Raw genomic sequence first — 144,179 nt, forward strand, 5'->3', positions numbered from 1 at the left:
CAGCATGGTGACACCAAACAGGTGTCAAACATCATCTCTGCCACCAGAAGGTCACCGTCAGAGCCTGATCACTGCAGATTAATCCTGCTCCAAACCGATTCTGAGCTTTTGCTTTTACTTTCCACCCTGCACTCACAGCACCCTGCCATGTGTGGCTACAGCAGAGCCACAGTGCACAAGGTCTCTGCATTTGTCTTCCAGTTCCCTAGTGCATCGTAGTCCCCTGGAGCCTCCATAAACATCATCATCAGGTCTGGGAAATGATTAAAAATAATGGGGAAAAAAAACAAGCAAAGAAGCACAAACATGCCCACGAGAGCAAACAACTTAAAAGTGAGGCACAGAAATAGCAAACAACCTTTCAAAATTTAGCCTGATTTTCATTTCACCGTAAATGGAAATTAATTGCACTGGTGCTGCTCCAAGGTTCACAGTGTTTCTGCCATAAAGGTTTGATGGTGTTTTAATGGATCAGGAAGAGAAATACCTCTCTGGACCCGCCAACTCTAACTGCTGCAAGGGACCGGGCAGCCCTTAGCTCTGACCTGGCAGCAGAACTCGGGCACTCCTATTAAACTATTTTTTTCTCATTCTAATTCAAGTTAATGCTTATTACCAAATATTAGCATCTTACCTGTAATGTACCAATTTACAGAGCTCTGATGGCCAGAGAGACAAACAGCAGCAACACTCAGTGCTTCCAAGTTGTCAAACTCCAAAGAGATAAATATTTATATGGCAAGCTACAAGACTCCACGTTTCAGGCTGTAAGCGCCACTGAACAACCACATAAGGGAAGAAGGCACCAAACCATCAAGTTAAATCATTCACATCCCATTCCCTCCACACTTCCTGCAGCCCCTGCCCACGGGCAGGGTAGGGCAAGGCAGATTGCCTGCTACTGGCCGGGCTCCTGGAGGCAGCTGGGCAGCCAGCCTTAGGTGCCAGCTCTGCCCCAGCTGCTTTCCCAAAGCCAGAGAAGTTTAACACAGGCAGAATAACATTTCTGAGCTGCCCAGAGCCCCATTCTCAGAGCCACCCACCAGCAGCAGGCCCAGGGAAATCAAGAGATCTGGCAACATTTAGCATGGTGGGAAAAATCAGGCTGTGAATTTAGAGGTACACACCCATTCAAGCTGCACCCCAAGAGACATAAATCTCATGGTGACCGCTGGGAACAGGCTGGACTCAGCAGCACCAGCACTAGCTTTACCCAACGTACTTTAACCTGAATTTATTTCCCAGATCATTCCTCTTGCTCCCTTTTGATGACACCTGGCACGTCCTCGCTGTCACAGCCGCCCAAGCAGTGCTGCCACCCTCACTTGCCTCTGCTGCCCTCTGGGCCACAAGCCAATACCAAAGCTCACCCAGAAGATGCTATGGGAAGTCGACAAGAGTATTTCTGAAAGCAGGTTATATTGCTGTGCTCTGCAAGGAGCTGTGAAAAAAGCCACGTGCTCCCTCAGCTACGGGGTGGAAGTTACCAGTTACAGTAAAAAGCATTACACCATTATTTTTTTCCTGATTTCCCCCTCCCCCTTAAATCCACCTTTTTGGCAATAACTTTTTACAAAAAAATTAATTTTTCTAGGTCATAAAAATTCAGATTTTATTTCTGCTCAGCCTTGCCTGATTTCTGAGTTTATTTCATCACTCTCAGACTTCTCATTCAGTATTTCCCCCTCTTTTCCTTTTTTAGTTTCAATCTTTTCTACAGAACTTTCTCCACTTTGGGATCATTTGACTGTGACACAGAAAAGCAAACTGGGAATTTTCTGGTTTTGGAGAAAATTTGAAAAGTTACAGAATGGAGAAGACAATTAAAAAAAGAATAAAATAAAATAAATTTTAAAATTACATTCAGGTAGGAAGGGGAGGAAAACAAAGAGAAAGGGGGAAAATCAAAACAGCTAAATATTTTAAATTATTTTTCATCAGTATTAAATCTTTCAAATTGCTCAATATCAAACCTGAAAGGAGCAGCACGGATACATATAAACAGTAAAAGGATAAAGTACACAGAGATTAAATAAGAAGGAAAATTACCTGTTTACAAACAGACAGTGACTGAGGAAAACAAAGTCCTTACATGCTCGAACGCTCTTGGCAGTGTCTACAGCCACTGAGACCATGTGCCTCTCAGAAGCAGAGGCTGAGGTGTTGAGGCCCAGGCATGTTTCTAACCATGTTTCCTGGCTTGCAGGCCATTAGGCTGAAGAAAAACCCCTGCATTTCACAAAGCAGTGGAAGCTGGTTTGACCCCAGTACCCGGGAGCACTCCTGCACTGTGGCACTCCATCACCTGGTCATGTCAGACCTTTCACTGCACAAAGCCCTCCCTGGCCATGCTAGCACATGCTCTTACCCACAGTTTCCCATGCTCCAGGAGCCACCAGGGCTTTTGGAGGTAAAAGAGGTCCAGGATATGGGGTATGGTAGTGGGATGCTCAGTATCTGAGTGGTCCCAGACACCTTTGGGTTGCTGGCATGGCCATGGAGGTGCCAGCAGCTCTACAGATAGGTGGTAGCCTCTTGGCTCTCCCTCTCTCTAGCCTGTGCAACAGCAACGTTGATGCACTGAAGCCACTCCTCAGCATTCTTCTCATCTTTGGCCTTGAAAACATAGGTTTTGCTGTCAGTGAAGATCTCGAAGGCCCGGGGCAGGCTGCGGTCCCTGCGCTTCTTTGCCACCACTTTAACGCTCTGCACCTTGCTGAGCTCAATGGGGCAGTCATCAGGGTCATCCTTCTGAAACACAGGGAAGACACACAGAACCAAGTTCATTTGGTAGGGATTCCATCATCTTAATAAACAGTTGAAGTCTGTAGAACTGGTCTTGTAAATGTTGCTTATGTGGGCAAATGCACTGATGGAGACTTCCCAAAAGAGCTTTAGGGAAGTTAGAAACCCTGCTCCCATGCAGTGCCACACTCCCCCACATGGGCTGTCACGGTCTACTGTATGCAGCAGCCAAAGGTCCACAATGATGCCCATGAGCTGTTCCCCCTCAGCATCTGCACTTTTTAGTTCCAGCTTCAGCTGTCAACACGGGCTTAGATTTTCCTTTCTCTGGCTTTTAATAATGAACACCTTTGTTAATGGTGCCAGGCATGAGTGCCAATGACTAATGCTTCCTAGGTACAAATATCAGCCAATCCTTGTGGACTGAAGAAAGCTATCTTCGCTTAAGCAATGTAAGTTGTTCCCCTTCTCAGTCTCCACCCAAAAATGGAAGCAACAACTCCTTTTATTGGTTCTGAAAACAGAACAGATACCTTGAGTCTGACCCAGGAATGTGAGGCATTTCTCAGTGGGGACAGGACAGCTGCCTTGCAATTTTGTTTGAAAACATATAAAGTAGGTATGTGGAGGAAATCTTATCATCACTGTAAGAAATATGATGCAGGGAGCATAAGAGAACTGTACAAAATTATGGAAATTTCCTTCAGGAGAAAAGATTTGTGAGCTCATAAAAAAAATGTATGAACTGGATCTCTAGGTGAGAAGTTTAAGCCAAAGGCCCTGATTCTTCAAGAATATTTGTTTTTGCTGTTCAGCTTCTTATGCTTTTTACTAAGAGGAGTACTAAGTTGAGTACTTAGAGTACTTAGGAGTACTAAGAGGAGTTACTTTACTAAGAGGAGTAAGGCAGATTTTCCAAAAGTTTCTGCTGCTATCATACTGGAAATATCTGGACTGATCTGAATGAGAATTAGAGGTTAAGTATCTTTCAGGAGCTGAGCATGACTCTGGACAGGCTGAGGTGTGGGAACTGCAGTCTCCAGAGCTGCTCTGCCTGCCCCAGATTCGTTTGCTCTCCCAGCAGCTCAGGTCTGAAACATGACCAGAACTGGGCAGGGAGATTTCCTGTGCAATAATGTCTCAGTCCTTCTGGGAACGAACTAGGAAAAATTTACTGCTCTAAGGAAAAGCCCATCTGAAAAGACCTTCCAAAAGAAGTCCCAAGCCCAACGGCTGTGATTTCTCTCTAGGATTTGATAGTCTACTACGATTAGAATCATACAATCACTGATCATCAAGTCCAGCCGTTACCCAAGGACCGCCAAAATCACCACTAAACCATATCACGAAGGGCCTCATCTACACAGGCTTTGAGCACTTCCAGGGATGCTGATTCCACTACTTTCCTGGGAAGCCTGTGAAGAAATTTTTTGTAATCTAAACCTCCCCTGGTGCAGCTTGAGGCTGTTACCTCTTGTCCTGTCACTTGTTACCTGGGAGAAGAGATCGACCCCCACCTTACTACCATGTCCTTTCGGGTAGTTGTAGAGCATGAAAAGATCCCCTCTGAGATTTCTCTTCTCCAGACTAAACAACCCCAGTTCCATCAGCTGTTCCTCATAATGCTTGTGCTCCAGAACCTTCACCAGGTTTGTTGCTCTTTTCTGGACCCACTCAATGTCTTTCTTATAGTGAGGGGCCCAGAACAGCAGCAATAGACTTGATAAGCAAAATTTTGAACCCTGTGAACCTGACCCTTACACTTAGAAGCCTATTGAGGAAAAGTTACATACTCCCTTCCTAACCATCCTATGATTCTATGATTCATTACCACACAGTGTTTGACCTCAAGTTGCTAGAGAAAATTGACAGTACCCTAGGCACATTTCTGTGGAAGGAGTTTACCACAATTTTCCAGGAGTTTAGGATTTGGCTGTTTCTCAGACCTCTTATGCTTTGGTTTTCTCCTGCCTCCCCTTTACCCACTGGCCATACAATTCCTTACACAGAGCCAACATTGTTCGCACGGTTACACAGACGAAGGGAAGGTTCATGGTGGAGCTCCAGCAATAAGTAGGCACAGCCAGCTGGCCACCTCACAATACCTCCTCTGTCTTAAGTTTGTACTTTTAAGTAAGCAGTGCGTAAAGTCCAAACACCCACACAGCACCCAGCCCTGCTTCACAGTGCCAGAGGTGGTGGGACAAAGCTGTCCTGCTCTGCCAGGCAAGAGCCCTCTGGCTTTCAGGACCAGAACAGGCACTGGATGCAGCTGGGCAGGAGTCTCTACCGCTTCTTTAGCTGGTCACAGACTGGCACCCTGCATCCTGCTATGCTTTTGGCACCTGCGCTCAGCCGGCAAGGTATGGGGCTGGTCCTGCTGCCAGAGGTGCACAGGAGGGGACCTCCTGCAGGGTCTGAAAATCACACTTTTATTGTCCAAACCACTGTGTCCAGGCTTCATACCTCCAGCTCTGCTTAACGAGCTGTAAATTTTGTGTTTGGTGTCTGCATTAGTCAGCCCAGGGCACATGTGCAACCTAAACCAGTGGGCTCAGGTTTGCTTCAGGCTGCAACCCAAGCAATGGTTAACAGCGGGACTTGACGCTCGAATTTAGGCCAAAAATGTAGAAGTAACAGGATATAAAATGTAGAAGCAACAGGATATAATGCACCAGCTTGAAAGACTGATTACTCAGGCACAGTAACTGATGCTGTCCCTGGGGGGCTGGACGCCAGCCTGCTATTCTAAAGAACCAGTCCAGGTATTTGTTTTCAACTTGAAAAAGAAGCGAAGAAACCTTGAGTTTTCTGGTTAAAAAGGGAAAGTCAATCTGTTGAGCAAAATCTGCTGTTTAACAATCTAAACTGCCAGCTTCACCTGCCTGTGACGCATTGTACATTCTCTGCATGAATAGGTGGAGCACTGAGAATGCAAATGTAAGGGGACAATTGCACCCAGGTGTAATCAAGGTATTCTGATGTGCCTTATGCCTGGCTTGTTTGGAGAGCTAATTAAAGCCATTCCGTTAAATACATTTCTGTAAGCCAATCAACTTGCTAAATAATGACAATTATTCTGACACTCTTTCAAAAGTGAGCCTTAGCTGGTACTGAGCTGTAGTTATGGTACATGTATGGGTTAAACTGTCTTCAGAATCTCAACAAAAACATCAGAAAAAGTCACTAGAAAGTCAGAAAAAGGCTAATAATAATTTTCATTGTAAAAAGCTGAAGTTATTTTCTAATAATTGGGAAATAATAACTAATGAGGACTGGATTCAACTACCTGCTCTTCCATGCCCTGGGACACACTTGTCTCCGAGTCCAGTCAGTATGACTTCCATACAATTTCACAGGCATTTCAGCAGAATTTCTCTGAATTTAGATGAGGGTAGAAGTAAAAGCAAAAAAAAAAAAAAAAGCATTTCTTTGGGAGAAAAACATTTCAGCAGCACCTTGCTTTACACATGCTTACATTTCCTGCACAAATAACACCAATTATAATGCTATCATCTCAAGAGCAGATACTAATGTACAAAAGCTGGAGGCAAGACTTTCAAAAAAGGTGAACCGTGGCTTGATTATGGAGACCGCCCTGAGGTGTTCAGAAGGGCCTAACTTTCTTGCCCCTGAGCACTGCTGGTCCCATGAAAATTGGGCACCCAGAAATGACAGCTCACTTTTGAGCACATTGGCTGTGGCTGCTACATGCCTCGCTATCCCATGCCATGCACTTTGTAAGTGGAAAAAATACATTTACCTGAGCAGAATTTATTGGATTTGTGTTTATACAAGGAAATAAAGACTCTCTGGTCAAAAGTGGAAACAATTTTTGAACCTACTGTAGTTCCTTCAGGAACAGGAGCTTCTGCAATATCTGTGAGGTGACCCTGGGATGCTTCAAGGCAGAGTGACAATGCTCAGACACAGGTCACCAGTTAGTAGGGTATAAATTACTGTGTCACAATGTTGAGCCCTAGGCATTTGTTGGCTGAACAAGAGCAGAGCCAGTGTGAGACTGAGTACTTGCAAAAATCATGCACTTTTGAACCAGAGAGAAAACGTAACTAAAGATGGTGAGCAACCCCTTGGCTGAAGTTGGCCATGCAGCATACAGAGACCGCAGGCAAAGCTGAGTGGTAAAAACCGCTGGGAAATGGTGCTGGGGAGGAGGGAAAGAGAGAAATCAGATTGATGGTTTTCTGACTTACAGATTTTCCTTTCCGAAAAAGCAGCTGGTTGCCAGCCAGGGTGAAGTAGCGAGTTTTCCACCTTTTAATAAACTTCCACCGGACTTGCTTCTCTTTAAGCTTGCCTTCGATGAGAGGCTGGCCATCCTGATTTACAACTGAGGAGGTGAACATACAAAGAGGAGGTTATTTCTGTCCTCTCACTCAGCCGAAAGTCAGGCTTTTCCTATGATGCAGAAAAAGTTTTTTGCAGTTTTGCAGCTCCAAGACCACATTCCTCCCAACCTCAAGCATGCAGCTGTTACTTCAGAAAGACATTTCAGCCTTTAGACATGTTTTGCTTGGGAGGCCTAGCAGATGGAGCTGACAGCTCGAACTCCCCTCTCCATCACTTTTTCTATTCCTTTAGCCATCATGTACTTAACCCCACCATTACATCTCCCAGTTCTTCCTCAGCCCAGCAATAATAAGTTATAATTTCATTGAATTGTCTCTGATGTCTTAATCCCCACTACAGAGTTCAGTACAACGTTTGTGCAGTATTTTGGATAGGAATATTTTGAGGATGTCACTCTCCGTTGTATGCAATAGCTTGCTTCATTGCAGCAGGAGTCCTGTGTAGAAGGAATTAAAAACCAGAAGGAGAATGTCCACATGGGGCTGAGAGACCAGGCACCATCCTACTGGGACAATTGCCAACCTTTCATAGGTAATTCCAGCCCAGATATGTGACTTTTTGCTGAGAAAGTGGTTGGTGAGTCCAAGGGCTTTGTCTCCCAGACATGACACTTCCCATCCTCACCCTTCCAAGACAAGACTCCTTCTTCGCTTGTGAAAGGGATATATTTGTTATCAGCTCTTCCTTGTACAGTGTTCAAGCAATAACCTAGCTCTACATTCTATAGAGGTCACTCGCTGTTGTGTCTTCGTTATTTTTTCTAGTTCTCTCTTCAGGGATATTTCAAAAGTCATTTAACATTAGCGATCCATTTTGTAATAATAGTCCTTACAGCAAACTCAGAGTTACTTACATCCTGTATATCTCATAGCACTGACTGGTTGGTAAAGTGACATTTCCTATCACTTTCACATCTGTAAAATAACACAATTTATTTTGACATCTGTATGGCAAAGGCAAGAGCAACTCACAGCTCAGCCCCAGGGGCCCGGTATCCACCCTACTCCCTCAGGAGGAGTCAAGGTCTTTTCACCATGTTCCCCATTGAGGACATCAATGTTTTTATCATCTTGAGGCAAAAATTACATACAAACCATTATCATATCATTTGCCAATAACACTGCCTGGCCTGTGCCCTGGGTGGTAAGAGCTAAACCAGCATTTCTGCCACACATGTGGCAATCCTTACAGAGCCTGTTTTAAATCTGGGATGGATAACTCTGCCCCAAGTCAAATGGGAGGACAGAGGAGAGGGAGAGACACAAAAACTTCTGTCCCCCTCAGTGACCTGTGCTGCAGCACATTGCTCAAGAATAATCTAAAATGTAATGAAAATTACTTGGTGTACCATATCAATATTCAGTACTTGTAAGTGTACGGTACATCGATACTGTAATGACTGTAACTGGCATAGAAGCAGAAATACAGGCACACCCAGCTACTTTACCTTCAGCTCAGCCATTCCCAGCCCATTCATCTTCTATAGTGGTCTGAAAAGTGTTTTCAGTTTGCCTTAGGAAAAAACCTTGTATTTGTCACTACAGATTTTTCTTCAATCAACTCCCTTAAAAATAAAAACCAGATAAAGGCTCTAGGAAAGGCAAATAAACCCTTCTTTGTTATCTTTTTGCAAAATTATTCCTATATTTAAAATTACTTTCAGAATTCAAAACACTGTATGCATATTGGGAAGCGTTGCACTTTCCTTTACAGTGTGTTTGTAAGGTTGTAGCCACCTCTACCTCCAGCCCTGTGACCAGGGTGCTTGCCTGCCATCAGTATTCACTGACACCTCAGCTTGAAGCGTGCAAGGTTCTAAGAGTTGGAAGAGCATTCCCACAAAAGGAATATTGCAGCACAAGAAAAGCCGAGCTATCAAGGGGATCACCATGGGCTATAAACCACATCCACAGAGCAGCCTCAAGCCACTACCCTTCACATGTGGAGCAAACAATTTAAAAATCCTCTAATATCATGTCTGGGTTTCTTTTTTCCCGTCTGTTTTTTACACCTATATACAAGACACATGGTCTAGTGTGAGGCAGCCCTGCCCATGGCAGGAGGGCTGGAATAAGATGATCTTAAGGTCCTTTCCAGCCCTAACCATTCTATGATTCTGTGGATGGATCAGATAAACTGAAGAGCAGTCCAAGGCATAAGCAGTCTAAGAGCAGATGTTTGTTGATGTGTTAGTTGACTTGGAGCCCTTCCCAGCACCTGTGAGGTAGTCAGTTATCCTATGGCTGGCAGTACCTTAGCACAAACGTTTACCCAGTAACACTTATTCTTGAAAGTGTTCACTATTGCCTGTGCGTGAACCTTTCAGAACCCTGAGTACAGTAGGCTGGTGCAATGCTGAAGACATGAAGTGAGCAGGGTGGCCCAACACAGCCAGTGAAGGTAGCACCTGGGGATTCAAAGGCTTTATAGGTTTTCGGGCACGTAACCTCTATTCACTACCTCATGTCTGGTAGAGTAAAAGCAATGCAAATAGAGTGCATCAGATTTAGATAATGTGTTTTTTTCCCCAGCACTGTTTATACTGGCAGAGAGGCAGGCTTTGGGGGTCTTCAGTGTGTACTAGTGCAATTTCCTCATGAAAGAGTATAAATATTTCTGTCTCTCTAGACAGGGAGCTTTTGGAAGGAGATGGAATGAATGAAAAGGGTAGTGGCCAAGTTTCAGCTTCGATATGGAACTGCAGCTGTGATTTCCATGATAAGAACTGGACACGCTCTGCTCCTTGTAGCCTGCTTCATTCCTAACTTGATGCAGCAGCTCTTTTCTGTACATTTTCATGCCAGCACCAACATGATACACTGCCGAGGCTGGCACGGGACAAAGTAAACAGGCTTGCTTTCTCCCTGTGTAATTTTTGCCACTGCAAAATGCCACAAGGAAGCGAATTTGAGGCTGCAGTCATTTCACAACACACTCTTCAGCAGGATGGAGCCACATTTTACAGTGTGCTGCTTTACAGTAACATTGCAATTTTGTTAACAGCAGCTTTGTGAGCGAAACACATTCTGGGAAGAGAAGAGTTGGGTTCTTTTCTTTCTAAACCACTTTCTAAGGCTATATCAGGTATTATCTGGCATTTCTGCAGCTGAGATTTGCTGGGATACCCGTAATGGTCATCCTAAGGGTCATTCCTGTTTGGGAATGGAGGAAAAGGGCAGACCCATAGGACCAGCAACTGTCTAGCAGGTCTGAGTAGAGGTCCTCATACTCTTGTAGCAGCCTTTTCATCTTCTGGTGACCTTGTTCCCCATTTATGCAATTGGCATTATATTTTGTGAGATAAAAAGAGATAATTTTTTATAATTAGTTTTAAACAGCATCTGAGCTGATACTTTGCTTATTGTGCAAATGCCTCATCAAATTTGTAACTTCATGAGGTACAGGGTAATATCCCTGCCATTCCCATCATTTGCCATTCACTTGTGCACTTTCTCATTGGAAGATGTTTTGTCACTGTAAGAATACGCAGTTTGGCATCAGGATATTACCACCTCAGTAGCATGTGGGTGATAATGACAGGGCATGGCTGTTTATCGTCTCCCAGGATGAAGTGTCAGAATTGCTATGACAAAGTCTACCCAGTAAGAGACAGGAGATCAGAAAGCTGTGAATCTGAGAAACTCAAACCAGCAGCACCTAGTAGCAAGCTTTCCTGGAGTGTGCATGAAAGAAAGGGGAGAGAACTTCACTTTAATAAAAATGACAAAGATAGAGACAGAAAAAGGGTTTTTTGCTCCTACATGCCAGCTATAAAGAATAATATGCAGAGTAACTTTCAGAGCACGATGACTACTGTATAAACGTCTAGATAGAGCAAAAGGAGGACTTGATATGAAAGGGCAATTGCTCAGTGGTTGGGTCTAGTGCATCTACCTGGCTCCTGGTCCCGTGGGAATGGCTTTGATACCAGTTCCAACGCAGTAGGAACATGCCTTAGTCCAAAATAAGAAGGTGTAAAGCACAAAAAGTTCAGGGCATTGAGGTGGTTGGTGGTCAGGAATGCAACATGAGAAAGGAAGTGAATGCGTCATTTTGGTCTAAAGTGGATTTTTATGGCCAACATCTTTCAAAACCAGGGTTTACCTAAAGAAATGCTGATCTCTCTTTAAGCACCTGGTGGCTATCAGCAATGCTAACAGATCACTTCTTGCACACATCCACAAAGAACCCCATGGGGAACTCTGATGTCAGCTTCCGAAGCCATCATAATGAATCTGATGCCAGTGTGTCTGAGGGTCTGATTAAAATGAAAAGATTCATGAAAGATAAGAATGACGCTCTTCTCCAATATTTTTCTAAGCCCCTTTTGCTTATTTTCGTTGCGGTTAACTTCACAGAATCACAGAATAATTCAGCTGGAGGAAAGCTCAAGGGGTCTCTCATCCAACCTCCTGCTCAAAGCAAGGTCACCTATGAGGTCAGACTAGGTTGCTCATGGATTTATTCATCTGGGACTTGCAAATCTCAAGAACATTTCTAGGCAAGCTGTTCCAATGCTCAATCATATGCATGGTGGGAAAGTTTTCCCTTGTAGACAGTCTGTTGTCTCTTACCCTCCCACCACACACCACTGAAAAGAGCCCTGCTCTGTCTTCTTAATGACTGTCTTGGAGCTATGGACAGACACTACCATGAAGTCTCCTCCAGCTCTACTTGCACCAGCCCTTGTCCCTCAGCCTCTCCTAATAGGGCAAAAGCATCAGCTCCTAAACATCTTGGTGGAGCTTGTCCCCATCCTTACTGGGGTTTTACTCAGTCATCACTGTAGCCATTCAATACCTGCTGTGTGCAGAGTAGGAGTAAGTGCATGGAGGTCTTTGAGCAGAGGACATAATGAGTAAATCTGTATTTCCTCAGAAATACAGAGCTTTACTCTTCTGTCTGTACTCTTCCCAAAATCAAATTCAGTTGCTGGTGATCCCCACTTCTTTACATGGCAGAGGAGGTTATTTGAAGGAAGTATTTGCACATCTAATATGGATAGAAGATTTTTTTAAAAATGCATTCAAATGCCAACTGGAGTGTGAACATTCCCCTACACATATTAATTGTTGGAAAACTACATCTAGTTTTGATTTCTTCACCTTGCATAAGGAAAAATTAAAAGACTTCAGAATAGGGATACAAGAATGATATAAACCTGATGTTTTGTATGATTATTCATATCACAGCAAACTAACAAAGTATATTCTCCTTTATTTGTCCAAGCAAATATCAAAATACGACATGATAAAGCCTACAAATAGAGATCTTCTGCATAGCAGGAGAGGGCATAATGTGATGCAGTTCTTAGAGAAAGATGAGAAATACACCCACATTTTAACAATACTGTTAAATTGCCTGAGCAACAAATTAGGCATGTCATAGATTCTCCTTCATTTGACTTTTAAAGATTAGGTTTAGACATCTTAATAAAAATATGCAAAAGTAATATAGATCAAAGATAAAAGATTTATTTGATATAAGTATTATTGGACTAGATTGTTTGACTATTGTGTTTTAGAAGGTCAAATTAGGTGATCACATCATCTCTGGGCTTGAAATTACTTTGTGTGTTGGTATGCTGCCATGTATGATGAGATCCTTAACTTGAAAAAAGGAGCTAAAGGATTCAAAATGTTATATTTACAATATATATTTGTCTTTACTTCCTTTTTTTCCTGCAGAACAGAGAATAAAGCTAAAAATATTACCCAAACTCAAAATGAAAATTATTTCCATTGAAATGTAAATGAAAAATATTCATTGCTTCTTACACAGTCTCAGTATAGAGACACTAACTCCAAAATCAATTTTAACGCTGAATGTAAGTGTCCTTTGAAATGATTTTCTGTTAGTTGTATCTTGCTTTCTTCGCAGAACTACAATGCATCAGTCTTTTAGTAGTTTGGGTAATGAATAAAAAGTAAAAACCCCTCCAAACTATTCCAAGATGAACTCAAGACAGATAAAAACAAAGCATTAAATCTTGCATTTGATGAAACATAAAATCTTCCACAAAAATTCAGTCCAATCATGAATGATCTCAGTGATAATAAACTCCTATTAACTTGAAAGAATGTAATGTGTGGGTGGCAAGCAGACAAATTCAATTAACCTAAGGGAATATGGATTCATTCTCTCATTAATCATCACATTTGGTTTTGTTGAAAACCTGGAAAGAACACATTACTGAATGCCACTTTTTATCATTTTCAAACAAGCATTATAGCTGGGATATTTCAGTTCACTAGATAATCACCACTGCTAGCAAAAGATAAATGTATTCAGAAGTTAATATGGTGTAGGCTATTCTGAGTGAATTGCTTTTTTAAAGAGGAATTCATAAAAACTCCTCAGTTTTACCCGAATCATTGCCCATGGGCACAATGTCTCTTCTGCAGCCCACAGGGATTACTGCAATTTCTTTGTAAGCTTCCAGAATAGGAATGTACTGCAATTCCCTCTCCAGTTATCAAGAGGCTTTACTGATTTTTTTTTGTGCAAGAGCTTGTGAATTCAACTGTCAATATAGGAGGTTATGTTGAAATGAGGTTCTTAAAAGCCAGCTTTTCCTAACAGGAGGCTCACACTACATTTACCAAAATTTCAAATGCCTTGAATGGTCGTCATTAAAAAAAAAAAAATAAAATAATAGTGTAACCTGGTTTTCCCAGCTCTGAGGACAGCTGCACAGCCAGGGCACATACGTGTATTTGAGCACATGAGTAGCATTTGTGGGAATGCTCTTCCTGTATAGCAGGAAAACCCAATTTGGGATGACTTAACAGCACTTCTGTGGTTGTATAAGAAGTGCTTTGCAATCAGAAGAATGCATGAGAAATGTTCAAACTTTCTCTGTGTTAATTGCTACTTTGGGTACATCCGCCACGTTGCTTAAGCATAACTGCTTCTTTCCCCACAAACTCAGCCTCCAAGTGTAGCTTAGCTCCAAAAATCCTCCCAGCTACATCCAAACAAAACTATCATTGATCTGGCATCCTAAGGCAAGATTGAGGCTTTAAGGCGTAATGCTTTCCTAAGTCTGGAGGATAAATGGCATCTTGCAACATGCACCCAAAAAATGCAACAAACCCCAACATTAACAAAACCAAAAGACAATAACAGAAAAAGAATTTGCCTCTGAATTCCTTCTTTAAGAAGAATTTGGTTGCTAAACAGCATTGTTGAGAGGAAGAAATGACTTTCTTGTCTTTCAAAAGTACTTGAGATTTCAAAGGGTCTGTCCCACTGTGGAATGAAAATAAAAGATGTTTTACAGCCTTTATGTTTCTTATCAATTCAAGGAGCCCTCCAAATCCTCTTTCTTGTGTCAGATTTCATATACACAAAAAGACTGGAGTGTCTCCAGCTCTGGTACAGCTTTTCCCAGCTACAGCAGCTCTACATCACCAATGCTAAGGCAAATTTGTCATTCACCTGCAGATTTTTATTCCATTAAGCACTATCTTCCACATTTCTTTCCTGCACCTGAGCTTTCATTTGAGCCATTCAATGCTCTGTTTTCTTGGTCTTTTAAAGGCTTTGAGAGCTGAGAAGCAAATCAAGGTATTCACAAGGTGCCATTCTTACAGAATTTTCTTTAAACTGAGACTTGCTCACAAAAAGGACAGTTACAGTCCAAAAATATTCTGTACTTAGTTCCTCCTGTTCCTGACCATCCTCAGAGGCATGCCTGAACTCTCAGCCCTGGCTCTAAAACAAAGACTAAATGATGATTTTGAGATAGTGATGGCTATTAATGTCTTCTCCTACCTCTCATGGGCTATGGTAGCAGAGACAGCTGGAGGTTGGGCAGGGAGGACAGGCTGAGCACCTTTCTGAATGGGGGAGAGGCAGTGTGGGCAGTGATAGGCCTGCAAACTCCAGGCAACACCCTCTGTGCCTTCAGTGCTTGAGGAGGGAAAACCTCCTCCCAAATGTTCAGGCATCCTCCATGCTCCTGAGTACTTGTGGTACTCAAGAAAAAGAAAGCGAAGTCTCAAGTTATTGTATCTACTGAGAATTCATCATTTCGCTTACAACCTTAGTGCTGTATTTGCATTTTTTTCCATTAGGGTTTAGTTGATATCATACAAATTCAAGGTAGAAAAAAGGTAAACCTAAAGAAAATTATTCATTTTCCCACATCTAAAAAAGGCACTATAATTTACAAGGGCCTATATAAGTACCAGCTTATAGGAATGAAAGTCTAATTTGTACCTGGACCTGTTGTCAGGCTTGATAAGGGCAGCTGCCCCTTGCCCAGCTGGCCACGTGCTCCCACATTCCTACATCTCCACGCAGAGTGGATTTTGGCACTTCTTGTGAAAGACAGCACTGCTGCACTGCCATTTGGGAACTGCTCAGGTTAGAGGGCAAAACCTTGAATATATTAAACTCTTCTGTTCACACCAATGAATAAATGGAGAACTGTATTTACAAACCCACGGAAGAGGGAACAGCACATCCATTTTGCTGCAGCCTTTTCACAGCAGCTAAGGGAAATGGTGAACCCTTAGAAGAGATGTGACCTTCTCTCTTATCTCTGTGGAATACTGTGAGACCAAATCTACAACCTACAACAGTGCGATGTAATTTTTCACCAGCCTGAAAGAACGAGTAGGTGAGAGATGCGGCATGCCAAACCCCTGCTGCAGGCTTTCCACAGCAGGCATTATGCTCCCACTTCCTGAGGACCACTGAGAACCACCATCAGGCAGAATATACAGTGTGCACTACTCAAGACATCAGCTCAAGCACTCTGCACACAGACTCAAGAGCCCCTTGTCAGTGGTACAGAGACGGTCATGCTTTTGTAAGATCTTCTTGTACTTACCAAAGAGTATTGAAGAGCTCAGCAGGAATTTCTGCCTGCTGTCACAGTCTTTTATTGCCGTTTGCCTTGAGTTCAGACCCGTCTGAAGGCACCATTTGTATACTGGTAGTACTGGCGAGGTCTGGATCCCAGACCCAACTTTGTGCTTCTGGCAGCAGAGCCATGGTGCTGTGCCACACAGACCTCCCTGCACTGTGTCCTGCTTGCAGCCCTTCTTAGACCTCTCCTTGGAGGATGCAGTACTTTGGCAGGAGAGCAGCAGGGAAGCAAGGTGTCAGCTGTCCTTTGGTATCTCCAGACTAGTGTCATTAGCAAAACCCAAGGTGCCAACAAGGAATGGTGCACGATGTCACCCCAAGGACTGCCTTTTTCACCTTCATCTGCTCTGTTGGCTCTACTACAGTTGCCCTATCAGCATAATCAATAGCTTGCTACAAACACTACCCTTTTTGGACTAGTTAAATATCTTTGAAAACTCAGGACAAAGCTATTTTACCAAGCTTTGAAATTTTAAGCAAGATACTCATAGAGTCATAAAATCATAGAATAGTTAGGGTTGGAAAGGACCTTAAGATCATCTAGTTCCAACCGCCCTGCCATGGGCAGGGACACCTCACACTAAACCATGGCACCCAAGGCTCTGTCCAACCTGGCCTTGAACACTGCCAGGGATGGAGCATTCACAACTTCCCTGGGCAACCCATTCCAGTCCCTCAAGACACTTACAGCAAAGAACTTCCTCCTTATATCCAATCTAAACTTCCCCTGTTTAAATCTGAACCCATTACCCCTTGTCCTATCAGTCCCTAAGGAATAGCTCCTCCGCAGCATCCCTATAGCCACACTTCAATCATTATCATGTAGCTTTATCCTCATTATCCATGTAGCTTGACATATGTCTGTTACTGATGTGATGGACAAACCACAGTAAGAGCATGGCACTGAGATGAAATTTCAGCTCATGATTTCTTTTATGGTCATTGAGTCCCATGAGAGCTGTGGAAGAAGGAGATGGTCCCATGAAATGAACACAGGCAGCTTGTGCCTGCAGGCCTGTGGCAGAGGCTGTGCCTTGCAGAGGCTTGCAAGACTTACTAAAGACTTACTAAATTCAGGGTTGATGAAATATAAAGAGATGCTAGGTGTTAAAATAAATAGCTTAAACAGCCCATTATTCAAAGGCTTAGCCAAAATATTCAAAATTCTTGGCCAGAATTGTGCAGATTTTTACAGTGGCAAAAAACATCTAAGAAAAAAGCCATTCTTCTGAATTTCAGTGCACTGATCCAAAACATACGGGTATCAGAAAACAAAAAAGGACAAAAAAATGTTACTAGGATCTTTTATCTGTGAAAAAGTGTATATTCCACTCAGCCTGTTTTTTCATATAGTTGAAGTAGTATGGCTGTTGTTAAGCGCTCCCTTGCTCCTAAGAGGATGTGTACTATGGATTCAGTTATACTGAAGCAAATAATACGGAGACCAAAGATGACATGAATCAGGTGTCATATCTATGCCAATGTCCCCTGACATGTGGTAGCTGTTTAATCTGCAGAGGACCTGGTCCAGCAGACACAGCTGCCTTATCTGGACACTGCAAGATGATGGGTGCAGGTCCTTCCCATGCCCCACAAGTTAGTAGTTACACAGATTTATGAGTCTACATTAATTTTGGATTTTATAGAATCATAGAATGGTGAGGGTTGGAAAGGACCTTAAGATCATCTAGTTCCAACCGCCCTGCTGTGGCCAGGGACACCTCACACTAAATCATATCACCCAAGGCCTTGTCCAACCCGGTCTTGAACACCGCCAGGGATGGAGCATTCACAACCTCCCTGGACAACCCATTCCAGTGCCTCACCACCCTAACAAGAAAGAATTTCCTCCTTATATCCAATCTAAACTTCCCCTGTTTAAGTTTTAACCCGTTACCCCTTGTCCTATCACTACAGTCTCTAATGAAGAGTCCCTCCCCTGCATCCCTATAGGCCCCCTTCAGATACTGGAAGGCTGCTATGAGGTCTTCACGCAGCCTTCTCTTCTCCAGACTGAACAGCCCCAACTTCCTCAGTCTATCTTCATACGGGAGGTGCTCCAGTCCCCTGATCATCATCGTGGCCCTTTCATTAGTTTTGGATTAGTTTTGGATTTTTTTCCTCTAAGCACACACCTAATGAAGTTTGTGCTTGCCTTGCTCATCAGAGAAACTGAGACCAGAGTTTAATGGAGAATTCCAGCTGAAACAAACGCTGTCTGTGCTATGCTGGACAGTTTACTTTCCTTTTTCCCCAGCCTCTGCCACCAACACCAGAGACACAGCATTAACTAACTGTGAGCTTCACTCCATCCTCCACCCACCACAACTCCACCACCACACACACCCCACCAGGGATGAAGGCAGATGACTTACCTGTTGCCTTTTCAGGGTTATTGCACATGAAACACTGCCAGCTTCCTGCTTCCTCGCTGTAGCCGAATAAATCAAAGAACCTCACTTCTTCCAGGTGCATCTGCACATGGTCCAGGTCCTAGACCAGTAATGAGAAAAACCAAACCCACTCATAAGGTGAAGCACTGCGCTCTTAACAGCTCGTAACCCAAAATCACAGAGGGATGCACAGCTAATGCCAGCTAGCATCCTTTCCCATATGTCTCTTGCAGACAACCAACCTGCTGGGGCAAATGTGCTAAGCAGGACATATCTCTATCATCAGTAGTAGCTACTATATAAATTACTTATTAGTCTGCAGGAGGCAGAGGGCTAGTCTGGGATTTTTTGTGTCTTTTTAGCAGTGCTGCCAGCAGTGCTCTCAGCAGTGCTGCCCAACACATTTCCCACCAGCTGAACCATCTTTATTACCTCCCTCCCTCTCAGGATTTTTTCAATGATCCAAAAAGCGGTGGTCTCTGCCAACACCCTGCAGTCTTCCTCCTGTCCAACTGGACCCCACAGAGTTAGTGGCTGGGGACCACTTTTTTTTTTAAAGAAAGAAGAGGGGCTGTGAACACAGCCCACTGCGAGAAGCACTGGTACCAATGTTTAATGTAAATGTTCATATGAGCATTTCCAAAAGCACAGCAACAACAGGACTGATTTAACTCATACAGAACACATCCAGGAAAATGTGACATTATTCTGCCAGTGAGAAGCCAGGAAAGGATTATGCATCTGTCAAGAAAATGGAATGTCTGATAAACGAATCCTACAGAAAGTATACTTGCAGCTTCAAGTATGGGAAAAGCCAGAGGATACTCCTTTTGACGCAATTAATAACACTGTATAATTCAGTGTATTCTAAATCCCATTATTTAATTTCAAAACAGTTTGTGATTTCACACTTAAACAAAGGTTGGTGTTAAATAACAGCAACCAAGTTATTGCAAACGTGAAGAAAACAGCCAGAACCAGTCAGAAAACACTCCTATTTATTTGTGAAGGGTCTTCATAGATCTGCAACAGTGCATGCTGCAGCCCAAAGAAAACATGGATTTACACAGCCAGTGGGGAAAATATAATTCCTTGCCAGGGACGTTAGTTCACAGGACTGAGCAAGGCTGTGCAAAGCATGTAGTTGTCTGATTTGGGCCTTTTCAGGCAAGCTCTAGTAAAGGAGAGGGAGCAGGAGGCCGGCTGGCTCAGGGAGCCCCAGCAGCAAGATGTCTCTCCTTCAGAGCCTCTTTCAACCCAAGAAAAAGCCAGGAAACAGCTGTTTTCACAAGGACCAAAACACCCAAGACCAATTCAGACCTCTGGACATTGCCTTGGGTAACAAGTTCAGCTAAGCCAAACATTGAGTTTTAGCTTAATGGGAGCTCTCAGGTGCCCCCCCTGTATGCCAGAGGCCATCTCCCAGTGGGTTTTAGGCTGTCTGTAGGAAGGATGGCAAGGCAGAATGTGAAGCATGGCTCACGTCATCTGAGAAACTCCAAACAATAAAGGTTTTCTTCCCTTCCAGAAGCAACATGCAGAGAAATGGGCTTCATAACACACAGGAAGACAGTGATCACACAACAAAGGTCTTGGACACACATTAGCTTTGTTTGCAAGAAGGTGCTGCAGGGTAGCAGCCTCACAGCCAGGCTTTCAATCTGAGCCCATGTGGGAGATGAGAGTCTGGGCTGCAGCAGAGAGGTCCCCTGCACTCCCTGGCTGCTTTGGTGGGCTCCACTGTAGCACTCAGCTGTGCAGTTCCCTATGCCTCCTGTGCATGTTCGCTGGGGTCAGGGCTGCATCCATACCTCTGTGCAGTCAGCTGTTGGGCTGCCCTGACCCAGCACACTCAAACTGGCTTGTACTGGCAATCACAGACAAAACTTGGTTGTTTTGCTCTATAACTGCTCTTTATACATTGTTGGGTGTTCCAATTGCTGAAGTTCTTATTTTCCTCCAAAGAGGAATTCTATACATTCAAGAAATTGAGCTGGCTGTTGTGTTGTGCAGCAGGAGCACTGTGCAGCTTCTCTGCATGTTTCTCCAGCTGCTCAGTCAGCAATGGATCTAACAGTCCAGGTCCCTGCCTCCCTTCAGATACTTTGTACATGGTGTGGGATCCCCAATAGGTCCTCCCTGGGGTGGAGGGACAGACCACACCAGCCCACCCACCATGGTCTCCTCCCTGCTTCAGGCTCCCAGTGGAGGGGCAGATTTCCCTTCAAGAAGGGGATGGCAGAGCGGAGCATGGCCAGCAGTGCACCCTGCCCCAATGTGCCCTGATCTTCCTCCTGTATGTGGGAGGATTAAAGATGTGCAAAATAACAGTGGTACTGCTCTCAGTGGGTCAGCACACGACATTATAAGGGCACATAGATGACGTTGAACAGAAAGTCTAGGAGCTTCTCCATCCTGTGAAAAAAACTTTTAGTGGCTGCAATGAGCCAGCTCTAGACTGAAAGCGAAATAGCACTGAAATGTCAATGCAGCAATCTTTCTTTTCCACTCTGTGCTCAAGTACACTTGAAATAATCTTCAACAAGCCACTTATTTCAAGGAGGGGAAGCACAGGGGAAAAAACCCCAATTGGAGAGAAAAGATTTATCTCATCACCATGTTCCTTTGTCTTGAAAACTTCAGTGACTCCACTGTGAAAACATAGCACTTCTTTCTGCTATATAAACAGAGATAGCAAACTAAGGAAAGGAAAGAACAGAACAATGGCTTAAAAATGTTAATTATTCTCTTGCAAGGCTGCTCAACAAAAGACTCTCTTAGAGGCATCACATGGGGCTCATAAAGTAGCCAGCATCTCACTCTTCTGACACAGCATGAGTCAACACAAAGAATTCAGAAACAAGCTCAAAAATGGCTTAGTTTTTGTAATGTGTCCTTCATATACTTTGATAAAGAACTATGAAGCAACTGAACGGAAATCTGTAAGGATGTACATCTGGAAATGCTTTACTTCTGGCACATCTTAAGCCATGTTGTATAAATATTTTTTGTGGCATGAAGAGGCTGCCTGGTGAAACACAACACCAGGAAGGTATTTGCTGCAATATCTGTAAACCAGGTATTTGCTGCAATCCCTTGCACACCCATCCTGGGCTGAAACTGAAAATTGCTTACAGTGATGTAAATCTGAAAATATTTATCCAAATTTACCCTGGAATAAACCACTGGTGTATTTTTTTTCCCCAGGTTTGCAAAATGCTTTAGAATTCATGTTGGAAAAAAACCCAAAACCAACAAACCAAACCCTACATTAATTTATTCTGGATTGGCCACAGGGCAAACAGGGATTGCAGAGCAGTATTGCAGCACTGGCTTCGCTGTGGTTCCTGCTGGCTACTGGGGGTTGGACCTTCCCTGTGTGCTCACAGCACAGAAATTCCTCAATTCTGATAAAGCATTCTGACACTGCTATAACAGAACACATGAAACTTAATATAAAGTGTAACAGATGACATTGAGGCTGTATTCACATCAACAGATTTCAAAACGTTTCAGATTAAAAGTGTTACCCTTTATTGTAACAACCACCTGCATAATTTTGCTTCCTGCTCTACTGGCAGAGGAATAACATGAACAACTATAATAATTTTGTCAAGTAATTCACAACATTAGAAGTTCTATTAGCAATGGGAACAACCGATGAAATGAAAAAGTCACATTACAACAGAAACTTAGTCTGTCAAGCAAAGTAAGGACTAGGTCATGGAAGAAATATTCCCACTAGATTTTCTGGGAAATGTAAAAGCCAAAGGAAACAGCAAGCCTAGGTCTCACTCCCAGAAAACTCAATGGCACTTTTCTCGGTAAACCAAATGGAAAGTGCACTAGAAACAAACTCAGGTTCTGTATTAATAAGCAAAACCAAAACTGAGAAAGTACATCCAGCAGCATACTGTGGAGACCAAGACTGAATGCTGAAGTCTTTAAAAGTGTTTTAGATCTGCCTGACCTTCTTCAGCCTTCAAAGGCTCTTAGATAATCTGCAGCTCCCAAGTTTCCAAAATTCAATTCACTGCTTAATTCATTAAATCACTGAACATCAGTATGTCATTTTCCAGCTCCAATATTTTGGGAACTCAGAGATACTGTTACTGTCACGGAGTGATGAAAGTTCCCAGAGTAGCGCAAATGCTAGTATCAGAGCAATAGTAGGATTATGCAACCGATGTTCTGGAGACTAATCCCTTTTCTGGGGTGTTTGATATGTTTTGTAGACTTTGTGTGTGTGATGCACTACATCTAATCCTACCCATGAAGGCATGTTCTTTCCTAAGCTTTTTATTCACCCCAAACTCCTTCATACTCTACCAGCTCTGACTTTTGACTAGTAGACCTTGGCACACACTGAAGTTAAACCAGTATTGAACAGAAAAGCACTTCTAATGCCTTTGGATGAGCTAGCTAGGATTTCAGTAGCAGCTAAAATACTTAGTGCAAGCTCCACTGTGTCTAAGCAAAACTGGCCCATAAGCTGGGTCTCAGATGCAAGGATGCCCTACTCCTCATACAAGTCACAGCAGGAGTTCCCACTTCAATGCAACATTATCTTGGGGGTTCAGCAGGTGTTCCTAACAAAACTCCTTTATTTAAATCAGCCATAGCCTTGGTAAATTAATCTTATTCAGTCAGACATCTTCATGCGTACACTGTTCTGAGAGAGAGCATTTTAAAATCACATTTGACAATTCATTTCATCCAATTAGGCTGGATGGAGATGTTCAGGAATAAATAGATATTTGTCCTAAAATCCTACAGCATCGTTTTCCAAGAAGCCTGATTAATAGCTTTGAAATAGCATTTGCTGAAATCCCAGAGACAGTAAACAGCTTTGAAAGATTAATCTTTTAAACTGATGGGGGTAACTAATGGTGCCTGTGCAAATGATCATTTCCATAAAATCCAAGTCTGTGTTTAACTAGGTGAATTTCCAAGTGGCTGCCAAACAGTACATAGTGGCAGCTAATCTGAATCTACAGTCTGAAACTGCAAACAGGGAAACATCCGCGTGTAGCATCACCATTTTTAATCATGTTGGGAACAATCCACAGGAAGCAGGGAGGAGGGGGTGGAGAACTAGCCTGAAGACCCTTCAAAGCATGGTACAAAGGAACACCATGGACCCTTTGCAGAGGTTGTAAATACAATGGCTGGTGAACATTTTTCAACTTCCCCACAGGCGAGTGCTTCTTATAAAAGGGAGGTCAGAGGCATACACCTTACAGGCATCCAGAAGAGGACTTGGCATGTCAGTAAGTGGAAATGCTCAGAAGATGCCAGAACTAAGGCAAAGAAAGGGAAGGGGCAGGGAAAGAAGTTTTGTTTGTCACGATTTGAGCACAACAAGGGCTTGCTGTAGCTATTGTAAGGGTCTTTGTTCAGCTGTTCTAAAGGTCAGGGCAAAGTTCTACATTTTTTCCTAAGGAAAAAAGAAAACAAGACCACTTACCTTTTGGTGTGGAAATGTAGACTGAATGATGGCAGTTTCAAAACTATGTGTCCCCTTAAGCTGTGTCTTCTCCCACAGGGCTTTAAGGACTTGCACAGGATTACTCTGTATGGACAAAGGTTCTGCAAACAAGCTCTAAAGTAAATGTTGAAAACAGGATTTCAGGCACTTTTAAATTTGTCATTAACAAAGAGCTTCTCATTCTTACAGTGAGGCAGGCATGCAGATAACCAGGGGTTAGTTCATTTCTCTGTGAGGAGTTATGATGGATCGATATGCACACAAGTAGATATATCCTCCAGTATTTCATTTCCTCTGGGGCTTTTCTTGTTTATTGTACATTACACGTCTTTACAGTCTGTGGCTCACCAAATATTATCTATCAACTACCACTATGCGCAGCCACTTGCATGTCATTTTTGTATTGAAATGCTAGTCTATCAAAACACTAGCAGCAGCAGCCTCTGTGAACCAGGTGCAGATCTCAGTGACATGCAACTTTCTGGAAAAGACACATCATTTACCAGTGAATGCAAAGTGATGCTTAGAAGCACTGCAGGTTTGTGTATGTTTATTTGGACCTGACTGCAGCTCTTGGTCCTTGTGTGGGGAAGAGTAACAGTGCAACAATTGTGACTGCACTGAACACACAGCAGGATGAAATGCAAGAGAAAAAACCCTCCACAGAACACATTCAACACAGATTTTGCTGGCAGAGTACAGGAATTTTCAGCCTGTGAACATTCACAAAACAAGATGAAACCTGTGTTGGGTTGAGTGCTTTCACTGCCAAAGCTCCCTGTTTGAAACGACAGCAAGGATACAACCTTATACTGCTTCGAATTGTTCTAGTATTTCAACAGCATTAGGTTCTTTGTTGTATATACTGCACACAACGTCAATGTTACAAGAACACTACTGTGGCTGAGACAGCTTAGCATTTCTACGCCTACTATATCTATTTGCATGCAGGAGCCAAATTAAGAGTGCACAAGACAATCTGATTTTCCATATTTCCAGTATTTGATTTTGCAATATGAACCATGAACCTACTTTTAATGTAGGTTTCCTGGATGGACATTACTCCCTCTCTTTCTAAGCAGAAACTGAACAATCCTAATCCCACTGTTTGGCATCCAACTGACACAGACGCGTTTCAGTAAGACTCAACTGGGAATTTTATCGTGGCTGAGGCAATGCATTTTTTCCAGCTAAACTCTCAGAAACAGCCAGATCATTTTGTTCGAATTAAAAGGGAGAAGCAGCCAGCTCCAGGCAGCCACCTGGCACAGGAAAATGGCAGCCCAACTAGTTTGTGTTTGGCAAATTTATGAGTAACTCTAGAGAAGGTGTTAGAAAGGGACACGTTCGACAGCCCCTTGCTTGCTGGTGCTACCATAGTGATGTGACCCTGTCCTGCTTTAATCAGTAATTGTAATGCATTAATCATATAGCATTAGAGGATTATTTTAATGAATGAATCTGTGAACCAAAGCATCCTATTGAAACCACTCTAATATTAACACTTACTCCATTTTTGTCCCATTTGTTAATCATCACTTAACTGTAAGACAATTTCTCAGATCTTCACTGACATATACTTCTCTTCCTATTGTCCTACAGTAATAATTTGCCATTTCACAACTTCCATTCAAGGATTTTGAAGCATGATAAAACTATTCACTAATATTTTAGAAATTAAATAGAACACAGGGTCATGAAGTTAAGGATCTGTTCTGGAGACCTGAGAGAAAAAGTCTCTCTTGCTTTTACTTTTGCAGAACACAAAGATAAACAGAATATGGAGCGATTGGCAAAAAAAGAAAAAAAAATGGTAACTAGCATTGAAACAGTCAGAAACTGTGTATTAGCCATCTGTCTGTAAATCTATGACAGACCTGCTGAAAACGACGTTTTTATCACCAGCCTTTCATTTAAGTTATGAATAACACACTATAAATACATTTTATGTCAAATTTATCTCTTGTACAATTTCGCAGGCTTAAATAACATCATCCCAGGGCTGAATTTAGGGCCCTGTATTTAATTTAGTAATAGTTATATACCCAGTACTTAAAAGCTTCAGGATTTCAAACAAAAGAAAATCATAAATTATCTGACATCAAACACCATCCTGATGCACAGCAGACTCCAATACTCAAGTGCAACACAAGAGAAACCCTTTGTTTAGTTCCCTTCCCTCTTCTCTCCCTTCCCTCTTCTCTCCCTTCCCTCTTCTCTCCCTTCCTCCCCCCCCCCCCGAGTATTAAGTGCGGTGTTTACAGCATGCTTGCAAAGGCAAACTAAACTGTGATCCTTTGAGCCTGGCTCTGGCAGCATGGAGTAATTCTGCTGTGGGCTCCTTGGTGTGGGAGCCCAGGGCCAGGAGTAGCACTGGTAGAGCTGGAACAAACTAACAAGACTGCAGTGAAAGAGGCATTGCAGTGGGACAAATGCAATTACCTAGCCCAGAGCAGGGAAAGCAGCAGGCAATGGAAGGACCAGTGTGCAGGGGCAGTGTCTGAAGGAAGCAAGACCTAACAGAGACACATGGGGATGGGGAAGGAGGGCAGTGGGCACCCCAGTGCAGAGGAATGGGGAAGTAAAGTAGTATTTCCCCTGTGAGCTGGGAACTATGTGAAGCTCAATAGTCCTGATAAAAGATGGAACTGGCAGGGATAAATTCAGAATTACCTGGAAAGGGCTTAAAGGGAGAGATTTTTTAGTGAAGAAATGATCAGGAAAAGGCAAGGCATGAGGGTTTAAAGGTGGAATCAGTGCTTATGTTGTCAGTGTGACTGATTCAAACCATCAACCACAGAAAGAGCAGAGGTTGTTGCGCTAAAGTGCAGTGGCAGGGGCAGAGGAGGCTGCAGAGTGGCAAGCGAGAAAAGCCAGTGCTACCGCCTGTCTCCTCTGCATCTGCTCCTCCTTTCACATTTTTGTGTGGTTTTGTACTTTTGTCCATACTTTCCAATACCTGATTTCCTCTCATCAGGGATAAAAGGATACACCTGCAACATAATTCATTTATTCTCTCTAGGTCCTGTTAAAATTCAATCTCTTTCTTCGGGTTTTCATTTGCAGGGTAATTCACCACCTTTATTTTCTTTGCTTCCTTTGCTCTGCTCTGTCACTGTCCTGTCCTTCCCCAGCCACCTCTCAGCTTGGCTCCTGACCATCCCCATTCTTCCTCTACAGCAAAGCCCCCATTCCCACAAGCAGCTTACACAGGCACCTCCAGATCCAGAGAAACCAATTCTTGTACTGAAACACCCAAATACTCCCAGTGACCTGCATCTTTTAAAATCCTTTTTTTTGGTACGTATTTAGGGACTAACACAAGGAAGAGTGATTCAAGCAATTAAATTAACAGCATAACTCACTGTGAATGTTTTAAATTTCAGCTAAATCCTTTGTATTTCTAAGGTTGCTTTAGGGTTGGTTGATTCTATGAACTGCAGCAAACAGCCACATAGGTTGAGAAGCTGAAGCTTACCATTTTAACACAAACCCCACCTGCTTAATCTTGAAGTGTGAATGTAGTGATTTCTCTTACAATGTCATACTATTTGTAATCTATTAAGAAAGACCACATAGGTCCAAATACTGGGCTGGATTTGGGAACAGTATTAAATGGGGAAGTGGCTGTAGGGTTGGTAGGGGAATAGCAATAATCAGATTTGTAAATCCTGCTCAGTCAAAATGTCTGCAGTAAAAAGATCCCAGTGGGTGCTGCACCTCAAACATCCACCTGCAGCCTCAGGGTTGACTCTGTTCCCCTGCAAATGTACTGCAATATTCCTATTCATTTGCAAGGCACCTGGGACTTACTGGAAGTTTTGCCTGAATGAGGACAATAAGGTTTAGTCCCACTTTTTTATCCCCAGACTTTGTAATCTCACCGGACTGTTTGAATTTGTTGTGTTTAATAGAAATATAAAAACTTATAAAATGCAAAATCATTTCAAACTACTATAATGGCTTTAGAAGAAATCACAGGGGTCACAAAGCCCAGTGGGTTAGAAGTGTATTGAATAAGAAAAAAAAATGTTAAAACATTCTTTCCAAGTGCAACGTGAACAATGTAGGGATGCCATGAATTTGTATTGCACACACCTGCTGGAAGAGGAACATGATATGGATCCACAGTGAAGGTTGCTGGCTGATGAGGGTAAAACTGGATTTACTGTACAGGCAGTAATGGCCCTTCAGTGGACAGCTGAAGAACAGCTTTGCTACACAGCTTCTAACAGTATCTAGAAATAAATATACAGAATATTAAAATTAACTACATAAAAGACAAAAACCTAACTGTCCATTACCAGTGAGAGGGCATGCATTTCCACTAAGGGGGTATCTCAGTCTGGGTCAACTCCTGCAGCTTTCAGAACAATACTAGGGAAATTTGGTCTCCTGTGCTTTAAATCTTACATAGTCATCATTTACTTCCAAATGCAAAAGGTACAAGACAGTGCACAGTCAGGCTCTTTACATTCCTATTGCTTTCTCCTGCATTTGATACCAATATTTATCTTACCAAAATAGACATCTGTCAGAACCATTCCCTATTACAAAACAACCACATGGGAGTCTGATATCTGTGGGATCCTTACTGAGACTTTGTGCAGCTAAAAGCTGACATCTGTAGGGATGGAGGAGTGCATCTCCTAGCCAGGAATGGGATCATTCAGCCGCTGATAAAAGCTACAGTACTTCCCATTTGCAGTGGATTCCGCAGAGCAAAAAGGTGCATAAGTCAATTTACAACACTATTGTGCATGTCACACGTTCTCTGTGTAGGCCATCTTATACATTTATCACCAAAAATACTACCATTTCAAAGAAGAGCATCAGTGAGTATTCACTGAGCTGTGTGTCGCCTCAGGGAGCTGAGTTGCCAGCCCCTGCCCAGCACTGTGAGGACTCCCAGCTTCAGTCCCTCTCCCCATCCACCCAGGAGCTGTAGCTCCAGAGCTCAGCTCCACCTGAACCTGCCCATGCAGAGATGCTCTGCCTACAGCCAGGCTTCTAAAGGGTCCAGGTCCTACAACTCCCACTTCTTACCAAGCATATGTACTACAAATCTGCTGGTCATACCCAATTTTTACACACTAGGCCAGGGAGTGGCAGCTTTTGCAGCTATTCTGAGAGGCAAAACCCACGAGGCAAACGAATCATTGCCGCTGCCATACTGCAAGGCACAACGTGACACACTCAAATCAGCAAGCCAATGCAAGGGCAGCCACTACCAGAGCCCACTGGCCACAATGCCACACCAGCCACAGACTTTGCAGAAGAAAACATATGGAGAAGGCACGGAGCTGAGGTCCAACTGGACAGGAGGCTGCAGGTGCATGCACAGTTACACACCAGGAAATGTGGGTAATCACCTTTGAATGTCCATTCACAGCCGCAACTCAGTGTCACCCACTCAACACAGAGGTTTTTCACCAAAAGTGCAGCCTGGCTTGCAGTCCCAGCTCTGGGGCACTACAGACAGGCAGAGCATCTCCAGTTCTCACCACTCTGTTAAATACTGACCATTTATGCCATCTGTGATCACGTCACCTGTTGATAAAAATCCTGCAGTGGTTACATGCAATCTGAAGGTGACATTTGGGATCAGCTGCTCAGTACAGAGCTATAACGTCACATAATGTTACCTGACTCTGAACTTCTCATGCTGGTTTTAACTGGAAATGAAGCCCTTGAGATGCACAATTGCACTTTTGCAGATATTGACCTTGAACCCTCATTTTCTGTCTTTGGATGACTACTCAGAATGATAACAGCATGCTAGAGATAACCTATTCAGACTTTTTTATTAACTTAAAATAGTGGTGGTATTTTATAGCCCCTTTAAACAGGAACAAACAGCTATCCAAGGTAAAAGGTATGGAAAACAAGAGACAGAGATCCTTAGATCATGACCATGATGCAAACACAGGAGAGAGCTGTGCCCTCTTTACTCAGCTGGAGAGTTGAACTTGGAAGGGGAGAGGAACAACCTGACCCACCAGCTAACCCAGTTTCCTAGCGAAAGGCAGGAATGATAGACAGACAGATGAGCTGCCATGAAATGGCTGATGAGCCCACTAGATCTACGCACCAAGCCACTGTTGCTCACTACTCCTGAGGCCCTGGCTTGCCAGCATCTACAGAACCGAGCTGAAGTGTTTTCAAAGAGAAGAGAGCACAGTGCAGGCTCCTGAGGCATTGGACAGCCAGATCTCACCGTGCAGCATCCACAGAATGAATCACCAGTTGAGAAGGCTGACATGGGCCAGCTGCGCAGGCAGCATTACTCAGAGTCTCATGGTATCCTGGTGAGCCCCTGTGTGGTGAAGATGTAGGAATAAAATGCTGTAAGAAAATATCCTAACTGGAAAAATGAGTTGTAACTTTTTAGAGAACATGACTAGGAGGAGAGAGTTTAAATAGCATGATCTTCTGGATCTACTGACAATGAGAGCCAGGAACAAGGAAAACAGATATCAGAAGGCCCTTCTGTCCAGCAACAGACCATCTTGAAATACTTGTTGGTTTTAACATTTTTCATCTATCAGGACATGAAAGCATAGGAGAGAAATTTAATAAATTCAGAATTTCACATAAACCACAGTGTATGAGGAGTGAGTTCACCAGAGGCACGAAAGTCTGGGTCCCTGGAATGAAAGTATCAATGGATCAGATTGTCTCTGAAAATGCAGAAAACTCAAAACTGAGAGTTTGGAAGCTGTCGAAAATGCTGTAGAGTAGCCAGACGGTTGTTAAGGTGGGAGAAAAAACTTCAGAAGCTGGCAAGTGGAAATCACTCTGATATCCTTTGAGAAAGCTGTTTGAAATTGCTGAGTAAAGGAGGGCACCAGTACCAAGCTGGGGCTGCAGAGCTCACTCAGACTCCTCTGAGGCACAGAAGGAATCTGAGATGTAGAGGCACAGGAAGATTAAAGGAGTTTGCAAAAAACAGTAGAGTCACTACATGTGCTGTGAGGAAACACACACAAGCCAAAGCAATGCATAATATTTGGAAATGAGCACAAGAACCAAACCAGATTGTAGCAACCATAAAGCAAGGGATGACAACAGCACTCCTTCCTCAGAGGAGCTCAGCAACATTATAGCAGATGAAACTTGGATTATCTGGAAACCAATGGGGTGTTCATTAATCTTTAATCACAGGCAGGTGCAAAAGCCAAATAGGGGGCAGAAGGAGCAATAGTGAAAGCAGAAGAAAACCCACAGGCACTAGGAGGTCAGAGGGTCAGACCAGACAGTCTGACCAAGCTTTCTTCCCAGAGAGGGAGTTCATGAACCAAGTCAAAATGAGGAGCTGAACAGCACTACAAGCATCATCTGAATCACTCCCCACCAAAGAGACAGGAGGAAGGACCTAGACCAGTCCTAGCTCCCCTAGCCTATGGGTGAGCCAAAAAGAAAACCATCCATGTGCCTCTAGAGTAGCAGAAGGCTACTTTGAAGATGTTTCTTTTCCTGTGAAACAGCTATGGAAAGAGGAGCTGTCTTCATCAAACACACCAAAAAGAGAGGCACCCTCTGTGGTGTTAGGAAATACGGCACTCTTTCCTCCTGTGAAGGCCTGAAAAAAATGAGTATGTTACAGGAGAATGTTGCCTTGAAGGAGGAAAGAACCACACAAAGTGGTGGCTTGATGCCAAGCACTGGGCATTTGTAGACTGCTCTTTGAAGAAAACAACATTAATTGTGCACATTGACTAAATCCTCTGGAATTGTAGAAGTTCTGTTTGGATCACATCAATCAACTAAGCGCAAACATACTCTTGAAATCTACAGTGGGATACTATTAGAAAGGTCTGTATGATCATTAGCTTTCAGCAGTAGAAAGCCAGGGCTTAGCTAAGCCAACAAAGATGCAAATGCTGCTAAACTGAGATAATTGAAAGATGGGAGATTTAGATTAGATATTAGGAAGAAATTATTTGCTATGATGGTAGTGAGACACTGGCACAGGTTGCCCAGAAAAGCTGTGGCTGCCCTATCCCTGGAAGGGTTTAAGGTCAGATTGGATGGGGATTTGAGCAACCTGGTCTAGTGGAAGGCATTCATGCTCCTGGCAAGAGGGTTGGAACTGGATGATCTTTAAGGTCCCTTCCAACCCAAACCCTTCCATAATTCCATGCTGCTCCAAGGAGGCTGCTGACAGAATACTTTTCCAACAGCGTGGTCCAAACTAAAGACCCCTTTTATGCATCACAGATGATAACAAAACTTTAACTTCAGTACACTCAACCAGAAGCAGAGGCTTGGTGGTCTTGGTTCCTGTGTGTGAAAAGTGTAATAATTCATTATGGGAAATCACTCTTAGGTAAAAGAGACTATAAACCACACACTGCCACTGCGAAAAGGAGCTGGCAGTCAACGCCTTCCTCTTCAGTTAGGATGGCAGTTATTTTTTCAGTTACAAATGTATGAATTGACAAGAAACACGGGAGATGTTTAAAGGCTGCTGGCAAACATTAGATTGCATTTAGCAACTGCAAGGCAGCAGAGTCCAGAGCTAGATTTTCTGTAACCTTCAGTGAGTCCACAGTAGGTCCACATCAATCTGATTAAATCCCACCTGGGCCATCTTCCAAAGAAGTCATTGCAGCTGGGAGCAGAAGGCTGCAGAATCCCAGGATACCAGCCCCCAGTTAGCAGTTAAGAGAAAGGATGCCCCCTGCTAGGTGGGACTGTGTTTAAAGGGACTCTGAAGGAGGTTTCTGAATGCTGTAGAACAAAAAACTGCAAAGGTTATATGAAGACGCAAAAAAACCCTAACAAACTGCTTAGCAAGACATTGTGGATGACATTGAGAAGAATCCTGAGGCTGATAATACATGCCAAAATAAATGTAATTTCAAGGGCTGGAGTCCATGCTGGCTGAGCAAAAAGTTAGTTCCTGGAAAAAAGTAGCATGAATTTGTCAATACCAACTGAAAAAATGCCTCCTACTCAGACACTCTTCAAACCTTTGGCATGAGTGATTACTCATAACTATTTCTGCATTGATGTGCTGAATTTGGCAATATCTAGTAACAAGCCAAGGTTCACTATATGCGTTTTTCAGTGGTTTGCAATGAACTATGAGTTTCAACATAGAACAGCTAATATCAGTTATCCAAAGTCAGCAGAAAGTGGTATTTAAATAATAAACCTATTCTGATGAAAATTAAGATGACCCAGATACATACCTAGCACTGTTACACTATATTCTACTCAAGTACAAACCAACACACCAGTACGATAAGAAGCCAAACCTAAGCACTGAATGTTTCTAGAAATGACAATATTACTCTTGTGTTTCCCCACTTGTGGAGCAATTTCAATTCAGTCTATTCACTATATCCTACTGTAGCAGAGTAATAACATTCACCATGGGTTTTGATATTTCTAGTATAATATTGCACTTTTATAATATCCTATTAAAGGATCCCAATGAACCATTATTGAAACCTCAACATGTCCATCACTGTAGGTCATTTTTACTGTACCTTGCGGGTAAGTTAGAAGTGTGGCATGATCATTTAGGAACAAAGCATGCATGTGACACATACATGCGTGTGCTTGTGCTCAGACATACTCTGAGTGAAAAAAGGTGCTTTTAAAATCATTGCAGTATTTATGAATTGCATAAATTTATTTCATACAGAAGTATGAATTACTGACGTAATTCATCAGTACAATACACAGTTTAAGAAGATACATTTTGGGCTTTCCTAAAACACATGTGCATAAATCAGGTTAGGTAAGCTATACTGGATACTTTTCCCAGTCCATCATTGCAAGTTATATAAAATACTGTGAAACAAGCATCAACTTTGTGTAATTCCAATGGATTTCAGAGGAGTTAAAGTACAGAAAATACAACAAAGCAAGACCAATTAACACTGTGAGATTGGAAGGCAGTCATTTCTATGGAAAACAGCTCACTGCATTTGCACTTGGCAATGCAGAGCAGCTGACAAAGGGAAATCTGATGGGTGAGCAGGTATCGGGTCTGTAGCTTTAGCTAGGAAAGGGGAGCATACACCAATTTTTGCTAGGAAGAACAAAAGTAAATCACTTGCAGGTTCGGGTTAGCAAAAAAGCTTTGAAGGTGAAAAGAAACCAGTCTCAGCCTTAGAGGTTGGAGACAATGTAGTTCCCTGAATCCCTGTGTAATTCCATGTGTGGAAACACACAACCACTCACCCTGACTTTACGTGGTAAGGAGAGATTAATGTAGCCTCAAGAAATTTTCAGATTATCAGTAAGGTACAACACACAGGAGAGTCCTGTCAACAGAATCTACTCACTCTGCAACAGCTCTCTCAGTACAGCACATCTTGATGAGTGTTGGCAATCCAGTGTTGACTAAAGGGCCCTTTGATATGCTTTAGAGCAGTGAAGTCCAAGTTATGGCAAAGCTGGATCTGCAGCTCTTTAAAATAATTGGTCAAAAGTATGTAAGGGCGCGAGGAAGTTAAAAATTAATTGATTTCCCTGAGGACATTAAGTCTATTACATTGGTCACATTTAAGCTACACATTTACAGACTCTAGAACAATTTTTTTTACTTTAAAACCTATTGCCTCTTCTAAATGTGAAAAGCAAATTTGAAGCAGGGTGTTGATGCTGATTTCTGTTTCACCAAATAACCTGTCCCATCTGACCTAAATTAGGAGTTATGGAAACACCATTCCAGCCACTAGATCTGTAACTCTAATAGCACTTCTGTACTGCACAGGCTCATAGAGGTTTTGACTGTAGAAAAAGAAAAAAAGCCAACCCAAAATGAGACAGACTTTGTCTTATGAGTATTTAGGAGTGCTTGCTCCTGGAGCTGGATGATAGATGCAATTGTTTTGTTTGGGGCAGTAAAATCCCTTGCACATGTCAACACATCGAAAGATAACACGAGGAAGAAAGGGACAGCTGAGGGACAAGACAATATAACATCAGGTATGTCTTTATTGTGGCACTTACTTAGCATAGACAGGCCTGGGTAAATGCACGCATTACCCTGGTCTGCACGCCAGTCATTCCCGTAGCCATGCCACCACTATATTACTGCTGTGAGAAATGAGATTCTTGTGCACCCATGAGTGCCTGATGGCTGAGCCACACTTTGACTTTCTCAGAGACAATTATGGCAAATTTTGTACATCTCATCAGTGCTCCCATTTGTGACATCAGAGAAACCAATTTCTCAGCACCTGGGGTCTCAGCCTGTGACCCCACACGCAGGTGGAAATGTGGCCAGCCTGGATCTAACCCCTACTCAGGGAGAGGCCAGCAAGCTCTGATGCAAACCAAGTCTATTAGGTGAGAAGTCTGGGTATGGGATGAGAGTTTTGTTTACACTAAGCAGCTGCTCAGTTAACTCAGCAAAAGAGAAAAGATAAATTTGTTTCATCTCATTAGCAGCAAAGCAGTATCTGCTGCTGCCGAGTATCTGCTGTAACACACTGCACAGACAGAACAAGTGCTTCCTTTATCCAATTACCATGAATCATCCCTATTGATGAGCACCTCAGAGCAGACCTGAGCCAAGACATTTTAGAGCTCTGTGCATCCCTCCACTCAAGCAGCTCCTCATCACAGCTTCTGCCTGGGCATCGTACCTGGCTGCACCCACATCCTGCTCTCCTGCATCACTGGCAGCAGTGGCTGGTGAAACTTGGGCACACCTTCTCCATAAAGAATGATAAGTTCTCCTCCTTCCTCAGCTTGGCTTTGGCTTGGAAGGAGATTCCAAGTAACACAAAGAAAGGGATTTTAAAAGATGAAGAATGTGTGAAATGGAAGGCACAAAACACCACAGAGTCACCAAATGCCCCAAAGGTCCCCAGGAAAGGCTCCTCCAATCAATAAACATTTCTCATCACATATGCTGGCAAGTGTCAAACTTCTAGCAAGAGAATCAGCAACAACTTGTTTTTCCTACGGGAAACAAGAGAATATATGTTGCAATTTTAAAGTTCACTACTAAGTGGTTGTGCCTGGGGAAAAGAACAAAAATATACACAGAAGACTATCAGTAGAGTTGTTAATTGTTGTTTATTCCAACTTAATACTCTGGGCTAAAACTGGAGGTTCATAGGCAAGTAGGTCCAGAGCCACTGGTTCTGGGAACAATTAATGCATTATTTGATTTACATTGGTAAACCTTTACTATTAAATAAAATCTGTTAATAGGAGTAAAAGTACGCTCATAAATTTCCTGAACAGAATCAAACCCAGCCATAAACGTGAAATCAGGGAATAAGAAATGGGGGCAACTTTTTAAATTTCAGTTTTAAGCCTTTTCTGGCTTCCTCAGTTTTCTTTGCCTGATCTCTTCATTTTGGATTACAAATAAGTGTGCAAACAATAAATACGTTTATAGGAGAAAAGGGTAATTTTTAAAGCAACCAGCTTCAGGAAATGCTGGTTTATATTTTTTTAACACTACTAGCTTTGCATGCGTGCCGTAACTTGGTCTGACACATTTCACCTCCAGTTAAGTTACCAAAAAATACACTGAGAAGGCATAAATGTAATGGGTTCTGGACAGCCACCGCAATGCACTCAATACACAGAGTCCAAATCTGAGTGGCAAAGGCCACATTTGAGAATGTACACATCAGCTTAACTTTATAAAACCTTTTAGCTTCCTTCCCTTTACTATCAGGGCAATGAAAAGCCTTTGTCATGTGGGAAGATACAACAGGAAAGTATCTCTGCCACATTGTCCCATCTTCAGAATCAAAAGTGCATTTACGTTTCTGCTGCCTGTACTGATACAGACATGCAAAGAACCCATAAGGTGTGCGCAGGAAAGTGGGATCCTGAGAAAATACCCTGGTCCTGCTGATGCCTGGTGCTTGTGTCCCAGCTGCATCCTTCAGCTGCCTCTGCCCAGCACCCGCAGCCTGGCTCACCTTGCCTGCACAGCGGGGTGAGGAGGGACACAGGAAGAACCATTAGGTCCATCCTGGTCCCACCCAGAAGCTCAGAAGTCAAAGTCCTCTGGCTTGGCTTTTCCCCCAAGAGAGTGATAACACCACCCCACCAGCATACTCCCAGCTACCAGGTAAGGCGCATCTGGAGACCAACCTGTTTAAATTGATGCTTCCAGATTAGGTGTAAAGCACACATGATTTCCTATTACCACATACGTGAAGGCAGCAAGTTATGAGTGTGTTCATGTTCCTATTACGCTCCCAGTTGCACTTGGAGTTTCTCCATGGTCTAACGACACAGATCACCATGAGCGCAATGGTCATCCTGTGAGTTAGCACTTCCATTCTCACTGCCTGCCCTCACATTTGGGATGCATTTGAAATACCAGCCCTGTAGAATAAAATGCCAACTGATATTTTCTTTCGGCTGAGCAGCAGCAGAGTTGATCTCTGGAAATGCTGGCCTGAACCTATGAAACTTTGTGATCCCACTGAAGGACCAGAGGTCCATCTGTTCCAAATCAACATTTGGCTTATGGAATGCTGGAATTTATCAGACCGGTGCAGGGGCAAGCACAGCAGGGGAGCAATGAACTTTTCCATCTATACCATCATATGGTACCGATTATCTCTCAGTACAGCATAAAACCTAACAACAACCAGATTTAGGGCCAGCATACTGCAACCTGTTTCCCCTGCCACTGCCTCCTCTTTCAGCATTACTATTAATCCCACAAAATGTTTGCTGTTTGTTTCCTCCTGTAGGGCTCCAAGGAGCCAGGAGTGACTCACTACTATAAAATGGTTATTTTTCATTGGATGGCATGGCATTTTGAATGTGGCTTCAGTGACTAAGGATTGAAGGATCTCCCTGTGCTCTACCCTTTTAAAAAGGTGACTAGGCAGGCTGGAGGTGTGCAAATCCTTCACAGCATCCTCTACACGCAGTTATAAAATGCTTTCTTTCCAGCATCTTGCTTGACACTCAATGCTCTGAGCTGTAGGCATTAATGGTGGCAGTTTTATCCCATTTATCCAAGAGCAAGTAGAACTAGAGTGGAAAACAAAGACCTGCCCTCAAATTATAACCAAATCCAGCATCTATACAGGCTTATGTCTGGGAACCATCTGACATCAGCCACTCCCAGAGGCAGAATGCACATGCCCATGCATTTTATCCACCATCCCTGTGTATCTGGGAAACAAGAATAAGTCATCCAACATGCACGAGACCTAAAAATTGCCCCGTGCAGCAGTAATTGTGTTACACTCTTTTGAGAATGGGTTCAGGTTCCAGCTGGATGTTGTGGCACTCCCTAAGCCAACTCTGGCAGGTCTTAACACCAATAATGAGTAATACAGGAATGCCATCTTTCACCTAAGCCTTTCAAAGCAACCTCCTCAAACTGCTGCCAGCCCTATTGCCCCAGAATGGTACATTGAGACCTAGAAAAGCAGAAAGGCTGAAAGACTTTTCAGAGAGCACGTACTGCGGCCAGTGGAGAAACTGCAAATGCAATGTGGGAATCTTGAACACAGTCTCTTGCTCTTAACCACTGGGACCCAAAAACAGCGGAACTCCTGCCCAGTGTATACTGAAAAGCAACGACCAAACTCAGGAGTATTCAGGAATTTATAGCTGCACAAGACTGGGCCACTGCTATCTGTAAAATCCTGGAGGTACCGCTAAGATGTGAGATCACAAACCATTTGGAAAAATATGGGCAGATGAAAACTGTTTGCTTAGCTCTGTGAAAGCTAAAGCATCTCACAAACATGGTGGCTTTCTTTTTTATTTTTTTGAGAGAAAGATCCACAGGATTAAGAGGATTAAAGTGATGAACATGACATAAAAGAATGCCTCAAATTGTTAAGGTATGGCAGAAATGGGAATCTGGGCAAAGTGGTTCAAACTAAGCAGGAAGTGAACCAAACCATCAGCAACAAACTGAAACAAACTAAAATAAATGGATTTTTGTGGTTTTGAATGCCTTCTTTCTGCCCCAGTTTAAATCCCCTCTATGACTGCAGTGCTAGTTCCAAGAGATTCATGTATGCGTTTACACACACGCATCTGGTAAGCTGTTGTAGCTTGTCTGTTCTTCAAAACGCCCTCAACTTAGACATTTCCTTAGTAAAAGACATTTTGGCTAACAGCCCAGCCTTAACCCTGCTTCTGCTGTAGGATCATCACCCAGTGCATAACTCTTCTCTGCTTGAAGCCAAAAATAGTAAATACTAAGTCAGATAAGAGAGCTGAGGACATGTCAATTTTTCAATGTGTATAGGAGACATCTTCAGACTGTCACAGACACATCATGGGTTCACCCTTGCAGTTCTTAATCCCTTCACAGCTGTAAAACCTAACACTTAAGTTAATAATGCATAAATTTTTGTAATTCAAATGATCTTATAAGACAACAAGAAGACTGAAAAAGCACACCCCATAAAGCAAAAACATTTTGTGAGGGTAAGACCTACACAGCAAATGTCTGACTCAACAGCAAAAAAGAAAGTTTACAAATCAGAGACAGTGTTACAGAGCAGAGGATGCAACCAAAGACATGCAGGGGACCTGGTAATCAGATCTGCCCCCTTACCCACACTCAGAGTCAAGAGTGCCTATGACATTGTGAGTTGTAATAATTTGGTTAAGAAAACAAATTTTCTCAATTTTTGTCCTTTCAAGGGATGTTCAAACAGCAATTCTGATTCGATTCAGAAAGCCCCATCAGGACCTCATCCTGGCATTAGATTGCAAAGGGCAAGTAAGAGAGCTGTAAGTGAGGAGTGCAAGAACAGAACAAGCACACAGCAGTAACTTCCCTTCTGGTACCTCCATCCGTGGTTCCGGCATTTCCAGAGTTGGGTGATATTATTTTGATAACTCTTGAATGGCTCTGATCCCTGAATTTACATAACCACTTTTGAAAACAGGTACCCTTTCAACATACTTATGTACTGTAGCAATCAGCTCTTCCATTTAATTATATGTATATAATTATGTGTTAAGAGGCGCCTGTTTTGTGTATTTTGAATTGGCTTCCTGACAACTTCATTACATGTTCTCTAGAACTTGTATTAGGATAGACAGTGAGCCACCACTCCCAATTAATCTTCTCAGTCCTTTAAGATATTGCAAATCTCCGTCAGCTGTCTCTTTTCTGGACTGCGGAGTCCAAGGCCATTCTTCATATGGAGGCCCCTGAGTATCCTCATACTCGTGCTTACTAGTCTCATTTGTCCTTCAAGATTCAGGCTCCACTTAATGCAGACAATGCCATAATGATGTCATTTGATGTATCTAATTTTCTTAATAATTCTTCTCTTGCTTTTTTCCCCCAGCTACTGAGAAGTGAACTGAATGTCCTCTGTCCTTCTGCAAGGCAGTGACACCATATTTGGAAAACCTTCAGCAACCTCTTGCTTTCATTCCTACTGTTCTTGGTATCAGTGACCCCATATCTGGCATGGGCTGTACACGCTAATTCCGGATGTACCCAAAGGCATGCAAGCACCTTCTGTTCTCACCAGTGTGTCATCACAGCATCCTTTTGGGGATGCCATCCATATTCACAGACAGTCTGCCCAGAGGTTGGACATCATCGTCAGTAGAAATGCAAGCAGGGGTTTGAATTCTGTTTAAGTGAACAGAATTTGACCCACTTATTACATAGAAATTCTTACAAGTGACATTAACGGTCTGTTGACCTGTGTGTGAGCTACCACTTGAAAGCCCAAGAAAAGCATGACCAACAAAAGGGTATGTGGGGAAATTTGTGCCCTCTGTTATTAGCACACTGCAGTGCTATTTTCTTGCAGCACATTTTGCCACTATTTCCTTTACTCTGTTTCATGGGAGAGTGCTCTTAAGTGCATACCTTTTAATATTTCCCATGGTTTACATATTAATTTTCCAGTTCAACAAACTATATAAGCAATGTAAAATTAGCCAACTATGTATATTAATATTTTCTAAAATTATTTTACTATTTTCTAAACATCTTACTTGAAAAGTAAGCCCTGCACATTTGAATAGGCCTTTAGAGTGTGCGGGAATCACAGGAGTCCAATAACTGAAAGTTTTTATGGGGTGATTTATTTAATATCTGAAATACTAACAAAGCTATCCCCTGAATAGTGAGCCAGATTTCTTCAACATATTTTGAATGAGTCACATAAATCTCCTGATCTGCACATGTGTCCCCACTCAAAGAATTTCCCTAAGAATGCTAGTTGAGGATTTTCAGGAAATTACAAGAGTTTGAATGAATTTAGAAATAGTCACATGCTTAGAACATGTCATAATAAGTACTTCAGAAAGGAAACTGAGCAATGCATTTAGAAATATTGAACATATTGCATTTGATTAATGCAAGGTCATACCACTCAGCACTTGAAAAGCCAGCTTGTTCACTCTCATGTTTCCACTGCAATTTTACAAAACAAAAGTTTTATCATTAATTGTGTCAAGTAACTATTTCAAGTAGTAAATGTGGAATTTAAGATATTTAGAATACTCTTCAGAAACATAGTTTTTAAAATACGGTTATATCCCTTTTATGGGTAGAAACTACTTTTCAGTTTCTTGAACACTGAAAAAGTAAACAAACAAATATTTTATCCACAGAAGTTGGTATCTGATGGGCCTGAAGTTCTGTAGTATTAGAAGATGAGGTGTTACGTGACTGCAAATCAGTTTGATTTATGGAGTCACCTACTCTTTGGAATCAACATGGTCCACTGAAGGGCTGAGCTGTGAATAGTTCACAACCACCAGCAAGTGGTTAGATGCACACAAATTTATGTAAATAAGAGTCTCACACACCAACCTAAAGTATTTACTTCAAAGAGAAGTATCAAAGACCCATCAAGCAGTGCATCACCCGCCTCCCCCGCAGTCTCATAAACCCAGTTTTCTCGAACTTGAAAACAAATGCCACCCCTGATGAAAGCAGAAAACATTAAACAACCCCAGGGAGGTGGTGAGATAGGATCCAACCTGATGCACTGGGGATCTCATTCTGTTGTGCCCCCAAGGAGCTTTGTGTTTAGACTGAAATGTGTTGACCTGAGGGTCCTGATTTAATAACATCATGATAATGAGGAAGGAGACACAGATCTGCTCTACACTAGCCCAGCACACCAAGAAGGAGGCTTAAATATTAGCATGTGCTTACCCATACACCTGTGTGGCCAAGTGCGACCCATGGCACACACAGTCTGTGGTACTTGACTCTCCACAACTGTTCACACAGCTCCATAACTTACAGCCTGGAGCCAGGTCACATTCCCCTTGCTTTTCTGCCCTACAGACATGCCCAGAGGCATTGCCAGTCCTACCTCACTGCAACATCTCTTCAGCTAAGTGTGACAGTTCCTGCCCTTTTCCAGAGAGCTCAGGGTTTGTTCCCTATGACAGCCAAAAGCTATATCCCTGAAGGAAAAGAACAACAGTCCTGAAAGGTTTCAAAACATTGCGGTTTGGGAATGACACTGTTTTATAAAACTAATGTTCTTCTCCATCCATGAGCTCTGTGCTAGAGAGTCTTTGCTACCCATTTGCTTGGGCCTTGAGAGGACTTTCAGCATAGTGTTAAAGTTCTCGTAACTGGGAAGGCTTGGAGCTCTTACCTTCAACAACACACTGATCAGGGATAGGAATTTTTCTCCCCATCTCTGTGACATATGCTTTCACTTTACCCAGGTTTTCCTTCAAGTGCAAGTAGAGCTTATCCTGGTATTCCTTGGGGCTCATCGCTGCCTCTGTGCTTCCTTTGAGGGCCTTTTCTTTAGTAGAGTCTGGCAAATTTGTTGATTCCACGTAATCGATACTTTGGTGTGAAACCAAAGAATTTCCCAGTTGCATTGCTTCAGTATCAGCATTGAAAGGCAATTTGTCATTTTCTTGGCTAATGTAGATCTCAGAGGAGATACCAGCAGTTATCTCCCCATTGTCCTCATCCTGTCCACACTCTGAGTTTATGCCCTTCATGCAGACTGCATGCAAAGCGAGGCTTTTGGACCTGGAAGGTGATAAAGGAAAGAACAAAGGTTTTGGAGTAGAGGTCAGACACAAAAATCACCCAGACACATGCTCTTCTGAGTTACCTCTGTGCAGCTGGCTCAGAGAGCTGAGTGTGGGGCTCACTTAGCCAGAAGCAAGTCTCTTTTGGTAGATATGCATTTCAAAAGCAAAATGCAAGCCACAGCTTTAATAAGCAAATGAAACTAAATAATACCCATATATCACAACATCTGCATGCCATGGAGGGAGCTTGTCAGCCTACGTGCAAGAAACTTATAACCCCAGGACTGGAATATATGTATTGTTGAGCACATCATAAAAATGCCATCCAGTGCCATTTAACTGAAGCAAGATTCAGCCTCCAGTTCTTCATTGCCCCATACCTATATGCTGAGGATGAAGTTAAACCTCTGTAAGAGTAAAAAGGGTAGAAAGTGAAGTGGCTGAAAAGGCAAATACTGGAGCAGGAAAAGCTCTGCTGCAACGCTGCAGTGCACAAGCAACTTAAAGACGCTGTGGGTGCATGTTGCTGTCTGAGCTGCTATCTAACCCAGGGTCCCAGGAGAGTCATACTCACCTCACAGCCCACAGGCAAAACTCTATTCAAACATTTGATACTTATTGTTAGCAATAATACTCAAGAAAAGTCTCTGTATTTTCCTTTCTAGTAATATCTGTATGCAAATATTTTCCCATCCCTTATACTTGTGTAGGGCACAAGAGATTAAATAAATAATTTAGGAAAGTTTTAACCAGCCTTTGAATTCATGGGTATGAGACTTAGTTAAAATTAGAATTACGATGCCCAAAGGCATCAAGTGGGCCAAATACTCAATGTTTGCATAAAGTTTTATTGCAAAACTTATAAACTTATATTCATGAAAAGCACTCACATGTTTTACAGAGCCATACCTGTTAAATCTCATATCCTTCCTTTCTTCTTTAGAAACCTGGCCTAAACTGTATCTCCGCACTGAGCCAGGAGTACCATTGTTGACATTTATTTTCTCTTCAAAAGCCTGTATTTTAACTTGAAGCTTTTCATCCTCTTCACTTCCATTCATAACAGATTTTAAGTCATCCACTGGTGCAGGATATTCTGTTTCAGTATCATTTTCCATCCTAAGGAAGTAGAAAGCAGAGATTTAACTCTGGCACACTGTGCTCATAGTGATGCTGATGCTGCATTCCTGCCTGTGACCTTTATTATGTTTCTGGTAAAATAATTATGTTTCAGCAGAGATTCTCCTAGAGGTTGATTAATCATTTTCAAAAGCATCTTCTGAATCAATGTCTCTGTCAGATGGATCAGAAACATTCAACATCTCTGACAACACCGGATAAGAAACCTCATGTGCTGTATCTGCATAAGCAAAACCCCACTCTTTACCCTGTGGTCCCATAGCAAAAAGTTTTCCAATTGAATTTAAACTATTCTCTGTAGCTTGCTAAACAGCAACTTACTACATTATTTTAATAAATTTCAAGTCAAGCTAATCGTAGAGTTTATAAAAGTCTGTGGTTTTAAAAGTTTGACAAAAGTGCACGCAGTTCCTCCTGAATTATTGTATTCTGAGTAAGAAAAACATCTCTCAAAACTCAGCACAAGTACAGAAACAGGCTCAATAAAAGTTCTAAGCAATGTGATTGAAGTTCAGCAAAAGAGAAATAGAAAACAGTGAGTTTAGATGAACTTGGTAGGACTGCAGGACAAGCTGTTTTGTTTTAAAGTTGACTTTTATGTTAGTTTTAGAATACAATCTTTTAATACAAAATTTCAGAGCCTATAAGGATGCTGGGATGGACACTTCATTAGAGACTGTAGTGATAGGACAAGGGGTAATGGGTTAAAACTCAAACAGGGGAAGTTTAGATTGGACATAAGGCAGTAGTTCTTTAGTGTAAGGGTGGTGAGGCACTTGAATGGGTTGCCCAGGGAAGCTGTGAATGCTCCATTCCTGGCGGTGTTCAAAGCCAGGTTGGACAGAGCCTTGGGTGCCATGGTTTACTGTGAGGTGTCCCTGCCCACGGCAGGGGGGTTGGAACTTGATGATCTTAAGGTCCTTTCCAACCCTAACTATTCTATGATTCTATGATTTGAACATAACTTTAAAATAAATTTAAAGGAAGCTGTTAATCTTATAGAACAAAAAGAAATATGCTGTCAGATATAGTGATGTTAAAAATTTGCTTTCTAGCCATTAAAATGTCTTTTTACCAGTGAAAAATACCGTCTTTGCTGGAGGCCCAGCCATGGTGCTGCAGGGGCAGTAATCGCTATTGCCAAAGCCACAGGGCACAGCAGAAACCCTCTGCAGAAGGATCCCAGGGTGACAGACCCACCACCCCTTACCAGGGCAAGGGCAGGCACACCAGTGTTGCACCCTATCCCAAGTGCAGCCTTTTCCATGCCCAAATCCAGGTTTCCTAGGTTAAGGTTTTCAGTCTGACTGCCGGATTCCCCAAAACTGAGCTTCTGAAAATGGAGTTTGTTGGTAGGATCCTACACAGCTCACAGCCCACAGTGAGGCTCGGCTTCTCCAAATGTTGAGCCATTTGCAAGAGACCTAACCCTTGGATATCTGTGTTCTTCTTTGAAGATGCTGCTTGGTCTTTATGCAACACCAGGACTGAATTTCCTGGGGGACCAACAGCACATGTGGCAAAACCACTGTTGCTCCTTCCCCTCTTCAGTGGGGTGCCTTCTGTTGGGGATTTCTACGTTTCCATCTTACTCCTGCAACTATGGAGTAATTGGACAAAAAAGTCATGAAGGCAGTATGAAGACAATTAGAAATCTCAGGGAATTAAGGGGTATTTGACAGTATTTACTTTTTAAACTCTACCCACAGCTCTTTAGAGCTCATTTTACTTCTGACCATTTCTTTGTGTTTGTTTGTTTGCTTGTTTGGTGGCGGTTGTTTTTTTCCCTGATGAGGAAACATCTGAATAGCTAAATCTGTAAAATACGGATATGGAAAGCCACAAATAAGAGTTTTAACACAGCCTTTCAAAGCAGCAGAGTCTCAACGTGTCATGCTCACAGTTGGAAAGCCTATTAAAAACTCTCAAATATGGCAAATTACCAATTGTGGGAAAAAAAAGCATGTTAAAAAAAAACCAAAACCAAACTCACAAATCCTGCATCACAAAATGCACTTTTTCATTTGTTTTGATAAAGGCAGCTCAGGATATTTCTCAGAGGAGTTGGTAAGTTTTGTCTTGTTTTTAATTTAGGCAAGATCTCAAAAGATATTAACAGTGCAGAACACTGAAAAAAATATTCTTCTGTAATTAAGAACCACGATTTGACCTTTACTAACAAATCTGTCTGGAGATGGAAGACAAGATTTAATTCGTTAGAAAGCTGTCACTCCAAGATCACTCTTAACGCTGCTCCATTGTGGGAACTATATGTGCTAAGAAAAATGTCTTGTTACGTATGTAAATACATATAAAACATTCTGGCCACAGGGAGGGGACTGATGGACTGATGTGGTTTTCGAATGACAGACCCAAACCAGCAAGCCCTGGTGATGTTTGGAAATAAAAATGGCCTTTTACAACAGCATTTTTTTGTCCATCATTCTCCTGTTGAACTCTGGTGGCTTTATAAAGGAAATACAAGAAAATCCTTCTAAAGAAACACATTGATGAATCCTGTGAAGCAGCAATAAATTAGTGCATAGAAGGCTCATTGCTGCCTGGTGTTCCTCAAGCCACCACCTTGGTTTTGACCTGGTTGTTGCCTGCAGTTTCAGGGCAACTGCAAGCACTACATGAGGAAAAGTCAGAGCACTCAGCCCTGGCATGCCTCTCACATGTACCTGCTTTACATGTTATCAATTCCCAGGAAGCCAAAAGCACATACCCCAAGTGAAACATTCAATGAAGCCTCCACCCTGTGCCCAATGGGATGCCTGGCAGGCCTTCCTGCTGGCCTCCCCTTCCAGCAACAGTAAAATAAACTATTGTTTGAAATCTTGGCAGGAGACATTCAGTACATTGCTGAGGTTGCTGGAGCAGGATCAGATTACACCAAAGCTTAGGCTGTTTTTGAGAGGAAAAGGATGCACAAACCTATAAAGAAATCATAAGGACCTGGCTTGAAAAGACAGTACTATGCTACTCACCATTTCACTGCTTTAAAATTCTCTTTAGAAAGAGACCTAAGTATACAGGTCAGCAAGTCCTGCAAAACATTTCTCCAGACCACCAGCACGATTCTAACAACACCAGTCAGGTGCTTAAAATGGGAAAAAAGAGCATACACAAATGGAAATTGCTAAAAATACATGTGAGATGGGATTGCTTCCAGGGCTTCAACTCTGCAGATAGAGGCAACACAAATGGATCAACTGTGAGTCCTTGGGGTTCATCAATGAACAGGCATAATCATCTCCTCAAATACAATGGACCTTCAGGTTTGAAGAAGACAAGTGGTGGACAGCAATGGCAATCTCAAAACCTCTGGGTCATGGTCGGGAAGCCCATCAGGAGCTTCCAAATTATTGCTAGGAATTATCATGGAAACACTGTCAGCCAGATAATATTTAAGGCTGAGGTTCCACAGGGAGCTGAAGGCTGCATCCTCTGTCATTTCACAGGCAATGCCACTCACAGCCTCTGCACTCACAGATACTGATGGTTGAAGCCAGAACATTTCAATAGCTGTTGCTGACAAACACAGACAGCAGGCAGTTACAGGTGCTGCGTGCAGGGCAGCTGCTCCTGGGAGCCAGGCAGGACATGAAGTGGCAAGGGATGCTGCATGCAGACAGGCTTCTTGGTGCTTCTGCTGAATTAAATCACACCATAACACCTTACCAGTATAGGAAAGTCTTAGATGCTATTATAGGTCTCTTCACTCCTACATGTTGATTTAAAGGACACTGTAGAAAATGAAAGGCAAATGAATGGCAAAGGAATACCAAATGATGCCATGTGCTAGACCTATCCTCTCCCTTAAGGAAAAAAGATAATTTCATCCAATCATGACACTAAATTGAGCAGCACTGGTATAGCCTGTTATTCTCTGTTCTTACCCAGATTAAGGACTTGGAAGTGCCATTTAATTATCTTACTTTTGTTTCTTGCCTTCTTTCAATAGACCATGCTATACTTCTGGGTTGAATCAGTCCATTAAAACTCCATGTTCTTAAAAAAGTACCTCTGAGACTGAATAACGTGCAATTTTGTGACAGTAAGGGGCAACAGAGCATCACATGGTTTTAATTATATTCTCCACTAACTGCATGTAAAATTCCCTGTGTCAAACAACTCCAAGCCAGCCATCACTCTAAAGAAATCAGTTTCTTCTTATGTAAACACATGATTCTGGAAGGAATGGTTATAATCCAGCCACACATTTTAAAATCCTGTTTTCCTTTCACAGCACAAATATTCTGGATTGCTGCTCTTTAAAAATCACTGCAGTTCAGTAACTGCAGCAGCTGTGGAGCTAGGAGGGTATTTCCATGTCAGTGTCTGGACCGATCCCACTTTTGCTAGTACAAGTCAGAATAAACTCTGATTAAGTGAAGAACTCTTAGCCTTATTTGCTGTCATACTTGTTCTTGTCTGATTTAGCGGATACTTTGCTTGATACAGGCCTGAAATATAAAACCAAATACCTAAAAAATGTAACTGTGAAAAGTCAGTGTTTCACCGTGACCTCTCAGAGCCACACTGAAATAACAGGATGATGGCAGCTGCAAGCAACCAGGGTCACAGATGATTGGTGGGGGATAAAATTACAATTAAACAAAAAAATTAAAGTATCAAGCAGCAGATGGAGAATAAGAAATAATTTCAGAAAGGTTTGTTTGAAAGGGTCCAGGCCCTGCCACTGGCTTGAGACAGCTGCGTGCAAGGCAGACCCTGCTGCAGCAGACGTCCTGAGACACTGGTCCTTACCCAGAGGAGCAGCAGGAACAGGTTTTCCTTCCCAGCACTTCTGGCTACACTCACAGCCTCCTTGTGGTAAGCACAGCTGCATCACAGGGACTGTCTGGTTTCATAATAGCAGCAATTTATCCACAGAAATGTTAAAACCCAATAAAACCAAAACAAAAAGGAAGGAGGAATGTCCTTCCTTAAACCAGAATAACCTCCAAGCAGCCTCAGTGCAGCCCTGGGATAAAGTGGATGCATTTTCATGGTCTGCCCCTACTTTTCACCCTCCGGAGGCTGTCCCCTGGACCCCGTGGCAACTCTTAGACTCCAAAGAAGGCAGTACATTTTCACTCACTTATATGCATGGCTGTGCTCAAACTTGCCATGTGGAAGCAAGTACAACTTAAAGAAGCAAACAACCAAAGCATTTTCCTTTCATGCTCAGTAGAAGCAGTAGAATTTTTCTCCTGAGGGAAAATACGGATATCTTCTGAAAAATCAACTGAAAAATATAATTACCTCCCTTCTCCCCAGCAAGACTGTCCAACCAAACAGTATCTTGCATCTGTAACCACACTCACACAGATAAAGAAGCTTCTACTCCTCAGTAAAGCCAATCCTTAACAAAGGGGAATTTTAGAGAGGAACAGGCAAACACAACAACATTTTTAATTAAAGCTTTTCTTGCTTTTTACTCATTTTATCAACTCTAGAGATAAATGTTAAGCACATGAGATAATAAGGAATAGAAATATCATAACATTTTAACAAATAATTTTTCTACTGTAAATCAGGGGACCACAATGGGTTCTGTGAAAAATTATACTTTATTACTGAAGCCTCAATTCCTGTCCTGCTTCACTGTGGTTCCCAGAGCACGTGACATTCTTCTGGTCCCATTTACTAAGTGACATCTGTCCCAGTTGAACTTGACTAGTTTGGAAAACATGTATGTCATTGCATGCTCATTTTACTATCTCCATTTTTTTCACTATCTCCAATGAAGCTTTATATAAACAAATGCTGAGGGCTTGATTTCAGCTGAGATTACAGCCACCAGGTGAAGTTTTCTTACAGCCTTGTAAAATGAGGAGCTATATCAGGGCTCCTCTCCTTTTTCATTTTTAACTCTCTCCAGGCTACCAATTAATTGTTTCTTGAATGACCTCAATGTTTTGGCTCCAGCTCTACAAGTCTGTCTCCAAGGCTATCCCTCATAGTTATGAATTTTCTGACATCTGTGTTAAATTTTTTCAATTACTATTCCTTTGTGCCCTCTTGACCTACTTCAGTATACACAATGCTAATTGTGAGTCCTTCCCTAATTAAAAGTGACTACTACCATATATTTCAATAACACTTGCACTTTTACTGACAAATGCAGCCACACTCCAAATGGTTTAACTTTAGGATGCACATTTAAAAGAGGCTGAGATATGTTTAAAAGAAGCTGAGTGAACAGAACATCTTTTCATACAAGTTTGAGAATTTTTTTTCAGACCTTTTTTAGCAAACCTTTATGAGGCAGCTATGCCAGTCATTGTTCTCATCAGCGTCAGTGGCTATCTTCTAGAATAAACTCAGTGATAACTGTGTAGCCTGACTTCACCGATTTATTTTTAACTGAAGAATTTTAGACTGCCTCAGTCTACTTATCTGAGACATAGCTTTCTTCCTACCCTTTAAGTGCTAAAACTTGAACAGCTTCTTTATTCTTCAGTGCCAAATGACGCAATTTCTGGTGTATGATGTTTGGCGGTCATTCTGCCTGGCAGCGCAAAGCTGGTGTCTGCAGTGCACCCACAGCTCTTACTGCCACCCTTTAATTACAGAATGAATTCTACTTCAGTGTCAATCATCCTTATGCCTGCATTTGAAATGCATTCCTCAGGTTAGGGATGTTGCCCATCAGGTGTTGGTAAACTACTTCGCATGCTTACCTGACCCTATAAATAACACAATCCAAAGGCTAAGTGAGTATATACTGGAATGATACAAGAAAGATATCAAGATCAACATGAAAATGGCAATGTAGTGACTTACAGGAACTGCAGTACTTGTTACTTTCTGCTGATCATTCATTGCAACTTGAGTATATTTAATATAAATTTACGTTGTCTCACACACAGCCATAGAGATGGCTGTAGCTTTATCATACAAAAATGAGCTTTACCTGGCTCCAGACATGTTATCATTCTCTAGCTGTCGGACGAGGAGCTTGGCTATGGCTGTGAAACTGTTGCTCATGCGGTAGATATCTCTGCTCTGGGTGCCCAAGATGCTTGAGAAAGTGTCAGTAAGACTCTTAATTTCCAGCAAAAGAATATGGTGAAATGAGTGCTCCATGTTGGCCAGCTGGTTCACCAAATACATCAGGCATATTCTGGCTCGCTCCTAGAAAATGTAAGAAGAGAAGAACAATTTTAAACAAATTAATTCATTGTTTGCTTGCGCAAGGGACATTTGCATGCATGCTGTTGATTAAAACGTCACTGGGGAATAGTGGCTGCCCCATGATAAATAACAAAAAGACAACTGCATCAAACACAGTTTATTTTTGTGTACTATTGACATTACGTTTATTCCTCTTGGTATTAACCCAGCCTAACTTTAGTACACCTTGTCACCCCTTCAGACCTACAGTCAGAGTCCATAAAGCGTTTTTGAAGGAGCCTGCGTTGCTCTAGCGTGGTCGATCAGCCTGGGTCAGTGATCACAGCACCAGCAGCAGACCTAGGTCCCCTTTTTCCTTTGATAAGCCTTATGAGTCTGGCCAAGTTACTTTACCTTCCCATACCCAGTTTCTTTGCCCTTTTTCTGCTTTATTCCTTGTTGTTTGTGGCAGGTAAACTCTCTCGTAAGGGGGCACACACCCATGCACGCTGCTCAAGTTCACAGGATCATTTGCCTGAGGGTCTTTTCGCTCGTGTCTGAACCCAACCTGTTGCACATTGAGCTTACACAGGTATTAGCAGAGACACAAACGTTAAAACCTGCAGGCTCAATGGACCCCGCAGCTGAGGTCTGTGCTAGTTTGTGGCATTGTATGACTCACATCCAGCTGCAGTTTTGTGTCTTCATTACAGCCCCCCTGTATTAATGGGCTAATGTCCAGGTTTTTGCTTTTCCCATGTTACTGTCCACTCCATAACTGCAAATAATCAAGGGGCATCAGACAATTGCAGTGAATTCTGCGTATGACACTAGTTGTTACAACTAATTTTGCAAGGAATGAAAATTTATTTCTCAGACCATAAAACATTTCCCAATCATGACTTCCTTTCTGGAGCTCTTGGATGTTGCCGATTTGCTATGTTTAGCAATGTCGTCCAAAAGCCTGTTGTCACCAGTGCTGCACAGACCGAGCAGGACATCTCCAGCACAGCATCAGCAGAGGAGTGAGGTGCAGTGGGCAAGAGCCGGGGGACTATCAGAATCTCTCTGCGCTAGTGGTGAGAAGTTAAAACACCTCATAAATCACATGGTTTCTCTCCTTTCTTAGCAATTCATTTAAGAGAAACACTCAGATTAGACCTGTGACTAACACTGCAACAAAGACACATTTAAAATGAGATTTTGTTTTAAGATCTTATCACATCCGATAAGGTGCTGTCTGGCAAGTTGTATCAATCACTGCCAATGCACTGAAGTCTGATATGCCCTCTGTAGCCGAAGTTTTGCTAGTCAGTTTTTCAGGGGGATGTGATCTTGCCAATTTATCAGTGAGATTGCATCCCCCACAAATTAGGATTAAAGGGGCTATTTCATATAATAATATTAAATATGCAAGGATTTTCTAGCATAGATACTTTATCATCTCTGCTTGGCAAAGGCACACAATTCCAGTTCCAACTATTTCTGTATGTATGTGTACAAATTCACAAACTAAACCAGAAATCCCAAAGGTGAAGAAATGCATTAGAATTCTTCTGTTATAAGTGTATCAGGTCCCAGAGTCCTAAAAATCTCTAAGTGGGAAAAGCAGCAGGGAAAGCAGCAATTAACTTAGGAGCTCATATCAGATCTTCCACTGGGGTAACTGGGTATGTCTCTGCTCAGCAAAACCCACTTGGTACAGAAATGGGGAAATATTCTGCTTTTAGAGCTTGCGATGAAATGCAAGCAAAAGCAAAAATAAAAAATTATCTTCTTCCCAGAATATTAGCAGAAAAGGAGAGGAAGTTGTGTGCCATACATGTACTCCAAACACTGCGGGGCAATAGCATTATTGCCTTTTCTCTTCTGGGACCTCATAACGGGAGAGAAAAAATTGCTGAAAGTTTGATTCTAAATACAGCTGGGCTATAAAATACATGGGGGATTTTGGCAGAACATGGCCTGAGCATCACAAGACAGACATTTTTTGAAGAGAAAGTCAACTTATTTCAAACAAAAAAGGATCTGCTACACCGTAGCGTGACAGAGATAAATGAGAAAAGCATATCAGACAAATTGCTTCCCTTCAGCCATATGAGGAAAAACTACAGCTACATCCTCAGATGGGCTGGGGTGGTGTGATGGAATGAGCCTTTCTTTTCTCAATGGCTTAAGAGGTTGACTTTTTGGTACATATTCACTAGTTTATTTGGAAGATGATCCTCCCTCCAAGAGATAAACACAGGCTCAATTAACATTTAAAACACATTTTTGTTTCCTAAACAAACTGTGCAGCAGACTAACTGGAAGAGAAGTTTTGACCATTTTCATGTCACTTTGATCCAGCTGGACTCCAGCCATGCTGAAATGCTTCGCCTGGAGTGAAGTAAAAGAACAATAAACTACTGAGTAATATAATGTGTAACTGTTACACAAAACAAAATTGCAGCAAAATAATTCAACATGAAAGCAGTCATTATCCCTGCCACAGTTTTTATCCAAAAAAATTTCAGGCAGCCTCTTTGGCTGGGCATAACCCATTGTTATTTTAACAATGCTTATTTTATGCATTCATGTATTTTTTATAAGCATCCCTTGCATGTTATAACATTGTATCTGCCAGCAGGTGAAGGTCTAAACCACAAGCAATGAGGTGTGGCAAAGTATTTTGCTTTGTCTTAAAATCAGGCTCAGAAGACTACAAAAGAGATCACAAGGCTTTCAGAAGTAACTCCGATTTCCAGTTGGTTCAAACATAACTGATGGCAAAAAAATATCCCAAACCCAACTATTAAAATGTTCAATTGACCTGTGCCCCAAGATGGTGTTTTGCTTTGCACAAATTTATGGTTAAGGGACAAGGTCTGATTTCAACTTCGCCTATGAAACTGTCACTAACATCAACAGAAGTGGCGTGTGCAAACAGGAAGGCAACCTTTAAATAAAAGGATCTCTTTTCAGCCAAACCTCTCATCTCTCCAGGGGTCTGTCTGAACTGCCAAGGTGGAAAGAGCAGTTCAGGGAAAGCATAAGAAGTTGTTTCTAGAAGTAAGCAGAAAGGATTTTCTGCTCATATTTGCATTCTGTACCATAAAGGGTCAAAATATCAGTAAACAAAATTCCAACACTACCATTGTCGATCCATTTCCCACTTGTTTTGCTTGGCCAGGAAGGGGATGCTGGTTCACGTCTAAGTAAGATCTAACAGCATATCTATAACATGGCTCCAGTGCAGGAAAAGGAAGAGGGGGAGAAGTGACGAGAGGTTTTCAGGAAGGCATTGCCGCCACGGTGGGCTGTGAGACACCACCATCAGCAACAGTCTACAGGGACCATTTTGCTGCTTGCATGATTCTACTTGGACCTGATCTAAATACTGGGTACACTAACACTTGTAACTTCGCAGTTACGCTTGTGGATCAGAGAACTGTTTTAATTCTTTCTCGTGGGTGCAATCATTGTTATATACTGAGCCTTTAAGATCTGCCCAGCTTTTATGATGCCAGCTGTTTTCCTGGTTATTTTATCATAGGTTGATTGTCTGTGTTGCAGTGAGTGATGCCCCCGGCATCAGAGAAATCCAGTGGTATTTTTTTTTTCCTTTCAAGAAGCCTGATCTGCATGGGAGCATCCAGACACGACCTGTCTTCTCTTGGCTCACAAGAGGGTGGGGGTAAATTCTGCACAAGGAACCACCAGAGTAAAGCAAACAAAACCTTTACAAGTGAACAGGAGGACTACGGGAGATCCACTGTGTTACTAAATAACACAAGATCCACAAGGACCCTTCAGTCACCACATATGGTCTGATGCAACCTCAGGCAATTGTGGACCAATGAATATCCCACTAATAGCTCCTCATATACCCTTCACCGCAAAACTGCAGGCCACAAAGCACTCAAGTTCTCCTGGGCTAAATAAAATAAAATGAAATAAAAATTCTTAGGGCAAAGAGACAAAACTCACAAATAGAAGGTGAGAGAAAGATCATCAATTATAATGTCTGTGAAGGGAGAACTTGCTATGTGAAAACATTCAGGTGATGTGGGGCAGCAAAGCACATCCCACACCACAGAGAGGCAAAAGCCCCATGAAACACAAGCATTCCATAAGGAGAAAATGGGAAACTTTAACACACACCCCCAGCAACACTATCATAACTTTTGCACCCAAAACAGTGACTTGCCTTGGCTCCAGCATGCAACTCCCAGCCATCACCCAAGCATATTTTAAGGTTCTTTCTGTACCATTTATGTCAGAGGAAATTACTGAACTGGCAGTGTGGCAGTGCAGGAAGCACATCCAAACCCTTGGAGAACACCAGCAATACAGACACACTGCTCCCCTGCCAAGGAAAGGCAGGAGACACCAGGTCTTCCAGCAAAGAGCAGTCGTGCTGGCAGAAGTGGCTGCCCGATTCCTTGCAGGCAGTGCTGGGGCACCAGCAGACTGCAGGCAGTGCCTGAGACCTCCTGCTCCTCAGGCTACCCCAAAGCTCCTGTATACTGTGCTTGGGCCTCTCCTCACCTGGAAAGCTTGCCTTTGTTTTCTCACCAAAATGTACTCCCTAGCTGGAGGCACAGCCTCTTTCTGCTATCCTGGCTCCTCTGCCCAGAACAAAGGAGACAGGACAGGAAACAGGGGACAACCTCCAGAGAAGGTCCAGTGGTTATGTTCCACAGGGTATGTAATCTGTGTCCGGTGACAGAGCTGTGCCAGCCGGACACGGATGTCAGTAGTCTCATGGACTGACAGAGTTCAAACATGATTGCAGAAACAAAATCCAGCCACTGGAGCACTGGTAATCGTTAGACATTTCAATCAGGGAAGATCTTTCATAACTCAGAATTATTCAGCAAAATGGAAAGGAGAGGAGATATTCATGGAAAGTTCGCCTCTGCCAACCTTTACACGTTGCTTTTCATATTGAGTGAAAGGTCTCCTGGATGTCACTAAAACTGAACCTACTATAAACAAATGAAAAGCATGCCATCTCCAGAAACACGCAGTGCTTGTGGCGGCAGAGCAGGCTGGAATGCAGTCAGATGCTATGTCAGCAGCTTGCAGCTTCTTATTAAAATAAGATATGACACAGGACAATGCCAGTTACTCGACACTTACACGAGAGATTGAAAATTAATTATGCAATGCAGGCTTGCCCAGGCTGCCTGTGTAACAGTAGGTGTGGGCATCTGCACAAACCGACAATTAAAAAATATAAGGAGAAAATGTTCTGCAAATAATTTCATCCTAAACATTACTGTAGTCCATAATTTCCACAATATATGGAATGCATGCCCAGTTGGGTCCTTGCTTAGTCTTGGTATTGATATAAAACAATAACAACAAAAGCAAAATAAATCCAGTCCCTTTGAAGTAGCAAAACACAGCAGAAAAGGACCCTCAGAGGGTCCTGAAAAGAGCCTGGGAAGAGATGGTTCGACACACTAAAATACAGACTCTGAATTAAATCCTTAAATTCTGATCCCAGCTCTGCTCATTTGAGGATTAGATAGTTCTAAGCTGCAAAGCTTCTAAACGTTGACTCTTAAGTAGAAAATGCAGAATTAAATGTGGTCACCTGCAGTCCTTATAAAAGTAAATTTTGCTTGGGTGATGTAAGTAAACAAGGAGAGAACAGCAAACATCATTTGGCTCACAGACTCCAATGTGATTTTGGCTTCTCCTCCCCATCCCCTTGCAACAGAAATAAGATTTACAAAGCCAAACCAAATCTGGTTTGATTCTTACAAGATAAATTTTGTTTTAAATGAGTATAAAGCTCAAGATCAGTAGAAATAGCAAGTACAGTGCCTTCCTGTGCTGCATCCACAACGATCAGACACCCATTGTCCAACCAATACATTCTCAAAACTAAGTGCTAACAGAGAAAGGTTTTGCCTTATTGCAAGAAGTGAAATAAGACTTGCATGACATCCATCTGTGCCAGGGAACAGGAGAGAAGAGGAGCTGCCCCAACCCTCTGCTCTTGCCCCACACAGCTTCTCCCTGCCTCCCATCAGGCTCCCCTGCCATGGCCAGGGACACCTTCCACTAGAAGGATAAAGACAGGTCAAAGCCCTGTCCAACCTAGGCTTGAACACTGCAAGGCATAGAGGATTCACAACTTCCTTAGGCAAATCTGCCAGTGCCTCACCACTCTCACAGTAAGGAATTTCTTCCTTAGATCTAACTTAAACCTCTCCTGTTTAAGTTTTAACCCGTTACCCCTTGTCCTATCACTACAGTCTCTAATGAAGAGTCCCTCCCCAGCATCCCTATAGGCCCCCTTCAGATACTGGAAGGCTGCTATGAGGTCTCCACGCAGCCTTCTCTTCTCCAGGCTGAACAGCCCCAACTTTCTCAGCCTATCTTCATACAGGAGGTGCTCCAGTCCCCTGATCATCCTCGTGGCCCTTCTCTGGACTTGTTCCAACAGTTCCATGTCCTTTTTATGTTGAGGATACCAGAACTGCACACAATACTCCAGGTGAGGTCTCACAAGAGCAGAGTAGAGGGGCAGGATCACCTCCTTCGACCTGCTGGTCACGCTCCTTTTGATGCAGCCCAGGATACGGTTGGCTTTCTGGGCTGTGAGCACACACTGAAGCTGGCTCATGTTCATTTTCTCATCAACCAACACTCCCAAGTCCTTCTCTTCAGGGCTGCTCTGAATCTCTTCTCTGATCAACCTGTAGCTGTGCCTGGGATTGCCCCAACCCAGGTGCAGGATGTTGCGCTTCGCTTTGTTGAACTACATGAGGTTTGTGTTGGTCCATCTCTCAAACGTGTCAAGGTCCCTTCCCTCCAGCATGTCGAAAATATGCTTCAAATTGCATCACTGATCCTTCATCATTGAGCAAAGCTGTTGCCTGAATGCATGACAGCTGCTGGCAAGCTGCTGTACAGGGGCATAGAGCTTGACCCCTCCAATAACATCCACTCCAAGATTTAAGAGACTGACTTTGGTTAGGGGCCAAAAGAAACTACTTTCTGGAGGCAAAAGCCTCTCTGGAGATTCTCCAGTGACCACTGTCATTGACGAGAGCACATTATTATCTGTATCTAAACAAGTAAATAGATGAACTGTCACCCTAAAGGCAGAAGATGAATATATGGAGGATTTTCCCCTGCAGAGCAAAATGATGCTACTTCTCCCCCCCTCCTCCCTCCAAACTGGCCTCCAGTGGAGTCAAAGGAAGGACAACCAAAAAGTCTGATTCAGAAATGCAAAACCAACAGCCTTTTTGCTGACAAACTCCAGTTGACTTAGTGCAAATTTTGCCTCAAGGATCACTGAAAGGACATGGAAACTGCGGGATTCAGCTCTTTGCTGAAATAAATTATCCAGGTTACCGTATGGCAGGCACCAGTGCCACACTTCAGCAATTGGTTAGATTTATTGCATACCATTCATTTTCTGCTATATAATTGAGTTTTGCCATACCCATAAACATTTGAATTACTTAACAGAAACTCTTTGAGTTCAGCAGAATTTTTTTTTTGCCTTTAGAGAACCATGATTTGAGGTGGAAGGAAAATGTCTAGTAACAGTGGTGAAAGGAACATAAGCTCATACCTGGGAATGAAAATAAAATCTCATTAAAGGCCATGATGTGCCATAAATAAGTTTAAGGAGTTTAGTATTCTCAGGATACCCAAGGTCTTGAGCAATCAGGCAGTTTACAAGCTCATGGTGGTAATCTCCTCCAGGCTGTATTTTTAAGAGCTCAAGAAAGCAGGATAAGACAGGTCTCGTTGGAGTCTAAGGCATTTCCCAGTCCCAGCAGGACAGGGCTAATATCAGATCTTCATGAGTGTCCTGGGTTCAGCTGTAACAGTTACTTTTCTCCATCTTCATAGCTTGTACAGTGCTGTGTTTTTGTCCTTAGTCTGAGAACAACACTGGTAACACACCAGTGTTTCAGTTGTTGCTAAGTAATGTTTGCCCCAACCAAGGACTTTTCAGTCTCACGCTTTGAAAGTGAGGAGGGGCACAAGAAGCCAGGAGGAAGCAGAGGCAGGACACCTGACCCAAACTAGCCAAAGGGTATTCCATACCACAGCACGTCATGCCCAGTATATAAACTGGGGGGAGTTACCTGGAAGACCCAGATCACTGCTCAGGTCAGGCTACATATCGGTCAGCAGATGGAGAGCAATTGTATTGTGCATCACTTGTGTTTATTGTTTTCTTTTCCTTTTCCCCTTTTACTTTTATATTCTCTTCCCTTGTTATTTCCCTTATTTTTATTATTGGCAGTAGCAGCAGTGCTTTGTGTTATACCTTAGTTACTGAACTGTTCTTATCTCAACCCGTGGGAATTACATTCTTTGATTCTCCTCCCCATCCCTTCAGGAGCAGGGGTAGAAGAAGGCGGGGAGTGAGCGAGTGGCTGTGTGGTTCTGAGTTACCAACTGGGCTTAAACCATGACAATGAGTAGCATCCCTTGCTGCTGGGTACACAGGGTTCTTTGGGCTGCTTTTCAGAGCTGGTATTATGGGGAGGGCAGAGAGCTCTGGGACCTGAGAGCTGCCTGGTGGTTTCTGCATGCACAGTGTGTTTGGGTCTGTTCATGGCACCTGGATTGGGTGAGCATAGCTCCTGCATCCAGACCGCACAGCTATGACTAAAGTTCAAAGCTACTAACTTTAGTGCAAATTCATTACACTGCCATGAAATTCTCATAATTCTTTAGGAGTTAGTCACTATAAATCCATTTTAGGCATCACGTTCCCATTGGGTTACATCTCAAACCAAGATTTTCCTGTGACAAAGCTTAAGCCCAGCATTACCATGGAGTGTTTTCATTATAAAGACGCTTGTCAGAAGTATCCAATTAACTGTGCCTACAAAGCCAAAATATCTGGATTACACTATACAAGGAAGTTCATATTTCACTGCACAATTACAACATTTCTGAAGGTTCAGTGCATCTAAAATATGATATCATACAAAGTGTGTGCAAAAGACTTGTTTCCTTTTCTCTGCCTTTAATTTCACAGGTAGGTAACATTGCAACCTAGCTTAGCTAAGCCTCTGGAATAATGACAATCATGTGCTTTTATCAAATGGGAGGTTTAACCATTCCATAAAAAGAAAGTTCATATAAACAGAATATACACATGCACAGAGATACAGAGTAAATAATAATAATAATAATTTAGATACTTATCTTTACAGTTATGAGAATTTAAGTAATCTTTTTTTTTCATGCTCATTACGTTCTTCAGAAAGTTTCATTCCTTCCCATTAATCTAAACCCTATTTCTGCAGAGCCCCTTTACCCCTATATCAGCCCTACCTGATTGTTCCTTGGTTAGAAGGCAGAAGGACAGTCTTAGTCATAATAAATACCACGTCGGATTTTTGTGCTACCTGCTCTCCTAGCCATACTGATAGTACTATAATCTAAACCTCTCATGGTCTTATGATCAAGAATATGTTCTGGTAGGTTACTCGTGAAGAAAGGAATACTTCAATGTACAGAACACATGATAGAGAAGAAAAAAACAGCCAAACAAAAAGCCACACACAAACTACCCCAAACAATCCAATCCAAAACTACTCAACTTCTTTTGGTTTTGACCTTACCTCATCAATATGTCCAACAGCTCCAAAGATCTTTGCTGTTTGCCCAATCAAACATGGAAAACTCTCACCAATTTCTTCCAGCATCGGAAGAAAAGCGGCTAAGGCTGTTGGCTCATAGTTGGATATTTCTGTAAGTATGTTTAGAATAATGTCACTATGGTTAAGGTCTCTCAAGTGTCTAAATAGAAACGGTATACACTCTTTCAGCACCTATTAAAAGAATCAGAGAGAAACAAGTTGTGAACATATTTTGTAGCTGTGAACACATATAACCAAAAGAAGTACTGTACATCAGAGTGGTAAAAATAAACACTAGACTTTGATTTAGTAAAATAGTTTTCCACCCTTGCTGACCTTTGCACAGAGCTATTGCTGAGGTCAATCAAAGTTCAGCTCAACATATGGAATAAGGGTAACTGTAGCCTTGAAATAGTGCAGTTATGCATATATAAGTAAGGAAATACCCCATTGTTAATAAAGACTAAAAAAAAAATAAAAAAAACGCCAAACAAAACAAAACCTAACCTCCCCAAATATTTCCCTTGCTCTGGGCCAAACCTATACTTTATTGATTAAAACAACGTGAGACTTGGCCTTCTCCAGTGATACAGAAAATTAAAGCACTAGCTGGAATTTTTGGTTTCCACTGGAAACTAAACGTGACAAGGTTAATAGCTGGAACAGAGGTAAAAATTTGAGGAAAGGTCCTCATTGAATACAAAAAATGCTGTAGGCCAGTTGTCCTTCCTTGTAACAGCACAGTTTTCAAGTCTTTAAAATTGTCTCACAAACAGGACGTGGTATGTACAACTATCTATTGAATAATTATCTTTCAGTTAAACACATACGTACACTCATGCTCCTCTGATTCAGTGAAACTATTTCATCTGTGTAAAAGATGTTTCAACACAGAAATGGGGCATAAACTGACCCATTCTTCCATAATTTTTTTGAGGATGATCGGTTTTAGCAAGTTGATACCTATCACTCAGGCAAAATACCTCAGGTGGGTGGCTGAATAAATTGTTAGTAGTAATAAATGATAATAATAGACTACAAAACTACTTCAGATGTGTTAGAGCCCTGCAATTGTCAGAGATACACCCCAGACCCCTCCAGCTGACAAATCCCTCACTTCTGAAAGGAGCTGTGTTTCCTCTGGGACTGTGTATTACAATAAAGTTTCCTTGACTATCTAGATACTAACTACTATTGATTCTTCTTTTCCAAGGCTGTTATGAATTTCATAAATTCACAAAGCAGGTAATTTTGTGCCTTGTTCTAATGTGCTGGGTGCTGTTAATGACAGGCAGTTTTGAAAGCACAATATATTTTGCCTTAGATAATTATTCTCCATCTTACTTCTTATCAGTTCCTAGCTCATTTTAATTTTCCTTGATATGCAATTTAATACAGTTCATACAGTCTAACAAAAACATAGTCATGGGAATTCATGCTCAGCTGAAAGAGAAAAAGCTAAAAAAGATGAAAACAGTTCTGGTTTAACACAAGCATTTTTTTGGTCCAGCAGAGTCATTGTTATATTCTTTAAGATTAGATGGAGAATGTGGAATGGAATTAAAGAATTCATGGAGAATTAACGTAGGAAAGCACTATCATGCATGTTACAGGACTCCTCACTGTTTGGAGAGCAGCTAGCAGACAGACCTTGCCCAGTCATCTGAAACAAACTCCTCCAAAAGGAGTTGCAGTGTTTAGCAATAAGATATTCCAAACACAGCTTTACCCCAAGTTCCTTTTTCCTAGCCACGGTCTGGAGGAGCCTGAGGAGATGATGTTGTTCAGCTTGACCCAGCTGAGCCATCAGTGCCACTAGCTCCCTCAGATGGAGGTTTATCGGCTGCGGTTGCTTCTCGTACAGAGCAGGCAGGACACGCAGCAGCATCGAGTTCCCTGAGAACAGAGCAAATGAGAGGCCAGTGACTTGATAGCAAGTCAATACCCTACACCTGAAGAGCTCCCTGGAAAACTAGCACACACCTGCAGATACCAGTTTTAAAAGAACCATCAGTACAAAACCAGGAACACACAGAACTCACAGTAGAAAAACATACACTGGGCCAAGAAGCTCAATAAATAACCAAAAATGAATGAATCATTGCATGTATAACAACGTGTTAAAAAAAAAAAAGAGAAAAGAAAATAAAATCCTATAAATTAGAATTTCCATTCTCCAGTATGATATGATGAGAAGGTTGCTTAAGGAGCTTTCAGATTTGGATGATATTCTGTTGAGTTCTAGACTAAACTAAATGCAATTTAAATTAACAAAAAAAAAAAAAGAATGTAGAAAACACATAAAAGCCATCTTTCTCCTTTGTTGAGATCTGGGCTTTCAAATTAAATAAGCAGCATGTGGAAAGAATAGTCAGCTATTAAGAGAACTAAACAGGCATGACAGTAAATTTGAACATAAATAGTTAAGGGTGCCATTTCCAGGAATAGAAAGGAGCCAGAGAGAGTCAACTGCAGACAAAGATATGCAAAACCCTCTGTCACACATTTTCTTAAGATGTCTGTGCATAACTCAAATTGAAGCCCAGGCTCATACCAAAATATATAACTTCACATTGCTGTACATGCCTGCCTCCATATATTTAAGTTTCACTTGAGCAACATATGGAAAACATCTGCCTGTTGCAATGCAGTATGGCTCCTTTTTTTGTGAACTTTCGAAAGTCCTTAAGGTCTCTTTGGATTTGGTTTCCAATAGGAATTAGCTCTCTGGCCTGCTGCTTTTTCTCCCATTTAAATCTTACAATTTTGGAAGATCCTGCTGCTTTTTCTCCCATTTAAATTTTATGATTTTGGAAGATAAGCAGGTCACTTCATGGATGGTAGAAAAAAAGATATAGGGGCTCAGACTGGACTACATTGTGCTGTTACCAGATACAGAAAATGAACCCCAAGACACTGTTAGGTCTTGCAATATCACCCATCACCTCTGAGGCAAGTAACTAACTTATAATTCATTACAGGTTCAGACAACTTTTAGTCAAAGAGCTTGTAATGATCCCTAAGGGGTTCTTAAGCTTTGGAGGAGTGCCTCCACACTATTCAGGCAGCCACATTTCTGCATTCTATCCTGAAGCATTTTTGCTGCTTGAAGAATCATTGGCTTCTCTTTGAAGGCAACTCTGAGCCTTCCACACAGCTGATTCAGCACTAAAGGCAAGGTTCCCACCTACAGTCCCATGGACATGGTGAATTTCTGTCTTATTCTGTTCTACAAATAAAGCACAAAAGCCAGTTGCAAAGGAAAGAGATTTGCTGATGAATTACCTAAACAGATTAGCAAACTGTTCAGTTCTGGCCATTTTCTAGCCACATTCTTTGTGTAAATCTCTTTCTGGTGTTACAAGTCAATCTGTATAAAAAAGTGTTACCGTTTTCACAAGTGTCACTACCGTACCACGGGAATCCTGTAAAGCACCAATTCATCCAACATTAGAACTACAACGATGAGAGGATGTATTTACTTGAACTTTTCTAGACTCATACCTGAGTTTGAAATTGAAAGCTTTTGTAACTGAATACACTAAAAATTTTCTTCTCCAGCTAATTTAGTGTGTACAGAAATAAGTCCTTCCTGTGCACTTGCACACGTTTAGTTTCCACTGGAAATTGTTTGCCCATCTGGAACACACTCCTCAATCTCCAGTGGAATTTTAGCAATAGTAACAATTGCAAAAGATGAAATTCCCATGTTCCTGGACAGGCAAAATTCATCTGAGCTGAACAAAGTGTAGAGGAAAAGAATTCAGCCGAGAGTAACAAACCCTAGCAGCTTTAAACAAGAAAAGACTCTCTAACAAGCCACTAACCTGAGACATGCTGTTGCCTAAACTGGGATGTCACAGATCAGAAGGTATCTGGAAAGTGAGACTGATTATTCAATCTGAGAAAACAAGCATTTGAAGTCTTGGATGTATTAGAGGACTGATGCAATTTTACATGACACAACATGACAGATAGCATCCATGAAACTTCTCTGAACAAAAATACTCCACACAAACGCAAATTGGGGCAGTTTCCTACAGCAGACATTCCTGGGTTTATATTCACTAACCAAGAGAAATGAACAGCAAAGGCAATTTAGAAGCAACTCCATCACTTTGGAGTGACATTTAAGTGACCTCACTGACATGGAATTGCCTTTAATTGAATAACCTGCATTGAATATTGAATTTAAATGTACGAACCTGTAAACAGGCAGATACCACAGTTTGTATCTGTTCTTCATATAACTTAAGAAAGGTCAGGAAGCACAACCCAATTCACTATTTTCTTGTATTTTCATGTTTCAAGTTGGCTCCCAGTACCTCTTGCCATCTGTTTGTCACACCTTTTCAGTTTCTAAGGGGTTTACGCACATGCAGCTCACCAACCTTTTGATCTCAGAGCTTGTGCAGTCAGAAACAATATTGAGCCTGTTCCCAAGTAATTCACTTTTTTCCAATCTTGCTTCATCTGTCTAAACTGAGAGCTTGAAAAGTATGCTTGTTGTCTGAGAATGGAAAAACATTATAGTCAACTCCTTAATTACCTCCTTTCCCTTTTCCTTCCTCACCCCCAGTACTTTCAAGATTAGATTTTCTCAGACTTTCCAAGCAGACCACACACTGGGAATTGTGCAATTTAGGCAGAAACTAATGTACAGTTGGGGACATTTGATGGCTGCAAGTCAGGCAGGGAGGAAGCACATATGGCAGAAGCAAGCACAACTGCATGCTGCAATGGTGCCAGTGCCCCCCGGCTGCCCCAGGACCGTGCTCTGGGTGTGCTTTGGCCATACTCCCTCTGCACATATGAATTGCAAATGTTGCCTTCAGCTCTGCCTTTGCTCTGCCCAGCCCAGCAGCAGAGTGCTTGTAAAAACCACTCTGCAAACAGATAGCATGGGCAGGAGGAGCTATACAGTGGTGGTTTGACATTCACTCCAAATTGAGTATTCAAAGATAAAAGCCCAAGCACTAAGACTATTTTTTTCCCCAGAAGGACTCAAGTTGGGCACATACATCCTCAAAAACATTCACCTCTGCTTTATCAAACACTTGAGGTTTGTAACATATTGTGTTGACATTCTTATTTATTATTTGTGTTCGCAGGAGACCAGCTGGAGGCACCACAATGGCAGAAATTCCATACACACATAGGGTGAAACTGCGATGGCGTGGCATGCAGGAATAGCATGGTACCGTGGCTCACCGTCCAATATGTGGGTAGCTCAGGTTTGCAGAAGCAAAGCTGTGTGCTAGGAGGCATCTGGTACAACATTATCAGATTCTCAGCAGCCTTCTGCAGCCACCAGAGCAGTGTGCTGCTCCAGGCTGTATGGAGCAAGCCTGGAGGAGCTGGGGAGCAGGCAGCTCTGGCCCTACCTGCCTTCTCAGCAAAAGGTGACACCTGCAAAGCGCCTCTTGGCCCCACTGCAGGACAGGCAATGATTGAGGCCACACACGCCATCTCTGCTGCTTCATGCAGCCATACCACCTGCTTGTGGCCTGGATATCACAGGCAGAATGAGCAAGAAAAGAAGCACATGGCCCTCTTCACACATTGTGTGTACAGCGATAAAGGGCAAGCCCTGAGACTCAAATGGAAAGGCAACACAGACTGCAAGTTGGATGGAATTGTGTGGTATTTTTACTTTTTTTGCTATTCTCTATTTCATAGCCCATATATAATTTGTACAATGTTACACCTAATCTTACCTAAGCAATGCACCTCTGAAATAATTAATGGCCCATGGAAATAAAAAGATTTCCAGAATTTACAACAAATTAACACCAATACCAATAATGCTTAGCACTAGACTAATGTCTAATTCAGGAGTGCCTTGGTTTCAGGGGTTTTTGTCAGAGTTAACAGAAACAACTCTAATCATGCAGCTGCTAATCTACACATACCCCAAACAAATACTAGTAGTGATGTATCATCCACATAGTTAGGATGTTGTTATTGGTAATTAGGACTAGAAAAGCAAAGTGCTAACAAGCTGTCTTTACGAGTTCTCCTTCACTTCTTAAAGAGTAAACTGTTAGTACGTAATAGAAGTTTCTATGCATAACTATCAAAAAAAAAAAGCTACAATATTTAGTTAAACCATACACGTGTATCCAAAACAACACCAGGTATGTTTATTTTTTTACAGATTTCCTCCAGAGTGCTGGCGCATACCAACTACAAAACGAGTTTGAGGAGAACACTTTCCTTTTCACAAATAACACAGAAGAACATAACCAATGCAGCCAGTGCTTGTAGGCAGCAAACTCTGAGTGATTCCAGCCCCCACACTCACCCTCGCATTGCTGAACATTACAGCAATCTGTTCTCGGAGGGGAAGAGGTAGTTAACAAGAGCAGCATTCCCCGTTTCTTCCCCTCTGCGAGCCAGTACATCTCCCCCCAGTGCAAACCTGAAAGGCTGGAATTGAGCAAGCTGCACGCCCCCTTTTCCTCTCAGCCAAAATCAACAGTGAGAAGTGCTCTTATTACAACACTGGCACTAGCACTGCTCATTCATTCAAGCTGAGGCGCTCGGAGCGTTTGCTAGGGGCTCACTGCATCTCACTCGCAGTCTTGTCTCTGCTGAAGTCTGACTTGGACTCGAGCTCCAGACAGCACAGCTATTTTCAGGAAGCAGCTAGAGAATGCTGCCCCAAGAAATACTTCCTCTGCTTACCCTGTTCTGTGTTTTCAGGGCTTCTGTTTCTGTTCTGGATGAAGATGATGATTATGATCTCATGTATGTGAACTTGGATAATGAAATTGAAGGTCCAGTTCTTGGTACTGAGGAAAGTAAGTAGATTTAAACTAAATTTGTGTTAAGTGCAGATTTGCATTATTTGTTGCCTAGCTCTTGTAGCAGTTATTGTTACAAACATTTTTTCCCCAAAGGAAGAAGCATCTGCTTGTACCAGTAGATTGGTATGGACAGCAAATGCTAAAGCACTTGGATGGTGTGTCTTGGAATTTTCTTTATATTCTTTATTTTTTAGGCTGCCTGAAAAAGACTGCCGATGATACTTAGTTTTAGAATTGCTATAATATACGCTCCTTTACTTTTCTGTTTTGATGTAGAGGGAAATACATTGACAGTCTGGAGCACATAAGCCTTGCATGAAGCCAGATTTTGTCAAATACTCCTGTTTAAAAATGTAAGTACAACATCTGTATCTCCCATTCCAGCTGTTTCATGTGACTGCCAACGAGAGCACACCAAATGGGACAAGCTCTTCATCATGCTTGAGAACTCGCAGATGAAAGAGAATATGATGTTGCAGGCGATGGATGAGATCCTGAAGGTGGACCTGCAGACCCTGAAAACAGAGCTAAGCCAGCTCACCACCAACCTCGCGGGTACCTTGGACACAACAGTTGAGAAAGTCACCTCCCACATTGTGTCACAGGTAGAGCAGGCGCTTGTGAGTAACAGTGATCCAGCTGGAGAAGCCAAGAGGCTTCATGAGTCTGAGCAAGGAAAGCTTCTCGAGCACATTCTGCTGCTCAGCCACAATGTGTCCAGCAGGCTCGGCCAGCTGGAGAGCTCTTGGCTGAGGAGGTGTGAGCTGGAGGCTCAAGAAACAGCTTTTCATCAGGATAAATTCAGTCCTACCAGAGGAGATGATCCCATTTTGAACTCCCTGTGGAAAGAGCTACAGCAAACCAGGACTGAACTGAAAGCATCACAGAAATGGGTAGCTCAGCACTTACTGCCAGGAGGTAAGCCCACATGTGCTATGCTTTACCAGAGAGCTCTCTTTCGTGGCCCTGTTGGAACATATATCCTATAAACACCCTTCTTACACATCTTCCTCTGCGTTTGATTCCAAAGCGATCTTACGAACAGCACAGCAGCTTTGGGCAGTCTGCACACATATGGAGAAAACCTATTATCTGTTCTTTAAAAAGAGGTGCTGAGATTTTCAAATGTGGGATCAAAGAAGGGTTTAATCAAGGAAGGCTCCCACCTCTCGCAGGCTGTTCCAGACCAAAATGGTTTCCAGAGAGCAAGAAATATATTTTAAACATACAAATTATATTCTTTCACCTTTTACCTTCCCAGCTGGTAACTCCTTCACATATGCAGTAGTAATTGAGCTCTCCTGTTCTCTTCATGCATGTACCCACTCCTTCTTCTTCCTAAACTAAACATTATCTCCTCACCAACTCCAAATGCCCAAGAGCAGAGTGAGATCTGAAGACACACTGCTGATGTCAACCAGCTAAGCATGCTTCCCGCAGCAGGGAGGGCACATTTGCTGCATGCAACTGTCAGGACAGAATATTTCCTCAAGCATGGAAAAATTAGTAACACTGTGGTATTGTTTGGTTTTTGTTTCTTCTTCCAAAATGCTTGCATTAGTCAGCAGGCAAGGCGGCCATAGAAAGATGAGCTCATATCTGAAATTTCATGTTGTTTTTTCTGTGCAGTGTAACATTACACCCAAAAAGCAGCTACAGCAACTTGGGTATGGCAGAGCAGCCCCCATCTATTCAAAATGTGAGTGTAAAATTGCTACATGCCTAATATAATCATAATGATTGTAACTCTACCTGTCAGACAGCTCTCACTGATAAATTTTAACATGTCCTTAATGACTGTATTTTCCACAAATGTAAGTTACTGCAGCTTAAAAACCCCACAGAAATTCACACTCGCAGGATCCCACATTGCATATGCAAATAGGAAGTTGGTGGGGTTACACTAACCTCATCACCAACCCTTAGCAGCACCACCAGCGTGAGCTCCTATATGGATGAGCAAGGAGGATGCTTCTTGTAACTGCTAAAGCAAAGGCAACAACTTACACAAGCCACTTACAATATATACTCAACATAACATTAGTTTACGTCAAAGTGTTTAACAATCTAATATGAATCTGTACATTCATGTAGGTCATGAAATCAGCTTTATAAGTAAATTACTTTTATTGCTTTATTTGTCATAAGGCTTTAGTAATGTTTGCATTACAGCAATACTGGGGGGTAGATCTTATACCGTATTCCTTTCCTCCCCAAACACATCTTGCCTGCCAGAAAGCATGATCTCATTATCTCTCTCCTGTAACACAGCCAGCCTTGCAAACAGTTACTCAGTGCTAGGTGAGAGTAACAAATTTGATCAGCATTAACAGTCTCAGTCTCATCAGTGGAAATCCAGATTATTTTCATTGGTTCCCACATGGTTTTATATAAAATGTTCATAGTTTTTAATTTAAAGGATATATTTTAAATACTTCCAGAGCGTCTCTCTGGAATTTTTTTTTCAAGGGAATTTTTAGCAACTGACTTTAATTTCTCACATCTTGAATTACTGCCAGCCATACTCTTGAGAGATTTTCTAATCACACTTTTTGTTCTTCAGTGAGGCTGGTTTTAATTTTACTTAGGCCTTGATAATAAAGCCTGAAAGCTTGTTAATTAAAAGCTTTTTCACAGTGGTGTTCTTAAGTGGCATTTTAAGGAGTATCCAACAGTTGCTCACTGACCATGCCCCTCCTCAAAAAACTAATGAAGAAACATAAAATCTGCTCAAAATTTAAAGGAAACAGTCTGCAAAATAACACAGCAGCACAATCCTGAAGGACACAAAGAGTCCTTCATTCACTGAAGCAGAAATTTCCACACACATTTTAGACATTTTAGATCTTCTAGCTTTTTTAAATAAGAAACAGACCAGCCTAATTGTAGCAGGGGGCTGCTTTCAACCCCCACCCCATCACCTAGACTGTATATGCATAGACTATACAGCTAGGGAATAGTACACAGAATACCAAAAATGGCTTGGGTTTAGTGACCATCCGTTACTTTTCCGTTTAATTAATTTTTCTTAGTGCTTTTAACTAATTTCTATTATCCACATGTTGATTAGTTGGAGCTGAGAGCTGAACTACTTTAAGAATATCAGTCATTTCCTACATTTCCTGTGCTTAATCAGTGCATACAAAAATCACCAACCAATAGCCCTAAAGGCAGACCCAGGAATGGGAGTCATTATAATAAGCACACATCTCAGCATGCTCCTGCTAGATGTTCCCTGTGCCTGCTCTTCAGTAGCCTGTGTCCTCTTCCCCTCTGCTGCCCAGTTAACCATGGGACATCCACAGGACACAGCTGTGGTTGCTGCTCAAGCCACAACTACCCAGTGCTCCGTTTCTCAAATCTGACCCTGCTTCTCCAGCTGCATCAGCAGTTTCACGCTGCTGTCCCAGGAATGACACAGTTACTAAACCTGCTGTTTGATAGACCACTGAACCCATCCCCACACTACAATGCTGTTTTTATCACTCTGTACCGAAAAATAATACAGAGGCTAAACCATGACCTAAATGAATCAGAGAGACCTATCGAAGATAATTACCCAATATAAAGTGCTAATTTCTCTAGGTGATCCAGCAAAAGAGCAGCTCTCCTAAGAGGTATGTCAGAGCAGAAGGCACCTGCCTCACACAGACCCTCAGGGTATTGCAACTTCCCCACGCAAGCACCAGGGCAGACAGGCAGCATTAAATGTAAATAAAGCTTTGCACAACCTATGTAGAAGACGCTACTGTTGCAATGAAGGAAGAGCTAAGCCTTGTTTCTGCAGCCTGATTAACCCCTAGACCTATTGCTATAGTGTTAGACCTGACAGTTTCTTCAAAGCATCCTTTAGGATCCCTACATGCTGCTGGATAAGCTGAGCTCTCAGCCCCCTTCGAAAAGCCCTGAAGTGGGCATATGTCAAGGGTCCTAACTACATGTGTACAAATAGACTAGTTTTTATTTACCTAACAATCTTTCTAACTTTTCAGGGTGTGAAACAGCAATTCTATTCCCCATGCGTTCAAAAAAAATATTTGGAAGTGTTCACCCAACTGCTGGAATGACCCTTCGCTCCTTTACTGCTTGCATCTGGATCAAGGTGACTGAGGCTTTGAACAAAACTATCATCTTCTCATACGGAACCAAGTTAAACCCATACGAAATCCAACTTTATCTCAGCCAGGAGTCTGCAGTGCTTGTTGTTGGTGGTGACCAGCACAAGTTAGTTGTCAAAAACGTAGTTGTTCCTGGGAAATGGATCCATCTCTGTGGCACCTGGAGCTCAGAGAATGGATCTGCATCCCTGTGGCTGAACGGAGAGCTTACAGCCACTGCCTTGGACATTGCTGATGCTCATACCATTCCAAACGGAGGGATTTTTCAGATCGGTCAAGAAAAGAATGGCTGCTGTGTTGGAGGTGGATTTGATGAAGCTTTAGCTTTCTCTGGAAAATTAACTGGCTTTAACATGTGGGACAGAGTGCTCAGTGCAAAAGAGATAGCAGCACAAAGCGGAGAAGATGCATGCAGTATGAGGGGCAACATTATCGGGTGGGGAGTCACAGAAGTTTTGCTATATGGAGGAGCCCAGTACATTTCTTAAATTCTGGCAAGGCAGTTTCTGAAGCAGCAAACCTATTTTATGAAGAGTTGAACACCAGTCCATGCAAGTAAACATGTAGGAGCCCACATTTCTCCAATTCCCAAGGAAGATTAGCATTGCAAGTTTACGAAAGGAGGTACTGTAGATACAGGATTTTATCTCTGCCTGCTGCTTCAGCAAAACACTGAAAAAACAGTACATCAAGGCATGACATTGGAAAAAGCTGTTCCCGAGCACAGATGACTGCTGTCTCTCTAGCACTGTGTTTTCTGATGTATAAAAGTGCCACTGTGGACATTTCGGAGCTGAATAGTGCCCCTGGCATACCTGCCAAGGCAAACCTATCCAGCTGACCAGCCTTCACAGAAGGATGAACTCCTTCCAAGCTCTTCCAGTCACTGAGGCTTATAGTACTAATGTGAATTGTACAGAAGAACCACATAAACCACAAAATGTGTTTATTAATCATTGTTAGTAATTTGTAGACTGTAAAAAATCTAGCTCATTGTTTAAAACAATATTTATGCCACGGGTTGACCTAACATATAAGAGTGATATACCCCACCTTAATCTGATGCCACATTTGGAGAAAAAGCAGCTGTATTATATTGTAAATTGACTTTTTGATAATTTTATTGAAATTATTTTTGTAAAGTTGTTCTGTAAATAAAGGTACTTTATTATACTAAAACTTTCCATTGTTCTTATGAACTGAAACTCTGAAACTAAGTAAGTACAAATTGGGAATTTTTCCATATTTTGTACCATGCAGTTTTAGCTGCCAATAGAAACATAAACATCTCATACAAAGGGAAAGACCTCTGGAGGACTGAAATCCAAGCATTAGCCAGAGACAGCTTTAAAGACCCTTCATGATAACAATCCCTCTTGTGAACGCTGCCATGTGCAAGGATCTGCCACTCTAGTTCTCCCATGTGGACATGGTCACTTGTACAGAAGAGATGCTTTGACATACTGGCATGTGTGCGTTGGAGGCTGAAGAAAGGATTGGTTTTGACCAAATAAAAAAAAGTCAGTCAATACCCTTTGCATAATGTTGGCCATCTGAGAAGGACATGCTCCGTTTTAATATACATTTAGATACCCAAAGTAACCAACTTGTTTGGTGCTAACAGGAAGTTTGTACAAGGCTGATTGATGAATGTTTGGTGGCAGCAGGTTTCTTTTCTCACATTCACAAGCTTATTCAAAATCCAATAAAAACATAGGGCTGGATACAGTGCTAAGAAGCAGATGCAGAGAGCCAAGATTTTGATGGTGATTTGTATGTAAAGAACAGAGCAGAAGTAGAAATGATGAACAGTTGTTCACTGGATATGTTATCATTTATGACAAGAACAATTATTCACTACCTGCTGAAGCCTCTGAACAATTTATTGTTGAGAATGTCTTATTCAAAGCAATTCTCACTCCCACTGGAAGCAGCATACCTTTCTGTTGTATTCACATGTTTCTCTTTCTCATTCTGTACAGATGTCCTAAGAATGCACTTTGAAAAGTTTCTTGACATGTTGCTGCTATGCTTATTCCCAAATACGACGCAGCTACCAGATCCTTCCGCTACTATACAAAAGTAGTAAGAAAAAGCTATGAGAAGGTAATTTCCACTTTACTAAGCCATTCAAAGGGGCTGTCCTTCATACCTAAAGTTGTATGACCTGCTCCAAAGTTTTGGCAATGCTGTTTTTTTAAGATAACTGCTCCAATTGATGGAATTTCTCCTATTACCCTGTAATAAAAAATGTGTCTAAATTATAAATGCTTAGTATGACAAAAAATCCCTTACTAAGTTGTAGCTGTAGACAACCTTAACTACAGAACAATGAAAGATTACCTTTGTGCATCTCATTTCAGTCACAAAACAGATCTCCAGAGCTACAAAAGATACTTGATGTCCCAACACTTGTGTAAGTGCAAAGACACTCCCAAATCCTCTTTCCATACAGTGCCCTCCAGTAAATGAAAACAAATGTCCATGAAACAAAGCAGAAAAAGCAAAATCCTCAAAAAGATTACCAGAAGTCCTTCCTGGTTACTTTTCTTACTGTACTTCATACCTGAAATGCTCTTTCTTGGAAGTAACCTTTTCCTGTCTCTGTTCTGCTTTGGCAAAAGACCAAATGCAAAGCCAGTCCTCTCATTCTCACTGGCTCAGCTGGAAAACTCTCTTCAACCCAACTGTTTTGCTATTCCTTTATCACTATTGTAGACTAGCAAAGCTTTCACACAGTCTACCCCCTCCTGCCCAGCACTACAAGTCATCTCCATTGGCATGCTTCTCTCTTTTTTTCCCAGACTAACTATATTTTAATTCATCAACAGTTACTTTGCCTGTTTGGGAAACCCTGTAAAATAGTATTTTGAGGGAGTTTGGGCTCCAAACATGAAAAAGCCACTGCAACCCTGCTCTTTCACTGCAAACATAGAAATGAAGGAGCAAGCACAAGATGTGCATGCCTGGGATATGCTACTGAGCCCAGTTTTGCTCTCTAACAAGCCTCTCCGAATGCAACATCCACATTCCTTGCCTAAGCTCCTCTGGAAGGTTGAGCAGCAGTGGAAGTCTCAGATTACAGCAACAACTGCAGGGTAGGTTTGCTGCTATTCACTGGAATTGGGACTAAATCTGCCCAATCCCTTATGCTGATGGAAGGTGTCAGCACAGGGCCTGTCAGCATCAAGAGCATGGTATAGACGCTTGCATGTTTAGAAGCTGAGTTCACACTAACTGCAACAGAGTAGGTAAACACTCTAAAGAGCTCTTTTTTAGCTAATAAGATAAGAAACTAATTATTCAGCCAGACAGTTGCCCCAAGTAATCAAAAAAATCCAGTTAGCTCTCAAACACTCCCAGGCAGCAGGCCAAAGTCTACTATCAGTCTCACTGGTGCCATTAGGCTGAGCCATGTGTGTGCATCACCAGAACAGGACTCTTTGTCTCCACACTGCTTTCTAAATTCAGCTTTAGCAGCTTTATCCTCTTGCTATCCTTCTCCCTTCAGCAAACACTCAGTCTTTGAGCGCAGCTCTTAGCCTGCTGCAAATCAAATTTTCATGCCTGAAGTACAAATTAATGTACAGTGCAATTAAACCACTATGCAAAACAAAGCAATTTGACTATTCATAGTGCCCTCTTCCAGTCTGGAATTTCCAAACCTGATGTCCACAGCAACATCTGCTGGTAGAATAACATTAATACACAAAACTGAGCAGGCACAGTCATGATAAAACCTTCAGTTGTGGGTAGGTATTACTTTCCCAAACCTATGACTATATCAAAAAACCTTTTACCCTATTAATAGCACTGAGTTAACAAGTGGTAATGCACAATGTTAACAGATAAATACTAACATCACGAGTCTTAAGAGTTATCCATGTGGCTTTGAAAATTGTTAGCAATATTCTGTTGTTGGACTCTACCTAATCAGTATTATCACATAGCTCATACATATTTATCATGTTTGTCACACATTTGTTCTTAAACAAAGCAGACAGAAATATGAAAACTCTTACCATAATGTCATAAGGACAAAATTACTTTCTAGCTTAGCTGTCCCTCCATAATACACTCGATTATGGTGGTTTTTTTAATAAATACAGAATGCACACATTTAATTTGGGTGATTAACATGTTCACAGCAATGTTCTTGGAATAAAGAAAGAGCTGCTACCTGTACTTGAAGAAGTGATTTTACTATCACACTAGTACTGTATTGTAACAAATACCATGAACTTTACTACTTCAAATACACTGGACTTCCTTTTGTAGAGGTATGAATATTTTTGGCTTTCTAAACCACAAAAGTAAAATATACAGAGCTTAGCAACAATATTCTTTGTAAAGCTAATATTGCAGGCAAAATTAAGCACTACAATCCTTCTATATCTTACATCTGACTATTTTGCCACAGAATGGGATTAATTTCATTCCCATCTATATTTTGGGGTATCGTCAATGACACCAAAAGAAAGGATAAGAGCCTGACAACTAGTGTCTCACATCATGGCTTATAATTTGCTGTCCATTAGTATAGTATACTAAGAAGTACAGATGTGTTTTCTGCCCTATGGGTCATCCAATCTATAATGAAACTTCCATATTCAAGAAGGTTCAGTAAATTCACATATTCTCAAAAGGTCTCCTTTGATACAGTCTGGTTTCACATTGTCTTAGATGTTTGCAGATATGTCCATATGTCTGCCTTATACATGCCTCATAGATGTTTTTTTATGTAGCATGTTAAATTGTATATATGCCTAACTAAGCTAATGGTGGGTATGCTGCAGGACTAAAACTAAAAATCTCAGTGCGTTCATACCTCGAAGGACACTGTTGACAATGGTGTCTGTGTGATCAGCCAGCAGATCTGCTTTAGCGATTGCAGCCAAGGACAGATAACTTGACATGTTTCTGCACAATTCCTTATTGCCCCTCTGAAGAAATTTCACTGCAACTGGAACAGCTAAGGCCATTACTGGAGGTCGGTTGTAATTCTGTAAAAACATTGAAAAGCACTGAAAAATAAGGAGCTGTAAAAATTATTAAAATGAAGTTTCATGCTGAACAGAGTAGAAAAACAAAAATCAAAACAACAAGGAAAACAAGAAAAGAAAAAGTCAAGAAAGGTTATGTTTTCGTAACACTACTGAAGGCATGTTCAAAAAAACAGCAAGTAAAGGAATTTAAAACTAATTCACCAGGAAATGCTAATGACACACCTATTTTTGACTTCTGCAAGAGGAACAGAAAATACAAAGTGCACTACTTAAGTGCTAATTGCTGTAGCGTTTCTAACAAGACATTTTGTGTTTGGTGCTTTCAGAGAAGACAGCAGAAGCTGTATCCATCATCCACACAGAGTAGGTAATTTTCATCCCAAAGCATAGCAAACACCTTGGAACAATCGCTTGTGCTGGTGACTGGTAAATATTGCCCCCTGCAGTAGGAGAGGCATTGCTGCTTTTTGTTCCTGCGTTGCAGCATTCTGCCCCATGCCCATGTCCAGACCCAAGTGCAGGCTCAAGGCTCAGGGAAACAATTTCAAGCATGGGTAAATCTTCCTCAATGGAAGTCACAGCTTACCTTATCTAAACTGAAGTGTGCTACTACTCTTGAGTTTCAGCCTATCTTTATGCTGACAGAGAGTACATGAAGAAAGGACCCCTCTGCCCAGAACAGGATCTCACGAAAAACCACTGGACTAAATCAAAGGCAAACTGGTCAAACAAGGAAAAAGAATATTGCATGGGTAAGTGTACTTGGAGACTTGCTCACAGGGTAACAGCTTTAGCATTGACTGAGTGATGTCCCCCAGGGATCGGTGTTGGGACCGGTCTTGTTTAATATCTTCGGCGCTGACATGGACAGTGGAATTGAGTGTGCCCTCAGCAAGTTTGCCGATGACACCAAGCTGTGTGGTTCGGTTGATACCCTGGAGGGAAGGAATGCCATCCAGAGGGACCTTGACACACTTGTGAGGTGGGCTGATGCCAACCTTATGAAGTTTAACCATGCCAAGTGCAAGGTCCTACACCTGGGTCAGAGCAATCCCAGGCACAGCTACAGGCTGGGCAGAGAAGAGATTCAGAGAAGGATTTGGGGGTGCTGGTCGATGAGAAAATGAACATGAGCCAGCTTCAGTGTGTGCTCGCAGCCCAGAAAGCCAACCGTATCCTGGGCTGCATCAAAAGGAGCATGACCAGCAGGTCAAAGGAGGTGATCCTGCCCCTCTACTCTGCTCTTGTGAGACCTCACCTGGAGTATTGTGTGCAGTTCTGGTGTCCTCAACATAAAAAGGACATGGAACTGTTGGAACAAGGCCAGAGGAGGGCCATGAGGATGATCAGGGGACTGGAGCACCTCCTGTATGAAGATAGGCTGAGAAAGTTTGGGCTGCTCAGCCTGGAGAAGAGAAGGCTGCGTGGAGACCTCATAGCAGCCTTCCAGTATCTGAAGGGGGCCTATAGGGATGCTGGGGAGGGACTCTTCATTAGGGACTGTAGTGACAGGACAAGGGGTAACAGGTTCAAATTTAAACAGGAAGTTTAGATTGGATATGAGGAGGAAATGCTTTCCTGTTAGGGTGGTGAGGCACTGGAATGGGTTGCTCAGGGAGGTTGTGAATGCTCCATCCCTGGTGGTGTTCAAGGCCAGGTTGGATGAAACCTTGGGTGAGATGGTTTAGTGTGAGGTGTCCCTGCCCACAGCAGGGGGGTTGGAACTAAATGATCTTGAGGTCCTTTCCAACCCTAGCTATTCTATGATTCTATGATCATCTCCTTTCCTGTAATAAAATTTTTAAACTTCAGCCAATTTCTCTGAACAGCAGGGTAAACTGAAATTTTTCAGGACTACTAACTTCTGTTGTCAAAATGGCACCAAGCTTCAGCAATCTCAGGGGTATCTGCACATACACTTGGGGTTTGACATTAAGGTCATAAAAGGTTTTCTACGACTATTTGTATACATAAAACTGTGGGCACAGATTATACACATCTATTAGCCATAAATTCCCATACATAACTGCCCTTGAAACTAGCAGGGTATGCTTATGTGTAACTGAGGACCTATATTCTCTCTGGACCCTCCTTAATCAGTGCTTTTCTCTGCTTTTCACTCAGATTTGGACGTATCTTTGAAACTAGAGTACGTTACTGTTTTTGAAAATAATCCTGCAATATGATTATTTTTAATTAGCATCTGAAATCACAGGCAGCCACTGGAACCCAGATGTTTCAGAAAGCAAACAAACAGTGCAAAGAAAGGCATCACAGACCGAACATGTGCTCATTCTGGAGCAGCGCTGAACAAATAAATTTGGACCTGAGAAAAAACAAATCTGTCATTCCATATACAATGCTACATTGCCTCCTAGGCCAGTTCTGCCTCCATCAGCAGTAACTGCCTTTGCCATCAGTTTCACAGAGAGGACTCACCCCAATTAAGGCTGCATTATGATACTCAACTAATGCAAAAGAGCCAAGTTTAAGTGGCTATGATGGTTTTTCCTTGCAAGGGAGACCTGCCAAGCAATGGAATGCTGCACCTGCTCTGGGACAGCCCTCTTCTGCTGGCCCTTGAGGAACAAGGGGCTGCAACAACATATAGGTGTCAAGACAGCTCATCACGGCAACTGCTATATGATCAAGAGCCACATTTTTAATGAGAAAAGGCCTTGAAATGAATAGTGCTTTATACAGCAGCATGCTTAAACCCACATAATGCCTCATTATATTTGGCTGAGAGGCACTATTGAATAAAGCCAAATTCTGCCCTCAAGTTATACTTTAGGACTCCACACAAAAAAAGTAGGAAGATAAGGTTTGCGCTTCTGACTAGGGTTTAAAAGATCTAAGAAAATTTCAAAGAACAATTTATTATAGTTCTTTTCCCTACAATAAAGATAAAATACTTAGTTAAGAACATGTTTGAATTCAGATGGAAGGAAAAAGGTTTCATTTGTTCTATTATAAATATCAGGGCATGAATGCATACTTATGAAAATGGGAAGGTGACAATGAAAAACAGATTTTAATAATATGATATAGTGATGTTTGTAAACCTAGGGGACCTCCCTGCTGGTAATATCAACAGAAACATGCTGTGAGATTCAACCCAGCTGTCAGGTGTTCATTACTACTTCAACTACCCCTCACGTATTATATGAAAACTCATTTTATGCCTTTTTTTTTTTAATGCAAAGGAGCTCACTGATAATAGCTCTGTTTCAAGGAGCAGTAAATGTACTTTTAGAAGTTGCTCATTTCACTTCCATGAACCCCTTTCTCGAAGTAATCTGCAACAGAATGCAATCCCCCAAAATCAAGCTGTCTTGATCTAGGCACACAGTTGCCAACAGCAAAATTAGACAAGCAATGGCATACTTTAGAAAACATATTTCATAAGAATGCTAAAGTACTGCAAAGACAACATTTGTGCAGTGTGTACATCTGTGCAGTTGTGCAGTGTGTACATCTCTGCAGATGTACAGTGTCTCATCTGGAAAGCTTAAGCTGCGTAGCTACTGATATCCAAAGCCAGTTACTGTCTCACCTCCAGGGACGCAAGACAGAAGGGGACACAACAAATGCCTCCAGGAACACGTTGCCTATTGGAAAGCATGGTCCCTGCCAAACCAGTCACTCACTGTGCAAGCCCTGGTATGCAGATGACCGTCACAGGATGTGCTTCTGCGCCCTGTGCTGGAGTGCAGCTTATGGTTTGTGGCTCAGGGATGCCAGTGTGGTACAGAAGAAATCTTGCTAAGCCTCATCCACACTCTTGACCAAATGTCTGGCTAGAATGAATCTCTGTGCTTCCCAGATTAAAATGAACAGAAACCTAGGCTTCAGAAAAGCAAGTTTTTTCCATCTTTTAATATACTGTAATAACACTTTTTTGTGCCTCTTCAGAGTGATGCACTGGGATTAAACAGAACTGACCACACAAAACTAAAATTCATTGAAGCTAATTCAGCATTGATGTTATTTTTTCTGAAACTCCTTGTTTCTTTTGGACTTCAAACACTTTCAGCCAAAGCAGATGAGTAATCTCAAGTTTATGGAACAATTATGTCCTACAAGGAGCTAAGCAAGCATCATACTGTTTCTCCATCTGCCATGGAACTCATCCCCATGAATTGTACCCACAGCTGAAACTTTAGAAACAGCCCTGATTTTCACTTCCAGTTAGCTAACTGTACACATAGGTTTCTCTGTGGGTTTCTCCAGTGTGTTACATTCCTCACTCAACAGAGAAAGATGTTGCCTGCAGTCCCAGCTAAAAAAAAAAAACAAACAAAAAAAAACCCAAACCAAGCCACAAACAAAAGCAAAAACCCGCGCCAAACTCACCCTGATTTAATATCAGGCTTCCACACACTCCCCCTTTCAAATGTCTCTTCACCCTCAACTTATTTCTTAGAACACCTTGGGATAGCCCATTCCTATCTCCAAAAGATCGTGCATTCAAGGACCAAAACACCTTTTTGATCATCTTGTTGCCTCCAACATTCATAAAATATTGTAAGAAAGTATTCCAACACTCTTGGCCAGAGCATAACTTCTTTCTAGTCCTCTGCTTAGAGTAGTAGAAATTGGATTTTAGTTCAGAAATCAGTTTTCTGTGTTGTATCTGGACTCAGCTTTTACAATCAAAATGTTGAGAGATCCTCCTTACTGACAGATAATCTACTGACCTAAATTTCATGTCATTAAAATATCGTCAGCATTTTGCTGCTTTCCAGAATGATTCGAAAGAATAACCTCTTCCCTGATATTAAGTGGTTTCAAATTAATCTTTCTGTAACCACAGAAAATTATAGAATATTAATATTTACATGAACTGCAAATACTTAGAATTAACAGAGAATTAACAAAATCTGGCACTAAACCTTCAAGACATTTCTAAAGATAAGGAATATGTCAAAAATTTTTATTCACTGCAACAGATGCCATATACATTGTAATAATATACATCAATATTTGAGGTCATATTCTTGGTTCTAAACAAATGCAACCATTCCCATCCTCTCTCAGAAACCACGAAGTACAACCACATTTTAAAAGATAAAATCGAATAGCCAACAAATGCATTACACTTCCAGCTAATTCTTACCTGCAAGATACAGCTCATGATATCGGATGCGATTTTTGCATGTGGTGCATCCTCATCTTTCCCAGAAGGCTTCAAGTTGTGCTCTAGACATGACTCCCAGAGAGCCACAAGGGCTTTCCCATGCTTTTCTATGGATGCTGTCTCCCTTATGGCAGTGGTGATGCGAGTGATGCAGATTTCCACCACAGCCTGGTCATTGTCATTGTTCTGGTAGTCCTGATCCAAGTGAAAAGAGATTTGGCAATGAATGCCCACCCTTTCCAAGGACCCAAAAAAATTAACTTGAATAAAAAGTTTTTCTAACTGTCCACTGTCATTTTCTCACTTCCACCTTTAAAACAAATGGTTAGTGTGCTTAAACACAGAAATTACTCATCCCATAGACAATTTACTGGTTTAGGTCTTAGTCATTGTTACTGTAGAGGTATTGCATTGCCAAATGGGTTTTAGTAGTCTATCTTGAAGTATTGTCTTCTTGAGCAAAGACTGCAGCTGCACAGCTTAGAACCACTCACACAGGCCTCTTCTCCCATAACCATCTTAAAACTGAAACTGGAATGGCTATATCCACAATATATACAGCCAAATACAGGGTCTCAAATATTTCATATCATGTTGGGTCCCTGATATGAACAGACTTAGTTCCAATTAGTACCAGTGTAACACAAATAAAAGTTAATTAAATAGGCTTTATCACAAAACCCTGTAATCCCTTGTAATTATTGACACAGATGCCATGTGGGCATGAAATATCAGCACTGTGCCATGACTGGAAGACTCAGAGTATGCCATCACTGTCCCTCAGGCTAACTTAGGCTGTTCCACCCTAAAAAGCAGCAAAGATGAAAGACAGACTGAAGTATTGAAGCTCATTGGCTTTGCTAGATGAAGTATGTACATTTTTAAAGGGCTGCAACCAAGTTCAGCGCTAGCTTTCACAAGCACAGCTCCAGAGCTAGGCCTGGGGTTCTGCACTGCACTGTGGTACAGCATATTGCAGACATAAGCCATGATGTTTGGGTCTGTCTCAAAGCAATTCCCTGTATTTATTCACAGACAGCTGTCTACAAACTCTGCATGGCATGCATGAAAAATCCATGCACTTACTAAAAAAGAAAAACACACTTTTTCTTTTGTATAAAGTTACCTATTGATAAAGATGTGAACAAGTTAACAGCCACTGGCTAGGATGGCAAAAGAGTGAACCCCTGGCGAGAATCCTGGTCTCTGGCTGTGTGTGGACATGGAGAGCAGAGCAGTCCTGTCCACACTGCTGTGGAATTACTCCATTTGGGGAGAAACACGCGTCAAAGCCAAGCTGCAGGGATGGGGCAGCGCAGGAGCGGCTCCCCGATCTCTGGAGCCCTCTGGTGGGCAGCTCGAGGTAAGGGGATGACTTTGAGGGATGCTTCAGCTGCCTAGGGCAGACCGGTGCGTTTGCAAAAACATTTTGTAGTGAATTCCTGCATTTTCTCTCAAAAAGTATATTAGGGGGAATTTGTGTCAAGTTCCTGATAACCTGCAGTTAGGTGAGTTGAAGCACATCATAAACAGCAGAGGAAATGGCCAAAACAACTTGATTAATGTTCTGAAGTCTGCTGATGTAACTGTTGTCAAAGAAATGACTAGAGAAGAGCCAGTGTACAGTGACTGTCCTGATGGATGAGTCAGTCTTTGTAACATCATTCAGAACACTTTCTGCTGCAAACAGAATACACAGTGTACATACAGTGGACCTGTAACCTCTTCAATATGCCTTAAATAGCTACTGAATAAAAATTATGATAAAGATGAACTTGAAATATCTTCCAAGGAAATCCAGCTGTTGGGAACTAGATTTGGTTACCACATTTTTAAATATTACACTTTGCTTGGCATTCTTTAGGTTTTTCTAGAAACTTAGATTGTGCATGTCCTCTTAGTATTTTATTTATACATCTATTCTCATTAAATATGATTAAGAGTGTTTCACTTACCGCAGATGAACTAATTATTCTTATTTGTTCAAGAGCTTCTGAGAGGCTTCCTTCAATTTCAGCATCTTCTAATGAGAAAAGATCCCCTGCACGTGAAAGGTCTTTTTGTGCCAAAACCAGCCCAAATAGATGATGCATGGCTGCATTCACTGTCACTCAGCTAGATCTCTGCATGCACCATGTGCATGAATGATTCAGATGAGGGCAGAATGGAAACAATCCTGTGGACTAGCAATCAATCTAATATGAAGAATAAATTTAGAGCATATTTCAAGACTTCCTTGGCCCCAGTCTAAAAGGGAAAATGAAAAAAGGGTGTGAGGGGCAGAATTAACAAATATTTCAGATTAGCAAAGCCTTTTAAATGGTGTCTGTACACAGCATACAGGATGACCTGATCCAGGGACATCCTTAAGCACGTATCACAAACTGCATGTTGAAGGACCTTTTGCCCTCAAACACTATATAGCTTAAAATGAGCTAAACAATACATAACTTTTAGTACATAAAGCCAAGTATTTTTTATTTCAATGCATATTACCTGAGCAGGATAGTGACTAGACGAACTGAACTGCCTTTCTGTGGTTTCTAGCTCCAGTAGCAGAGCTAGAGGGGGCACATGAAGCTGCTTCCTCTGTTTTCTGGGTTGTTGTGTCTTGACTCTAGAAATACATTAGCAAGATTGAGAAGATACTGATTTTTGTTAGAAAAAAATCAGTTTTGTTGCCAAAATGATGCCTGCAGTCTTTTCAACTCATGTAAAACAAACAGTTGGCTGAGCTGAAACCATGCATTTTTTGGCTGGGGAATTTACCAAAAGCCAGGCCAAGTGGAGCCAGGCTCAGCACCACGCACACACTTGTGAGAGGACAGTCTTCACTTGTGCCCGAAAACTCTGGTGTTTAAAGCATCTGCAGAGGAGATGTTTGCCTTAATTGTATGAGAAGTTTGGGTTTTCCATATCTCAGAAGTGTTATTTGTTATTCCAAACCTGCTAGGACTTGCCTCACGTTGACGGGTTCCCTCTACTCATACACCTTTGAGGGAAGAGTCTTCATGGCCATTCACAGTGCACATGAGAAAGAGGCCGACAGCATAAGGTCCTTCAAGATCAGAAAATCCCACAGGGCTTGAACACTGCCCCTAAACTTTGCCTAGGCAAGTAAAATTCATGCAGACAGAAAGTGTCTGTCCTTGAGTCTTCCAAGGGTCTCCACGATGGCCCTACAAGTAGGAAAAATTATAAGGGCCACCCCTCCTCCCTCAGCTCCTCACTGTACTGCACTTCATAAAATAATAGAATGGTTTGGGTTGGAAAGGACCCTAAAAATCATCTAGTTCCAACCCCCCTGCCATGGGCAGGGACACCTTCCACTAGACCAGATTGCTCAAAGCCCTGTCCAACCTAGCCTTGAACACTGCCAGGGATGGGGTATCTACAGCTTCTCTGGGCAACCTGTGCCAGTGTCTCATCACTTTCATAGCAAAGAATTTCTTCCTAATATCTAATGTAAATTTCCCCTCTGTCAGTTTAAAGCCATTTCCCCTTGTCCTACCATTACATGCTCTTGAAAAAGGCTTCTCTTCAGCTTTCTTGTAGGCCTCTTTAGGTACTGGAAAGTTGCTCTAAGGTCTCCCTGGAGCCCTTTCTTTTCTAGGCTGAACAACCCCAGCTCTATCTGCCTTTCTTCTTCCACCCTTTCCCACCAAAACTATTCACAGTGACAAAGAATCCCAGTAAGCCAGAATTTCTCAGCCCCAAAGAGCATCTCTAAGTGCAGCGCACTCCAGAGGCTGCTAGCACTTCAGAGAGACCTGTGAGGGACACGGGGAAGTAGAATACCCCTGTTGTTCAAGACCCTACTGAGAAAGGGCTGAACCACACAGAGAACATTCAGTGGCACTCATAGCAGCCATGCTGGCTAGAATAAGCACACTGAGCTTCTGTCACCCAAAGTGAACACAAATACTCATAGTGCCATGGCCCTGAGTAAGCTTAAAGGATAAGTTACAAATAAGAATGCTGTAACCTGTGTCCTGAGAAGCTGCTGCATAGCTCAACAAGCTTACTCTAAACAAGTTCTGCCCAGTGGTCACTTCAAGTTCCCATTGGCTTTAACTGCACCTGTGTTGGCCATCTTTTAGTGCATAAGTTATTCTCATTCCTTCAACACCAACATCATCCACATCATCAATATTTTCTCTACAATGAATTTTGGGAAGATAAACACAGCATCATTCAGAGAAACTGTGAAGCAGGCTGCTGTTAGTTGCTGTTTAGTGAATCAAAATATATTTCTGAAATAAACATACCTAAATATAAAGGACATACATATATGTATGCAGATATATGTCCTTTACCTTCAGATGTACAACAATCTGAAAGTTTCATCTTAGCCACTAGTGGCTGCCTTTGCAGGAATACGAGATACATGACATCCAGCTGACAAAATTATGACACTAACATAGGCACACTCTGATATTCATTAATCCAGGAGTTTGAGTTAGCTTCAAAGGTTATGCTCTGGAAAAGCAACTACTTGAACAGGATCAGTCTGCCTTTCTGCACATCCCTTAAATGACTTAGTCTATGTTTACAATGAGTAAAATTTCACTGTAGTGTTATAGAGAGGAAAGAGAAATGTCTGAGATTTGACATATATTACTGAAGTAAAAAACAACAGAAACAGGGATATAATGAAAAATAGGCTATTTGTAATCTGGACAGAGTGATGAAGAGGCTGGGTGTGACAAAGGCCTAGAACATCACCACATTTTCCATGCAGGCTCGCATTAGATGAACCTTTTGTAACAGTGTACAGCCACTGGCAACCCTGAAGGCATGTGCCATGTGGGGCAGGCAGAGATGTCCTGCCCACCGGAGCACTAGCTGCCAGCAGGAAGTTCTCCAAATGTGTTTCAAACCCAGATGCATCTTGACATGAGAACACGTATTAAAACACTGTCATAGATTAAAACTTTCCCTTTGTCGTCAGTTACTAATCTAATATAGAATATTTACTGATTCTAGGGCCAGGAAGAGATCTACCAAGCACTACTTCCAGATGGCCCATGTGGATTCACAGCCAACTCCTCTAAGTTCTTTTCTTGAGGCCATAAACAAAATACTACGTTGTCACAAACAATCGCTTGTAATTATTGAGATACAGAGTATCCTTAATCCCCGTTAACCTATTTTATGTTATTTTTCAGGGCAGGGGGGTGAGGAAACACACAAAAACAGAAAACACCAAAAAAAAACCTCAAAAACCAAATTACAAAAAAACCACAAAACTCACAAAAACCAAAACAAACCTGAAGTTTCAAATAAGGGGCAAAACCAATGCAAAACACTGAGAACCTTCTGGAAACTATTCAATGAAGCAATCTCTTTTCAATAGCATAGGCAGCACCTTACACTTGATCTGCCCAAAGCCTTATTGTAAGGGTTTTTTAATTTTCCCAAATCCATTAATATCATTACACAGGATCTTTAGTTGGATTATTTGCAACAGGACAGAAGGAGAAAAGAGCCAATAAGACTGCAAACACGGAAGCACAACAGGCCACAACCTCCTGACAATTGCTATGGCATAGATCACCAGTCACCAGACTGAAGGGGATGGCATAAGAACAGAGGAGATAGGTCCATTGTACTCATATGCAGCAATCCTCAATTCAAAAATAAAAGTTCAAAAAGCCACCGACATAAACTGATTTTTTTTACCTGTTCATGATTCCTTTATGACATCCTCAGTGATGGTTTGAGGTGCAAAGTTTGTGCTCTTTAAACAAAACCTGATCATTTGCTTTGCTCTCCTGCTACGCCAGCAGCATTCGAGGGCACAGAGAGTGGAAAGCCTGGGAATAGGGTGGCAAGCAGTGAACCTGAAGCTGTTAGTTGCAGTGCCAGGAGTAAGGCATTTCAGGAATGCAGACTAAAGCAGCCTAAAAGTTACCAATGGCTCTGTCAGGTGACTACAGGAGCCTAAACGCAGAGAGGCCTTATCTCTGAATGAAATGCTCTGTTACTAGGACAAAGCTTACTCCACTTGAGGCAGTTGTTTTTAATAGAGAAAACAGAACTCTCTCTATTAGTGGAAAGCTATCCTTCCTGGGAAGAAGGTAAAAAAAATTCAAAACCACCTCACTAAACTGACAGTGTTTGAAAGAAAAAGTGAGCAAACTTGCTCAGAAAAGATTTTCTATGCAAATGAATAAATGCTACTGTTCTGTAGCATTTTACATTAATACCAAATTGGGCAGAACTTTGCTTTGGCTTTTAACATTACTATATGTAGCACAACAAAATCTGAACACATAATTTCTAACATAGCTCTAGGAACAAAGATCTATTTGAACTCTCCCCTGGATCAGCTGCACTGAAACACAGCAACCCATTCTTGGCGTTGGCAAATGATATTCTACTCGATGTGCTTCTGCACAAGAGTTTCTCAGAAAGGTCCTGCTCTCCATTTGATGAACAGACACTTTTTAATGTAAGTTTTTTAGACAACACTAAGGACAATACAGGAAGACATTCACTTACTATAAGCTCTTTGAAACTGAATTATAGAAAATCTTAATGCTTACGTTATGTAACAGTGCCTAGAATACTTTTCTTGCATAGGTCTTAAAAGGAGAAAATTGTCCTCTAAGCTTCTCCTTTCTCACTGTAAGATTGTACTGTTTCCTTTTAATAGGTACCTGGCACTGAGGAAAAGGAAAAACATAACACACGTGTCTTCTAAAATACCGTATTTTAACTTTCTTTTTAGAGGGCCAGGTTGGATGACAAAATCGCTTCAGTGTATGGTTCCTGAGATGTCTCATCATCTTAACTGCAAAACACCTACCAATATGTTCTCATTCAGATACGACATAGATTATTGTTATCAGTGTCTGATACAGGTGAGTTACATTTGTGTCACATGTACACAATGGAAAAGAGGCAAAGGGATAAAAAAAAGCTTCCAACACAGGCCATTTCCACTTGTTTGCATTGAAATGCCACATCTAATTCAAAGTTTTCAAACTGATTTTTCACATCTAGTTTCCCTTTTCATGACAAGCCAAAAGAGTCATACTGGACCTTGAATCTGTTCCCCTTCAAGGTGAGTCTCCCAGCTTGCTGGAGGCACAGCATTCTTACCAAAGGTCCTTATCACAAAGCAATCAGAATAAAAGCTAGCCTGACAGGTTTCAGAGCTTGAAGCAACTGAATTGGTCTGCTTGAAAATAATTCCCCCGATAATAGGAGATTAACAATAAAAATTCCATGTAAAAGGGCAGTTGGACCTAAGGACATCCAAAAGCCAATTGAACTTTGAGCTAAAAGACTGAGACTTACAGTTTAACAGAAACAGATTCTTCAGAATGACTTTAGAAGGAAAACAAACAAAAAAATATCTTTAAATCAAAAAAGAAGGGGAGAGGATAAAAAAAAGATAATAAATTTACATTGAAGGAAATGCTACAGGAAATCAGAATAATTTCCTTAACTTTGAAAAGACTTGAAATGTAAATATAGTTGCTTGATTTTAGCAGATGCTGCAGTCCCACTGAAAACAAAAGAAACCCTTGTAGAACTGTGCAATAATACTGTTAACATAGCTCCATGCTAAGCAACATAAATCGATAAAACCCTCACTATATTTAAGGAATTTTAGGAAATAGAAGGAACCTGGAGTTCATGTTAAGTGAACCTTATAGTATCACCTAATCTGCAAAGCAAGAGGCAATTAAAACCTTACTACACTGCTGACCAATCTTGTGTGTGAACTGATGTAATACTGCATTTCAGAAGGAGATTAAGCAAGCACAGTACTAAGTCATAGAATCACAGATTGGGTCAGGTTGGAAAGGACCTTAAAGATCATCTAGTTCCAAACTCCTGCCATGGGCAGAGGCACCTTCCACTAGACCAGGTTGCTCAAAGCCCTGTCCAACCTGGCCTTGAACACTGTCAGGGATGGGGCGGCCAGAACTTCTCTGGGCAACTTGTTCCAATATCACACCATTTTCATAGCAAAGAATTTCTTCCTAATATATAATATAAATCTTCCCTCTGCCAGCTTAAAGACATTCCCCCTCGTCCTACCACTACATGCTCTTGTAAAAGGTTTCTCTCCAGCTTTCTTGTAGGCCCCTTTAGGTACTGGAAAGGGGCTCTAAGATCTCGCCCCAGCCTTTGCTTCTCCAGGCTGCAAAACCTAAGGTCTCTTAGCCTGTCTTCATAGAAAAGGTGCTCCAGTTCTCTGATCAGTCAGTCCTGAGCTAGCTCACCCCTGCAGCAATATCCATAACCTACCGTCATCGGGGATAGTCCCTGCAGGCTCTTGAAGCCACTAAATATTTGCAGTTGAATACAATAGACAACAGGCTGCCAGCATAAACCACTCTCCCTTGCTGGAGCCACACTGAGGACAGATGATACTCTGAACACAGCACACAGCCAGAGCTCCCTAATGAACCCAAGATCAGTTCAGCACTTCCCAAACTCCATTCTCCACTATACATTTAGTTTGCCGTGGGCACCATGCATGGTTCTCCTCAAACTCTTTAGCACAGCTCCCATCTGGAGCACTTCCAGCTGGTGCTTCTTGCCCTGTGCTGAAAGACCAAGCTACCACAGCCACCAAAGCTCTTTGACAAACAAAAGATGACATTCATTTTCTGAAATGTTCAAGAAAAAAATCTAAAAGGTATAAACCTTTAGCTAGATCATAAAAGTAACTTAGACTCAAGTGAAAAGCAAATTGCACAGGAGAGGGAGGTGATCTGAGAATTTCCCTTAAATGGACAGACAGAGGTCCTGTTCTACCACAGTGATCCTGGGAAATCACAGCCCAATGCTTTGACTACTCCATCTATAAAAAGGAAAGGGGAGGGGGGGGGAATCAATTTCCTTACCTCGCAAATATGTTGCCATGCTTAATACTCTGGACTGTATGACGTGCTTTGGATGCCTTGGATGAAAGAAGCTATAGGAAAGCAAAAGCAAAATAGCATTGGTAACTCTTTGCCTTTCAGTACTCTGTGCACAGACTATAAAATATATGCTGCATTATACCTCCAGGAATACAACTGAGTATTTCTCCAAACAGGGTTTAATATTTAGGACATGGTCCCATAAAAAAACAAACAGAACAGCAGCTCTAGTAAACCCTGTGGGAGTTTGTGAAGTTATTCACACATGCATAGATTGAACAAAGCAAGGTTTAGATTTCCATTCTCTCTGAGGGTGGGTACAAATGTTTCCAACAACTGCATGTTTAGTTTTGTTTTACTTTTGCATGAATAGGAGGAAGATTAGAATCATCTCCAAAGCAAAATTTTACCCTCTGTGTATGATGGGATTCCCTTCTCTTGGAATCCTTCTCCCCCAGCTCATAGGAAAAATCTGTTTTCTGAAATTAGAAAAAGTATGTCTCAAACAATTACAGAAGTTTGTAATATCTCACAGACTGCTGGATACTTCCTTCCCCACATGTGCCCATCCATGAAAAAGACAAAAAGAAAGCCTGGATACATTTCCTGTTGTTTTGGTTTTTTTTTCACCCTGAAACTTTCCCAAGAACATTCACATATGCAGTTTATAGACAGAATATTGCAAGATGTTTCAGAGAACCTTTCCCCTCTGTGTTACACTAATGATTTGATTTATTTTTATGTTTGAAAAACATTTACTCACTAAAATAGAGCCCTCTTTCAAAAATTATAAATAAACTTCTCACATTTTTCAGTGAAAGAAAAGGATTAAAGATTATATTGAAAGAGCATAATTTTCACACAGGGTGAATAGACTAGAGCAGTTCCCATGGGATCAGCTGCATATATTTAAACTCTTCCCACAAGACAACCATTGTTTCCTACAAGCCTCTGTTTTTTTTCTGTCATGACAGGTTTCCACACTTCATGTTGTCTAGAAATCCCATGGATGCTGAGCTGGACCAGATGATGAAACAATAAATTATGAAGTCTACTAATTAAGCTAGTGTTAAAACAGTTTTTTGCTAATGAAATGCCTTGCTGCAGTCCTGGGAGCTGTGAAGTGACTTGCTCTCAACATCCAGCTCTTACACACAAGGAAGCAGTATTTGTATTGAAGACAACTGGAAAAATAATCAGAGGAATTACACGGCCTCTTTTAAACTCCATCTCTTCTACCAGAATTGAAGGGCTATATGACTATCCCTGGTTTGAAGTAAGTTCAGTGCTCTTTCTAGGTGTGTAAACCAGCATGCAAATACTCTCCCCTGTGATAAACTGGCTTAATCTATAGGTTTTATAGGTCAGATGCTGCTTGAAATGAACCAGATTTCTCAGATCTCCGAGACAATTTTGGCTGCATAATCCATACAGAACCCAACTGATGCAGAGTGGTAAGAATGTACTTACAAACTTGCTGAGTGCTATTTTTTGAAAATAGCTTAAAACTTAACTTGTATATATATAGACAGATCTCGTTGATAACCTACATGCTTGAGAGAAAGTTTTTTATGATTTTCAGTATATAAGAAATCAACAAGACTTATTTTTGACTCCTATTTCAGAACACACCAATGCTATATACAGCACTTCATAAGACTTAACATTTTTTAACATCGGTAAAACATTTCTAAATATCTTCATTAAAATATTATGCTAAAATAAACAACACACGGCTAATATAGAAAAAATTGCTTCATGTAACAAATACCAATACACTCATTGTTACAGGGATGCTGTCAAAAGCTGGACATTTTCAAGTGCTACTTAATGAGCTTTCATATTTGTGACAAATTTTCAAGACTTATGATGTACAGAGAAAGAACTTGTTATAAAATTTTACAAAATGTATAAATATGCATTTCTGTCTAAAGAGAGTGAAAGACTAAATGGAACAGAGCATGAGGCACTACCAGATAGAGTCTCTAAGAATGTCATTCTGGAAGTGAAGATTGGACTAGAAAATGCAAAGTCACCGTCCTTCAAAGTCTCCTGGAACAGCAGGCACTGAACAATCACTGAATGTCCCAAGGTTCTTCCCAGGTACCTGGCAATCCACTCCAGCTTCTCTTCAGCACATATTTTAATGGGGCCAACAGCTTGCCCAGCCACATTTTCAAAGTTCCCTTACCATAAGGCAATAATTCTACGGCACTGGGCACAAAGTACCTCCTGAGCATGGAGAGGAAAGGGTAACACACTGAGCCCCAGGATGAGACCAGAGCACTGCAGAATTATCATACGTGCTGTCACACACCACCATATACAGGGACTGCTTTTTAATTCTCTGGCATTTCAAGCTAACTTACAATGTTTTTCACAAACATCACTATAATAACCACAGCTCCTGCTTTCATAAAAAAAACAGTAACAGTCACACCATTAAAGACTACATTTCCTCCACTCTCAAAAACCTCTTCCATTATTTAATATTAATATCCACTACTCGACTTCTTTCCATACAGCAATTTATTCATTATTGATAATGTTACATGAATGCATATTTAAGTTAGTTATTCATACCTCTCAGAAGAGAAACGTCTGAAAAACATCAATAATTGAAGTCAAATTGTCGCACTTTAGAGAAATTCTGATAAAATCCATTACAGTTGTCAGTCCCCTTTCCATCCCCCTGCCTCTGGTATGCGAGGCTGCTGGCTCGGTGCACAGCCTTGTCAAACCAACCGTACAGTCTATTCAGTTACCCTGGGGTTGTCATGTGGAATCAAGCAAACAAATATCTTCCCTCCATTTTCCCCAACTTTGGCACTCAAAACCAGATCAGAATTAATTCTTCAGAAAGCGTAACTTCAGCAGCAGCTTGAGTGAAAACACTCCAAGCTTGATATGGAATTTGAATTAGTTAAAAGGATTTATCAACAGCCAGTGGTTACATTCAGTTAATTAATAACTTGCTTAAGAGTAACAAGGAAATTGCAGAAGTTAATATTACTTATGGGGCCTCTTCTCAGAGGCTGGTGAGAAGGCTGGACCCTTTCAGTGTCTTTGGAGGAAGATTAGCCAAAAGAATAACTGGAGGGGATGCATCCTTTCAGTTGACACTCATTGAATCTCAACAAAGCATAGAACACCAGACAGCCTTTCAGAAGTGTGACTGCCTGGGTGGAATGAGTGCCCAGGACCAATCTAACACCTCTAAAGTTTGGCAGCCATAGCAGAGAAGTGATTTCTAAATCATTCCAGTGGCATCCTGCATGTTTTCCTTCCACTTTAAGCATACTACACTTTCCCCCTAAACTTCTCTTTGATAAACAAATTCCAGGCTTGCAATGAATCAACCATTACTAAAGCTTATCCTACACACAGACCCAGAGGATCTTGATGGAACTGATACTGGCTAAGTCCTCCTCTCCTGGGAGAGCACAGGAGCAAACCCACACCAGCAGTGTCCCAGCACTGACATTTTTCTAATAATGGCCAAAGTAATATCAAACAAACCAACTCTCAGAGCAGCAAAGTGTAAGGTCAAGCTCTCTTTGCCAGCTGCTGGAAGAAAAGAAAGACTGTTTGCCCAGAGATAATGTTTGTACCATTCTTGTTAGGGCTTTTATCTTTCTGCAATATGGAAAGGATTTATAAAATCATACAGTTTAAAAAAAAAAAAAAAATCTGCTCCACAGAATATGCATTCAGTCATATGAGTCCTCAATTTGAGTGGCGAATCCTCCAAACAGCTTTTTAGCTTCTGTTCATTCTACAGTGGCCTCCACAACCAACTACAAGATTAATGCTTGGTGAACACATACTTTCAATGATGTTAAGAAAGTCATTGTTTTTTATATAAAATGCAACTGTGTGTTCTCTACATCTTCCTTTTAACCTAGTAGGTATATCAGGAACACAGCTTGCTTCTCTCCTACCTCTATAAGACTGTAAAAACCTTGCAAGCTGACAGGAGAATATTCTCACTCTGAAAATCATTTTCTAAGCAAGAGATTTAAAAAGAAAAAAAAAGGCAGCATGGTCTAACTAGAAGAGTATAAATGAGTCTTGGATTTTATTTCTGCATCTGATAACTACTGAAGACATTGTACTCATTATACAGTAGGAATTAAGAGGTTCATTCCTTCACTCCTTGCGAGCCTACTTTTGACTTCTAACAGCAATCAAAGTAACATTTCCCCCCCAGTGTCTGACAACCTTTTAATGTTTCGTGTGGAAGGAAAAGTAGAACCACAAGCTGGTTTTGTACTCACTCAAACACAATTACAGTTAAGGTTAACGACAGTCCTCGAAAGATATACATTGAAAATCTTTTCTGATAACTATGCTGAAAGGAGCACTGTTGACTACCTTCTCAGATAATCACTCTCTTAATGTCACAAGGTGGACAGGAAAGGGGTTCCTCTTGCTGTGAGGTGAACGTGCTCTGCTCCCAAAATCATCTGTACGGGACAGCAGGCTGGGGAATATAAAGTAGCAAAGGATCAGCGAGAGACACCCAAACAAGCTTTGAAAAGAAGATAAGGAATTACCATGGAAAAAGACAGTGACTTTGGCCCTTTCCAAGCTAAGAACTTGGATCCTTTCCAATCTGTACACTCCCTGAAGATGTTCAACATGCTGGCATCCCCCTTTACAACCCTGGCCTAGTCATGCCTTAATTCTTTTGCTTCTGCTTTATCATCAATGGATTCATTGCTACAAACCATTAATGTCACTAAGACAATGAAGTCTTTGTTAATGTATAACGGCATGTGAAAGATATAGCAGGAAAACTGACTTAAGCCACCCAGCATAGTTGTCTTAAAAGTTCTCCGACTTTCCCCTTGCTGTTTCTAAACACTGTAATCAGCTATGCAGAGAACCAAGAAATTACCACTGGACGAGGATATGCTTTCAAAGACAGATGAAATCAGAGACAGCAAAGAGCACTTGAGCTACTCACAAGTCTAAAGCACGTTATGTGCATGGTAAACAATATGTTGTAGTAATAAGACAAAGCAAGATACTGTGACAATAAGGCAAAGATTTTCACATACATTTCACTATCTGAAAAGGAGAATTTACTTTATGAAAATAGTTTTTCCCATTCTAAAAAAAAAACCAACTTAATTTTAACTTATAATAGTTACATGTCCTTTCTAAACAAAGCCCTGAAAATATTTATTTTGTTACACTTTGAAATAAACATCTAGTTAGGAAAGAGACATGCTATTGTTCTCTGTCTGACTAATGGGTGAAGAGAAACAGAATATTCCATATTCATTGCATTTAGCCTAAATAAGTCATGTTATCTTCCACCTAGACAAAGCATTTTAATTTTAATAACAGCAATGCTGACAGCTACAATACTGTTCTTGCAGAATTTTGCTTGTAAATAATTAACAATTGTATAATGACAGTGGGGTTTTTGATAGCTCTATTAATTTCACAGTCAGGCTGGAGTCTCTTTAATTTAGGGTATTCATAAAAATTCAACTCCCTCCCAACTTACTAAATGGTAATAAAAAAACTAATGGAAAAAACAGGTTTACATCCCTGCAGTCTGTATCTATGCCAAAAATCTGTTGTACACCAAGAGTCAGCTGCAGAAAAGCAAGGAGTTAAGTACAGAAATCACAGGTCATAGCTCTAAATGGTTTACATGTTTGCCCAATAATGATCTGATTTTCATAGAATTATAGACTAGTTAGGGTTGGAAAGGACCTTAAGATCATCTAGTTCCAGCCCCCCTGGGCAGGGACACCTCACACTATACCATGCCACCCAAGGCTCTGTCCAACCTGCCCTTGAACACCACCAGGGATGGAGAATTCACAACTTCCCTGGGCAACGCATTCCAGTGCCTCACCACCCTAACAGTAAAAAATTTCTTCCATATATTTTGACCTTTAAAGTCTGCATTGCAGTAAATAACAAGTTCACGTCATGAAATTCTGTTCTGTGTTGTAGGTCCTGGTCCGTCACTGATGGGGCACCACCTTCAATATGTACACCAGTCATGCCTCTCAAAAACTTGCCAAGCAAGACACTGATGAATGTTCCTCGAATCCACTCATATTTTAAAACCTGGCAACATTCCTCTGATTCTGATGGAATCAGCAAGGATACAAACACCTAGAGGACCATGAAAATGTTTCCCGTGTAAGTAAGTTCTTTATCCATCACATACTATATAGTTCACTAATTCACAGCTATGTCTTTTATGTACATACTAGGAATTTCATCCAAAAATCATAGAACTGGATACTATGTTTCCTCTACCACAATAACAGATGTCCAATCTGATTTTTTTCCCTCCAGATAACACATCCTGCTGTTTCTATTCCATTAAGGATTAAATATTTCACTCCAGAAATAACAGAGCCTCTCAAAAACCCACTGAACATAATGGAGACACTCTTGCTGTCATTACAATCTCCCGGTGCTCTCCCAGTAGGTATTTCCTGAAGTTATCTTATGCCCATTGCTCCATCAGACAAAAAAAGTGGATAATGATATGGATATTTATGAAGTAGTCTTTGGTTTCTCTATGGACTACGTAACAAAAAGCATTTCTGGGCCAAGGATTTGGCTGGCAGCAGCCCAATATTTAGTTTACTTGCATAGTTTAATATACTAAGTGGATTATTCAGGATTGTAAAATGTCCTGCCAAAATAAAAATGTTAGATGTCAACCTAATATTTCTATCAAATTCCATATTAATTACTAAAACTATTTTTTCTTTTTTTTTTTCCCCCATATACTAAGTATTGCTTATACTCCCATTACCAGCAAAGCACAGCAAACTTGTTTGACACTTTCAGAATAGCTGTTTATTTCTAAAGGCCAAATCCTGTGTACTAGACAAGTCAAAGTTCCCGTTAAAATTAAAAGAGGTTTTCTCTGAACGAAGTCTAAAAACTATAGGATTTGACCCATTGTCTCAGAGGAGCTAGACCCTGCCTCAGCACTGTAGCTGTTCGTTAGACAGGTTTGTAGGTGGTTATTGCCTGGCAGCCCTATCCTGTAACAATACACAGAGCTCATTATCAGCTGCATTGCTCCAAAAGGCTCATCTGCATCTCAAAAGACAACATCTGCTGTGCATCTAGATGTCATCTCCTTGATAAAGTATATCAGAAATAGGAAAAGTTTGCATACTTGTTTTTATATAGCCACTGCTGTTTTGGAGCCAGTTCCAAAATATTTATAGGCAACAAACAAATGTCACTGCAAGTCCATCTGACAGCACTTCAGATGCTCTGCAGCCCCCTTTGCTGTGATGGACAAACTGCAAACACACCCCATCTTTTTTTTTTTTTTTGCATATACACATACATGTACCACACTCTCACATTTTGCATATCATGTAACTTTTTCATTAACTATCTGCATCATTTTCCAATTGAACTGCATATTTTATTACTTCAGGCATAAATTTCCATTCACTTTGCTTCCCACATCCAGGGCTTTCTTAACTGAGCTGCATAGCTTATGAACTGTGCTAATTGAGCTGCTTAACTCCATTGCTGAGTTTTCATATACTCTACCAAGCCAAATATTGAGTGCTGGATTTGTGCCACTGGAGTTACAAGCTCCGCAAGTGGAAGAGCACTTTAACAGTTCTGCTGTATTTTTCACTTCTTGGATTTCTGTATTTTTTAACTACTTTCCTGTACCTGAATGGATTGAAATCTGCATTTGGCTTCAGCAGAATGTTTTTAAGGATAGCCAGAACAAATTAACTAAACTGTTGATGGCAGCCCACTTAACCCTTGTATTCTGTCCCCAAGAGCAAAAGTCAAGAAAACTTACCCTAGGAGAGCAAAGGCAACTACTCCCACGCAGAAGAAAAACTGCCTGACTACAAAGGACTGTTCCAATAAGTACTCCTTGGTTTTGGTTAAAAGCCAGGAGACTTTAAAATGGTCCTATAAGCAGGAAGGAAAAGCAGTATTGATAAGTAACCATGAGGACATGCTGTTCTCAGCTGCCACAAGTTGAGAGATCAGCAACCAGGGCATGCCTGCTGCTGAGAGACACAAGGTCCAGAGGCGAGACTGGTTCTGCAGAGCATCCAGCTGTTTCTCATCCTAATTAAGTCTATAGGCTTAAATAGTAATTATTAATATTAAAAACCTACTCTCTGAAGCTACTAATGAAACCTGATAATCCACACCATAGACCCACATTTAAAATTAATACAGGCATTTATGCTAATTTACAAGAGAAGCAGTACACATGCCACATGTGCTCACCCTTTTCTTGTGGGCAGGTTCTGCTCTTGGCTATGGACAGATGCCCCAGTAAGAGCCAATATTTACAAAAGACTAAATCATCTGTCCAGATGCTTGACAAGCTTAGCATCATTAACACAGAGATGAGCACAATGCTTTGAAAGACAAACAAGAGGAATAGCACTTCAACCGGAAACTAATTTCAGTAGTGGCACCAGAGCTAACTAGTGGCAGTTACTTGTGGGCTGAGGAAACCAGGGGGCATAATAAAAAAAGAGAGGCAGCACCTCATGGGACAAGTTAACTAATTAGTATGAGCACTAAAATGGCTTGTAAATGCCTTTCCAGGACAAAGTTTTGTTTGCTAGCTTTGTAGAAGAAAGCCTCTGTATACACAAATGAGAATAAAACCATAGAAATGTAGGACTGGAAAATCCTCAAGGGATTATCTAACCTACATCCTTATGTCGAGGCAAGACCCGTCAGGTCTAGGCACACCCAGTGTTTGTTCTGGTCTTGCCTCCCTAAGCAAAGCTTTTCAACAGTTCATAATTAGGAGGTTATCCAGTAGGCAAAGGCTTCTTCCTATTCCATTAGAAACAGAGGACAACTACTTTGAGATTGCCATTTTGTTACTGTGTGCGAGTTTATCATTCTTTCTCCTCTCTAATATCTCCTTCTGGAGAAAACCCCTCTTTCAGGTTCTCTCTTTTCACCTATTTTCTTGCCCTTCCCCACCCCCTTCTTGATGAACCTTCTCTGGGCTCTCATTTCTGGAGTTTCTCAGCTTATTTCCATAGGGCATTTGGCCATCAGGGAACTGCAGGTAGCTGCTGATGTCTTTGGGCCTGGATTGGGCACCAGCAGGATGTCAGGATGTTCCAGCCATCTGTCTGTCCACCCAAGCACACCGCTGAAGGCTCCCTGCCTCAACTCCTGCCCACAAAAGCAGTTTTGGCTCTTGTGGCATGGTCAGAGCAACCAGTTTGGTTTATCATCCTTCACCAGCTGCAGTGATCAAGCACAAGAGATGCCAACAGGTACCCCTAGCCAGCACACGTTATCAGCACCCTGTCCTATTTCTTGGCCATCCTCTTCACCTCTCTACCTCATGTGTGCCTCTCTGTACACATAACAAGTCTTATATAGTATTACAGACACAGTTGTCTAGATAGAGCTGGCCTTGCAAAATTTCCCTTTGCAGAAAGCCCTCAGTATTCCCCCCAAGTGATCTATGAGGTTTGACCATTTCCCTAACAGGCTCTCTTAACCAGCTGTGCAATCCAGCCCTTGCCCATAGCTACAACTTTTGTTAGCTTCTCCCACTTTCACTTGGCACATTTAGCAATTTCACACCTCCTGCCCAGTGCTTTTCCATGTCCTGGACATGTGGCAAAATTTACCTTACAAAACGTTCATGACCTCAGTTTCCTTGTGGTTCTGTTTGTTCATTTGCTTGCTTTTCTCAGGTTGAGTTTGTGGGGTTGGGTTTTTTACCTGTTGCTTTTTTCCTTAAGCATTTCCCGTAGCCTGAGAACATCCAGACATGGCACACAGCCAAAAGCAGAGGCTCCACTATGAAACTGACTCCCTGAGTTTTCACCACATACTGCAGAGAAACCATTTTTTTTCTCCTAAACTAAAAATTTAAACCGAGACTCTGCAACAGACTCTGCAATAAGTCAACATCTGATCCTTTGTGTCCAAAAAGTGGTTCTCAGTTTCCCCCACACACACCCCCCCTTCCCCCAAGGTCTGAATTTATCAAATAGTGATGTGTACACATTGCATTAAAATCAAGTAAGAGAAAATTTAGTGCTCACCTTTCAAGTCCAGCTCAGTAGTAAACTGACTCAATTTTGCTGTCAATTATGTTTGGGAGAAAAAGAAGAAAATAGGAAAAAAAAAATCAGATTAACACATTCTGATGTAAACGGTATTTCAGATAATTTTAATCTTACTTTTGAAAGGTGCAAACTCATCAAATATATCTACACGGAGAACTCTGCAGACCACGAGGAAGGCTCAACACCGTAACAGTTCAGCACCTAACTCTATTAGTTTCCTCCCCCTCCAGCAGGACTCATGGGAAAAGACAAGAATTTAGGCTGGGCCTCAAATTCCCATATCCAGTCTAACTGACTTTAACCATAAGGGTAATTTTCTCCTAATCATTATTATATTACCCCTTTAGTGTCCCTGTCCCTTCTCAGACTGTAAATTGATGTTCTTCTCTCCTCTTGGAAGAAAAAGGATTAAAGAAAAGGCATGGAAAAAGAGTGAAACCCATACAAACTAGAGGTAGATACTATAAACTTAGGAGCTGTTATTAAGAAGTACCGGGTCTTAAGTCAACATTCTTGAAGTCTAACCATAGGAGCAACAGTCTCATTCTTTTTAATTATTTCTCATCCCATTTCACAGAGTCAGAGAATCACAGCATGGTTGGGATTGGAAGGCACCTGCGCTGATCATCTAGTCCAGCCTCCTGCTCAAAACAGAGAGATCCAGAGCAGGTTGGTCAGAACCAACTCCAGTTGGACTTTGCATATCTCCAGGGAAGGAGAGTGCACAGCCTGTCCCAGTGTTTGACCTGCCCCACAGTAAAAAGCTTTTCCTTACATATAACTAGAATTGCCCATATTTCTACTTGTGCCCACTACCTTCTGTCCTGTCTCTGGATACTGCTGAGAGGAGTCTTGCTTTGTGCCTCCCCGTCAAGTAATTATATACATTGACAAGCTGTCCCTGAGCCTTTTCTTCTCCAGGATAGGCAGTCTCTGTTTTCTCAGCTTCTCCCTCTATATCAGATGCTTCTACCTCCTGATGATCTTCATGGCTGTTCACTGGACTTGCTTCAGTATGTCCCCACCTTTCTTGTACTGAGGAGCCTGGCACTGGACCCAGCACTCCAGATGCATCTCACCAATGCCAAACAGGAAGGGTCACCTCCCTTTAGTTGTTGGCTATATGCAACACAGTGTGCTGTTATCTGCCTCTGCTGCAAGGGCACATTGCTGGCTCATGAGCCACTGAGAGTCCTCTGTATTAATAAACTTCTGTACATGCTGGCTCAGCTTTCCACACGTTGTTTTCAAATGTTTTCAATCACTACTTTTAAGATCAGGCTTTAGAACAATGCAAGCAGGTGCTATGGAGAAAATTCATGGCTGTCATAACTGGACCCAACCTTATTACAGTAAGTAAGACATAAGAGTGATACTGATACTGTACACAGCAACTTACAAGAGAAAAAGGATTGGCAATTCCAGAATTAAAACCAATCAAACAGAATTGTCAGCCTTACCTGGAAGTTTTCTGATGCCTAAATGAATCTTCTCTAATTCCACGTTCTTATTAATTCTTGTAAATAAACTCTCTCCTCTGGGTTACTGTAATGATACACTAGCAATAGAGAGGATAAAGAACAGCATTTTCTTGTCTAAATAAGACCCAATATCTGTTCTATTTATCACATTTCATTAACAGGAAAAAAAGTAAATCCTTCCTGAATGTCTTCAAATATGACAAATTTCATTGGCATTATTTAACCTTAAAAAAGATAAAAATCTATTTGAAACTTGCAGTCTAATAGTACCTTCACCCACCCTATATTATGTTATCAGAAATGGGTTACTGTCATGCATACATACAGACCAAATATTTTTTTATTTATTGGCAAGGCAACGGGGAAATTCACTTAATGACAGGTTCTTGGACTAATGTATTATTAATTTTGTTACATGTAGAACAAAATTGTACCTATAAATATATAATCTTGTACACCACTTTTTAATGTAGTTTACATTTATGAAATAATTGGCTGGTTTTCACCACATTATCCTCTCTTTATTCACTTTTTTTCAAGCAGGTGTCATAAGATGCAGTATGTGACATAGAAGATGCATTCATTCCAGGAACAGAAGCAGCAACCAGCCTGGATAAACCTAAGAATTTCAACCTCCATTTCTGAAAATATCTTTTCATCTCTGGAAGGATTTTGGAGGTAGCTTCACAGTATTTTTCTACATATAAATTGCTACTTTATTAATTCTTCCTTATGATTAACATTATGTATTTTTAAATATATTAACACATTTGAGGTCAACAGACTGTATCTAATCATCAGCACATGTGCCTTCATGCATTTAATGATATGTTGGGCACTGACTTAAATAATAAAAATACTCAAACCTTCTTAGTCAATATCCTAAGGCATGAGCAGAGAGACATCTCAGCACAGGCAACACTCTCACTGGCAGGCCTGGGTGCTGGCAATGCTATCCACTAATGGTCCCAAGATAGTCAAGCAGTAAACCAAGTCCCAGATACACCCAGGGAGCCCAGCCTGAGAAGACACAGCCAAAGAAAGGACTACCCCATAGGTCCAAAGTCCATTCAGAAAACAGGGCTGGATGCAACCTGTAACATGTTTCATAAGGGGCCCATCCAGGAGACAAGCTGTTAATAGCTGGAGCTGAACTAGGGCCCCTGGGCAGGTGAGGATGGTAGGACCAGGTGAGGATGATCAGGTGAGAGTGGAAGGCCCAGGTGAAGACAGGTCAGGGTAATCAGTGCCCTCAGAGCACAAACCCCTTCCAGCTTCCATCACACATTCACTCAAGCTTTGTTTGCCTTCATAAATTGTTATGAGGATCATCTGTAGATTATTTTCTCTTCTCCAGTCACTTGCATGGTCTCTTCAGTTGCTGCCCTCACAGGTTCACATCCAGTTCTGGGTTAGGTACTCTACCGGTTACTTACACCAAGAGGTGTTTCCTTTAGGCGGCAGGGAGGTGTAGGAAACAGTTCTCTGCAGTCCTTGTGCCAGTGCAGCCCCTCCTGCTGTGCAGGTGGCTCCTTTCAGCCTGCTCCCCCCTCCTCCCACTTTGCACCAGCTGTGAAACTCCATTCTGTCTACACAAGTGAGGAGACTCCAGCTAGCAGGCTCTGTAACAACATTGTAAGGCATGTAACAAAACCTATTCCTTCCTCAAGTCTTTGAAACATTTTGCGTATCTTTTGCTTTTGCCCATCAATAACAGATGAGTCTCATGGACGTCAACAGGGAATTTCACAGTGCCAGACAAATGCTGCTCAACTGCCAAAACCAACACTGAATCATTGCTTGAGCAGCAATTAAACTAGAACAATGCAGTTACCTGGAGCCTTCTTCTAATCATTCTCCCAATCCTGTGTTAATTACCTATGCTGGAGTAACTACAGCAATGATGAGCCTGTATGAAAATAAAAGGTAAAATGACAGTAAAAATTCCGTAAATGATACAATATTACTTCCCATCAAAATATTCTAAAATATTCATGTTCCTAATGTACATACCCTACAAAGACCCTAAGATTGTTTGTTAGACTTTGTATAGCAGATCACTAACTGCCATTACCAATGAAGTTAAAAGAAAGCATTTAAGAGCTGCTGAGGCCCCACAACTAGGCACTACTGCTGTAGTGGCAAGGTCACCATGGTCTAGGCAGCCAGTGGAGCACAGGCTTTGGGAAGAAGAGCATGTTGGCTTCACTTGCAGTAAACAAACGGCCAGGGGCCTCTTCACACAAAAGCCCTCGCTTCTCTGTTTCTCGCAGCGGCTGTTTGGCATGTGTGCCTCACACAGGCTTGAAAGCGATGTTTTTGTATGAAGAAGGGTAGCACCACTGACATAACCGCCTAGGTGTTAAAAATACTGTAGTTATTTACACCCGGCCAGTGCCACTCCAGGCAACTTTCTCTGTGCAGGGCTGTGGTAGCTCCCCCAGCCTCTCACCGCTGAGGCAGAAGAACGTCGGCCGCGTTCTGCGGTAGCAGCAGCACACCTGTGTGCTTGCTCGCAGCCCCCTTCACCCTCCGTTTCCTCACGCCACACCAACACCGCCCCTCTTCCCCGGGGCTACCGGGACCGCAGCTCTCAGCCGCGCAGCGGCTCCGCGGCACTAAGGGCTGGCTCCGCGGTCCGCCCGCAGAGGGCGCCCGGGCCTTGCTGCTGCTGCGGCGGCTCTTGGTTGCGGCGGGCGCGGCGGAGACCTGCGGGGGAAGGGGAAAGCAAAGCAAAGCAAAGGAAAGGGAAGGGAAGGGAAGGGGCGGGCGGCCCGGCCCTGTCTCCCGCCTCTCCTCCTCGGGCTGGGTAGCCGCCGGGACTGGTGGGGCGCTGCGGGGCAGGCGGCGGCTGCTGGCCGCGGGAGCGTAACCCCGTCCCTGTCCGCGGGGTCTTCAGTGGGCGGAAACCGCCCTCCGGTGGCGGCGGCGCAGGGCAGAGGTGTGTGGCGCCCAGCGCAGCCGGATCCCCGAAGCAGCAGCCCCCGGAGCTCTCGCCAGGTCGGTGCCTGCCCCGCTCGGGTGCGCGTCCTCGTCCCCCCCCCCGCCCCCAGACAGGCTCTGCCCGGTCCGCCGGGGCCGACCCCGGTCCGCTCAAGCTCGCTGTGCCATGTGCGTGGGGCTATAGGACCGCCGCCCTTGTTTAAAGCCGTTCTTCATTATTATACCTTTAACGTTGCCTCCCCCATTCCCGTTTCTCCCCTGAGGACCGATTGCTTGTCAGGGTGCGGGGCCCAGGCCGCGGTCGCACCCGAGGTCTTCAAGGCCACAAACAGCTGCTGCCCATGGACCATCCTTCCCGCGAGGGATGGCGCCCAGGGGCTTCAGGGATGCGATGCCGTCCGGACTCTCCTGAAGAAAGGCGCTTCCTTGTATTTTGTTGTTTTGTGGTTTGTTTGTTTAGTGTTTTTTTTTTTTAATCTAAGCTGAAAATAATCTGCGATAACAGGACTAGGTTTCTGGGTAAAATTTGGTCTTGCTTTCTCATCAGCTCTTTCTCATCATTCACAATCAGGATTTGTGTAAAAATGTGTTTAGAGAATAGCCTGAGATAAAAATGCAATGATTTAGTTAATATTGCTGTTTGAGGAAGCCCTGAATTATTCCTTAGCTTAGCTCCACTTTTTCTTTTCACCAGGAATAATGAAATTTATAAATACTGTACAACTGAACATCCTTTTGGATTTCAAGCTGTTATTAGCTGCTATTTAGAGAACTTGCAGATCTGCCAAACACACGTATCTGACATCTTTACGCATTACTAGCAATGTCTCATACTTGACATGCAGAAGGCAGCAGCCAGGACTCATGGATATGCACGGCAGCTTGGCCACTGGAGAAGCAGGGACTGTGGCAACTCTCCCAAGTTCCAGGGAAAGCTTCCTTTTCCTCACTTGCACTGTGAAGCTATTCTTAATGAAGTGGATTTCATTTTTAAACCATTGACTATTTGGTTTTGCATGTTTTTACTCCAGAATAAGGTATTAAAATAAGAAAAAGGTGTCCAAACAAGGGGTCTCAAGCTCCTAATTCTTTATTACTAAATGTCTTTGAACATAACGATTTATTTCTAGCTAGACAAACACTACATCTTTCCAGAAAGGTATGATGTCAAGTTTCCAAGTTAATTGTTCTGTGAAAATAATATCTTTACTTTAACTTTTCCAAACAATAGTAACTAGTATTTGGGCAATACTCTAAGACAGAATACGAGGTTACAGGCAAGTTATAGGAACATAAATCATTGTTTAGTATTATTTTATTTCCTCGTCATTGGCAACATAAATACTATAGGAAGAAGTGTCATAGCAGTCTCCTTATCCTCTTTTCAGTTGGAAAGCATTTAATGCAAGAAAAGAAAAATGAAAGGCTTTATTTTTAAATGTTGAGGAAAAATTCACGCCTCTGAGCAAGAATGTAGATATTGGAAGAGGGAGCCATCTGTACTGGTCTAGTTCAAACACCTTATACTTTTAAGCTAAAAATGTATTTATGAAATACTTCAAGGTCAGAAGACAGTTTATTTGGTGAAAGGTACATCCTAATATGATACAGCCAGTCCAGGTGTGAGAATAGCTGAGTATCAATCACTGACATCATTGCCTATTGCCTCCCCAGTTCAGGTTTATACATTTACTTGATGGCCTCCAGTTCTGGCCACCGGTGGAATGCTGATATTGGGCCCTTACCGGGACAGAGTATTTTGCTGGGGATTTAAGAAAAGTAGCAATTATTGTAAGATCAAGAATACATTCACAAGGACTGGCAACATGAACGTTATTCTGCTGTGTAAATGTTAAGTAATAACAACCCAAGAATACCCACATGCTTTAAATGTGTTAAGTGCGTTGTGTGGCAGGAGGCCAAAGCTCAAGTCTTCAGTCATCTGGGAAGTGTAAGTGGCCCGTCTAATTCCTACCGCTTTTTAAACTGTTTGGTTTTCCATAATAGCTGCAGGGTTTTGCAGTGGGGAATAGCAGAAGATCAGGTGGTCGAGCCTGAACTGCCGTGGTTGGACTCGCTGCCACATAGTCCTTGACCTTGTAAGAGAACTTTTGCGTGTGTAAGTCCAGCAGCAGTTCTGATATTCAGACATGGTTTTGCATACCAGGTTAAACCTAATTTTTCAGACATTATTTTAAAATACCTATGTTCAGTCTTTTTTTTTTTTTTTTTCATCTGACATGTTTTGCTTACCTTGAAATGTGCATTTTGGGATGAAGCTTAATAAAATGTCTAAGGTTTTTTTTACAATGTTTCTGAATGGTTGAAAATTCATGCCTAAAACCTGCCTGCTAAGTAGTATGTATGCTTTGGTGTTTCTCCCTGTTTAGCAGGTAGTAAACCCCTGCTCAGCTGCAGAGTACCAGAATGGGAAAGTTTAACTGAAACATTGCTTAAAACTTTTTTTTTTTAGCTTTAACAGTTATTTTCCAAGATGGCAACAAAGTCTCATAACTTCACAAGTCTAAGCTGACTATATCTAATAGGCTAAGGTGAATTCTTAGTGTATGAATACATGTTTTTTTTTGTTGTTCAGCTGGTTTATCATCCAATGATGACAGCTCTCCTGAGAGGCGACCAGTTTCTGCAGAAAATTCGCTCCAGTTAACGCTGCAGATACCTGAAGTCTCATGAAAAGAAAAAGCAGGTTTCTCAATGACTAGAAAAGTGAGTCCTAACTTTGCACTGAATGATGTTCTATGAAAATAAACTTTGTGAAACTTTATTGGGATTTAATATAGTGTGATGCATAATGAGGGTGGCTCCAGACTGTTGCATTGTGAAAGGGTACATTGTCAGCCCTTCCAAGACCTGTCCCTGTGTGTGTGAAGAACATCAAAAATCCCAGCCAAAAACATCAGGCCTTTAGGGACTGCTGTCTGTGAGATACTGAGTAACTTTATTCTGGTATAGAGGGTTACTCTTATACCTCAGTATTATCTCTTCCTGGTTTTCAACTTCTCCACATCTGAGGTGTTTCAGGTGGTCTTAGCTATTTTCTTTCTTGTTACTGGTTCTACATCTGCTTTTAAATACTAAACAGATGAACCCACTAGCGTAGTAGTCATTTTGTTGGGTATTGTTAGATTCCTCTATATAAGGAATTATTGACCTTCAGAGGACTTAAATTATCATCAAATGAGTAGGATACCAGCTATTTTTTGTCAGCAGGCAGTTTCAATGAATGGTAGTTGATAATTACACATTTTTGTTAAGATTTTCTTCAATTTTGTAGTGGTTAGCCTTCTAAATAAACATTAACATTTCAAATAGGATGGATATTTCAGCAGAACAAAAAATATCCAGAATTATATAATTGGTTACAAGAAAATATTTTTGAAGGTCAAACTCACCCCTCTGTTGCTTCAAAATTTAAGCCATATTATACTATTATGTTTCATTCTGGGGATTCTGGGGGCAGGTTTCCCCTCCATTTGCCTCCTGCAAGTTTCTCATGCTTTCAGTCTTTCTTCATATTAGTGTTAAGTAAGGCAAACTTCTTGACACTATGTTGAATCAGTTGTTAGTCTGATGGGTCAGTTAGATTCAAGCAGACATTAATGCTAGTCTGGAATCTTGAGTCATAAATTATTTCTTTTTTGTAACATTATCCTGAAATTCATTGCATAGAAAACAACATTTTATTTATGTTTCCTACATATGAGTGGAGTATTCAGAATCTGGGCTAGTACCATTTAAGAAAGTACTGTTAACTTACTGGCATTACATTGGACATGAAAATCAGAGTTTTGGTCATAAGTGCAAATAAATTGCTTGGTTTACTTTACACTTGGGCAAATTGCTGGCATCTCGGTGTAACTGACAGTCTCAGTCTAACACAACCTCAGACTAAAATGCTACAGTGATATAAATCTGGAGTGTTGCAGATTTGTCAAGAGCTAATGAGTGTTATGGGCTATGAAGTATTTTTCTTTCTTGGAAGACTAACTTCTGTAAGCAATAAATGTAAGCAAGCTTTGTACAGTTAATATCTTATTCACACTAGCTGTGTTTATTTCTTCGAATTTGGCAGGTCCGTTTATGAGATTGGAAATAACTGCGATATCAAGCATCCGTCTGGATGCAGAGGTCTGTTCACAGAGGATAATCAGCATTGGTAAACAGATTTGAGGATTTGCATGGGGTAGAAAAGGAGGCAGAAATAAACTTGTGACATCAAATCGTGGTCCAGGAATGGTGGCTTCTCAGCTGAATACCCACGCTTTCAATATCTCCCCAGTAGAGGATAGGAGATTGTGCACAAATGGAACACCATGGATTTGGCATCTCCTGGAAGAATGTGTCGAGAATGCGTGGGAGTATTGGAGCGTTGTCATAGGGCTGATTTCCATTGTCTGTTTTCTGTTTGCTGCACTACCGTAAGTTTAAAGTCTTAAGCAGTCTTCAGATTCAAACATGAGTAATCTTGCCTGCAGCCTTTTTCAAAAGCTGCATTTTTTTCATTTTATCTTGGATATGTTTCTCTATCTGCATAATACAGATATAATATGCCAGAGAAGCATGTTGTTCATGTTTGCAAAAATATTTGGTGGCTGACAAACGAGCTTGATGTGCTGTTCTGGTGTACTGACTTGACACTAATCTCTGCCACTTAGAGCAAATGAGAATAAATCACCTCTCTTATCTTTGCCATCCTGAGATATGTGTGCATGTGCAGGCATACTTGCAGTGGGAGCTGGCTTAGTGTTCATTCAGACCACGTACTATGTCACCAAAACTATTGTGCTGGCTCCTGCCAGTAAATTTGGCCTGGGAAAAGGTGATACAGAAGTGATACATGGGTTAACACTTCGGTAGTGCTAAATCAGCTGCTGTTTGGTTGCTGGCACTGGTTTCAAACATGTAGGGGGGAGATGACAAAGGAAAAGTAGAAATGTTCCCAGCAGGTGAAAATGCCTGAAACAAAATGGGATTGACTCCAAAGTCTGTCCCCATAAGGGGGATATAATTTACTGAACTAGTAAAAAGGCTATGGAAATGAAGCAAAATAAAACCAGTCTTAGTAAGCTGTTCAGCTTCAGAAATACTAGTTGAAATACGAGGTGAAAAGCAACTTTACATTAAAACTGTCATATTAGTCAGCATGAAATTCATCAAAGTATGTCTAATGGACTCATGTTTGGGATTGCTTCATAGTCCCCATTGTGATTCTGAATAACAATTTTCCAATTTAGAGATACAAGCTAAATATAGCTTATTTAGCTGCTCTTTTAGCAGCTTTGTTCATTCTTAGCCCTTCTCTGTTAAATAGCAGTGGATTTTCTTATTTCAGTATCTTAAAGGCTGGTGTCTACAGCAGGCAAATATAAAATGGTTCTGGGGCATTCTGGAGGATGGTTCTGGGGACCAGAAAATGGTATTTTAATACAAGCCACAAAAACTGAGCTCATGCAAGCAGTAATGAGGTTGTGATTTGAGTCTTTTGTTATGTTAGAGATGGCGAACTATAGTGATACTGAGTTCTTCAAAAGGTAAGTGGAGTATTGCCGTGATAGGTCTCTTGTGGCTAGAGTTTTAATTTTTCTTTATTCAGATTTTGAAAAATATACTTCTGAACTTATTAAACATTTTTGGTTATTGCAATTACTTCTGGAATTTGTGCCAGTCAGATTTACATTGCCTATCAGAATGGAAGAGTGGATCAAGCACTGTCTTTGGGCTTTCTGCTGGGTTGGATAGCTGGAGATCTTACGAATTTCATAGGCTGCTACTTAACAAATCAACTGCCAATTCAGGTAATCTGTCAGTATTCGTACTTTTTGACTTATCCTTTTCAAACCGTCTCCTTAAACTCTGAGACAACTTAATCTTGCACAGTGAAGTAGATACTGGGAAAGAAAACAGTTCTGTATTCTGTTCACTGTGATTTGCAAAATAGGTCATAATTTTCTAAATATTTACATTGAAACTGTTATGTTTTATAGGAATCATTTCACATGTAATTAACGTTCAGAGAGACTTCCTGGGAGTTACTCAGTGCTGAATGAAGTGGGGAATTTTTGTTTGAGCCTCAGTGTCAAAATAAGACTGTAAAGTACCTAGGGCTGGAAGGGCCTGGAAGGCTGTTGTGCTGTTCAACTGGTTTGGGGCAGCTACTCTTTACACTTCCTCTTGTATTTTTATTTATTTTAAGAAAGCTGTTTATTAACAGGGAAATACTAGTTCAAAGCTGTTAATATCTGACTATTCTGAAAATACATTTTCTTCACTAAGAGGAGGGTTTCTCCAAAAGAAACAGTCATTTTCAGCAGTACATTGTGCCTGAGACTGTATCTGCAGTTCTTATTTTTGACTGTTAATTAAAAGAGAAAGGGCTTTGTGTCAGCCACCTGCAGAAGTTTTCGCAAGCTGGAAATGGACCCCAAGCATGGATAGAGTTGTTTTCCTTTTTACAAGCTAATGCGTGATAGTAAGCGTTCAATCTCCCCATTATGAAAAGGTGAAGAGAAAGTGTGATTTTGTCTTATTGCAGTAGAGGCATTGAGTAGAATTAGTAGCTTCCGAAGTGCTGGGGAAACTAGGTGGAGCAGACTTAAACTTCTGGAGAGGAAGGATTTATAAGTCTGCCCAGGTAGGAATTTGTGCTGTGCATCCTGGAAAATTACCAACTTTTGCAACTGTGTTGCATAAGGTTTACACTGCATTCATCTGCAGTGCTCCAACTTGTTTTGTACAGGAAACTTACTTTCTTTTTTGGCAGTACTTTGTTATTTGTCACTCACATTATGATTATGAAGCAAAAATTTCCATACATTACATTAATGTGTTTTGAACTACTATTTGTATACTGAACGAGCAAATGGATCTTCTCTTTCAGATTGTCACTGCCGTTTTTTATGTTAACATGGATATAATCATGATCTCACAATTTGTCTACTATAAGCTCAAGAATCAGGAAATGAAAAAATGTAAGTTTTTTTCAACAATTAAAATGTTTTCCATAACGTAGCACACTCTTCCCTTGGATATTTTCTACAGTGTTTTAATATTTTTTTCAGAGGGATCAAAAAATAGAGTGCACAAATTCTGGTTGAAGTTGTTAGGCCCATTGCTTCCAGTTTTCTCAGGTCTTTTTGAAAATCCTGCCCTTTCTGATTTTCTCTTTTCTTACCACTTAGTATCTGTAAATATTTTTAATGTAGTACTTTCAGTTTACATAGACATAAAAAAATACAATAGTTTTGGGGAACCTGGCCCCATGTTTTAACTTACTCCATGGTTACAGCTATTTAAATGTATGTGTAAGTTGAAAGCAAGCGTTATTTTTTTGCATGGTTCAGTTAGTTCCCTCCGTGTTGATTGAAACTGGACTTTATTTGCTTATAGCATAAAATATATTGACATCTTCATGTGTTCTGTTTCCATACATACGGTTAAAAAATATTCAAGGGGAATGAAATTACTTGAGTTGTGCTTCCTAAAATCCTGGTAATAGTTGTAGCATTCAGCCTACCAATAGACTACTGTTTTAACTGAAATGGAAGACAGAAAGCTCTATTCACATTGTATCAAATCAAAAACATTAATTCATCAATCTAAAAAAAGTATCGAAGAAAATCCATGGTGCATCAGAGGTAACAAAAAGCTGAAGTAAAACAGATGCCTGCCTAGCAGACTGAATAGGGATAAAGCAGATTCATTCAATGTGGAACTGATAATAAACCTGGATATAGGTCAGTGTGGAAGATCCTTCCTTCCTGCTGCCTACTGTTGAAAACAAACACAAGGTTTTGTACATTTTAACTGCCAGCGCCTGTTTCAGTTCAATGGTTTGCATAGCTGTAGAGGTTTTGCTTAAAGCTGAAAAATAACTTTTCAGTACCCAGTTCTGGAGTGCCTACCCTAGCAATTTGGTCAGTTTTGCATCTCAAAGTGCATCCTGTGGAACAGCAGGACTAAGTCTGTGTTACTTTACAAAATCCTATTTAGGCTACAGGTCTTTAGGGCAGGCTTACTAATGACATAAGCAGTTTGTTCCACTGGTAACAGTGATTGCAGGAGTTTACTAGCATCTTACAGATATGGAAGGTACTGTAGCTCCAGAGTTCTGTATGGTTGTCTGCCAGTTTCAGGCTATCTTGTCTATGGAGACTTGCTGAATGAAGTCTGTATTTGAATATGTGGGTCTCAGTAAGGCTTGTTATCTAGCAAACTATAGACATTGAGACTGGTCCACCACAGCACTGTATGAAAATTTTCTCTCAGTAGCAATGCACACTGAAGGAGCCCCCCTCCTGTTCCTGCACTTCTACCCTCAGTTGTTGCACAAAGGCACAGCACAACTATGATAGTGAGCAGGAGTGGGCACAGAGCCCAGAAGAGGTGAACTTAGTTGCTGCCAAGAAAAAGATACATGAAACTGTACTGTATGTACTTTACATTTACATATTTATTGCAAACAAAAAGTAACCTCAAATTAACAGCAGATGTTATTTTTCAGCTAATTTGTTTGTATGTCATTCTAGGCAGCAAAAGCCTGAAGAATTTCTGTATAACCTGGATCATGGTGTGCATAGCACTGTGTGTTATTTTACTCTGTCAGCTATTACTAAGAAACCAAGACCAGAGTGGAGTAATCGAAAGAAGTAATGTAAGTTCTTACCTGCTTCCATTCCAAAAAAATTTCCCACCCAAGTGTCTTGAAAAGATTGTGTACTGTAGGCTTTAAAGAAATCTGGATGACATTTTTAACAATGCTTCAGAAATCATAACTGTGGCATTATGTGGATGTTTTAACTATGGACCATGCATCCCAAAATAAAGAAGTTATAAAACTGCTTTTTTCAAACTGTGTTTCAAACTTATGCTGTCCCTTGGGTCATTAGGATGTGCCACTCTGCAAAATAACTTGTATATGTGTTGTGTTTCTGCTTGTGTTAAATACTGTAGACATCCATGCAGAGACTACACAGCCACGAGTGAAATCAATAGAATTGGAAAATTAAAATTGTACCTGCTGCTGCTGTCAGTTCAGTAGGAAAGTTCACAGGCTATTGTAGCAATTTGATGGCCTTTGTACTAATGCCAGTAAAATAATTGTAATCCAGCAACATTGCCCAGCAGGGAAGCAGTTTATTTTCAAAACACAGCTAGACTGAGAAAACTAAGAACTGTTAAACTGTGAAAATGAGTATTCTGCTTTCTCCAGACAGGATGATTCATTTTTTTTAGTGGCCCTAGCTACAGTTCTTAGTTTTGGTTTGAATTATTGTGCCCAAGCTTTTTTAGCAGGATTGATATTAGTGTCGTATCCTAAAGCCTGGCACTAGTTTTGATCTCAGTCATGGCTACAACACAGCAGTTTGCATTGTTGCAAGATAAAGAATAACCCTTTCTAGCCCTCTATGATCATTTGAAGAGCAGCACTGAACTGGTTTGAAAGGAGTTGTATCCAGAAAATCAGCCAGTGGACTCTCAGTTTAATCCTCTGAAATGCCTGAAAACATTCTTGCCAAAATATATGTACCTTTCTTTTTCAGAACTCTCTTGGTATGATTGAAATGTCAGGCTTCATTTGTGGCTATATATCCTGCATGTTTTACTTGGGAAGTAGATTTCCTCAGCTGTATAAAAATGTAAGTAGGTTTTTGGCTAAGTATACTTGTATATTTTATAGGATACTCTCTGTTGCTTTAGGTGTTGGATTCTCTATAACAGTGAGCCCTCTTGAACTCTAAAATGATTAAAAAAAAAAAACAAGGGGGGGGGGTCTCCCATTCAGAGGATAGTGAGAATTTTAGGAAAACACTGGGTTTTGATGGAAGAGGAAATGAAGTATTTATAGCTAAGTTTATCAGATATGAGCATAAACATAGTGTGTGATTGTTGTCCTGAGCAAGTGGTATTTCCCCTTTTCTTTCTTCAAACTAGTCTACCTTAAGTAATGAACTGTGGGATCAAAAGTTAGAATTAGCACAAAATTAGTTTAGAATTTTAGCCCCTTTTCACAAAGATACCATTACTGACTTTTTTTTTTTCACAACCTCTTTATTATCAGTATATTAAAAACCAGAAACAAACACAAAAAAGACCAGAAGGTTTTACACTGTCAGTTCTATGCAGGCATTTTAATTGGTTATGGAAATGATTAGTTCATTTCCTAACCTATTCATCTTCCCCTTCTACCTTTTCCTTCACAGCTGGAATGCCACAATATTTTCAAAATGGTCTATTAAGCTGACTGAATAGACCAACAGAGTTTTTAAGAACTAAATATAATTTGGAATCACATTATCCTTGCTGCTTTACACTTACATTAAAATCACATTAGTCAGAGCTGCTTCTAAGAACTGTAACAACTGCAGTTTTCAGAGATATGTGCTGAAACTACTAAGCTTGGATGATTCAGAGCCCCAGAAGAGATGGACAAGAATGACTGAAAGTCTTTGGATGTGTTAGGGGACAAAATGCCAAATTATCTCTAATTGGCTACTGTGATACAGGTTTTAAATTTTTTTTTGTATTTGTAAAAACTTCCTTGTATTTAGTTCCGAAGAAAATCAACAGAAGGCAGCTCTTACCTGCTGTTTGCGTTAGCCATGATGGGAAACTGTACGTACGGACTGAGCCTTGTTTTAAGGATGCCAGCTACCAAATCCTTCCAGGCCCTCTACTTCTTACACCATCTTCCATGGCTTATTGGGAGCTTTGGAGTTTTGTTTCTAGACATTTTTGTATCCTTTTTGTGTTATACCTAAAGTTTCTCAATATAGGCTTGTTAATAAGTAGATCAGAAATTTAAGTGGGGTTTTGTTTCAAAATCAGTCTTTTTTTTATAATTCTAACCTGATCATAAAATCATCTTTCTAAACAAGAATTTGTATGCTTTTTATAATGATATTTCTCCTTTATGGGTACATTGCACAGGTTAATTTATATATTGTAGCCAATGTGTAGTGTACTAAAAGTTGTGGGGGGAGGTTGCACACTGTGCCACTGTTTTTCTTAGGTTTGCTCTCTGTTAAAAAAATTCCAAACAAACAAAACACAAAACAACAACAACAACAACAAAACAGACAAAAAAGTAAACCAAAAACAAACCTGCTTCTTGTTAAATGCAAATGCAGAATTAGAGCTTTGGGAATTTGCTAAAATTGTGTTATTGCAAGATTGCATTAACATCAGAGATAAAGAATGAGGTTTTGGCAAGCTTAGTTTCAGAAAATAGCACTTAACAGAGAAATGCTGTAACTACCCCTTAACTGCATGATTAGGGGCAAAATCAGATGTGTTGAAACACTGAGTGCCTCTGAAAATCAGCAGCTATGCTCATGGAGTCATGCTGAGGGCTAATCAACTACTTGATTATCTGGACTAGTATGCGAGTTTTTTGAAAGTCCTGAGCAAACTTAAAACACTACAATTTTTTATTCTTCTTTTCAGGAGACATACATGAGATGCCCACAGTATATTAGTTGTTGTTAGTCATGCTTTTTGTAGATTAAGTGTTAACATTTTGTGATCAAGAAATTAAAAGCAAAATGTTTAGAGTAATTAGTGTACTTTTGCTTTAAAAGCCTAGTGAATAGTAATGTAGTGGTACTTGGTCTTACTATTCGCTATAGGTTTAGAGTCACCTGTTTTGTTACTATAGCTTGTATTTATTTTAAAAGGAGATAAAGAGGAGATTTTCTGATTTTTCCTAAAGTAAGAGATTTAGGTTTGTGTCTGAAAACATCTTGGTTTTCTGAAACCATCTAAAAGGATAGGTCCATGAACTCAAACTATAAAACAGGGTAAAATGAAGAGTGGTTTCAGGACCATACTGAAGCATGTTATCTTAATACGTTCCATATTAAAAGGAGTTTCTTTACCAGATTTACCTGGAACAGTTCCAGAAGTTATGATTCCCAGGCATCAGTTTTGTCCTTCTGATTAATTTCATAAGCCACTCCAATTAGACTAGCGATGCAACAGCCGACCCTGGCGTTTGGATAGACTGTTAAATCACACTGTCATTCAGAATAGCCATCTGTGTTTTTTGTATCTCCAGCCATGGCGATTTAAGTGGGCACTTTAGTAAAATGTTCTGCATTGTGGGAACACAATATTACGCTGCGCTGGTAACACTGAACACACTGTGGCCAATGGTCTGTTCTGAAATAAATTGTAGTTTTATCTTTTAGGAACTAGTGCAGATTCTTCTACATGAGCAGACTGTAGAGATTCAGGGTTGCTGGCCTATGTGGCTGGTTTGAGTGTTCAGGCCTTTTGTTCCACGAGCAAAGTAGTAACTCTTTCTTCTTCCCCCAGCTGGAAACATAAACCAGCCAGTATTTATTTACCAAAAAACCACTAGAACTTGATCTTGATGACCCTTACAGAGCATTATGTGCATATTTGCAGATGCCTTTCAATGATGTACTCTGCAAAGGAACTTTTATATTTGCCACAAACCTCCCCCCTGTCTGAGCCCTGCCCTAGGATTGCAGTGGCGGTATGCACATGACATTCATTTCTGGGTTCTGTCTTGATTGGAGTCTGAATCCAATCTTGCTAATAGTCCTCCAGTTTAAGTTATATTGAAAACAGATGCTTTCAAATCAGGTTGAGGAGCTTATAGGAATCTAGTCAAGTATATAGTGTTAGTTGAAAATGTATAAAGTATTTGTAATCAAGAGAAAACAAAAGCAGACCTCCTGCTTTGAGAAGCCCTGAAGGTAAGGAAGTCAATGCTTTTTAAGAGAGAGCTTCATTACTGTCTCTTGCCAAGCAAGAAAATAAAAAAACCTAACAAACTGATACGTCCTGTTAGACCAGAAAACAAAGAACGGCATCACCTGGGTTTTGAAAAATTGAGGAATTAAATCAAAAGTAATGATTTCTAGGATGAAAGTGTTTCATAATTGATGATTTGTGTAACACAGTCTCTGTTTTGAGGGGTACTTGCAGAAATTGACTAATTTTAGTAGACTTTACTCCTGATAGTATCCAGAGTTTCATTACATGGAAAATAAACTCTCATTTCTCAAGGTCCAAGCCAGGATTAAGAGTTCACTTACTCTGTGTCTGCTGCAGTATTCTTTTGCTTCCATCTGACACTGCTGGTGTGGACTATTTTTAGAAACAAATGGACTCCTGATCATAGCTTCAACAGCAGCTCCAGCATTATTTAGTGCAGGATTACACTGGAGTTGTTTCGCCTTGGTTTAACAGGATAACACAGTCATCCTGTTTCTTTGGTGTCTACAGTAAAGTTATTTGGTTGCACAATGTCGTGGTTTAAACCCAGTCAGGTAATTCGTTCGCTCACTTCCCCCCCTTTTCTTGCCCTCCCCCTGCTCTCGGAGGGACGGAGAGGAGAATCGAAAAGAATGCAACTCCCACGGGTTGAGATAAGAACAGTTTAGTAACTAAGGTATAACACAAATCACTACTGCTACCACCAATGATAATAATGATAAAGGAAATAACAAGGGAAGAGAATACATCATCTCACCACCAGCCGACCGATAACTCGCCCCCCCAGCCCGACCAAGCTCTGACCGATACCTCCTCCAACCCTGCAGTCTCCCAGCCCTTCCGGCTAACTCCCAGTTGCATCCTGGGCATGACGTGCTGTGGTATGGAATACTTCTTTGGTCAGTTTGGGTCAGGTGTCCTGTCTCTGCTTCCTCCTGGCCTCCCCTCCTCCCTGGCAGAGCATGAGGCTCACAAAGTCCTTGGCCAAACCTAAACATCACTATCAGCTCTGTTCCCAAGCTGAAAGTCAAAACACTGCACTGCACCAGCTACCAAGAAGGGGAAAAATGAGTGCTACTGCTGAACCCAGGACATTATCCACCCCTTATTCCATACCATTCACGTCATGCTCAGATCCCACATTTTCAATATACCATCACTCTTATCTCGGTGCACTCTTATCTTAGTGCATGGACCAGTCCCTATAAAGCTGCTGAGTCCATCTGGTCCATGATGTCAGGCTCCATCTCTTGTAACAGTCTTCCAGAGCAGGAGAGACTGTGTGCAGTGAATAACCTGGGCAATAGTGTCCATTGCTAAGTCCACCCCTCGATCATGAGTCCATCTCTGTGTTGCATCTCTGCTCTGATGGCCTGAAGTGCCATGGGCCCACCAGGCTTAAAATAATTCAGTGTCCCCTTAAGCAGTTTCTGCAGCTTGTTGCTGGGGACTCCATACAGCTGCCTTCCATCTCCGACGCTTCCAAAGCACTGGAGGGGCCCAGTGGACTAGATACTTGCCCACACTGTCCCACACCCCCTGCCACTCATGACTGTCCAGCCTTGGGGAAAATCTCTTGGTCCCCCCATATCGTCGTCTAACCCCAGACAAGACCCAAACCTGACTCCGCTCAACTCCCGAGACCAGACAAAATGGTCGTGGGTAGAACACAGTCTGTGTGCGTGCCAACACGCCGATCCCCATCACAATCAGCAGGCAGGTCCCAAGGATACCCAAAGGCCATTCAAAACCTTCAGAACTCTCAGTTGATGCTGCTGTACTTGTCACTGGGGCTGGTGTAGCTGCTGTGCTTGCCGGCTCTCCCACCGCCAGCTTCTCTTTTCCTGAGTCCAGATCTTCCTCCTCTGCCTTGCTGGGAAATGCTGCGTGGTCTCCTGCATGCTCCTGGGGCTCGGCGGGCGGCTTCCGGGAAATGCCATCGGCCGTCGCGGGGCTGGGCTCTTCCGCGGGGCTCGGCTCCGCCGCGGGGCTCGGCTCCGCCGCGGGGCTCGGCTCTTCCGCGGGGCTCGGCTCCTCCGCCGCCTTTTCCCGCTGCTCGGCAGCCGCCTCCTTCCTCTCCTCGACCGCCCCGACCTCCTCCACCGGCAGCCGTCCCCTCGCGGCCTCCGGCCCCGCTCCCGCCGCCGCTTGGTCCCCGGGGCCGCTCTCCTGAGCCGCTTCGGCTGCCGCCGGCTCCCGGGGCCGCTCCCCCTCAGCTCCCCGCAGCCTCACGAAGATGGAGAGTAGGGTGAGGGCCAGGACGGTGAAGAGCAGCCGGACGGCCAGGTACAAGTCCACGGCCACGTCCGTCCCGCCCTGCTGCTGGAGCCCGCCCGTATTACAAGCCATTGCCATAAAGCACAGTGAGACAAGAACCTTAGCCCAAGCCCCACACTTGATAAACACTAATACAGCGAATACCGGCTCTAAGTAAGTTACAACATTCTGAAGCTGTGAGATCAACAAGAACAACTCTGAGAGCCAATAAATCAGCATTGTGACGAGTGACTATTAATCTGGTCAGATCTGTCGTTATCTCAACCCTTCGTGCCCCACGTTGGGCGCCAAAAAGAACTGTCGTGGTTTAAACCCAGTCAGGTAATTCGTTCGCTCACTTCCCCCCCTTTTCTTGCCCTCCCCCTGCTCTCGGAGGGACGGAGAGGAGAATCGAAAAGAATGCAACTCCCACGGGTTGAGATAAGAACAGTTTAGTAACTAAGGTATAACACAAATCACTACTGCTACCACCAATGATAATAATGATAAAGGAAATAACAAGGGAAGAGAATACATCATCTCACCACCAGCCGACCGATAACTCGCCCCCCCAGCCCGACCAAGCTCTGACCGATACCTCCTCCAACCCTGCAGTCTCCCAGCCCTTCCGGCTAACTCCCAGTTGCATCCTGGGCATGACGTGCTGTGGTATGGAATACTTCTTTGGTCAGTTTGGGTCAGGTGTCCTGTCTCTGCTTCCTCCTGGCCTCCCCTCCTCCCTGGCAGAGCATGAGGCTCACAAAGTCCTTGGCCAAACCTAAACATCACTATCAGCTCTGTTCCCAAGCTGAAAGTCAAAACACTGCACTGCACCAGCTACCAAGAAGGGGAAAAATGAGTGCTACTGCTGAACCCAGGACAAGTTATTTTTGATAAATAATGGAAGTATCCAGTTGTTTGTAAAGTATGAATTGTCGTCGCTTTTATTTTAAGAGGCATTTTGTAGCATCCCACATTTGAATTATAGCTGGGACACGTTCTTCTTTTCCACTAAATGTGTCCTTCCAACTGCCGCTTTGCAGCTGAAGGTGTTTGGAGCCTCTCAAGAAACCACAATGCTCGGGGTTTAAATGAACCTAAGAGACAATTGGTCCAGGATTGCCGACTGTGGGCTTTATTAGAGCTTTCTTTTGTGATTAATATTTCACTTGTACACAAGGATGCAATACTACGTATTTTGAAATACTAAATCAGTTGATGAGCAGTTCTGCCCTTAGACCTGTAGCAGTAGTCATCACTAAGCTTTTAAGAGACTGAATCTAGTGCAGGTTTTTTTAGCAAACTTAATCCTTTTCTGTAGGTCTGTTACCCTCTTTCACCCTGCTTACTTCCTCCCCTGCTCTTACCAAAACCAAACAGCTCTGCTTTGTGCTTAGTTCAGACAAAGCCCTTTACCAAGATTTTTGCTTGCTTTTTTTTTTTTTTTCCCTTTACATTTATTTATTTATTTTTAATTGACATCACCCTATTGTCACAGAACTGTGTTCAAATCCTCCACATGTGCTTCTTTTCATTCAGTGTGGCCAGGTTGTTACTAGATAGCCAAAGTATACTCAGCAAGAGCCAAGCTGTTGTACACAGACTCTTCTCTTGCACCTTTCGTGATTTGCAGAGCAACCACTTGGAATCTGTTATATACTTCTACAAAACATCATGCTTTGTAATTTAATTACACTGTGCAAAGAACATAAGTCTGACCTGACAATGCAGCCAGGAGTTTCCCAGCCAAACAAACAACTTCATTCTTATAAATGCCTGCTTTTGTCTCAAAACTGTTCCGGATTTTTAATTGTCATTAAATTGTTTAAAAATCTGATGTACTAGCTTAGTGGCTGTCATAAACTTTACTCTGAGAAGTCAGTTTGGTTGTCTCCTCTGCTTTGGGCTGTTTGCATGCTTAGGTCTTAACGTTTCCCCTAAAAAGGCAGACTTGAGCAGCAAGTTAGTTTCTGTATTTAGTGGTCTTGGCAGTTTAGCGTTTGTTTAAAAAAATATGAGCAGCTGAGTACATCTGCTACAAAAACATATTCTAGAAATACAATTTGATAAGCTCCACATAACTTGTGTTTATAATTTATTCTACCTTAAATGTTCTGTTGCTGTTGCCAACTTGGTGGCGAAGAGTGATAATGCAGTGCTTAAGAGCAGGCTTGCACCTGAGCCCCCCCCCCCCCCGTTTTCAGCAAGTTTGATTCACCGTTCACAGGTTGTTTTTCCACCGGTGCAACTGTTAAGGCTTGAGGAGGTGCTCAGCTGCAAGTACAGTAAGGCCTAGGAGAAAATAAGAAAAAAGCAGGAAATTTGAGTGGTAGCTATATATACTATAAAAGTAATTTGCGAAGCTGTAAGGAGAAAGCGTTCCCCACATATTACTATAGAAGTACTAAAAAAGGCATGCAGAGCTGCTGTCTCTCTGTCTCTGAAGGAAATCCTGTCTAGTCTTTAGCTGGGGAGCCTCAGAGGTGGGTCACTGGAAAGCTTTGAAAAGGTGGGATAATTCCTGGGGCTCTGCCTAGGATGTAGAGAGTTTCCTCTCCACTCACCCAGGCCTCCCAGAAAGCTTTTTTTTTTTTCCTCCCCCCCTCTCCTTATTTTTATAGATAATTACATACATTAGCCTCAGACTTCTCACAACTATTGTCTACCAGCCAAGTTATTTTAGCTGATCTAAAATGTTTCTGGCAGAATTCTATATGTCAGATTCCTCCCAGAGAAACTAATTCATTTTTAAAATGGGATTTTAAAATCACAGCAGTAGTGGTGATCCAGGCTCTGTGAAACCTGAACTTATACATTGGACTTGGTGCAAGGTGCCTGGGCATACAGATGGCCGCTTTTGTCTCCGCTCCATACCTTTAAACCTGCTTTCATGCAGATCCTGATGTTGGAGGCTCCGTACTTGACCTCATCTACTATACCTGCTTCTACTCAGCTAATATCTTTTTTAAAACTTTAATGAAGAAAATTGGATAGCGAATAATGCTAGGATTAGAATACTGCTGAAATCACTCTGTCTTTTAGAAAAAATTACCCATAATGAGTAAAAAAGGTAGGAGCCATAAACCTTCCCTGCAGAGAGTGGCTGCTTTGCTGGCTAGCATTGGTTTGCCCTTGTGACTGCTTGCTGCTTTGCATTTCATGTCACTTCCATATCAATTTATTCCTTTATTCTGTAAAATACTATGCGTATTTCATACAATAAAATAGAAACAGAATACTTAAGGGCATAGCTGGATAGAATTGTACCATATCCTTGTATCTCAAAATGGTATCTCTATCTGAAAACAAAGTGGTTCAGTGCCTCAAGTATAACAATCCTCAACTATCTAACAAAAATTCTGCAGAGTAAGAAATCTCTCCTGTCCATTGCTCAAAGTCAATAATTTCATTTGAGAGCTGGAGCCATCAAGAAAACAGGACAAGTACATACTTGTTAATGCATTTTAGATTAGCAGTGTTTCCAATGGTCTGTGTTACAGTAGAAATAAATAATTATGTCTAATTGCAAACAAATCTGTATTGCAAACAGCATTAAATACTGACTGGTGGTGTATGCATGTCAGTGCCTGTAAATATCAAACTGCCTAGAATTTTTCAGGAAGTGAAAGTTTTGTTTTCTGAATAGGCACTGCTCATCTGTTGCTAAGAAAATTTTCTTAATAACTTCTCCCTTTACCAGTGCCCACGCTTAGCCCAGACCACTGAGGCTAGAGTAGTACGGAGCAATATGTTTGATTCCACATTATTCCGAGGCAAGCCTTGCTTCTATTCTGCTAATGAATTTCACTCTCAGGATCCTTGCATCATGAGGATGAGGTAGTGAAGAATGTTACCATGTGTATTCAAGCCATATAACCAGGAGCAGCTGAAGTTTTGAGTTAGAATTTTTCTGTTCCCTCTTCTAGTGTTGGAGTAAAATTTGATTAAACCTTTCGCCCTAAAGAAGTAGGAAAATGGGCATTAAGTAGGGTTTGGAAAAGGTTATATGTGAATGTCAAACATTCTACAGTTGGGATTAAATAAACAGTAATACTGACACTAAAGTATATGAATTAGATGCAGCTTTCCTCTGTGGACTGTGGTATTTGGAGTATGTGCCAGAACTAAATGGATGGCTGCTTTTATTCTGTACGGCTTATTTTGGTTTTAATTGAAAGCAAGTACTGCAAATGCTACCTCTGTATCCTAGTTAATTACTTCCTTACCCCCAAATAACAGGTGACTCTGCAATTCATCCTGTATCGTCAGCAGAAGGAAAGGCAATCTGGTTTAGTAACACTGGAAGTGGAACCATTGCTGGTGAATGAGGAGACGGCCTAGTGTTGGGCTGTGTTCTGCTCCTGGGTTTTTCATTGGATTTTGCTCTTGGATTATTTTGGCAAACAGTTAAGAGTGCAGTTGCTAAGGGACCCAATTTATTCCTAATTATTATTTATTTTGTCATTAATTTCTCATTACTTATTTGCAAATTATATGCCAATAATAAAATATTTAATATTTACTGTCTTGTTTTAGGCTAGATGCTTTTTTTTTTCCTGAATTATTTTTTTTTTCCCTGAGTTTAGCTGTTTCTCCCTAATTGCTACAGAGTTTGAGACAGCAGTAATGCTGTAGAAATATTTATTTGACATCATGATACGGTGTGTATTGTGGGATGACTTCGTTCTTAGATGAAGGTGTACGCCAAGGTTAGCAGTCATGTGGCTGGTTTAAAGCCAATGAATGAGATTATCCCATGCCTTGAACCCAGCCTGGAGTTATAGGCTGCTCAGTCCAGTTGTGTGATATGATAAGATTTGGCCTTTTTTTAATTCATACTCAATTTTGTATGCATCCGAATAAAAAAAACATTAAGTGACTTTAGTGCAGAGGATCTGCTAATGATGCAAAAACGGAATCCTGGTGTACGTTGCTGGGAGTCTCAGGTACAGCTCATTGCAGAGCATCATTGTGCGTTTTATTTTAAAGAGTTAAAGCATTTTACCTGTCAAGGATTATAATTACTGTATGTCATCATATACCCCATATAATGGTTTTGAACACCATGAATTTTCTTCTGGCTTAGGTAAGTACCATGGAGGGAAAAAAACAAACAAAAAAAAACACCTAGAAGCTAAGGAGACTGTAGCTTGCAATCACTTTTTTTTTTTTTTTTGCAATACTGTGTTGTGTTTGAAGAAAGCTTTAATAAAATAATCTCAAAGAATAAACTTGTTAATTTTTTATTGAATATATGTATAATGATTCACTCTTCAATAGATATGTTTGTGAACAAAAGGGGTCTTTCTTTAAAAAGGCCAGTATGAACATTTTATACATTTGTGGGTTTATTGTGAAGCTCCTTCCTTTTGATTTCATGTGACTGGTAAAGGGCCACGATTTAAATTTTGTTTTTAAGTAATAAAACCTAATGAATAATAAATTAATTTTTAAATAATGAAAGAAAATAAGTGCAATCGATTGTGCTTAAGTTGCTGCCAAAAGCATGCACTCTATGACCTTTTATGGGACTTCATGCACACTCATATAACCCTATTGAACAGGACTGGGATGTTTGGGAGTGGGGGGGGTCAGCCTCATCCCTGTTGACATAGATGGAAATTTAATTTCAGCTTCTGCTGCAGCAGTAAGTTACACGAGGAGCTGAATTCTGTGTTCTTGCTAGAAATTAATTGGGTCCTGTCAGGTGATGGCAGACACTGAGATGGTGGATTAGGTGTTAGTGGCACAACATGCCATGGAAGGATAAACCCATTCCAGTGGCTTCCAGTCCTGCCACCTGCCAAAAATACTGCTCAGTAATCCCTGTGCTGGTGGTGTGGGTATAGGCAGTGCCACAACAGCTGAGTAAAAGGGAATTGCAAAATTGTGTTGTGAAAACGCAAGTGCTTCTGAAATGTTTTACAGTTCTGCAAGACATGGAGGGTTTACACAAGTTCTACCCCAGTGAAGTTAGTTACTTTATTAGTCTCAGCTTGTATTTAGGAAGAACACGTTTTCCATGATTTCTGAAGGGAGTAGAGGGTATTAGAAATTAACCTTTTCAATACATAAATTAAATGCAGTTTGTCTAACCAGTAGATTTATATGCTATGCACATGAGATTATCGATCTCTTGCCTGACTGGTGATTGAAACCATGACTTCTCACTTCTTAATGCAGTTAGAAATTGTTCTTATATTATTTCTTCAAAGATCATTTCCTCTTTTATTGCTATGTGTAATCCTGGTTTAGGATGTTTTTTTATCCGTGTTTCACACTGCTGTTTGTTAAAACAGCCAAATATGGGGTATCTAAAGTTACTGTGATTTGAGACTTTTAATGGAAAATAATTTAACTTTTTAAATGTGAAGCAATGATACCTATTTCTTGATAGTTCATATATATATAATATTTAGTATATGAGTTCAGTGAACACTTATACTTGAGAAACTATTATTTCCAGTTAGCTATTTGACTTCAAGAGCTCATCAGATGCATACAGTAGTCCTTGCTGTTTCCTGTTGCCTAGTAGGATGATACTGTCTTTGTCACCCCATTCTCAGCCCATAATTATTTTCTCAAAACCAGATCTTGCCATGTTAGAATAAGAAGATAGAGCAATGCCCAAATATACCAGATTAGAGACTAAAGGGCAGATCCTCATCACCTCTTTGTTAATCCCAGGCAGGAAAACACAGCACGTAGCGTTTATCCTTCTATCACAGCTACTTGGTTATAAAGCAGTGTCTTAATCTTCTTGCTTTATGCTACTAATTCTTTCGTGCTGCATGTAATCCAAGATTAATGGCATTGTTTTCTAATTTTGGTTTTTTTTTACTATCATGGAAATCTCATTAACTAAAGGAAACCTCTAAAATGTCTTCAGGGCCTTATTTTTAAGCAAATTCATCAAATAATTTAGCTAACATAGTTCTCCATTGTCCACAGAAGATTTTCCAGGAATGCAGTTACTCCTGGCTGTTACAAATCAGTTGTGATCACCTGTTTCAATAAGAAAAATATGTACCTAATTTGCCCCTTCTGACTGTCTCTTGGAATTTATGTTTTTTCTATATTCTACATTGTATTCTCACTGGAAAAAAAATAAGAAACCCACCAAAAAAAAACGTGTTATTAGTCAGTAGGAAAGCAAATTGGTTCATCTAGTAAAAAGAGGAGAAAAAGCTGCCATTGTTGGCTGCTCCAGGATCTCATTCCCTCTGTTCCTTATGAACTGGCTTTTAAGGTCTGCAGCATCTTGTGGAAGTAACAAAAGATGCTCCCACAAGGTTTTTAGTACAATACCATTGAGAGGGGGGTTGTTTACAGCTGTGCCAAAAGTACAAGAAAAACAAGCTGATTTTCAGGTTCAAAGACCAGAAGCCAACAATGTGTCCCTATTTGCCATCAGTGCTTAGACTAAACCTGTGCAAGGTCACAGCTTTATCTGTAGGTATAAAAAAACTTAGAAAAGAATATCCAAGAATGGGCAACAGCCAGCTTGTTCTAATTATTCCATCACAATTTGTTTAGTTATTGCTCTGTAACCTCAGAGAGGCAAGAGAAAACCGCTTTTTGTTACAGCAGCAGTTATTATGGATATGAAATATCATTTTCCTAATAGAGTAAAGGTTGTGCAGGAGAAGAATGTCAGCTGTACCTTGTGCCACTCACTTTATAGCCACCTCTTTGTGTGACTTAACACTTCCATGATATTTTAAGTTTATGGATGTTTAAGTTAAGAGTTAAACGTCTGTGTGGCACCATGTGTAAGAAGCCGCATGTTAAGTTAAGCAAAGCTTTCTCTGAGGGAACCCTAATAAATTGCTGCCAACATCTAGGGCTTGGGTTGCTTCAAACATAGTTCTCAACTAACAGACAACGAAGACTTCATGAATAATAAGGAAGAGATGGATGAGCAGCTGCTGCTAGGCAGTGTTACCGTGGGTGCCACGGCTTCAACAAGGATGCACCCAGAACTGCCTTTGCCTTTGCAGCATAGCACTTCCTTTGACAGGTCTGGATCCATCCCCTGAAAGCTCCTCAGTACTGCAAGAATGGCTGCCCCAGGATCTCTTCCAAATCCCCATTCTGAGTTTTTCCCAGCCGTTGTTCCGACAGGTGTTAATGGCCCCCATCAACTCCACCATAGGTAAATCCAGCCGCTGCTGTGGTGTGCTTTGAGGAAATTTTAACGGTGGTAGGGATGATTCATGAATATTAATTGCTTTCAGTACTTTGGTGTCCATCCACGATACTGTTGAAAATATATGGTTTGGAGACAGGGCATTGATTTGTACCATGATGAGGGGAGTTACTGTAATATGCTCCAAACAGCTTTTAAATCATGACTATAGAGGAATTAAGACTAGTTTAATACAACTAAATAATACTCCTAAGGATAAGCCATTAAAATCAAGTTGACTCCTAGATTCTAGCAATTGCATCAGACAAGGTGATTACACTCAGCATCAGTATTGATAATCATTAAAATAGATTAAAATATCAACTGAGAGATAAGAAACACTGGTTGACTCTGGCAGAAGTGGAGGTTTGATGTTACTGCTGTGTCCCTTCTGCTCTCTGAAACTTCTTGCTGCTACATGGAGGTTCAGTAGGTACCAGTTCTTCATAAGCATCATGTGCCTCAAAATTACCACCGTTCTAACAGCACATTTTCTCTTTGAATGTCTTTGAAGGACATGTTGCAGACTTCAGGAAGAATAAAGCATTGCATCATTTTGACTGACTTGCTAGTGGTGGCAGACTTGTACCCACTCCTGTTTGGACCCCAGTTGTTCAAATAAAGGACATCTTCAGGGTCTTAACACACCCAGAGGAAATGACCCTCACTGGGAAATGTGCCTTTACTTCTCAGCACAACTAAATTTCTTAGTTGTTTAGGATCCTTAAGCGTTCAAGCCTCGGAGAGGAAGGCCAGACTCTACATTTTCTTCAGGGGCAGCCTGACCTTTCTCCTCTTAAAGGAAGTTGTTATAGACATAGGCCTGAAGAGACTTGTACATGAAATGACTCAGTTCTTCTGAAGAAGCTGGACAGAAAGAGTTACTTAATGGGAACACAGCACAAGCAAAGTCTAAGTATCTCAGGTGGAGCGCAGATGGACCCAAGGTAGCCCATAGGCCAAACATCTCTCAAGGACTAATGGTGTCTCCTTAAGGAAAATTGGCTCAGCAGAAGGTAGAACACTGAGCTAAAACCGGTGCAGGTTCAGAAAAGGCTGAGGGCTCCCCCAGGCATCACAGCCCACAGGGCAAAGTGCCTGGTGTGGATGAAGAGGGAGAGGGAGGGAGGAATGCCAGAGCAGAGCAGAGCAGTGGGACAGGGTGACATAGTCACCCACAGCCTCTCTCCTCCAGGACTGCCCCCTAGCACTGAGGTTATGGCATCCATAGCAAAACCAAACACCTTTGCAGGTCCAGTAGTAAGTAAAGATAATGGGAAGGACCAGAAGAAGCTAAGGAAGAGGGATGTAATGCTGGGAGAGAGAAGAGGAAGATGTGCGTGAAGGGGAGTAGAAACCACCTAATCAGAATTGATCCTTTTTTTGCCATAGGCGGCACTTGATGCCTGATGGACTGTCCGTAACATGGGATCTTGATGTTAAAAATATCCTTTGTATCAACAAGAGAAGATGTTTTGCAACAAGAAAAGATGTTTTGCAAGTAGGGAGAATGGATGATGTAGAAGAGTTCTTGAGCATGTCAGAGGAGAAATTGCTCAGTGTTTAAAACAGCTTCTTGGAAACACACTGTCCCGCTCCAGAGCTCTTTTGTGAGAAGCCTTTTAGTGGGTGTGTTACCCTCCACCCTTTGCTGTAATGCAGTGTAGCCATATTCAGAGCACTCTGGGGAAGCATGGCTGCTGATGTTGCTTTGGGGATATTGAACACTCACTTGTTTGTGCCTTCAATTGCAAATGGCTTTTTAAAATTTATTACTGGTCTGGCTCAAGTTATTGTATGATCCTGTAAATACAGGCAGAAGATGGGCATTTTATGATGTCTGACTTGCCTACAATATTTTTTTATTAAGTAAACTGTAATGGTAATATTGGGTTTTCATTTCTTGCTTGCTTCTTTTCCAACAATTGCCAGTAAATCAAAGTTGCACAAAGCCATCTCTCCCTCTGTGCTGGCAGAGCTAACAGCAGCTTGGTGGTCACTTATTTTTGGAAATGATATAGCCTGATTTCTAGGCACTCAGCAGACTTCAGTGCTGATGTATTGACACTTGCAGCTTTCAGATCAAGGAAATAGTGGAGGATAGCATTTCCAGCAGAGAAATGTCCATATTTTAAAATAAGGACTGTCAGCTGTAGTTATGCCAATTCACTGAGACACAAAAGTGCCATGCTTAGAAAGCAAGCAAGTATTTCTTTCCCTCTTCTTCTAACATCTCTACTTTTTTGCAGGTCTCCATAAGTACATCAGGCTTGTTGGATAACACAGACACCCTCTGCAAGCCCCTAGCCATGGGCCACCAGGGCTGAGCTCAGGGCAACCTCACCCATCACGCATCTAAGGATCCACAGCTGGGCATTTTGACCCGTTTTGTAGCAGGAGCTCATTTGGTTTGTTCCTGAACAAATGTACCAAGTTAATGATATCTAAGCATATCTATGATCATTAATATGGAGATGCATTCAGCAGTACACCCTCTTCTCTCAGTGCTCTACCTGGGCTGTGAACAATCAAAATTTCACACAGAAGGAAAGTTTGAATGCTGAACATAGACATTTTTTTTTGCATTTATGCATCTGTTTTTTTCAAATACAAAAGCCAGAAGCTTTCTACAAGTCCTAGCATGATGCATTCCTCTCTTGTTTGTAAATTTATGGTGAAGAAGCAAGAAATATTTGATGTAGGATGAAAAGATAATGGGCTGTTGAATTACTGGCAGCTGCAGGGGCAGAGCTACTGCTAAGCTGTGAGCCAGACTTCGTTCTGCTCAGCCAGGACACACCACTGCTTCACAATTGGTTTGTTTTGTTGAACTGAAGCTGTAGTGAAAGCACATCCTCCCACTTGTATCTTTGCTCATTGCTTTTTCTCTAAATATTAAGATAATTCAAATAATCAGCAAAGAATTTGCTTGCAAAATAGGCAAAGACCAACAGAAACGGGGTCAACAGGCCTCCCATCCCTGCCCTGTGCTGTGATACCAGGCTGATCCATGCTCTGTGAAACCTCCTTTTAAAGCTCTGTAATGTCATATGCTTAAAGGAAGCCAGTATCAGCTCAGCCCCAGGTTTCTTTAAGAATACATGCCCATAGTTATTCTCCCTTACACCAGGGATTTGTTCACTGAAGCCACTGGCCCAGCCTATCAGGCTGACCAGGCTTGCTGCTGTGGTTGTGCTGGTTATGTGCTGGCCTTGTTCTTCAAACACCCTTGGATAAAGCCCTTCTACACCAGGATTCTCAGCAGCAGTCACTGTTCTCTGGCACATCTGCCTTCATTTCCTCTTTGTACTGTATGAGCACACTCATCAGCTGTTGGCAGTCTGCTCCTCTTTTCCATGTGTCTTTTATCAGCAAGTACATTTCCCTAGGCCATCCTTGCCTCATCAAGCCAGGGGACCTGGTGCACTCCAGCAGATGACGGTGGTGTTGTGGCAGTCCCGCCATGTGCCGGAGCTGGCCAGGGCAGCACTGCCTGCTCTGTAGGGTGAAGCTGCAAACCCACAATCCCAACCAAGACGGAGCCGTTCCCACCAGATGGAGCAGTTGCTGTTCCAGTGCTGGAGAGCTGTGAAACCCCAAACCCTGTGGGCCCAGAGGGGCTGCATCCCCCAGCCCTGAAGAGGGAGCCTGCAGCGTGTCCTCACAAAGTGCCCAGGCTGATCTCGTCTGTCATCCTGGGGTATAAATCCAGAACAGAGGTCACAGAGCTGTGAGAGCTGAGCTGAAGCACTGCCTCTGGTTTGGTCCTTTGCTTTATAGCAGCTCATCACTTTTCAAGCATGCTCAAGCCACTGTCCCTGTTTTATGTAACTTTGCTCTTTGCAATACGGGCCAGGCACAGGGGACTGGTGCTTTTTTAGTAAACTGTCTCATTTCAACTGATCCTGCCAAAACACCGAACAGGTGCTTAAAAATCATACAGCACTTAAAAGTAACATGTGACCTAGCTGTGGATGCGGGTGTGCTGTTCCCAGGTGGGAGCAAAGAGCATGCTATCCATGCAGCCACCAGCATTGCTCCAGCAGCCACTGGCTGCAGCACGGCAACCATGGTGCACGGATCTGGCTGCTTGTCCTGCATCAGCCAAAGTTTTGCTTTGGTTCCATGGGTGACACTGACAATGCAGTGGGGCAAGGTGGGCCCGTGTGGGGTTATGTCTGGTCTGTGACCTGGTGTGTGTGCTCCCCAGAACTGCAGCAAGCAGGTGAGTAGAGGCCTCCTGGCAATGCACTGAATAACCTGCCTCCATCTCAGAAGATCTGTGGTGACCACACATTTTTGCAAAGCTGTTAATGTTTTGCTAAGTGTATGCTTGTTAATAGAAACATGGAAGGAATTATGTCAAACTGCAGCGGGACTCTTAAGCCCTCATTACCCAAATTTTCCTGAGAAGCCAGTCTCTGTACAGGAGACAGGAGTTGCTGGGGTGAGCGGTGTCCCCCAGCAGTGGGATGCCCGCAGTGCCATGCCATGCCATGCAGTTCAGAACTGGCTCTGTGCTGGTGAAACATAAAATTATGATTTATTATTGCATGCAGCATAATTAATTTTTACATTGAAAGTAATATTATGTTATACAGTCGAATCTCATTTGCTATTTATGACAGTCTGTCCCTGCACAGATGTGGAAGCTTCACCCTCTCTCCCGATGGATAATGTCCTTCATCCTTTTCTGAGTGTGGCTGTAGGGAACTGTTGCGGGATGGTGGGCAATACCAGGGAGTCAGCAGTGCACCTGCCAGAGGGCTGGAGGGATGAGGCAGGGTAAAGGCTCTCCAGAGAAAACCAACATCTTTTGCCCGTTTGTGCCTATAAAACTGCAGTAACTTCTGCAAACTGTGACCTCAGCGCAGCTGAGCTGGCTGGTAGTGGGACAGGTGCCATGGCTTGTCCTGGAGGATGTATCTCAGCCAAACATTTGCAATGGAATGCTTGGATGTCAAGCTGCTCCCCACAGGCCTCAAAACCCACTCATTTTTTGTGCATATAACTCTCCAATGCCTATTTACTGTCTTTTCTGATGCTGCCATGGGAGCATTACAGCAGGCAGGGCAGGCAGACCCAGGCAGGCCCAAGCACTCAAGGGTTCCTACTGTGCTGCCCAGGCCCCAAAATACATATCTAGGTGCTGCTAAAGTACAAGTCTTACTGCTTAGTGCAATGACCACCTGCAGCGGGAGCACTTTCATCTCCCACGCTTCCTGCCAAACAGCTTTCCATCTGCAGAACATCTCATGGCAAGCCAAGACCTTGCTCTGCCAGTGCCTGCTGCCCATAAAGCACAGTCCTTCCCTGCCCTGTGTAAAATCCACATCTTGCTGAAAGAACATGAGATTTTTTCTTTATGCAAATCACACTGCATTAAGCCTAGATAGCTGATGTGTGCCCCTGCTCCATACTGTACACCATGTCTGGCTCAATTTAGAAAGGATATGAGCTAAAGGGACTTGGAAGGGTGTCTGCATTGCACCAAGGTCTGCAGGTCTATGGTGCCAACTCCAATTGCTGCCCACACACAGCGTTTTGTTTAGAATAGATGATAAAATATATTCCAGATGTATTAACCTTTAGAGCATATCTGTGCTCCTCATCTTCCCCATGCCAACATGTATCAGTTCAATTGTCCTACCTGCAACAGACAAATTTCTTTTGTTTTGCTTTGGAACCTGATGTAGCTGACAACAAATTAATGCAATCCTGGCGGCTACCACTGCTGCGTGAAGATGCCCCAAGCACAGAGCTGGAAACAGGTTTTATTTTAAGCCCTCTTTATTCAGTATTTCATTTCATACTTAAAAGTGGGTATATGATGGGGACATATTAAATGTTCATCTTCTTGCTCAACTATCTAATATGATTTTTGGTACCACATCTTGAGGAAACTGAATTCTGTTATCTTTATGTAAAAGTGCTGTCATTAACCCAAGCAAGCTTTCAGTGTGATGAAACCTTTAAAAAGAAGGATTTGTTGTTGTTGTTGTTATCAATGCCTTCTGAAAGGGCCAGCCTTAAGATACAGGAACAGCTACAGTTACCGATACTCTGAGTTGTTCTGATGTCTTATCCTGCAAAGGGAGCCTTGACAATGATGGATAACCTCTGCAACTTCTCAGCAGTAGGTTTGGATTATCCTGACTTTGCTTTGTGTTTGTGTCAGGTTTTTCACATGGGACTATGCTCAGCCTTTGTATGCTTGCTGGCTGCCTCCCTCTTCCCCACCACAAGCAGAGCCAGCAGCATGGGCAGCGCTGGAAGGGGCAGCAGGGAAAGTATGCATTTTCAGCACAGTATGCACCGCTACAGTATGCACTTCCCCTGCAGCCCTCCAGCCCCAAAGCTCCCAGGCAACATCCCTAAAACCACACAAGAAAGCACCAGGACAGTTGGGCAGGGTTTTGCTCTTGCAAGTGAAATCTGGGCAAAAGAATGCTGGTAGCTCACAGTATAGGAATTATTTGTCAACAACTCCATGTGTGTGTCAGAGCAAACTGCTTTCAAACAGTGCTGGGGGCAACATAACCTTTCAGGAGCCTGTTGTTTATAGGCAAACACCTTTAGGTAAAGAACAGACCTTGCCAAGACATCCCTTGCACCCCCAATCTTTGCAGGGGGGCTTTCTACCATCTCTTATCCATGAATTCTTCTCCCCACCCCCCCACCCCCAGTATATTTAAGTTATTTGCTTGTTGTTTCTTGAAACCTTTTAAATAAAATCACTGCTCTAATATAGAAAGACTTTTCTTGACAGATTAATATTACTTGTATAAACTCATTGATTTCATTAAAGTGATCTGGTGGTAGCAAGGAAATGACTGTGCACTTGGGAGTGAGGATTTAGGGGAATTGTTTTGTTGTGTTTGAGGTCTTGGAGATGAGACAAGTGCTTTGTCCATATTGCCTTAGTAATAAAATGTTTATAGACACAGGAAATGGCCCATGACAATTTGTAAACTCTTCTTCGCATAAAAAGAAATGACTAGGCAATAGCTTTAAAAAAGAAAGAAGAAAAAGATATGGGAAGATGATTGATAGGAATTGGAGTGAAGGTGCTGAGATAGAAGGTGTTATCCTTGAGGTTGTCTTTGAGATTATCCTTGAGGTTAATCTTGAGGTTATCCTTGTGGTTGTCCTTGAGGTTGTTATTCTTGGTCTGTTGTGAGTTCAGGGGCAGAAGCCATCTCTTGCCCACGTTGAGCCAGCAGCACAAGGCAGCCTCAGTCCTGGGGGCATTGGCAGCATGGCTGCCCGTCACTGGAGAGGATACACACAAGCTGTGGTTCAGACCTTTCTGAGTTTGAGCATCCTCTGATACAGATGTGGAAATTAATGCTGTTGTGGTTCATTACTGTGACCTCTCTGCTGCTCCTCACACTTGCAGGGTGGCACATTCCCACTTATATCTACTACATCAGGGAAGAAAGGCAGTAGGGACTGTGGTAGGCTGGTTTGCGCTGGCTGGAGAAATAAGGAAAAAATTACCCATGCCAGTTCTTCAGGGGTGCTTGAAGTGTCCCATGAAGGCCAGGCATTTCAGTGCAAGCCCACCTCTAATTAATAGCAGTATTTGTTTAAATGGATCAATGTCTTTCCTTGACCTCAATGTACAATTTAAACTATTACCCTATCACTAAACATGAAAAGAACTATAATGCATTTGAGAGGCAAACCACTTATATCAAACCCAGCAGTACAGATGAGAATCTTTTATTACATCCAATGAAAGCTATGTGGTTATATTTAAATACTCCACTGATAAAGGCTGCAATGAAAGACTTCTCCACAACTAATTTACTGAGGAGCATCACGGAAGCTAACCCAGGCCTCCAGTGCACATCACATCTCCCAAGAAGAAAAATTGTTTAGGAGTGAGGAGTTCTGCTACTTGTGATTAAAATAGTTTATTTAATGCATTCTGAAAATAGTGCTTGCAGTAAATACATGCAGCTATAAATGTGGGAGGAAAGATTGAGAGCAAGGTATAAGATATGATGAAGGTTTGCTGGTGCAGCTTGGGGTCTGATGATGGTGTCATGCCCTTCACATGGGGCAGCACATGCACCCCCGGCAAAATAAAAGGCAAACAAAACACAGGGTGCCAGCTCAGCCCTCATCAAACCCAGTGCAATCATGATTAAGAGATTGTCTGTAATGGAAGTGATGACAAAGGAGCTGTGGTAACTACCTGAAGGCTTGGCCTCAGTCTAATTAGCAGCAAGTTTAAGTCTCCTCTAGGACATGAGTAAACAATATCTTGGAGTAATATAAGGGTTGTCAATGATGCTTTTATGTTCAAAAAAAGCCTGTATTGTACTCTGGGTCAATGAGAAGCTGTGAGAGGTGAGGACTGTTCAATACTCATGGCCTAAGGTCTGCAGAAATCTCCATAATATAGAAATGGATTCTGCAGGGACAGGAATGCTAAAAGGCAGCATCACCACTTCAGGCAGTGGCTGGTATGGTGCTCCATGCACCATAAATATCATCTGTAGAGGTGTGCCTTTATACTTTCCTATTATATTTTAAGAACAAAACAGCCAACCAACCAACCAACCAAGCAAACAAACAAAATATAGGAAATTATAAAAATTAAGACAAATTATGGCAGTAGGACAAGAAAGAGGTACTGCCGGTATGGTTCTGCCATCAGTCAGGCTGGATTCCTCGTGTGCACAGCTATGGTTGTGCATGGTTTCCTTAAATCATTGACAATTCTTTCATGGTTTAGTCTTAAGGTATCACATGGTGCTGTAGCTTTCATGGCCACCAGATGTACTAGGTCAATTTTGTAAATTCATTATATATTTAGGGGGAAAAGATGGGATACTGGGGCAGTTTTCCTCTCTGTGCAAATCTCTCCAAGAGTGCTGTCCTGGCTCTGGCTGCTCTGCAGGATGAGAGTTTTTCATTTACAGTCCCAAAGGTAAAGTTGTTAGTGAATACTGATCATTCCTCTTTAGTCTAAATTAATTAAATGACACAGTATCTATTGTATGAAATAAATGGGGATCATTTTACATGTTATACTGTAGACAGTGATTATAATGTGTGATCTTTCTAGAGAAATGTGGGAAAACAATGTCCTTTGCTGGAACAGGCAGAGCATTCCCCTGCTCTGCAATACATCTTCTTGTTAAGCCGTAATGCAATGTAATCCTCAGTGACTTAATAACTAACATGACAGATGTATAATCTAGAGTAATGTAAAACGTTGTAAGCACAAGATGCACGTGACTATCCTTCATCCGAAACATGTGTAAATCACCAGCATTCCCGTGGCCCCGCAGCAAACAAAAGCTGCGCCCATGCAGGCGGAAACACAGCCCATCAGCACATGAATGTTGCAATGCTGCTTGTGTTTTCAATCTGTATAAAATAATTATGCAATCAGATCTCCAATGATACCTATACCCCAAATTAGTTTGCTATAAACCAAGTCCGGTTTGCTAAAGCTTCCTCCCTGCCTGGTAATCTTCACTGCTTCCTGACTAGAATCGGCTGAGTATTTCAAAAGAAAAGCCTTTACACTTAGTGATACTCCGCCTCAGGGGCACTCAAATATGCATTTATTGCAAATTGCAATTTTTTTACTGAAAATGGCAATGGGATGTGGAGCAACACAGTGATACACAGCTGTCAGGTGGAGAAAAGGGGTTGCAGCACACATCTGTTCACAGGTGACATTCACACATCCGTTTACAAAACAAGTGACGGCTGCTGTTGGAACAGAGGCTTGTCTTTGGAGTAATTATTAAATCTATATAAAATGTTGCTGAGAGAGGGGCATCAGCCAAAATATGTCATTAATCAGTTTAAATAATAAGACTGCAGTCAATAAAACACATGGAAGAGGAGGAGTTTTGGAAATTTCTTGGGAAAAGACCCAGCTCCTCTCAGAATTATCCTCTAAGATGCTTATAGCAGTGGTGAGCAGCTCCAAGGGCATGGGCTTGCAGTGCTCAGGGTTGTGCCTGGGAGCCAGATGACCAGCCCCAAGAAAGATGTGGCCCCAAGGCATGGACCAGGGCTCCTCAGAGGCTGATGTGTGATGTTGACACAGAAAATAAGACATTTTAATTTGGTTTTATTAAGTTTCAGTTAGTCTGTGCTTAATTACCACAAGTGGGCATCCTAAAGCTCCTCCCACCTTTTCCCATTCTGAAAGTTTGCTTATATAAAATACCTTTGGAAAAATTATAGGTTTTGTGAATGTATGCACATACTCCTTGTATGTGTAGTATGCAGTGTCTTTCACTAAGAAATTTCCTGTGATATTGTCCAGAAAAGAAAAACTATTTAATACCTTCTTTTTAAAAAAGGGGGAGCTGGGGGGAGTGTCTTTAATATGTAACATTTCCAGCAGCATCTCTAAGAATCAGTTTCTCCTCATGCTGGTGGTGTTGCTGCTGGGGTACGGTGCTTCCTAGAACCCTCCACATCTACAGCAGGAGTTTGGGGTTTGGGTACTTTGCTTTTGCTCAGCATGCAGGATGCAGTTAGAAATACATTTAGGAGAGGGTTTACCTTTATTTTTGCCATTCCTTGGGAATGCAGTGCAGTGGGCTCAGAGGGCCAGGGGTATAAATCTGGCTAGGATATAGAAGGTCTTCAAATAGGAGACAAAAGGATAATGTACGTGCATCCACAGCTGCGGCAGTATCATCGCTGAAATGTGCCCAAGAGTGGAGCTGCAGTGAAGGTTGGTCTAATCTGGATCTGTCTATCCACTCCGTCTCTGCTGGAGTAGAAGCAGCCATGAAATAAAAGCTTTTGAGCATCTGTATTCAGACCTGTCAAGAAATTTTGTTGATCAGAGGTTTTGCAAAATTTCTCAGCACTTGATTAGACATACTGCTTCCAGAAAAAACAAATAGGTTTTGTATCTTACAACCATGCTAAACTTGGACTCCTGATACTTGATTTGAACCTTGTCCCAGCTGAGCTCTTTGCAGTTGCCCTGAAGGAAAATGGAAATATGAAGGAAATATGGGAAAAGGGAAATCAAACACAGTACGATAAAATGAAGAGCTGAATTTTAGGGAGTGATGAGCACTTCTGTACAAAATACTCCTGCTCCTGTGCTGTCTATGTTCATATATTTGTGTTTTGACTCATTCTGTAACTCCAGCTGTGGCAGAAGGCTTCTGAGAAAGCAGTTCAAATGCTAATTTTATGTTGAAGTGGAGGAAACAACAGAATTATTCAACTAGTGCAGAAACAGCCTTAGTAAAGCAAGTGTGTGCAGCATTTCAACTATTATGTATTATTCCCTAACAGCATTTCTCATTCTTTGAAACTGCAGAAATGCATGATTTGGAGTGCTGCAGTTTAGATAAGAAAATGAAATATGCAAAAGCTCTTCCAAATAATAGTTTTTATTGATCTCTGGTGTAATCGCATGAAAACCAGCTCAGGGTGATTTGGCACACTGCTCCCAGAACCCGGGTCCCCTCTCCTGCAGGTCTGGGGCAGGACACCCCAAGCAAACCCTGCGCCCTACATCCCTGCTCCATTATGGGTGGAAGGGGCACTTGGTGCCTTATTTGCATAATAACTTAATTAGCAGGTAATTAAAAGCCAGGAACCAACAGGCCCTACATGTGGCATCTCTGGGTAGCTGCACACTGAGCAGGCAGGGCAGTGCTGGATGGGCAGGATTTTACTGTGGAGAAATCACAGAATCATAGGATCAGCTAGGTTGGAAAAGACCTTTAAGATCATCAAGCTCAACTGTTACATCAAGACTGCCAAGCCCACCTCTAAACCATGTCTCTAAGGGCAAACTGAGCCCCCCTCATGATCTCCAGTCACAGCCACCCCTCATCTGCCCCTTCATAGTACCCCACACTATGGGGTACCCACATAGCTGCTGCCCCTACCCCTCATGGCCACCCCTCACAGCCCATGGCTGCCCCTGATCTCACCTCATGATCTCCCCTCACAACCACCCCAGCACTCCTCTCATGATCTTCCTTCATGGCTGCCCCTGCTCTCCCCTCACAATTTCCCCTCACCCCTCATGGCCACCTTTTCTGCCCACTCGCAATCTCCCCTCATCCCTCACAGGTGCCCCTGCTCACCCCTCAACCCTCATGGCTGCCCTTCCTGTCCCCTCATGATCTCTCCTCATCACCACCCCATGTCTCCCTTCATGATCTTCCCTCATGACTGCTCCTGCTTCTCCCCTCATGATCTCCCCTCACCCCTCATGGCCACCTCCCCTGTTCCTTCATGATTAACCCCCATGGCTGCCCCTCCTGTCCCCTCACTATCTCCCCTCACAACTGCCCCATCACTCCCCACATGGCCTTCCCTGCTCTCCCCTTACAATCTCCCCTCACAACCACTCCTCCTGTCCCCTCACAATTTTCCCTCAGCCCTCACAGCTGCCCTTGCTCTCCCGTCATGATCTTCCCTCACAGCTGCCCCTGCTATCCTCTTATGATCTCACCTCATCTCTCATGGCCACCCCTCCTGTCCTTTCACAGTCTCCCATCATCCCTCACAGATGCCCCTGCTCTCCCCTTTCCATCTCCCCTCACCCTTCATGGCCACCCCTGCTCTCCCCTCACGACAAGCTTGATTCCTGCATCTTGTATGGAATAACCTTATGTAAGCATATGGAGTTGGGACTGTCAAAGAGCTTTTCATAAAAACGGTGACATAGTTTCATATATATTTTCCTGAAACAGCCTTTATGATGAACCAGAACCCCACTGCATAGGTTTTTATCAGTCCTGCTGATGACTAATATAGTTTTATACATAGTATTTTTGCCATGCACTATGCTTTGAGCAATGACAATGGGGTGGGAGACGAAATCTGGACATAAAGCAGCGCGCGTTTGACACTGGCCTACTGGTTTGATAAATTCTATTTTGGTATAAATTTAAAAATCCTAAGACAAATCCTCAGAGTCTGGCAGATGTGTGTGGCACAGTGTGGTGTCCCCAGCCATCAGGAGTGCTGTGAGGGCAGGGCTCCTGCCTGCAGCACCTCTCCTGCCTCCCAGCTGGGCTTGCCCTTCCTGGTGGATTTGGCTGGTAATTCTCTTTAACTGAGAGCCACTACCTGGGAAGTGGCTTCCCATCTAAAATGATGAAAGGAATCCAAATCCATCCTTCAACCATTTGGACTAATGAAGTAATGACACCCTGAGCAAATGAGCGTCACCGCCACACTACCACTGGCAACAGGCTACTGCTGGTGCTGGGAGAACATGAACTGCATGCGGGTGCTGGCAGACATCCTTCTAAGGAGCATCCAGAGAACAGTTACTCATGGGAGCAGAGAACACAGCCCCGTGCTGGGGCCACGCTTGCTTTCCATCCCTCCTGTCACCGCAGCCGGGTAGGCAGTGCTGTACATGAGGCCTGGTTTAAACCTACAGGGAAGTGGATGTGTCCTCCCAGCTGGAGGATGCTGCCAAAGGAGTAAGTGGTTAAATATTGATATAAATATTTAAACTTCACTTACAGCCTTCAGTGTCTATTTACTCAAAAGTATCCCCTTGGAAAGTTTATTTGACATGATCTGCAAGTCAAACAACTTTTCAAAAGGCAAACCAAGAGAAACACAAAGGACAAAACCTCTCTTTCTATTGTCATGGGATCACACTTTAAGCCTGCTTTAAAAATGGGTGGTGAGCATGAACTGGGGGAGAGCCAGGCATGGAGGGTGAGAGGAGAGTGGGTGCCAGGGCAGTTGTGCCCAGTGTGCCCGCCAGCACAGTGGCTGCCTCCCCTGCAGGGGTAGGCACTCGCCACAGCCTGGGGAGAGAAGCAGCACATGAAAGTGGGTCTGGATTTGCCTTGCAATGACAGCCGCATATTAATCTAAAGAATTTCTGAAAAATCAAAAAGACATTTTTCAGCAAAATACACCCCTAGAGCCTCGATCATAAAGCAAGGGAATAAACTTGAAACAGGATTGATTTCATCTTAAAGGGAATATTTCTTTGAAATGCTACCAACTGCAGTTGTCTTATTTGGTTTTCAATACTTTAACAAAATTGTGCCATATTGTGTCAAATAAAGAGACAATATAACAGCTTTAAACAAATTTTGTAATTATGGGATCAATCAGAAATGAATTAAATCCATGTGCATTAGGTAAGTCGTGCCACTGAATACTGAGTAGCTCCAAATACCAGCCCTGAGCCCGTTTCTAGTGGCAGCCGTCTTAAACCTGTGTGTTTGGGGTGACACTAGCCATGGAATACAGGGGATGTGGCAAACCCCAGTGTGTGCTCCAGCACCAGGCATGACACCTTGATTAAAAGCAAAGAAAACAAAATTATAAATTCCCTAAAACTGATCTATGCCAATAGAACAAAACTTTTTCCAGAAGCCCAGGGTTTGGATGGGCTGTACACATCACTGTTCAGCAATGTCGATCAGTCCCTTGCACTATTGTCTATTTTTCCCCACTGTTTTCATACTCAGTTTCAAATCTCCTTCACAAGCCACAGAGCAAAGTGGTCCGATATAAGTGAATATTGGACCCTTTGTGAATATTGTGAATAGATAGGGAATATAGACCACACTTCAGCTAGGGGACATCCTTTGTATTCAGGAAAGTGTTTTCCTGCTTTCTGTCTTCGTTACATCACTGCAGAGCCTCCCCGAGGATGGGTGATTGTTTCAGCCAAGCTTCAGTAGCCTTTAACCATAGACCTTTGCTGAAGTTTTTTTCCATTGCTGAGACCTTCATGTAAATATTTTCCAGACTTTGGGCGCTGGAGTGACATGGAGTAGGGAAAAGAAAGGAACCTGAAGGATGTGGCACTTTTGCCCATATCCCATCAGCAAGGAGAATGAGCCTTGGAACCCCAGCACCGTGTTGTAGTTTTCTCAAAAATTCAGGACAACAATTGTCTCTTGTGTAACTTCATTAAATAACATTAAACACCCTTTACTCACCAACGTCATATATTTATGCCTGCAAAAATCAATGAATAGCACATTACCTAGAAAAATTTGTGTTTGGTTTCTTTAGGAAGTTTGACACAAAGTCACCTTTATTTGGATTCAGTAAAACTCCTCCCTTTTCTCATTCTAAAAATCTAAGCAAAATAAGACTGGAATATTTCCCTGGGCAGCTTCCACCCAGGATCTGCCCTAGCCAGCGCCCAGCCTGCACCCAGGGCCAGAGCTATAAAAGCATCCCCACCAGCTAGCTTCCTCTCATGGGAAGTTAATTAGTGCAACAAAAGCTTTCTGCAGAGGGAAGTACTGGATATTTTAGAGAGATAAATCATGCAGCATGGGGGGTGTAGATGTGCAGTTTCACACTCCCTACTGACTCCTGGAGGTTCATGTGCTCTCCCCGAAGGAGACTCCAACAGCAAACACCTACTTCAATTTTCACCCTAGTAATTAATTCATTTTACTCTTATTTTAAAAATAATATATATTAAAAAATCAAATGAGGTTTGATGCTGTGTGGGGACCAGGATGAGATTGGGAGAGGTGCCTTACTCCCCTACAGTGCAGGGGCACTGTTGGGTGCTGCGGGAGCTGCCCTTTGCAGGGCTGACTGTAGGCTGGGGCAGCCCCTTTGAGGGTTTCTCACCCAACCTGCCTGCTCAGCACATGGAAAAACCCTGTTACAGCCCAGCAGAGATGTTCCTAGGGTTTGCCCAGGGTTTTCCTCGGTGAGCAGGAGGACACCCTCAGGGGTGCTGGAGCTTCTGCTTTGCAGAAAATACTGCATCTGCTTTAAATAAGTTCTCAGGAAAAAAAGGAAAGGAGTTCTTTGTTTTGTT

The 144,179-nt window shown here is 41.9% G+C and overlaps 3 protein-coding genes across 16 annotated transcripts; 2 read left to right on the forward strand and 1 right to left on the reverse strand.

The window, feature by feature from the left end:
• Positions 1–1,598: 1,598 nt before the first annotated feature.
• VEPH1 (ventricular zone expressed PH domain containing 1) lies at positions 1,599–102,242 on the reverse strand. Of its 12 annotated transcripts, XM_062603045.1 has the most exons (16): positions 93,258–93,596; positions 92,866–92,960; positions 90,657–90,727; positions 83,745–84,036; positions 81,769–81,984; positions 76,472–76,646; positions 62,446–62,612; positions 60,699–60,908; positions 50,900–51,120; positions 43,744–43,953; positions 42,438–42,829; positions 27,973–28,112; positions 23,854–23,988; positions 18,369–18,486; positions 6,960–7,096; positions 1,599–2,751 (listed from the first exon to the last, which is right to left on the reverse strand). In XM_062603045.1, the coding sequence occupies exons 4-16, from the start codon at positions 83,880–83,882 to the stop codon at positions 2,515–2,517; spliced, it is 2,496 nt and encodes an 831-aa protein (XP_062459029.1). In that variant the 5' UTR covers positions 83,883–84,036; positions 90,657–90,727; positions 92,866–92,960; positions 93,258–93,596; the 3' UTR covers positions 1,599–2,514. The 12 variants fall into 12 exon arrangements, 9 of the variants coding, with proteins under 9 accessions (XP_062459029.1, XP_062459028.1, XP_062459030.1 ...); XM_062603044.1 differs by lacking the exons at positions 92,866–92,960; positions 93,258–93,596 and adding an exon at positions 102,226–102,242; XM_062603046.1 differs by lacking the exons at positions 92,866–92,960; positions 93,258–93,596 and adding an exon at positions 98,497–98,619.
• PTX3 (pentraxin 3) lies at positions 67,098–72,822 on the forward strand. Its single transcript, XM_062603066.1, has 3 exons — positions 67,098–67,519; positions 67,910–68,443; positions 71,518–72,822. Exons 1-3 carry the CDS (start codon positions 67,372–67,374, stop codon positions 72,129–72,131), a joined length of 1,296 nt encoding a protein of 431 aa, XP_062459050.1. The 5' UTR covers positions 67,098–67,371; the 3' UTR covers positions 72,132–72,822.
• Positions 102,243–107,785: 5,543 nt separating the features above from the next.
• Positions 107,786–124,729, forward strand: LOC134155873 (lysosomal amino acid transporter 1 homolog). 3 transcript variants are annotated; one of them, XM_062603503.1, is made up of 9 exons: positions 107,786–107,916; positions 109,283–109,366; positions 109,493–109,628; positions 110,876–111,005; positions 112,088–112,178; positions 113,736–113,860; positions 114,750–114,845; positions 115,758–115,943; positions 124,447–124,729. In XM_062603503.1, the coding sequence occupies exons 2-9, from the start codon at positions 109,291–109,293 to the stop codon at positions 124,546–124,548; spliced, it is 942 nt and encodes a 313-aa protein (XP_062459487.1). In that variant the 5' UTR covers positions 107,786–107,916; positions 109,283–109,290; the 3' UTR covers positions 124,549–124,729. The 3 variants fall into 3 exon arrangements, with proteins under 3 accessions (XP_062459487.1, XP_062459488.1, XP_062459489.1); XM_062603504.1 differs by having other exon boundaries at positions 109,283–109,628; positions 110,880–111,005; XM_062603505.1 differs by lacking the exon at positions 107,786–107,916 and having other exon boundaries at positions 109,281–109,366; positions 110,880–111,005.
• The last annotated feature ends 19,450 nt before the right edge of the window (positions 124,730–144,179 follow it).

The sequence above is a fragment of the Pezoporus occidentalis genome, unplaced genomic scaffold, assembly GCF_034315485.1.
Source record: "Pezoporus occidentalis ecotype Australia unplaced genomic scaffold, CSIRO_AGI_Poc_V1 ctg8, whole genome shotgun sequence".
Lineage (NCBI taxonomy): Eukaryota > Metazoa > Chordata > Aves > Psittaciformes > Psittacidae > Pezoporus > Pezoporus occidentalis.

Coding starts and splice junctions, on each gene's coding strand:
- PTX3 (XM_062603066.1), top strand. CDS start 67,372: ATGCTGCCCCAAGAAATACTTCCTCTGCTTACCCTGTTCTGTGTTTTC. Junction 67,520..67,909: donor AGTTCTTGGTACTGAGGAAA/GTAAGTAGATTT, acceptor CTCCCATTCCAG/CTGTTTCATGTGACTGCCAA. Junction 68,444..71,517: donor TCAGCACTTACTGCCAGGAG/GTAAGCCCACAT, acceptor CTAACTTTTCAG/GGTGTGAAACAGCAATTCTA.
- VEPH1 (XM_062603044.1), bottom strand. CDS start 83,882: ATGCATCATCTATTTGGGCTGGTTTTGGCACAAAAAGACCTTTCACGT. Junction 62,613..76,471: donor TGTCAACAGTGTCCTTCGAG/GTATGAACGCAC, acceptor CTCTGTTCTCAG/GGAACTCGATGCTGCTGCGT. Junction 43,954..50,899: donor GATAACATGTCTGGAGCCAG/GTAAAGCTCATT, acceptor CTACTTCCTTAG/GATGGAAAATGATACTGAAA.
- LOC134155873 (XM_062603503.1), top strand. CDS start 109,291: ATGAGATTGGAAATAACTGCGATATCAAGCATCCGTCTGGATGCAGAG. Junction 109,629..110,875: donor TTTCTGTTTGCTGCACTACC/GTAAGTTTAAAG, acceptor AATTTGTGCCAG/TCAGATTTACATTGCCTATC. Junction 114,846..115,757: donor TTCCTCAGCTGTATAAAAAT/GTAAGTAGGTTT, acceptor CCTTGTATTTAG/TTCCGAAGAAAATCAACAGA.